The sequence below is a fragment of the Cucumis melo genome, chromosome 9, assembly GCF_025177605.1.
Source record: "Cucumis melo cultivar AY chromosome 9, USDA_Cmelo_AY_1.0, whole genome shotgun sequence".
NCBI classification, from domain to species: Eukaryota; Viridiplantae; Streptophyta; class Magnoliopsida; order Cucurbitales; family Cucurbitaceae; genus Cucumis; species Cucumis melo.
This window is the reverse complement of record NC_066865.1, coordinates 22,255,041-22,376,400: the sequence shown is the minus strand read 5'-3', so window position 1 is coordinate 22,376,400 and position 121,360 is coordinate 22,255,041. Positions and strand designations below refer to the sequence as shown.

The window sequence follows — 121,360 nt, the reverse complement described above, 5'->3', positions numbered from 1 at the left end:
TACATTTTTTTAGCTCAATACAACCTGAAAATTTAATATTTGAATATGTAACTTCTCAAAATGAATAATATATTAAACCATTTGTGGTATGAGAGAGTAAACACAAAAAATGGAAAATTAAGTATCATACTAAACTCTACATAAGTATATGATATTATGTTATTTTTCAAATTTTATATATATATATATATATATATATATATATATATATATATATATATATATATATATTTTAAAAGGAGTACAACGCAAAAACTTTTCAAGTAATCATTCCAACTTAGTACAAATCTCATTCAAAGCACGCTTGATTACACTGAGTTTCAACGAAATCAAATATATTAGTGCCGGTATCATTATATCCATTTTTCAAATTTCATATATAATCTCATAATTAATTGGGGAATCTCAAATTCAATTTCAAATCTAGGTGCCAAATATTAATTTATTTTTGTAGTTGTAAACTTACATGTTAGTGGGAGTGGTGTACATATAGATAGTATAATACAAAACATAACCAAAAGAGTAATCAAAATATTGCAATTACATAATCTGGAATCTTGAAATTCAATTTCAATGTTTAGTGGAAATTAATTAATTTATGATCTTTCTTATTGAAAAACTTACATGTTAGTGGGAATGGTGTAGTCTACCTATGGAATATTATATAAAATCATAAGAGTATAATAATGTTGCTATAGATTTTAATTAAAGACACTTATATATTCTTTAATATAAGATATGCGAAACATATCTCTTTTTTCTTTAAGGAATTTTTTATTAAATTTAATTTTATAGATTTAATTGAATTGTGCACATATTTAATTGGCCATTATTCATCCCACTACTTATTTTTTTACCTTGTCTATTTTCCAAAATTATTGAATAAACCATTTTCTTTTTATTCCATATCCCAAAAAATCTGGATTAAGTCAACATTTTGATTTCAAATTAATTATCTACCCTAAGATTGAGGGAAGAAAAATAGGAGATTATATTCCCAATCTCAGAAACGTCCAAAATTAAGTTGGCATAAATTTCTGAGTTTTTTTTAGAATGAAAATACTTCATCCAGCCAAATTCTTTTTGGTATAAAATACTTTATATGTTGGCATGAACTTCTGAGCTTTTTAAATATATGCCAGCTAGCTAAAACAATCACACATTGAGTAGATGATGGAATTATCACTATTTTTACAAACTATAATTTTAAGTTTTAAGATTTTTTTTTCTTGGAATATCTTGAGTTCGTTGTCTAGCACATCAAAAATGGGAGTCTTAGAACAATGTTCTTATGAAAATTAAGTTATTTAGGGCCCGTTTGGTAACGTTTCTATTCTCTGTTTCTTGTTTCTTGTTTCTTGTTCCCTGTTTCCTGTTTCTTCTTTTTTTAGAACAAGAAACAGTAATGCGTTTGATAACTGTTTCTATTTTTTGTTTCTTGAAAAACAAAAGAAACAGAAACAAAAAAAGTGTTCAATAACTGTTTCTTGTTTATTGATTTTCTTCTAGATTTATTTTTTATTTTTCACATATACTTCAATTAAACATTAAACAAAAATATAGGTTTATCCATCAAACATAACAACTAAAATTATCAAAAGTTTATTCATTTAATACGAAGAAGTATCAATGCACGAATAAAAATAATAACATAAACATAAAATTATATTTATCCTTCAAATGTTACCAAATTTGATTGGCAATATCATCTCTTACTCAGGCAATTTCTCTTTTTAATCCATCAATTTCTACAATCTCATTGTTATTTCGTGACATCTAGAATTTAATATTAATTTTAAAGTAAGTTATTATGTCTTCAATATTCAGAATTGAAAGAAACAAAACAAAATTTAAACTTTAACTCTTAACCTATGATGCTTTAGAGAAAAACTCACAACGAAAATCCAGATTTGCACAAAGAGAAAGATGAAAACTATGGATCCGACGAAGAGGAACAATCAGGCAAAAACTATGGATCCGACGAAGAGGAAGAGTTCGGGTTGTCGAGAAAGACGGTGAGAGGTGAAGAGGAAGACAGTGTGCAAAGAAAAACGATGAGTAAAAGAGGAAGAGGATGATTATTTGGAGAAGACGATGGAGATAAAAGGAAAAGGAAACCAATAAAAATAATTGAGAAAAAGGAAAATAAAAGAAATAAAAATAATTGAGAAAAATGAAAAGGAAACCAATAAAAATAATTGAGAAAAAGAAAAAAGCCAATAAAAATAATTGAGAAAAATGAAAGAAAAAAAAATAATTGAGAAAAAGGAAAAGGAAACAAATAGAAATAAATTGAGAAAAAGGAAACCAATAAAAGCAATTGAGAAACGGAACAGAAGAAACTACTTTTTTTTGTTCCCAATAATTCTTTATAAAATGAGAAACGTTTCTACTTTTTTTGAGAACAAGAAACAAGGAACATTATCAAACACTTTTGTTTCTTAAAAAATGGAAACAGAAACAGAAAACAGGAAACAAAAACGTTACCAAACGGGCCCTTACGTTCGTGATCCTAAGAATTTAGAAAAATGCTATTCTCAAAATCCTAGAGGTTGTCTCTCTCATTGTACAATTTTGTGTATTATATTCCTTCTACTAAATTTGTTTTTCCTTTGTCCTATTGAATATAGTTAATACACTATAACTTGGCCACGTAAACTAAACCCTACAAAACCATATATGGTGAAGCTTGAAAATAATGTAAATAATATAAATACGAACACAACTTACTTACTTTTCGAGTCGTCTGAAGCATTAGAGAACATATTCAAAGTATTCTAACCAGTTTCGAAAAGGTCAAACATGGCTTCCAAAACTACTTCTCTCGACCACTTCTTTTTTGCTTGGAAACTCCTTTTCTTCTCTCTCGACTTCATTGTCATTATAAGAGATCAAACAATAATGTCCATGTACGTCCTTTTTATCTTCCCCACATTTACACCTTCAAAACCAATTTACCAAAAATTGCCAACACATGACCAAACTGCCAGCACATTGCTCTTGGGGACTTACCATCACAACCAAACACAAAAACACGAAATCCGGATAATCAGCAACCATTTATTCTATTTGTGAAAACCAGCACATTGATATGAATATAATCTTGCCCAAAATTTACCATACTGATTAAATGCTGCTTGCCTTTCCTATCTCAATTACCATATATCAGTATGCTAGTTTGTACGGAAAAGTTCTTTTAGCTATATGACCGTTGCCTAATTTTCCTTTATGACTTCCATAAATTTGTATCTTTATTTATTTTTTCCATGTAGGTATAGTATAGCGCAACCTCATTCACTCTTGTGTATATATATTCATTATTCTTTTATCAAAAATATCATCGAGAATATTATTTTCATTTTTTACTGAGGTTTGGTTTATTTAGTCATGACGTTACTTTCTGTCAAACCCCCAACCCCACTAAACATGAGAATCCCGCTCTTGTGGCACTAACTACTTTAAAGTCACCCTAAATTTATATCATTCTTTTCACCTATTGTTTTTTCTTTAAAAAAAAAAAGATACGGTTTGTGTCAGTAAGTGCATTAGGATATCTTCATTAAATGGACACTTTCGTAGCACCGCAATATCACTTATCACTCTTTTCACCTATTGTTTGAAACACACTTTAGGAAAATTTGATAGATTCACCCTAAATATAAAACCCCATAACTATGCTTGAACTTATACTAATGTGTATGAATCAATAAAACAACTTCTTCACTTAAGAACAAGCTTAAAAGTCGTTACACATCAGCCATACATCAATAACATATGACCACAATCTCACAAAGAGGTTCCCACGCCCTTGGTATAACAAATAGCCCTTAGTATAACAAATATCATCTTTTTTTTTTAAGAAAAAGATACAATTGAGTCAGCAAGCGCGTCCGAACATCTCCACTAGATGGACATCCTACAGCATCTTGATCATTCCTGCCTCATTAAATATCAATCAAACAAATATTCTTCTTTGCTCATTCCAAAATAAAAATGTTAATCCTAAAAGACATCAATATAATATATATGAGAAACAAAAGGAAACAAGTCTAAGATAAAGAATCTTTATTAAGATCAAAATCGAAAGTTGAATAATGCTAAAGCGAACATAGTTTAACTAATATACAGACGTGTTAATGACTAAAAAGTTTGTGGTTTTAACTTAGTGGCAATCGAAAAAGACAAAATATATATATATATATATATATATATATATATATATATATATATATATATATAAAAACTTATGTAAACCTTCAAATATATCTAAATGGTTTTAGTTTTGTTCAAATTAAATTCTTGATGGGAGCAGGAACATTTGTCAAATTGGCCCGTTAAAGTACAGAATTTTAACCCTTAAACATTAACTTAGAAAAATAACCTTTTTCCACATAAATGAAGAAGATAATGCAACGTGGAAAATTTTTCTTAGAGAGATATCTGAAATTTCATATGAAAATAATTTTTTATGTATAAAATAAACCACGTTATTATGAAAATCTTTTTTTAAAAGGAAACAGCTAGATAGGACTTAGGAGTGAACCTAAGACCGCACTAGACACACAATTTTATTAATGAGGGGCTAGAGAAAAGCCCAATAGCTAATTACAGAAGTTGCTAAGGTTTAAAGCAATTGTAGCAGCCGAATAATTTTTAAAATAAGAGTCCCTACTGCACCAATTGCCTATCAGAATTTTACAATCCTCCCACATATTGGCAGTTGTTTTATGAGAGCTAGAGGTTCCAAAAATTCTGAGATTCCTTTCACACCAAATTTCCCAAAATAATACTATAATTCCACAAAAAACGACCTTATGTTTCGGGATGGAGCACTTTAGAGAACTGAAGAAGGAGAACACGTCCTCCAGTTCGTCGGTACTGAGAGCGAAATTGAGAGAATGCTGGAGAAAGGTCCATAAGGGTTTCACAGCTTCGCATCGAAGGAGAAGGTGGTTTCCTGATTCATTATCTTTCTTACAAAGCACGCACCAGTTGGGTTGAAGGGGAATGTTGGGCATTCTTTGCTGAATAACCTCCATCGTATTTATTCTTCTTTGTATCAGGCACCACATGAAGAATTTTATCTTCATTGGAATGGTGGACTTCCATATAATCTCAAGAAGCTTTGCTCGAGGGTCCCCTGGAGATTGATCCAGCTGCCGAGAGATCAAGACTTTTGCGGATGCAATGGAGAAAGAGTTATCGCTGTCAGGAATCCAGGTAGGCTTGCTTGATCCTCTATTAGACCTCGGAGAAGGGAGAATCTCTAAAATTTTTGCCCATTTGCTTCTTTCTCTATCGTTCAGCTCTCTTCTAAAAATTATGTTCCATTTATTATCGAATGTGTTCCACGCATCTTTAACTGAGATTTCTTTGTCAAGTGTAAGAGCAAAAAGTCTAGGATAGGCAGTTGAGAGACGTCCTTCTAGAGACCAATTAGAATACCAGAAGGAGATTTGATCTCCATTATTCAGTTCCCAACTTTGATTACTTTTGAACCAATCGATGTTGTCAATGATAGATCTCCACGGGGCTTTAGAAGTACTAGAGGAGATGTTTGATGGAATGTCTCCTGGATAGTTGCCTTTATATTTGCATTCAATCAGACTCCTCCAAAGGGCTTTAGGTTCCGAGAGATAACGCCAGAGCCACTTAGTTAAGAGGGCTTTATTTGTCACATGAAGCCTTAAGATACCCAGCCCACCTTCTTCTTTAGATTTAGAGACTTTAGTCCAGTTGATTAGGTGAGACCCTTCTGTTCCGTTATTACCTTTCCAAAGGAACTTTCTCCAGGATTTTTCAATGTTTTTGCACGTCAAGGAAGGAGCTTGGAAACAGATAGTTGATAAATAGGAAGACTGCTAAGGGTAGACTTGATTAAAGTGAGTCTTCCGCCTTTTGATATCTGAGCATATTTCCAATTATTGAGCTTTTTTTGGATCTTATCTTCAACGTTGCGCCAAAAAAGGTTGGATTTTGGATTGCCACCAAGAGGAACTCCCAAGTAGGAGAGGGGGAGAGAGTGGCAAGAAATACCCCAAAGCGAAGCACAATCTTTAGCTCTATTCACAGACACATTCACTGGCACCAGAGCTGATTCCAATAAGTTGATTTTGAGACCCGAAGCTCTTTCAAATAGAGATAAAGCCATTCTAAGGTTATTCAGGAAGTAATCATTATCTTCTATGAAAAGAAGAATATCATCAGTGAAGAGGATGTGGGAGATGTTGCAATTACTGTTGAGAGATACCCCTTTAATTGCACCAGAATTTTTCAGATGGGATAAAAGACGACTAAGGTAATCCATGGCAATAACAAACAGAAAAGGGGAAAGGGGATCACCTTGTCTAAGACCTCTGTTAGCTTTAATACGTCCTTGGGGTCTTCCGTTGACAATAACAGAGTAAGTGACATTGCTTATACATCCTCTTATCCACTTTCTCCAAAGGTTTGGAAAATTCTTTTTCTCGAGGACAAAATCGATGAAATCCCAATTTAAATTGTCAAAAGCCTTTTCAATGTCAAGCTTCAAAATAAAGCCCTTTATCTTCTTCACCTTCCAAAAATCCACAGCTTCATTTGCCATTAGGATAGCATCAGTAATTTGGCGATTCTTGACAAAAGCTAGCTGGTTTCCTGAGATGGTGTCAGGAAGGGCGGTTTTTAACCTGTTTGAAAGAGTTTTGGCAATGATCTTATAGATGGACGTTGTTAGGCTGATTGGTCTGAAGTCTTTAGGATGAGAATAGTCCTTCTTTTTTGGGATCAAAGCAATGTAGGTGTTATTCATATTCTTGTTGATAACACCTTTGTCATAAAAATCCTTGAATATGTCCATGATATCCTCTTTTAGAAGATACCAGTAAGATTTAAAGAAGGAGATAGGAAAGCCGTCTGGACCAGGAGTCTTTTTTCCATCTAAAGAGTTTATAACCCCTTTAATCTCACCTTCCAAAAAAGGGGCACAAAGGTGCGACCACTCAGAATGCTCAATCGGATTCCAATCTAGATTATCGATAAAAAGAGGATCACTTTTTGTAGAGCTTCTATAAATCCTTGAAAAGAATTTTATAAAAACAGTTGATATACCGTTGTTTGTATTCTGAATCAAACCTTCTTCATCCTGGATTTCATGAATGAAACTTCTCTTCTGTCTTGATGAGCAAATTCTATGAAAGAAGGAGGAGTTTTCATCTCCCTCCCTAAGCCAAAGCTTTTTAGCCCTTTGGTACCAGAATTGGGACTCCTTGAGAGATAACTCGCTGAGATCGGCTTTTAGAGCTAGTCGACGATTACTTTCCTCTTGAGTCAAAGGAGTATCCAATTCCTTTTTGTCAATAGAGTCCACTTCCCTTATAATGTTATCTTTAACATAGGTGAGGGACTGTAATTTCTCCTTTTGCCAAGGTTTGATAAAATTTGCTAAGGACTTTAGCCTTTGGATGAAGGAGAATCCTGGGTGACCATCTTGGATCGAGTTTTCCCACCATCTTCCCATATTTCTTTTGAATTCTGGGTCACTAAGTGCTATGGAGTTCAAACGGAATGGGACAGGACCCCAACTAAGCTTGGGGTTGGAATCTTCACAGACCAGAGGAAAGTGGTCTGAAGTAGATCTAGGAAGGGTCCTTGTTGTGTGGGTACTGAAGAGATTTTCCCAAGTTGAATTGTAAAGGAATCTATCAATTCGGGAAAAAGTAGGAGGATTCCTTAAGTTTGACCAAGTGAATCTATTGTTTATGAGAGGAGGATCTATCAGAAGATTGTTGGTGATGAAATTGTTCAACATTCTGGAGCTGTGAGAAGAGCTAGAAACTGACGTTGATTCCTCTCTCATTCTGATGACATTAAGATCACCTCCTAAGATCCAAGGGAGGGAATTAAGATGTTGAAGATTATGAAGCTCTGTCCAAAAATGGATTCTTTCCCTCCTTTTGACTGGACCATAAAGACCTGTTAGCCACCAAGACAAATTGTTGTTGAACAAAAAATTTGCTGAAAGGCTAAAAAGCCCTTCCTCATGACATAAAAGAGAATGATTCTGGGCATCCCAAAGAATTAAGATCCCTCCAGAACTACCCGAAGCATTTTTAGCAATCCAATTAATGCTATTAGAGGGCCAAAGGGACTTAATGATTCTCTTGTTTGTGATCTTAAGCCTAGTTTCAGTCAGAATCACAAAGTCAGGGGAGTATGAAATTATTGTATTTTTTATTAGGGCTCTTTTAGAAGGGGAGCCTAAACCTCTTGCATTCCAAGTAAGCAATTTCATTTTACAATAGATGTCCCCAAAGCCCCTATCCCCTTTGAAGCTAACCCAGAATTCAATTGATTTATCAAAACATTTGTTGAAGTAGTTTCCCCTGAAGAGTCAGTGACCGTAGAGAGTTTCAGACCATTTTCCTTCAACCAGGAAACAAGTTGTTTTTTGAAGGCCTCTGAGTCCGGATCCTTCTCCTTTTCTTCTTTTTTCCTGTAGTAGTATTTTCTTTTATGAACATGTTTTGGTTTCCTGTAGTTGGCTTCAGAAGAAGAATTTGAATTCTCATTAACTTGCATTTTCATTTCAGGTGTCTCAGGAACCACTTCAGTGTTTGTTATATCAATAACTTCTGCATTATCAGAACTGTGGTGGTCTTCAAATGATTTATTTGGATCCAAAACTGGCAGATCTCCCAGATCAACAGTGAGAGAGAGACCTTTTTTGGAAGCTTCCCGATCGTGTGCCACAATTTGAATTGGTTGAGTAATTAATACATCTTTCTTCTGATTGGCTTTGGAATCCGGCTGAGTGGAAGGCAATCTCTTCTTGATACTTCTCTCTCTACTTACTTTATGTTTTTTTTCAGGGGAGCTTAATGATGGAGAATGATTGGCTGGGGCAGAATCCAGGTTGAAGATGTTGGTTTTATTGCAGGGAGAGTTGAAGGAGACTTTCCTTTTATATTTATCCAAATTTAATGCTGAATTGGGTTGAAGCTGAATGTCAACCTTTTGTTTTCCTTTGTCCAACACGCCATCATTTGATATCCCAGGTAATATCTCTAATTTGGATTTGTTAGCCGTTGCATGCAAATTACTATCATTAACTACCTCTTCATTTAAGAAGCTTGGCAACGTGGCAGCTCTGTCAGGTTTAATGATAACAGATTTTAATGCAGATGGCTGATCCGGTGTGCTGCTTTTACGGCCATCGGAGCTGGTGGAAAGGAAGTCCGGCGATATGGCCTCCATTCCTTCGAAGAAGAACTGTTCTGATTCAGGATTGAAGTCATCAAAGGCGGCTGCAGCTTGTCTCTTGAAGGTGCCATGTAATCTGACATTCCTTTCTATTAACCATTTGCCTTCTGGGTGAGTAACTACTTGGACGGAAAATTTGTTTCCCTCATTATCAAAAATCCTTACATTTTCTGGTAAGAATCCTGAGTAATTGTATCTGACCTTTATCCTTGCTTCTATCAGGTTTTTTGCTGATCTTGTTTCCTCAGCCACTTTAATCAAACCTCCGCAGGCTTTTCCAATTTGTTGGAAAGTCGTCATATTCCACAAGTGTAGTGGAATTCCTCTGAAAGTTGTCCATCCTCCATAACTAGGAATGAGTTTTGGAGTGGCGTGGTACGCAGAGGACCATTTTTCAAATCTTACCGAGTACTTTCCTACCGTGGTCCATCCTTTTTTTTGGCAGAGAAGGTTTGCAGGTATGTTTGAACTAAAATGGACTAAAGCTTTTTCAGCATGGAAAGCATTATAAGTGAAAGATTCCTCTGTTTGTTTTCTCAGGTTTTGAAGGATTTTGTGCCAGTCATCATGAAAGAATCGTCTAACTATCACCACTGTATTTTCAAGAAGATCAGATGAGGGAGAGTCATAAAAACTATTACCTGATGAATGACTCGAATCGCTTGAATCATAAGAGTCGCTTGAGCCACTTGTAGCAGAAGGTCTTCCTTCAGTGACAGCTCTTGCGTATGATCGCTTGTGGTAGTCAATGGGAGGAGAAAGACGACCGTCAGGACTGGACCTTGGCAAAAAAGTTGGTCTTGTTTTTGCTTTCACTTCTACTTTTGGGGTAATCATGGACAGGAAGGAAACCCAGCCACTTTTCTCAGGTCCTTCCGAAACTAGGATACATGATTTTCTGTTTTTTTGATCAACTCTAAAAATTTCTGCGGTACATCCTTTACTATTTCTTGTTTTCTTGATCCAGATGCATTGCTCAGAGTCACGGGTCTCAAGGAAGAATCGGTTTGTATTTGGGGTTGCGATCAAGGATTTCAGAGTACATCTTATCCAGTCCAAGTCTTTTGGGGAAACTTCAATGGAGAAGGCCTTGTGAGCTCCAGTTTCTGTTAACCAATAATGAGTGTGCTTCGAATATTTGTCAAGGTGAAGGACAAATTCCTTTCTTTCAACCTTACATGATCTAGGAAGTGATTTGAAGTAGGCCATTGTTTGGGAGATTGTAGGAAAAAGCCAAGGAAGGAAGGTGAAAAGCAGTGAAAAGAACTGGAGATGAAAGTGACCTTTTAACAGCAAGTAAAAGGCTGCATTTGTAGTTAATACAGTGGGTGAATTCAGGTGAATTTAGTATAATGAGAGGAGCCGCCATTTTGTGTAGCTGTTGCAAGTGACTCTGTATCTTCCGGCAAGGAGAATAACTGCTTGGTGGGGATTTGGAGAGAGGAGAGAGGAGAGAGGACAGAGCATTTTGGAAATTTGAGTGAGAGTTCATTCTTCAAGTTTATTATGAAAATCATGTGACCAAAATAAGAATTTTCATTCCACTCTTTTACGAGGTATGTGTTTACTCTGTAGGAAAGGTCATCTTCCCCTATCCAACTTTAGAGTGAGGAATGTATATTTTCATTTTGAAAAATATTTAGATGAATCTTTAATTGCACAACTCATTTAATTGTTTAATTATAGATTGTTACCTGATGAACTTTCTTTTTCTTCTTCTTCTCTAAATATCTTTTACTTCTTTTTTAGCGTGGAGTTAGTGTGAAGAAAGTACCTTGAATAATAATGCATCAAAATACTGCTCTTTCATTGCATTCGAATGACCTTATTCAACTTTAATTAAACCAACCAGCTGCAAAACATCAAGAAGTCAGCACATATGAGAGTTGTTGCCTATCATATACAAATTTCTAGTGGTTAGTGGTATGATCAAATATTATATCTTTATTTTTCACAAATAATCTTTTTATTATTCCTCACCATTACTTTCCTAAACCCTATAAAACACCATCCAATCTCCACATATTCTCCCACCACCAATCCCTAAGCTTTTCAAGAAAAAAACACTTCTTGAAAAAAAAAAACGTAATGGCTTCCAAAGCTACGTCCTCTCTTGCCTTCCTCCTTTCTCTCAATCTCCTTTTTTTCACCCTTGTCTCATCATGTGACAATTGCTATGTCCCTATCCCACCAAAGCCCGAGCCATACCCTCCTACAAATCCAAACCCTCCATCTGACTATCGAAAGTGCCCTAAGGATGCCCTTAAGATCGGTGTTTGCGCCAAGCTTCTTGGCGGCCTCGTCGACCTTACCATCGGCAAGCCACCGGTGACCCCATGCTGCACCTTAGTTCAAGGGCTTGCTGATCTTGAAGCTGCTGTCTGTCTTTGCACTGCCATCAAGGCTAGCGTTTTGGGCAACAAGATTAAAATCCCACTCCACCTCAGCTTGCTCCTTAATGTTTGCAACAAGAATCTTCCCAATGGATTCCAATGCTGATTTTAGTCTCTCTTTTTTTTTTCATTATTGAATTCTTTGAGTGTGTTTTGATGTTTGTGGTTCTAATTAAAGTTGTCTAAGTTTTAGACTTTATTACAAATTGTTGTATGTTATGTTTAATTTGCTTCATTGGAGCTATTCCTTTTAGAGTTGAAAGGTTTCAATAAAAAATTTTGCAATATTTGTGAATTTATGATTTTTAGTTTTGCATATATATATTTGCTTTTTTATGAACATATTGAGAGAACTAGTGGAAGACAAAGGATGACAAATCTTGCTCATATCAATTAAAAAACTACTACATTCTACAACATTTTTTTTCTCTAGCTTTAGAACAAGTTTTGTTATTTAAAACTTTTTTTTTTAATAAATCATTTCAAAATAGTAGTTTAGAACTATATAAATGAACCATATTTAAAGGACATTTTTAATTAATCTTATTTTTTCAAATTTAAAAATTTTACAAAAGATTATACTTGCGATCGTGATTTTTAAAATGATTGGAATGTCCAAAAACGATAATTAAAAACGATAATCAAAGTTTGTCGTAAGTTTGATCTTATGAATTGTTAGTACTTAAATTGGAATATAGTTGTTCATTTTTTTATTTTATTTTTTTGAAAAAAGATACATTAGATCGGTAAGGGCACCTGGACATCTCCATTAAGTGATACCCCTTTAACATTCTCATCATCCCTACTTCATTAATCATAGGAAAAATTAGAACAAGAAGCAAAGATGAAAGGCCAACAAAAAACAAAGGGCTAGAGACAAACCTTAGCAAGGGTAAGAAACTAAAAAGCGTTTAGATTGATATCAATAAAACTAGCATAGTAACTTGAAAACAAAGGAGATCTAGAAACACAAAAACCAGTAAGAGCACAAAGTAACTTGAAAATAAAGGAGATCTAGAAACCCAAAAACCAGTAAGAATATAAATATTTTCTCAGATGTTGATGTTCGAATAGTGTTCATTTTCATTTTATGTAAAAATTATTTTTTCTACCATAAAGCAACAAAATATAACATGAAATTTAAACTATAAAAATTATAAGTAATTAAACTTTTAAAATTCAAATATTAAATATCAAACTATAAATAATTAAAACAATATGTCTAATTAAATTGGTCATCAAGCCATTACCATGTATGGCTTAAATTTAGCAAGTCTTTGTTACTAGCTGCACTTTTAGGACAAACTACAATAATCCAGCGTAACGACCTTTAATATTTTGAACTCTGAACCAAATTCAATCACATTTTTTTATTTTCAGATTATCTTAAATCGTATTTAATCGCATTATTAATTATTTTTTTAACAAATCATAAGTGGAAGATTGAAGTCAATAAGAGCACTACTTCGTCTCAACTAGGTTGATACAATTATCTTAACATTCTCGTCAACTTTTCATCTTTTGAAGCCCACACAAAAGAAAATTGTATTACCACAAATAGGAGATAAAAACAAATAATAGATAAAAGGAGACTAGAGCTCCATTAAGCAGTTGAACAAAAATATGTCCACACATTATTGATATATAAAAGGAGATTCTAATTTCGGTGGAAAAGAGATATGACTTAGGGTCAGTAAATGAATCCAAACATTTTCATTTAGGTGGAACATCCTGATAAAAGGAGATTATAATTAATCACATTATTAAATTAGAAAGAAAGAAAACTTTAATTTGGTTTGGTTCGATCGGAACTTTTTAATATAAATTGATCCTTTCTTTGTTTTTTTAACATTGAACTTTACGAAAGAAACAGTGTTAAAGGAATGTCTACCTAATAGAGATTTCTGGACACAATATGACCCGCTTGTTTCCTTCTCCAAAAAAAAATTTTACGAAAGAATTTTATTTTTTACTTTTGATCAACGATTGTTTAAAACTCAATTCAACATGGGAAATGGAAAGTTCCAAATCCTAAACTTCTAAAAGGAATGAACATCTTATGTTTTAGCAACTATTATTGTTGATGATAGATCAATTTTATGATGCTACATTACTTTTTTATTTTTTTAAAAAAATACATAATAGGTGCTTCATAATATTTCCATTTGATGAACACCCACGTAACTATCATCACAGCTTCGAAATATATTTAACAGAGGTCAATGAATTTCATGATTTTATATATATAAGCTCATAATTGAGAATCTTGGGCTCAATTTCAAAGCTAGGTGGCAAAATAATCTTAACACGTACATTATCTTAAATTTCAATTTCAATGCTAGCTAGGTGAACATTAATTAAGTATTAATAATAATGTTGTCTGTTGTTGAAAACTTACATGTCAGTGGGATTGGTGTAAATATGGAGTATTATACAAAACCGAAAGAGAGTATAATTAAAAATTTACACACACACACACACACACACATATATATATGTTTATAAATATAAGACATGTGAAACATCCTATCTCTCTTTTCTTTAATCAACTTAATTATCAAATTTATTTTAAGGACTTACACTATTTTACATCTATATCATTGTCCATTAATTCATACAACTCTTCCAAATCCAGCCAAATTATTGAATTACATTTAATTTGTCCCATAGAAATAACGAATATAGAGAAATTAAATTGCTATATTATTCCTGTCACAGATCATAATATATATTTCAATCTCCCCCACACGTTAGTTCTAATGTTACCATTTTTTTATTATTACTATTTTGGTACAATAATTTGCATCTTGAACTTCCCATCTCAAATGAGAAAAAAAGATATAGAAACTATATTACCACTTGAACTATTAAATACAATGGAGAAAAAGTAACTCAAATCATCTAATAATTTTTCAACAGTCGATGGCAACATATTTTTTAAAAAAATTTAAATATAACAAAGTCTATAAGTGATAAACTTCTATTGTTATAAACTCTTATAGTCTATTAAATATGGACCAATATTTACAACATGGTCTTTCATTGATAAATTTTGGTAGATGTTGTTATATTCACAATTTTTTTCTAAATATTACTATATATATATATATACTAACATTTTCAATCTAATTGTTATATTTGTGACTATCACAATTTTTAACGAGGTTTTAAAAGAGTGTAATTAGGAAATGGACCCGACTAGGTCTCAAATAGGTTAGACATACCTTACCATCCTCATAGAACCCTGGAAATTTTATTATATGTTAAATGATGGCATGGCCTACGAACCTAAAATCTAATAAAACAAGAACACACTTTCTTTTTATTCCAAATCCCAAAAAAATTGAATCAAGTCAACGTTTAATTTCAAAAATTTGTTACGTGCCCGAAGATTGAGGGAAGAAAAAATAGGAAACTCCCCATCCCAGAAATGTCCAAAATTAAGATAGCATAGACTTCAGAGCTTATTAAGAATATCTGCCAGCTAAAATCATCACACATGGATGATGAAGCTTAAATTATTAGAAAATTAATTAGAACATATCATTATTTTCATATTCTTCTTCAATATTTTCTGAAACTTCTTCCTAAAAAGCTTGACACAATTGATTTTTGATAAAGAATACAGTTAATTATGATGAAGCTATTTTTTTAGTATCCTTGAAGTTTCGGTTTTTGTTGCGTTGGTTCCAAATGATCCATAAGGTAGCAGCAACCACATTGAAGCGGATGATATCTTTGGTGTTTGGAAGAACGATTGTGACAAATATTGGAGCAAAGATCTCGAAATCATGCTATCATTTTCATTAAACCACCCAATCAAAGTTACGTTGAAACCTTCTCTCATATCATCTATGGCCTAATTAAGTGTCTACAATGCACCTTCCTAATGTTCAAAACTATCAATTAATTGCAGTACTCGTAAGTTTTAAGCTCTAAAGTCCTTTTTCCATTTTTGACAAAATGAGCGTTTAACTTAGTGACATTAGAGGTTGATTTGGTAACAGTGTAAAGCATATATACATTCTATAAGAGGGAGATAACAGTTGAATTTAAAATAATAAAGATACATAGACGCCAATAGAATTAGGGATCTCTAATCCTAAAATTGCGACGACTTTGTATTTTTTATCGGTTCAAAGTGTCAAATAACACATTCAAATCATAGTCTTACATGTAAAAAATTGTTGTTTTTTTCTCCTTCTATTTTCTTTATTTAAAAATTCAATTTTTATCTCTAAATTTTGAAATCCAAAAACTTAAACTGGAAAATGAAGATAAATTTAATTTTACATCATATCTAACACTAAATCCTAAACTTTCACATGTGAATTATTACAACATCATATAGACGAGTTCATCTAATTTACTCATATACAGCTCTTTCAATATCACATTAGAAATGTCTAAAACTTTGCATGATTGAACACAACTATACAACTGGCAGCTAAAGATATATATCAAGAGGTCAGCGCACACATGGGTTACCTATCACATACAAATATCTAATGGTTAGTGGCATCAAAAATATTTTATATTTTCACAAATCATCTTTTCTTATTCCTTCACCCTTCCCCTTCCCTAAACCCTATAAAACCCCACCCATTCTCCCATTTTCTTCCACCACCAATCCCTCAAAATTCTTTCAACTTTCAAGAGAGATCCATCTTGAAAAAAGAAAACAAAAAACAAAAACCCTAATGGCTTCCAAAGCTACAGCCTCACTTGCGTTCCTCCTCTGTCTCAATCTCCTGTTCTTCACCTTTGTCTCAGCATGTGACAATTGCTATGTCCCTGCCCCAACCAAGCCCAAGCCCAAGCCATGCCCTCCTACTAAACCAAACCATCCATCTAAGTACGGAAAGTGTCCTAAGGATGCCCTTAAAATCGGTGTCTGTGCCAAGCTTCTCGGTGGCCTCGTCGACATTACCATCGGCAAGCCCCCAGTGACCCCATGCTGCACCTTGGTTAAAGGTCTCGCCGATCTTGAAGCTGCCGCCTGCCTTTGCACTGCCATCAAAGCTAGTGTTTTGGGGAACAAGATTAAAATCCCAGTCCACCTCAGCTTGCTCCTTAACGTTTGCAACAAGAAACTTCCCAATGGATTCCAATGCTGATTTTAGAGTTTTTTCTGTTCTTGATAATTCTTTGAGTGTATTTTGATGTTTGTGGTTCTAGAGTTGTCTAAGTATTATAATTTATTGCAAAGGGTTCTAAGTTGTTTAATTTTCTTCATTGGAGCTATTTCCTTTTGGAGTTGAAATGTTTCAATAAAAGTCTGCCATATTGGTGAATTTATAATTTATAGTTTTTGAGTATATTTTAGCTTTTTTCAAAGTCACTTTTTTTTAACAAAAATATAGGGTCTAATAAATCTACTGCAAATCTGAAAAGTGCATTCGTCGAATCGTCGTGATAAAAAGTTCAATATGTACATCAGGAGCTGTAGAACAACTCACCCAAGTGATACAAGAAACTTAAAGAAAAATCATCCAGTTTAGGTCTGTAGTAACACCATCATAAGTACAACATAGATTAGATTTAGAACTCCATAATATCACCAAGGACACAATATCACTCCATTGTTTATTTTGGAGCTTTTCAATATCTTGAAGCGCACGTCATATATTTCTTTCGAGACAAATGCACCACAAAACTGTTGTGATTAAATCAGCTTTTGATATTATCAAAGCCAATTCAAAGTGAATGGTTTATTTTTAAAACTACTCACAAGATCGATAGTCGTTACACCGGAACATCTCAACTAAGTTGACATCCTTCAACAATTTTATGATCACATCCAAGACTAAACGTGAAATATTTTATTGGACCAATGTTATTCATATATCTACATATATGGGTAGGTTTTGGCAAAATATTTTAAGAGTAATCATACTTCCTCTGGTTGAAAAGGCCAAAAAAATGATACGTTCCATGGCACTATAAAAAAAGCCTTTGATTTCTAATCATCTGAGTCAAAAACACTTTACAAAAGCTCTGGTATAGCTCTCTAGTTAAATTATCTTTTCTAGCTTTCTTTTTATTTATATTTCATTTTCGTTCGTAAGTTCTAACTTTTCAAGATTTACCTTTTTAACTTCTCCTTTTTACCAAATTTTCACTTCACATCTTTTGTCGTAATTAATGTCTATTTTATTTTAAATTTACATTATTATCAAAATTGAAATTAAATTTCCATTTATAATTACTTTTAATTAATTAATAGCTATTAATGTTAAAGACTTAAACAGAGGAAGACAAAAAGATGAAACCATATTTATATTTAATTTAGGTTAATTCTTGTATTTATTTAAAATAAAATTGTAGTGAAGGATCTACATACAATTTTATTTATTTATTTAAACAAAGTATTAATTGAAACGATCAAGAGACACACACGAAAATTTCAACTAAATTGACATATTCTTAACATACACGTCACATCCGAAAGCCAAAAATGACTGTGTTAATGTAAAAAATATGTACAAGAAAGAAGAATCCCAAAGTAAAAAAGAAGAAGAGATTAAAGAAAAGCTTTCCAATGTATCCATATACAAGTCTGCATCATAATATCTACAAAGGTCAGATATAGTACTCAACAAATGACTACAGTAGGTTTGATTTCTCAATATCGCTTAGAATGTTTGATTGTTTCTTTCCAACCATAAGGATGAAATGCAGGCACCGATCAAATTACACCGTAGCATTTTGTTCGTAGAGCTCAGTCGGATGTGCGTGAGAACAGGAAGCACTATTTCAGCCAGAGTGTTCGGATTTTTTTTCCTCTTCTTCTTTCTTTTAGTTAAGTACTAATAAGTTTATCAATACATTATGTATGTAATTAAAATATTACGTACGTCCTGCTATTGGTTATATTTTAGATAAAATCTCTCATAATTAGGATTCTTGAGAGTTCAATCTCAAACCTATATCTGGCAAAGAAATATAAATATATATCATTTGTATATATATATATATATATATCATTTGTATGCTTCTCTCCACAATCATTACTCATTGGTTCACGGGTAGGCTTTCAATTTAATTTATTAATATGCACGTTGTGCTTCAAATGGTTGGTATAAAATTTGAAGTTATTGGGTTGTATTATGAATTTCAACCCCTCATGATTCATATATATCTATATATAGAACAAGATATACTAGAGAAGAAAAGGATAGAATGCACCGAAACATCTCAACTTAGGATCCGTTTGAATTGCCTGTGAAAAAAATGTTTTTTAAAAAAAATTGTAAAATGAATTTAAAATCTAAACACTTACATGTTTGGTTTGACTTCTTTATAAATGTTTATATGCAAAATTGCGTTTGATTTGTCTTATACTAACAATGTTTATACTTAGGTCAAATTATCACAAAATAAAACTATTAAACATTATGAACTAATTTCATATAGAAATGCACACATTTTAAATTTTTTAGAAATATATTTTATAAAATTAATCGTACGTTATTTTAAAATTATTAATTTTTAGTTACTTGAAATCAAAATATTAATTTTATTTTTTGTATTAACTTCTTTTGGACAAATCAAATTTAGAAGCACAAACATCTCGAAAGGTAAATACATAACCATAAAAAAAAAAAAAAAAAAAATGATTTCCGACACCAAAATATAAATAACATAAATAGTTTTTCCGAGACTATAATATCAACTAGACAAAAAGATATGCAATTCGATCACGTTCTTCATTCATTTTTATTTCACGAATCGAAAGATCATGTTCTTCATTGATGTCTTCATGATTTCTTTCACAGATGTTAAGACGAAGTAGATTTAGCTGAGAGAGAAACATTTACAAATCCCTATATTTAAATGTATATGAACACACATTGAAAACAATATTACCGGTATTTAAAAAATTTTAAAAAAAAAGAAAAAAAAGGAGTGAAAAATAGATAGTAAAAAAATAGATATTTGGAAGAGATTCCTTGTTAAACACTAAATAAACATTTATTTTAAAATTTGTTTGCATGTGCTTCTTCTAAAATGATTTATTTCGTAATCTGATCATTTTTGTAAAAGTTATTTCAAACCAATGTCAAACACCTCAATTTAATTTAAAATAAATTATTTTTAAAAAATTAAACACTTCAAAAATCAATCCAAACATATCTTTAGTTGTTGGCATCTTTCTAGCTCTAGCTCATCATACTCATATATATATATATATATATAAAATCGGTCAATAAAGATAAGTAAGAAAATATAAACATTAGAAAATCGATACATAAACTTAGTAACACGGTTCAAAAATGTGTTAGCTACATATACGATAGCATAGGAAATCGATGAGGTTGCTTAAATGTCTGCCAATCTATATCTACATAATTTGGTATCTTATGTACTTCAATAATGTCAAAGCTACCTGGCAAATTAGTATCGTCTTTTTTAATGTCTCCCCCTAAAATAAATATCATATCCGTTTCGAGAAGGGTTTTCCTTTTATTTAAGAATCCACATGTGAAGTGTGCATGAAAGGTTTTTTTCTTTAGGTTGTGTGTTGAATTATTTGTCTCCCAAAAATAAAGAAGACTAAATAAGAAGATAAATGGTATAAATTAACCGTTATAGAGTGTATAAATACTATAACATATAAACAATGAAAATATAAACACCAAGATAGATATTTAAATGAAAATACATTAAAAATAAAATAGACCAAATAAATGAAAGAAAAGCTAAAGTGAGTTTTAGCTCAATAAGGATTAAGGGTCGACATGGTTCTTCCTCGATAGAGGTTAAAGGTTTGATCCTCCAATCTCTTCGTTGTTGTACTAAAAAAACATGAAAATACTATATTAAAGATTCACTCCGAATAAAAAAAATTATACTCCATTCTAGTAATATTTCAAATTTCAATCTCATCAACTAAAAAAGTCCATAAAGGTTGTTTGCAAGGTTAGAAGTATAATCAAACTATATATATTGAAAATCTAAGGGTTATTGGAATGAGTGAGGAAACGAGGAAAAAATAAAAATTGAAATTATGAAGCATGCATGAAAACATTGGGAATGAAAGAGGGTTTAGTTTATAAACTACGGTAACAAAATGAGTTTGGTATTACAAATCGAGTCTAAAACGTTCAATCCATATATGAGTTTTGGATTACACATTATATTACAAGCTCCTTCCATTACATACCTTCAAACAGCCTCTTAGGGGCCTGTAGTTGATGGAGCCACTACTACTAATGTATCATCCTCGTGAAAATATTAAGTGTCTAATTAACTTTAGAAGACATTCCATCAAACCTAATGCCCTTTGGAGGAGGCTGATTCAATGCAAATATAAAGGCAACTATCCAGGAGACATTCCATCAAACATCTCCTCTAGTACTTCTAAAGCCCCGTGGAGATCTATCATCGACAACATCGATTGGTTCAAAAGTAATCAAAGTTGGGAATTGAATAATGGAGATCAAATCTCCTTCTGGTATTCTAATTGGTCTCAAGAAGGACGTCTCTCAACTGCCTATCCCAGACTTTTTGCTCTTACTCTTGACAAAGAAATCTCAGTTAAAGATGCGTGGAACACATTCGATAACCAATGGAACATAATTTTTAGAAGAGAGCTGAACGATAGTGAAAGAAGCAAATGGGCAAAAATTTTAGAGATTCTCCCTACTCCAAGGTCTAATAGAGGATCAAGCAAGCCTACCTGGACTCCTGACAGCAACAACTCTTTCTCCATTGCATCCGCAAAAGTCTTGATCTCTCGGCAGCTGGATCAATCTCCAGGGGACCCTCGAGCAAAGCTTCTTGAGATCATATGGAAGTCCACCATTCCAATGAAGATCAAATTCTTCATGTGGTGCCTGATACAAAGAAGAATAAATATGATGGAGGTTATTCAGCAAAGAATGCCCAACATTCCCCTTCAACCCAACTGGTGCGTGCTTTGTAAAAAAGATAGTGAATCAGGAATCCACCTTTTTCTTCGATGCGAAGCTGTGAAACCCTTATGGTCCTTTCTCCAGCACTCTCTCAATTTCGCACTCGGTACCGACGATCTGGAGGATTTGTTCTCCTTCTTCCGTTCTCTAAATTGCTCCATCCCGAAACACAAGGTTGTTTTTTGTGGAATTATAGCCTTATTTTGGGAAATTTGGTGTGAAAGGAATCTTAGAATTTTTGGAACCTCTAGCTCTCATAAAACAACTGCCAATATGTGGGAGGACTGTAAAATCCTTATAGGCAATTGGTGCAGTAGGGACTCTTATTTTAAAAATTATTCGGCTACTACAATTGCTTTAAACCTTAGCACCTTCTGTAATTAGCTCTTGGGGTTTTCTCTAGCCCCTCATTAATAAAATTGTGTGTCTAGTGCGGTCTTAGGTTCACTCCTAAGTCCTATCTAGCTGTTTCCTTTAAAAAAAATTAACTTTAGAAGAAATGGAGAGACCACACTATTGGAATGTCTTGAATTCGTTGTGTGACGCTATGACCTTAGGGTTTAAAGAAGTTTAATATATAAATTCTCTAACCAAGTGATGCAGTTTGTATTCAAAAAACAATATTATCTCTTTCTTTGTTCTGTGGATGTAGCTAATACATTATTAGTGAATCAAGTACACACATGCGTGTCAATCTTTATTTATGTTACTATGCATATTCCTTACTCGTTGATTTTGTAACCGTCATAATACTTATAAGATATATTTATTCGCTATAGATCTACTCAATGAAAGAGAAATTAATTGAAGATGATAAAAAGGGAAAAAGTTTGATATTATTCCGAATAATTCCCATCAAATTCATAAATGTCCAAATTTTTTGCTTAAAAACTTCAAAGCTTAATTAAGTTTCTCAAACCCTGCCAGCTAAAATTCCATGAGACCACACATGGGTTGGGCATCATATTATTCTTTCACAAATCATTTGTTCCTTATCCTAAACCCTTATAAAAACCCAACCTATTTTCTCCTTTCCCCCACCACAAATCCCTCAAAATCTTCAAGTGAGAACTTCTTGAAAGACAAAAACAAAAGGCCCAAATGGCTTCCAAAGCTACAGCCTCACTTGCTTTCCTCCTCTCTCTCAATCTCCTGTTCTTCACCTTTGTCTCAGCATGTGACAATTGCTATGTCCCTGCCCCACCCAAGCCCAAGCCATGCCCCCCTACTAAACCAAACCCTCCATCTAACTACGGAAAGTGTCCCAAGGATACCCTTAAAATCGGCGTCTGTGCCAAGCTTCTTGGTGGCCTCGTCGATCTTACCATCGGCAAGCCCCCAGTGACCCCATGCTGCACCTTGGTCGAAGGACTTGCTGACCTTGAAGCCGCAGTCTGCCTTTGCACTGCCATTAAGGCTAGCGTTTTGGGGAACAAGATTAAAATCCCACTCCACCTCAGCTTGCTCCTTAACGTTTGCAACAAGAACCTTCCCAATGGATTCCAATGCTAGTTTTGTATAATTAGCCTTTTCTTATTCTTGAATCTTTTAGTACTTTGAAGTCTTGTGGTTGAGGTCATCTCTTTTAGACTTCATTCCAAATTATTCTTGGTTGTTTGTTTATTTTCTTGATCAGATGTTTTTTCCTGTTGGGTAATTGAAATTGATTCAATAAAATTTTTCTATTGGTAAACTATGAGTACTGTGAATTCTAATTTGAATATTCTGTTTGTTTAAAAGTTTTCAACATAACTCACCTCTTTTAGATACACTAAGTCTAAGTTTGTAATTAAAACTTGCGTAACTTAACAACCAACATTATTCATAATCGTTTGGATAATGATTTGGAAGAAAAAATTTAAAAACAAACCACCGAGTGAGGATAAATTTTGTTGGAATGACTTTAATAACTTACCTTGCTCTAAACAACCAAGCACGGGTCTCATTATCACTATCATTTATTATATTTACGAATTTGGTCCGAAGATTTAAGCGTCCAATATATAAAACTCTTTAGCTCTAAGTTTTTTGATTCCTCTATCTGTTAACGTTACATGAGTGAATCACATTAATCTTTGCGTCGATTTTCTTGATTGTTTATATTTTCCGTTACCTTTGATTATTATTGATTATATTTCACAATAATTGTATTTTATATTTTTCTATTTTCAATGTTTTTTTTTAAGAGAATATTAGAAGATAGCTAGGAAAATAAGTAGGAACACTAAAGATATATCTCAACTAGGTTGACACAACTATAACACACACTTAAAAATACTAACACTAAATTTAAGAGTTAAAGTTTTTTTTTCTCCCTTTTTTAAGTACTTTTAAGAGTTGTATAATTACTAAGTTAAATTTAAATTGTTATTAATCATATTAGCATACTTTACATTATAAAACTTGAATAGTTATGGTTTTATGGTATCATATATTTTCAAATGATTTAATTTTAGAAAATACTTGTATAAATACGAAATTATTGTAAATAATAAAATTAAAAAATATTTACAAAATATAGTAAATTCTCATAGTCTATCAATAATAGACTTTAAAATAATTATATTCGTATCTAGTGATGATATTGATAGATATAGATAAATGTTTAACAATGTCTCCCATCGATAGATTCTAAAATTTTATTATATTTATAAATATTTTTATTTATTTTATTCTATTACATAATACACAATAGTATATTTATTAAAGTTTTTATTTTATAGTATAATTTTTCAATTTAAAATTTCAAACTTAAAATTCAAATAAACCGATTCATAATTACTTTTACCCACACCGGATCGTTTCTCATTTTGTTTTTTCTTTTTTTCTAAATTAATGTTTGTTTCTTCACAAATTTTCCATAAATATTCGAATTTTTAGCAAATAATTTTAAAAACAAAAGTAATTTCTTCAAAACTTACTTCATCCCTTTATAAGTTTTCAAAATTTAGCACAACCTATGAGTAAATATATATAGAGAGAGAGAGTAGATAACGAAATATAAAAGTTAATTGGGCAGACAGAGAAATCAAATCCATTTAGATTTTTAAAGTAGTGTTCGACATGTCGACACTCGACATTTGGCCAGACGACGTGCGCATGAAACAAATTATATACCATATATTATATTTCTTTTTATAATTAAGGTTAAGAAAACCTTACATTATCTCTTAACTAATTTTGATAAAAAGAAATTAATAATTTCAACAAACTAAATTTAAAATTTGTTAAAAATAAACTAATTAAAATATCAAAATAAAATTATTAAACCTGAATAAGAGTAAAATTAATCCGTTAATAAATAAGGACAACGCTTTTATCTTTTTTATTAGTGTTTAGTTCGAGAGATCTATCCGTTTTTCTTTCATTAGTTGATGAACAGTTTGACTTGTATAATGTCTTTTACTTGCCTTATTCTTCGTATTGTTTCACTTTAGAAGACTTTCCTCTAGTTTTTCCTTATTTATACGAACTTCTTTTTTTACTATGAACCTTCATTTGTATGAGTTTAGAGATCGATAGGTGTTCGATTGTATCAACCTATTGAATTGAAATGAAGTATGCATCTCTTAATTCACATCTACTTGATGATCGATTCTAGATGATAATTTAAACTAAAATTATTTGAGGTTGCGTGAAGAAAATAAAATGCAACTGGGTAACATTTTTTAACATTTAATAATACATTTGGTTGTCTTTATCTTTCATTTTTTCTTCTAATTTAATATAATGTGTCCAAGCTAGTATCATTTATATGCCTTTTTTTTCAAGATCAACCATTATTAACATTGGTTCACGGGAAGGGTTTCTCTCTTTTATTTAAAATATTTTTTAGTGTATGTCAAAGTTGTAATTAATATAAATTTAATTAAGTTTAAAAGCCTCCAAAATGTTTATACAAATTTCCATAAATTATATTTTAAAACTTCTTTATTAACGTATACAGACGACACATAGAAATGAAATTTAGGGTATGAAAGTTTAGAATTAAGGAAAATTTTTATCTTAATTATTAAGTAAAATTAAGTAAATTGGTTTAGAATTAAGTATGATATTATGCATTTAGTCTTTGAGTTTTTTTTTTTTTTTTTGGAGATGATTAACATACCAAAACAGAAAACAGGAAAAAGAAGTATTACTGCTTGAAATTAATTTCAAGAAGTGATTGTTAGTGATTAATTCTAAAGTTATTTTTAAAATTAATTTCAAAACGTTTTTTTTTTTTTTAGAAACGACCGATCTTATTTTTCCTTCAAGTGCTAGGAAGAAAATGGAGTACATTTGTTTTTCTTTCTTCTGTCTGTGTTTTTTATTGCTTTAGATATATTGTTTTCTAAGCATTTTCCGTTGATTTTAATTCGTTCTAGGATGAGTGCACATTAGAGATCGAGGTTGTGTTAACCTTCGAGAACAATTGACTTTTGTAGATTTAACATCAAAGTTTTAAGTCAATTTTGCTTTGAAGAGAGTAGATCATTCATAACACAACAACGAATAATATTTGAATTAAATCAATTTAATCTATGAATTATTTCAAAATGTTAAAAATTTATCCGTGATATTTTCGTTTTATTTCAATTTGATCGCTAGGTTTCAATACTTCAACTTTTTCAACCTCAATTTTTTATTAAATGTTCCTTTATGGTATTTGATTTTAAACGTTAATATATTTTAATTAATTTCAAATAATTGAAAGAATTATAGTTTATTAAGTTTCTATATTCAAATTAGATTTTAAATTTCACTTCATAATTGGAAAGGATTATCATTTCGTTTGTTATTGATCGTATCTTCTAAGCAACACTCTTCTCTTACTTTCCATCCGAATACTACATAGTCAACCTTGATATGTTCATGAATAATGATCCCTTAGATCTCTAATACCATTGAACAACTATTGAAATCCAAGAAAGAGAAGAAGGAAGAAGTTACAAATATTCTTCAAGTAATTTTCATTATGGTAAATACAAATTAATATAAAGGCTACAATGAGTACACTTGAAATACCCTTTGTTAGGGAAGAAACCATAGAAAATGAAAAGCTAAGGAAATAGAGAAATGATAAATGACATTCTTTTCAAAACACAATTTGATCGATACTTTACCATCTTGAGTTTGAGATATTATATGTGTGTTGTAAATTAGATAAACTAATTTAATTCTTTATGTATTTACTAATTATTTGTGTATTTTCGTTATAAATCATTGATATACACTTAAAGAAATTATACACATTTGTCAAAGCGAGTTTAGGTCAACAATAATTGGTAATGATCTTCCATTCTAAAAATGAGAGAAATTTGAATCTCCTACCATCTAACTCTTGTAATTCAAACAAACAAAAATTACACATTTATACTGGTATATAATTTGCACTATAATCTATCTAACAAATTGCAATTTTTCCCTTTTTCTTTCCCTCTTTTTGGAGCATTATAAGTTACAAGTTGAGGGTTGTTGTTTGTAGATAGATAAGGACCCATCTAGAAAGAACTATCCCTCCAAGTGATCGTCTTTTTATCTCCATGATTTCTCACTCCAATCAACGTTTAATTAAATGTGTTTGAAACCCTCTCAAATATTGATTAAATTAAACAAAAATTATTTTAAGAGAAACTATGTGTTTAACTACGGTCTAAAATGAGTATATAAAATAAGTTGGTTTAAGATAAACATTTCGACCTAATTTTTAGAAAAATGAATTTTGAGTGTTTAGTTGTTAATATTTCTCTATTTTATTTGAAAAACTTTCGTCATTGTCTTCGGCTATCTCTAAACCCACCACCTCTACCCACGGCCACAGACCACCTCTACCCACGGCCACCGACCACCTTCGGTCAGCATCCATCTGCCACAAGTGATCTCTATCAACCACCAATTTTACCGACAATCACAAACAAGTCGTTAACTATATATCATCTCGAACAATCACAACCAACAAACTTTTGGTCATTATCACTATTGATAAATTCTTTTACGATAATTTGAAATCAATAAAAATACTTTTAGTACATAATAAATCAAAAAAAAAATTACAAAGAAAAACTTTTACATAAAACATTTTTTACATATCTATTTCAAAAAAAGATACGTAAAAGAGAATATTTTTACATAAAACATTTTCTAAAAAGAGTTATCAAACAGTGCGTGTGTACTTTTATTTTTTTATAATAAAATTTTAAATGAAAATTAATTTTTGGAAAACATTTTTTTTTTCTAACGCATTTCAAACAAGTTCTTTATAAAATATTTAATAATTATTAAGGAGGTTGTTTTTAAATATAGGAAAAGTAACTAAAATATTTATAAATATAGTAAAATCACATTATCTATTAGTGATATATACAATAATGAACTACTATTAATGTCTATCACTATCTATACTATGAGTTGTATTAATCAACAAAAGCAATGTACAGAAAGGTTCTAGAAAAGGACACAGAACACAACAAGGAATAGGGTAGAGAAAAGTGTTCCCATTTAATGAGGTGGGAGATGCATCCTTATTCTTGAAGTTGAACCAAAACATAAATCACCATCAAATCGAAAAATCTGCCCTCAACCAACGACATCCTTAGTGGAGCCTCTTGTCATATACTCTAGAAAGCAAATTTGGATCATATCAACATTTGCAGCTTATGGATCTACACAAAGAAAAATGATACAAAAAGTATGAAAGAAAAAGGAAAATAATGGTGAACAGTGAGAGAATAATTTCCAAAATTTCATTCCACAAAATTCCAAAAATTTGCCTAAACTTCTGAGCTCTCCCTCTCTTCAAATTACCCCCTGCCAGCTAAAATCCCAAGAGGCCACACATGGCTTATTTTGTATCATATTATACAGCAACCTAGTGGCATCATATATTATTCTTTCACAAACAAAAAAAAAATCATTTCTTCTTTCCTCAAGAACCCTATAAAAACCCCTCCATTTCTCCTTTTTTTCCCACCACTAATCCCTCAAAATTCTTGTAAAGAAAAACGAAAAGCCAAAAGCAAGAAATTACCCTAATGGCTTCTAAAGCTACAACCTCTCTTGCTTTCCTTCTTTCTCTCAATCTCCTTTTCTTCACTCTTGTCTCAGCTTGTAACAATTGCTATGTCCCTGAGCCACCTAAGCCCAAGCCATGCCCTCCAACCAAGCCAACCCCAAAGCCAAGCCCTTCATCTGGCTATGGAAAATGCCCCAGGGACACCCTTAAACTCGGTGTCTGCGCCAAGCTGCTCGGTGGCCTTGTCGATGTTACGATCGGCAAGCCCCCAGTGACCCCTTGCTGTAGTTTGATCGAAGGTCTTGCTGATCTTGAAGCTGCTGTTTGCCTTTGCACTGCCATTAAGGCTAACCTTTTGGGTCTCAACCTTAATATTCCTGTCTCCCTTAGCTTGCTCCTTAATGTTTGCCAAAAGAATGTTCCTAAGGGATTCCAGTGTTGAGTTCTAATTTTTTCTTAAGAAAAAAAAAGGATACTAGAAGTGGAGGAATCAGTGGTGAGTCTAATTAATTAGTATCTTTTGTATTTTATGATATGTGTTGTCAAGTGTGTTTTGATGTGGGTTTGTTTTAGAATTTTTATTTGCAAATTCTTGGTTTGTTTTATTTGCTTCATATGGGTTATTTTTCTTTTTGAGTTGGAAAGTTTCAATAAGTTTACCTATTGGGTAAATTTATGATAATTGATTATTGTAATTTTGAATATTGGAAATGAAAAAATATATCATTTCCACCCCCTATATGTTTTTTTGTTCCATAGCTTTCCATAAAAATAATCTATATCACTCTCTTTTTACCATGCTTGAAATTCATCACTAAACTCTAAACATCTTTTTAACTAAGAAGTTCTTTTTTAAAATAAAAATATATATATAAAAAAAAAAGTTTCCATTTTTAATATCTCATATTCTCTTATCACCCTATTTTAAACAAAATTGAATGAAACTCTATATAATTGAGATAGATCCATGATATTATGTTCTGATCTCATCACCCTACTTTAAACATAATTGAATAAAACTTTATATACTCTATATCTATCTTGGGTAATTAGTATATCTATCTTGGGTAATTAGTGACACTCTTTTAACTTTTAACTAAAAAAAGAAAACAAAATGAAAATCTCCCATAATTTTCCCATCTCAATAAACGTATATTATTTTTAACGTGTGTGAGATTGGAGATCGAATTTTTAACTTTGAATTTGAGATTGATATTTACATATTTGATGTTATTTGAACTAGACTCATTTTGGCATCTTCATTGTATTATTTATTCTTTTTAATCTAAACTTATCTAATTTAAAAATTCTTTAAATTCTATGGTAAATACATATATGGTTTTATCTTAACAATGATTTCTTCCGTTGTAGAGTTACAACGATCTAATTTTGCAAGTAAGTTGTTCCCAAAATACTTGAAAACCTAAAAAGATTTAAAATAATCTTAAAATGTATATTCAATAATTCTAAAAAAAATGAGTTTCAATAAAAATGTCATTCTCTCGTCAACCAAAACAAAAAATATATGTATATTTCACTGTCTAGATCAAGAGGTAAATAATAAAAGATTAATATACTTCCACCTCAAATTTGAATAAATTAAAATTACTCCTTATGAGTATTTAAAATATAAAAACATAAATTTATTTATTTATTTCTCCTCTTTTACATAATTAAAAAAAAAAAAAAAAAAAAAAAAAAAAAAAAAAAGAGAGAGAGAGAGAGAGAGAGAGACTGCGACACTAAGTTATAATTTTCGAGGTTTTTGAAACCCCAAAAATTAAGGAATCAGAATATGTATGTATTTAACTATTACAGAGCCGATTATTATTATAATTATATCCCAATCCTCGACTGTTAATTATATAGCTGATTGGATAGTGGTTTGTCTCTTATGCTTTGTCTAAAAACGATCAATAATTATAAACTTTTTGACGAAATTTAATAAAAGACAAATGAAAAACCATTGGCTGAGAATTACATTTGAAATAATTAAAATCAATTCTATAAGATTAAATTAATTCATCATTTAATTTTGTACTTTTAAACACATTCATAGTGAATGGATACATATATATATATATATATATATTCTTTTTCACATAGAATGGAAAAATGGATCCATCTATTGTGAAATTTCTGTTACTTTACCATAATTACAATGATATTTATTATAGTCAACCCCTCAAAATTATCATTCAGTAACATAAAGAAATAGTTTCTTGTGGTGAGATGTGGACAAATGAGAGAAGGAGGTGTAGAGTAGTGATGGAGGGGGGGAGGAATGGGCAATGGCTTCCTCTGCATGCATGCATGTGTGTAATTTTGACGCTTACACTTAAAAACTTCAATCTGCACAGCCAAGTTTCATCATTTTGTCAGATTCATAACTCTTTTATTATTTTTTTTCCCTTTAAATTACAGGTTTAACCTTCTTGATTGGTTGAAATTTATTCAACTTTAATGATCAGTTAATGATCTAATCCTGTATAATTTTAGAAGTTTCAAACGTGAAGTCTCTCCCCCATCTAAAGATTTTGGTTGACAGAATTTTATAGATCAATCCAAATAATAGGAAAATTGCAAGGAGTATATGTTTATTTATACACACACATATGAAGAATATAAAATTAAGAGGTGCTCAAACTACATTAGATCTATATTAGATTTCAAAGTGTCCATGAAATTAGAATATATTTAGTTAAATTCAAACAATATCATTTTCATCTCGACAATTATCATTCATAGGATATTTTTGTTAAAAGGTTATGAAGAAAAATGAAAAAAAAATAGTTTTATTGTTGTAAAAGATGTTTGGTTTTAATGGTTCATACATATCGTATTAATTGTGAGTAGTTTAAGAATAACTTAAAAATAAGTGTTTTTTAAATTTGGTGTAATTGTAATAATTTTTACATGGTAAAGATTTTTTTTTTAAGTCATGGTTGTTTTTCTTCAAATTATTAATTATTTAATAAAGATTGCTATGTATCTCTAATTTTCGTTACATTTTAAAAACATGTATTTATTTGTCATATTATTATTTTTGCTTATTTTCAAGAAGATTCCTTTTTCAACATTATTTTATTTAGATCAATAATTCTTAGTTGAGATATTTTAGTGCATCTTTTGATCCTACCAATCACTACTTATACAAAAAAAAAAAAAAGTTTTGAAGTTCTTCCTCGATATTACTTGACATGGACAATGACAAGACGAGTGTTACGAATATGTTAATCTAGTTGAAATTTTATATACATATATTACTCTCGTGATCGCACCCCGAGTCTAGTTTTTTTGTTAAAAAAATCTTAGAAACCAAATTCGAAAAAAAAAATCTTTTTTAAAATTGATTTATTGTTATGATGTGATCCAAATTTAAAAATTAGATGAAGAAAATAGGATAATCATACTTATTTAATTTAAATTTTAGGGGTTGAAGATTATGCGAAAAGGATTTTCATGATGTGACATATATTATAATAACGTGTTAGAACAATTTTGGAAACAATTCAACCTTCTTTTTCCAACCCAAGACAAAAACCAATTAATAATCTTTTTTTTTCTTCTTTCTTTTTTTTCCCCCTCCCTCCCCCTCTAGGAATATAACATTAAAAAGTATAGCCTAAAAAACATGAACTAAAATTTTGAATGAGACTCTCCTTATTATTTTGTTAATCAAAAAATATTTTATCAGACGAATATAAAATTAACACAAATAACTAAAAATGAAGGTGAAGTAAGAATTTAAGAATAAATATATAATAAAAAAAACGAATTTCTTGACCGACTGATTTCTTACAAATTCTCTCTTTTTTTAGCCCATAAAATTATATTGAAAATTTTAAATTTACAAGTTGCTTGACTCTTAGCCCCATAATTTTTTGGCATTTTGCTTTAGTGTTGTTTTCGTTGAAGTTTTATTTATTTGAACATTGAAATAAAGAATTTAAATTATAATATAAGAGAATAAAATCCCAAAGAAATGGATCAAATTGACAGCTTTTATTTTAATTAGTAGCTAAATAATGAATCATATGGCCACACATGGGGTCCAAAATCCATATTGAATTACGATTTCCCGTGAACTTCTTTTGGCTTTTTCTTATTTTTGTTAGGGTTTCATGTCAAAGATAGTGTGTCTGTCTTTTTTTCATTTATTAAATTACGAGTTTGGCTTTCAACTAATTTCGTTCGTAAACTAATTTCTCTGTCAATCAGATACATATCCTTCCTTCCCAATCTTAATTTTAATATGAGTTCCTTAGTGTATGTGTTTTACAACCGAAGAATGGCTCGAAAACTATCATTATGTCACCTTCTTTCATAGATTCAACTGGAATTTAGGACAATTCAATAACCTTTGGGAATACTTGTTTGAGTTGTAAGTGGTTTGCAATGATTAAAGTTGATCGTTGACGTTTTTGAATGTCGCAATTAACCAACAATAAATCACCATATTTTCATCTTACTTTTTATGTTTGTCTTATCTTTCGAAAACATAGTTCTAAATTCTAAAACTAATAACCACGTTGATAACTAAATACACAATTGAAAGTTTAAGGTCGATCACGTAGGAAAAAAATGTTAAAGTTAAAGTCACGATTTTACGTTTTTTTTTTAACATTTAGAATATATCAAACATATATTAAACACACAAAAAAACATGGATTAAATATTTTTGAAAATGAGTTGTTTTTTTAGACCAATTTAAAAGTTGGGAAGTAACTTTGTAATTTAATGAATTCTTTTTTAATTATAATATTTTCCATCAATACAGCGCTTGAAAACGAGCGATCTCTCTTTGTTGGTATTTGACTTCTTGGATTCACACTTTACAATTGATTTGTTCAAAAAAAAAAAGAAATTTTGAGGTTAACATTTTTTCTAGACCTATGGTGATAATTTTCTTATTTTATAATAATGTTCGATGTATGAATTTTCAATATGAAATAAGATGATTTAAAATAAATATAGCAAAACTAACATGGAAATTTTTGGACTAGTTGTAAGATGGAAAAAATAAGTTTTTAATATTAGGTTTGTTGCTCGAACTTTTTTAAAAAAAAAGATACAATGATTAGTAGGTACATTGGGTATCTCAACTAGGTGGATACTCCTATAGCACTCTCGTAATTTCCGCTTCATTAATATACGAAAGAGATGAGAAACAAGGAAAGGTCCAACAAAAATACAGTCTATGGACTAGAGGCAAGCCCAAGATGCAAGAAAATTAAAAACCCCTAAGATTAAGAGCGATGGAACTAGCACTATAGTTAGAAAAAAAGCAACGATTTAATGGCCCAAAAATCCGAAAAAAGCGATGATCTAGTTGCTCAAACTTTTTAGTTTTACAAAAATAGTAAAAAGTACGTTAAAAAAATGTATGGATTTATCTGATACACTTTTTTTTTGTAATACACATTTGATATATTTGATATACCTAATGCATATATTAGTGATGTACAATCGATGAACTTGATATCTTCGATACACTTTAAATTAAAATAATAAACTTAGAATAAAAAGAGATAATAATAAAATGTAACCTTCAACTATTTCTTCTATTACAGTTAAAAAGCATCATAAATTTCCTTGCCTCGTCTCTCTTCAAACAATCAGTACTGCTGCACATCAATCTCTATCGTCGACTGGCGCTCCACCTCTTTGCTACTTACCTCTATCAACTCTTGCACATCCGGTCGTCGGTTACCGCTTTACTCTCTCTCTCTCTGTCTTTCTTTCTCTCTCGATATAATTGTTAGGCAAATATGTAATAAAAGTAATTACAATTTTGATCTAACTGTTTTGTCATATTTGCAAATATATGATCCACCAACAAAATAACATACTATTATTATTATAGATCGTTGATTTAAGATCAGATATTCGATTCATCAATAATAATAATTCAAAATTTAAAGTGGGAAGGTATGTTATATGGTAGAGAAAGTTAAAGGTTGTACGAAACCTTTTGATAAGTTTAAGAAATAAATAGTCTAATCAAATCAAAAACTACTGAGTTACCACCGACTTCTTATTGGGGACTTTGATATATATATATATATATATATATATATATATATATATTTATAGAAATTTTGTGAATGTGAAGATCAAGAAAAGAATCCAACGCTCTAATTTCGTAATATGATAAATTCATCCATATAAGACAAACCAAAAAATCGGAATTTTCTTTCAAGAAAAATACCTTCTCGAGCAAAATTATCTTCATATATATTTGTTTAAACTTTTGGATCAATTGATAATTTAAAAATATATCCAAATAAGTAGTTTAAAAGGTATATTTTATGTCGAATTCGAACATTGTTGTTTCTTCCCTAATTGATATATATTTTCGTTAGTTACACCTTTCATCCCTAAGATATATACTTTCTCAATTGTGTTTATATGACCATTTTGAAAGATCGTTGAATCAAAATCTTGCACGTAAAAAATTATCACATAATACTCATATAATTACGTCGATTAGAAGCTCTACATTTTAGAGCGAAAGATACATTATAAAGAAAAAATAAGATTAATTCATTCTTAAATTCAAAAAAAAGAAAAAAAGAAAACGTATCACTATTTTAATTGTTTTCTAAAAGAAAGGTTATTTGGAATCACATGTGGGAAGACAGTTCGTCCACACACATCCTTATGTAACATTGTTTTTCTTTTGTCCAGTTGATCAACAATAACAAATATAATTAATTATGATCATACTTCATATGCATTTGGATGTTTTCCTTTGTTTATTTATAAGACAATTATACGTACAACAATCCTCTACAAAATAATTGCAAACCTAGCATAATTTAAAAGTAATTTGTAAATATAATAGTATCGTTTTAACTTCTATTACTATCAACATCATAAATATTGATTATAGAAATCTATCGATGCCTAATATTAATAAAATATAAAATTTTACTATACTTTCTAAATATTTTGATTTATTTTGTTATATTTAAAATCTATCCCTAAAAATATGAATAAAAATCCGTATTTCAACCTATAACAAAAATAGGGGTTTTAATTGAAAAATTACGAGGGGTTTTGGGGAAAAAGCTAAGTAAAAGTGGTAAAAGGTTTTTTTTTTTTAATTATTATAGTTTTAAAAAAAAACTATTTACAAAATATAGTAAAAAAATAATCAATTTAAGAGAGTTGGATATATTTTTCTATGTATATATATCTTTCAATATTTTTATATTTTTGAAAAATTTCTCTATTTTTGTTATCTTTAATTAACCCAAAAATCAAAAATCCGACCCATTTTTTTAAATCGGTAAAAGGGATCTTTTTTATTTAAATTACCCTTTTATCAAATTTTCTTTTTTTTTTTTTCAAAACTCCCTAACTTTCCAATTAACCCCAAAAATAGGAACATTATTTCAATCTTTAACAGAAAAAAGTAGGCCAAAATTTTAATTTAGAAGCAAAAACGGCCCAATTAAAAAGTATAAACGAAGGAAATTAAAATTAAAATTAAAAAACAGACCCAACATAGCACTACACTGATCCAACCAAATAAAAACCAGTCTATCATTTTATTTTGTCTTCCTTTGTTAGACTTCGATTTGGCTCACTTCTTTATAAAACTAATTAAATTGGTTTGATTATTGCTTTTATCACGGACTTTCACTTATAATAAAAGAAAGAAAAATGGTCTAAGAAAACTCGCAGGAGGTAACCTATTAGTGTAACATATCTACGAATATGATGACAAATCATAGATAGAATATCCACAATGTGCAATTAACATATACTTAAAAGAATAATGTATGTAATTATGTAGGAGTTTAATTGGGGTTCACGAATAAAATAAAATACTTTTGTAGTATCACTCTTTGTGTTACTGTGCATCATCATTTGTTGATCACAATGTAATAGTAAATTAATAGAATAATATTCATACTTAAGGGATATATCAAACGTTAATTTGCTTCTGCAGCAGAAACGATGAAATCGGTTGATTTGATTTTTCATTAGGATATTTAAAATCATACAAAAAAGAAAACAGTAAATTTGTTGAGCATTATGAGAATGATACCTTTGTAGAAATGCAATTGTAACGAAACTCTTCTCTTCTTTATGTTTTCTTCTAAGAGTTTTTCTTGGTATGACCCTACCAAAGATTCAGTTTGTATAAGAGTCTTCTTAAAAGAATTGAAAGAGTTGGGAAGAAGGAAAAATCAGAGAACTTTTCTTCGAGAACCGAAGGGTTTAGAGAGAGTTTATATCGTTGGATTTTTTTTTTTTTTTTTTTTTAAGAACAAATGTCTTGTTTTTCTACCCTCTTAATTATAATTATTCACTTTTATCAAAATAATTTAGATAATTAGGATGATAATTAGGTTAATCCGTATCGTTTTTTTTAGATCATCCTAAAGTTAATTATTATTAAATCATTTTCCATATATATCTCATTTTAAAATGATATAGATAACTATTTAGTTAATCCTAAACCTTAATTATAATTATCTATTTTAATATCTCATATTAAAATGATTTAAGTTAAGAAATAAATTTTAATATTAAATCTCCTTCATTTTTAGCATATAAATTTAAACATTTCAAATTTTATTTCAAGAAATTTGAATCTACTATAATATAATAGAATCATTCATACATACCCAAGATGCTAGACAACAAAAAATGTACAAGTATACATGTATAATTACTTTGTATTTGATGCTTGGGAAAATAATTTATTTGAGCAGTGCATTTTCAAATGATGAGACTTCATAAAGAAAAGGACAGAGATTATATATTTTCATTAGAATTTGTGAGTTTAGGGAGATTTGTTCATCAATCTAGTGTCTTAATCCAGCGTCATAATATCATACATTGTATTATCATAGTTAATACATTTATAATACGTAAATTAAGTGTAACATCCTAAAGGGGTAATTAAAAAAAACATCATCAATACCACCCCATATTCATAGTTAGCTTTCCAATTCAACCAACCTCAAAACAAACACAAACATCACCACAACCACCCATCAAAACACCATCAAAAACATCCATAGGATAGTAAGTAGGTGTAGTAAAAATTTCAGATCCCTAACTCGGTTTGCACCTGCAAGATGGTGTTTGCCGAGTCCCTCAACCGTTTCGACTCCTCTGCCGTTAGATGCACATTGGTGATCCCCAATACTCCACCCCTCCCAAGCTGTGCAGGCAGGCTAAGGAACAAGTCGCCACCATCAATACCGTAAAACCCTTTTGCGAGAACAGAGACAGGATGAATCCTCCTTTGGTCCCGAAGGATGGAACGAGCTAAACTCGCAACGGAGTACCCGATCGCCCATGATGTGTAGCCCTTGAGGTTTATGACTTCATAAGCCCCACCTATGACCTCTTTGTGAATTTTCTCTAATGTTTCTTTCTCGTAGGCGATTTGTTGATTCTTTAGAAAGCTTAGTATTGGCACCCCGCCCACGCTTATGCTCGACCATAGCGCCACCGAGCTGTCGCCGTGCTCTCCAACTATGTATGCCTTCAAAAAACATATATATGTATAATCCTCTGTTGTTTTAGCTTCATGATCTAAATATCAATTCTAGTTTAATTTCTAGAAATTCATCCATGGTTTTATGCATATTTAAAGCACCTAAACGATGGTTGGGACTCTAATTGGGTGAACTTTGAATTTATTTTTTCACTTTGGTAACTAAATTTTCAAAATGGCTGTTTTGGTTTTTATTTTACTTTTTCTAATTTTACCTTACAAATAATAATTATGTTCCAATTTTTAATTTTAAAGTTAGAATTTAACCCAACTCTTTCTAAAAAGTTAAAAGATTATGTTTTTATAGTTTGATAGAACATCATAAATAGCCCATAAAATTCGATAAACCCCTTGTTAGGAATTTTTGTATGAATAACTCTTTCTCAAGCGTTTTTATATATTTTTTTACCCACACCCCACAACCACATGAAATTTGATCTTATGTTTACATCATAGTGTGTTTCTAGCCTTCTAAGTGACACTTGATAGGGATGAACTTTCCAGTCTAATAGTGGCTTATCCCTGATCCAATGTCATAACCCAATGTAATATCCTTTTTTCACATTTTTCCCATTCTAACATTGACTTGTGGTAGAAAAGTTCATTGCAGTCTAATACTTTTTCCAAATCCCTATCTCGATTTCACATGTTCATGCATACAGGCTAAACAACTGTAAATATAGTAAATAAATTTAAAGTATTAGCATATATAGTAATGTTTTTAAAAAATTGTAAATATAACAAAATCGGCGAGAGTTTATCGATAATAGATCATATTATAAGTATTAATCTATCATTAATAGACTAGAGACCAGAGACCAGAGGTGTATCAAACGACAAATTTGCTATATTTGTAATTTTTTAAAATATTACAAATAATAATCATAGCTAAGAAAGAAAAAAAAAGGTTCATTAGTACAAAAAGCTCTCGTAATTATTAGGGCTTTAATTATAAAGATGATAACTAACTTTCTATAGAGGTCCAAATTTATAAAGGAAAGTTAATTTTTTGAGTTCAATTATAAATAACTCTACATATATTTTGGTTTGTATGGATAAATCAACTTAAACTTGTAATTTGATTTATGAACTTTAGAAAGAGTCTAATTAAGTTCCTTGTGAGAAACGATTATAGATGTGAAATCAGTAGAAAATATTTAGAAATATAACAAAATTATTTAAACGAAAGGGAAATTTCTTCAGCAAAACAACGCCAAATTAACAAAAGAAAGAAGAAGAAAAAAGCAATGATCAATTGAAGAACACAGAAGAAATGACAATCGGAAAACTGACCTGAACATCCTGAGCATTAACGTCGAGATGATCCGCAATAAGAAACCGAAACCTAGATGAATCCAGATTCGTTCCCGATCCAATCACACGATTCGACGGAAAACCAGAGAGTTTCCAAGCAACATAAGTCAAAACATCCACCGGATTCGAAACAATCAAAAGAATCGTCTCAGGAGAGAACTGAACCAACGGCGGAACAATCTTCTGAAACAGAGCAACATTCCTCTGCAACAGATTCAACCTAGATTCACCTGCGATCTGTCGAGCACCAGCAGTAACAATACACAGATTAGATCCAGCAGTAGTGGAGTAATCAGTGGAGGCGCTGATTTTTGTACGAGGGAGAAAAGCAGCAGCGTGTTGGAGATCTAGCATTTCGCCACGGAGTTTGTCGGGCTTGGCGTCGACGAGGACGAGTTCGTCGACCAGATCTTGAGTGAGGATGGTTTGAGCAATGGCCATACCGACGTTTCCGGCGCCGATGACGGAGATTTTGGTGTTGCGATTTGAGGTGGATGGAGGAGAGGCGTCGCGGATTGGTTTGAAGAAGGCTTGAGAAAGGTCGAGGCCGCCGGGACCTAAGGAAGAGGTTGAGGGACTTTTCTGCATTGTGAAAATGGGTTTGGAGGATTGTGATTGGCGGTGAAGTCTTTTGTTGCAGAGAGGTTGGCGGATTCTAAATGGGGATTGCGTTAGAAAGGATGAAGAAGAAGAAGAAGAAGAAGAAGAAGAAGAAGAAAAGTTCTGAGAAAGATGGAGATGGAGAATGAGGAAAGTGCAAGAGAAGTAAGTCTTTCTCAGGGATTTTTCAACGGTCAATATTCTTTGGGGGTTGACAGTTTCTGTTTTATTCATTTCATTGGTGTGTGGTGGGTCCCACTTCCCTATTTTTGGCCCTTTTCATTTTCTTTTATTTTGGAAGTTTGGAGTTCTTTTAGCTCCGCATAGCCTTACCTTTTTAACTCGATTCAATCGTAAATCTTGTGAGTTAGGTTGAGTTGGTTTGAATAACCTCAATCATTTATTTTAAAAAAAATTCTATGGAGTCAGAATGTTAATATATGCAATTTGGATTTAATTACTTTTATATAATAAAATAAGATTAGGAAACTCTTTTTCAATTTATACAATGAAACTTTCCATTTCAATACTGTGTTTAGGAGTAGTTTGAGAATAAAGTATTCAAAAGGTTAGCAAAATTAAATAAAACTAAAATTAATATATATATATACACATGTATAGTTGTATCTCAAAACAAGTTGATAACTCAACCTAAACCATTAATTGAACAAGATTGATCGGTTTTTTTAGTACACCCTAAAGGTATGAACAAAATTTGATCTCGAGTTAGAGTTCGATTGTAGCTAAGTTAATTGAGAGAAATTTGAAAAACCTACAATTTGATGTGAATAACTAATAAGTCATATTCGAATTAGTAGAGAAATATTATTTGAGTTTCAACTCTTCCTATTTAAAAATTTTTAATTACATACGTTAATTAGAAAAATAAACTATTTTAGATCCTTTCTTAAGGTTTTTAAGATCGAGAACGTATATTTTAACGAGTTGATTTTATTTTAAATTGATTAGGAAAAAAACTAACTCTTAAAATATATACGAGAGAGTTTAAAAAATGATAGTTGAAATTTACTGACTCACAAGTTGAGTTAATTGTGAAAATTATTATTTATACAATATTAGGTATATAGAGTGGTTGATGTAAGCATAGATAAACTAATGTTATACCTACGTCCTTTAACGTCACACAAATGACAGTATTAGGTATATATATAGCGACTTACATGAGTAAATAGATAAACGTATAAGACATCCAGGGCATGTTTAGCTCAAGGAGCTAGCAAGAGTTGAGGAAGTGAACCTTCACTCCACGTTTGGACCAAGTTCTTTAAACCATATAAAGTGTCGCCATTAAGGATATTTAGTTCATGACTTGCTGACTTCTTACACTAAAGAGTACTCTACAACAAAACTTCATTCATTGACTCGAAACGCTCCTATCACTCTTGAGGTGAAAATATTTAAGTCTCATTTGTTCCCTAAAAGAATAAGATGTATGTAACATGGTGATAATAAAATAAATAGTTAACTAATTTTGTAAAGTAAAATTAGATCTCTCCTGATTACTTTAATAAATATAAAAATATGAGGATCGAATATAATCTTCTTAAATCATCAATTAATCCAAAAGTTTATCATCTATATTAAATGAAGAGAGAACACAGAAGATATATATTATCATCAATAGATCCAAAAACTTAAACGAGTATAGTATGAGTGAAGGCAAATTTAAGTATATATCATCGAACAAACCTCTAACTTCATGAGATGTATAATACATTATGCTTATATGTTCGATCATTCTCATAGTATCATACATTAACAAATAATTTTGAACATATTATTATGGAGATGGAGAGAGAAAGAGGGATTTCAGATCTGTGTCCCAATTTTAACAATCAAGTTTTTGTTTCTTTAATAATTCTTTTAAAATCCTATGCCTTGTAATTTAAACTTTAAACTTAAAAGTTTGTAAGTTTCAATAATATGGTGCTCGGTTAGTGTGTGTGTATATATTAACTTGAAGAACTTTTTATTTTTTAATAATAGTTTCTTTTAAAAATAATGTCAAAAATGATGTAGGTGAGAAAATATTGACAAAAATAGAGTTGAGTTAGTTCATATTGATAAAAATGTTCGATAGCTCAACCCTAATTTTGTCAATATTTTTCCTCCTACCCCATTTTTGACATTGTTTTTAGTCAACTAAAGGAAGTCATGGTCCCTGACTTCAGCTTACTGAAGTCTTGAACCTTAGAGAAGTCGCGGTCACCGTCTGACATTATTTTTTAAAACAACATTGTTAAAAAAAATTCTAACATAAACATATAGTAAAGAAAAATCTTAATCTACCCTCATCATGATTTTTTTAATGAAAATTAATTTAATTAACAAAACTAATAAAAGTTTGGGATGTAATTTAAGAAAACCGAATCCTTCGAGAATTATTTAATTATTTTCTATTTTTGGTTTTTGAAAATTAAGTCAATAGGACTGCTTCTCACTTCCAAAATTCTTTCTTTATTATTTATTTTCCACCAATAATTTAAAAAACCAAGCCAAATTTAGAAAACTAAAAAAAAAAGTAATTTTCAAAAATTAATTTTTGTTTTTAGAATTGAGCTAAAAATTGAAGATGCAAATGAGAAATGAAAAAAAAAAAAAGATTAGTTGATTTTCTAAAAAGATTACCAACAAAAACCTTAATCAATGGGAGAAGGTGCATGAAAAGGAGGGGCAGAGAAAAAAGAAAAACATGTGATGAGAGTGGGAAATCCCAAGCAAAGCATGAGGAAGTTTGAAAAAGTTAATTTGTGGAGAGATAAGGTTTTCCATTCAACCAAACCAAAGATGGAATACTAAGTTGAAGGTTTTGAGCTTTGAAACCATGGGCTGGGAAGTTCACTTCACAATGAATAATAAATAAATCGACAAAAAAATTAATTGATATGTTCACACATTTCTTTTCATTAATATCAAATCCAAATTAGTAATAGTTTAATGATATTTTAAGCATATTACATTATTTTTAGCATGACATCATTCCACATTTTTTTTACCAATTCACCTCTACGTGAATAAAGTCATAAACATAAACATAGAAGTGAATATAAGTTGAGGGAAATAGTTGAAGGTTAGAGAAAGATAAAGATGTTCAAAACAGACTAAAATTGTAAATAAAAGAAATAGTAATGAGAATTGTATTAGGGGGGTTATTATAAGAGTAGATGGAATATCTTTCTAATGAGAAGAAAAGGGTTTTCTGTACGAGATTTTATCTTTACAAGCATATAAACAGAAGAAAAACCCCCACAAAAAATTAGGGGCAAAAGGAATTATAAAGGCAATATTTGAAGCAAGAACTTTTTGGTGCGGAAATGTTTTTCACAATTTTTATTCATTATATAGAGCTGTACAGAATGCATCACTTGCCCAAATCCTTGAACTGGAAGAACAAGGAGCAGCAAAAGGATGAGGCAGAGAGGACAGTGGAACACGGTGACAACGATGCTGGCGACAATAGCAATGAAGCGAAAAACTAAGAACAATCAGGTCTATCACACAAGCCAGCTACCACCCGAATGTGTTCTCTCCACTGTAAGTAACATAGAGAAATCCATCTTCATCCTTCTTCTCTTCATATATTGCAGACATGATTGCTCCTTAAGAAGGAAAAAAATAAGTGGTTTGTTTAGGAAAGTTGGATACAACAAGTTATATAGGTCTTGATTCTTGGATATGAAATCGATATAGTTCTCTAAATTTTGAACATGACCTCTCATTATATTTTCTGTTATATTTGATATAATTGTTATTTGAGGGTGCTATGTGTACCCATTATGTCAAAACTGGCGGGAAAATGTAACTGTGTGGAGTTTATGATAGATCATAATCAACATTATTGATGTGTGGAGAACGTGGTACATCATAATCAACATTATTAAAGTGACCGTTATCGAAATCTGTTAAATGAACTTGTTTATGAGATGGCCTTTCATTTTCAAAAGTGGTCCTAGACATATCCTCCAATATGTTATAGAAGAAAAGGTTGTACCTGTAGGAGGGAGGACATTGTCCACAAAGATAAAGATCGCTTTCTCCGGGCTCAATTTAATCCTTTTACGGATGACATAAACAAACTGTCCCACGGTAAGGTCTGCAGGAACTAGGTATCTGCGGTCATTACATCAAAATCTTAGGTACAGAAAGAGAAAGAGGTGAAGGATTGTCAATTGGTCATTCTCCCCTTCGTGGTTTTGAAAGGAATTGTATGCATAAAGCAAATAGACAACAGAACTATGTGAAGAAAACAGGAAAATAATTTTAAAAGTTAAATAAAGGCCACTTTCAAAGAGATGAAAAAGAGCAGTCCAGTAAGGCTGCAGTGTATGCCTGTGGTCGCGTATTCAGCCCATCGAACATCAATCAAAAGACAAAAAGAAAAAAAACTAATAAAAAGCAGTCAGTCAATGAACATACATTCTAACATAGAAGCAAGAAAATTCGATTACCGGCTACCAGTAGCTATGTTTCCTTTGATGAAAACGAGTTGAACACAGAATACTTCCCCCAAAAGATATTTCTTCAAAGTTTACTCCAACTTGATATAACAAAAAAGAAAAGATAAATACAGCAGACAACTACAAAATGAATGTTGGTAATTCTTACTTCTTCTTATCAATGCTAGGGATGTCACTTCTCTCTGCCTTCTCCACAATAACCTTGAAACAATAAGAACATGATTATATAACCAAGCAGTAACTGATGAAATGCTGAAACACGTGCGCAAACAAAAATACAACAGATGAACAGCCTTCATTTTGAGACATTTTATTCTTAAAACACACTTCCTCGCTACTTCTTATAAACAACCCCCTGCTAAATCGAATCAGTAACAACATAATCATCACCCCTGTGTCCGGAAAGAAATCAAAGACAACATCATCAATAACTGATAGTTTCTTGTCAACCATTCCTTACCAAATGCATACGAAAGAAAAAGGATACTGACAATGGATGATAAGGAAATTCACAACAAATTCGACTCATTAATTAATCAGAGGAAGTTAAAAAGAACAATAACATCAACGCTTTGGCAAAACAAATTCTGAGATTCTGAATATCAAGTTGATAATAACCAATAGCAAATCAAATCACGGTAACAAAATAAATTCATTTCTTACAGGAATTCTATCGGGATATTTCTCCCTAATCCTTGCAGCCTCTGCTTTTCTTTTCTCTAGTAAAACAAACATGGAAAACTCATCAGTTCTTATCTTACAAAATGAATTTAATATAATACCAAAGGGAAAAAAGAAAAGCATTTTGGAAACATAGAGAAGAAGACTACCAAGATCATGCTCTTGCTTGAAGTAACTCTTAGCCATCAGTCTTGAAACTACAATCCACGAACGTCAAACTCCTCAAAATTTTAATTTAAAAATAAAAATAAAAAGCAACCCCAGAATTTTAGAAAGTTGGGGAAACTGGGAAAGCGGAAAATAAGAACAAAACAATCAAAACCCAACAGATAAAAATCTAAAAATCGCCATAATTAACGGTAAAAACATAATCGTGACCAACAGAATAGCACACTTATCAATTAAAACCACCTAGAATTCCACCAGTCCGGTAAACTCGACAGCCCCAACAAACTCTTACAACTTTCCCAATCAACGAACCACAAGAAAAAGAAATTAAACTCAGGGAATCAAATTCAAACATTAAATCATCAGACGACAAGAAACAACCGACCAAATAAGGAAAAAGAAATTCAGCAGACAGATTGAGAAGTAGATGATTGAATTGAGAGAAGAACTAACAAATATAATCAAGGATCGTGGAGAGAAAAAGAACAAACCTAAGAGAGAGTTGAGAGAAATCAATCGAGGTGGGAATCCAGCTGAGAGTAAAAGAAAAAAAAAAAACGGACCCAATTGTCCCAAAACAAAAAAGGAAATGGCTTTTGGGCGAGAAAATTTGCGAGAATCGAGCTTTGATTGAATTACAGATAAAAAGAGAGTGAAGCCTTCATGGTGGCGTTGGTTCGGTGTTCAATAATTTTTCTTATTTTTAAAACCATTTATCTGACTTTTATTATTATTATTATTATTAGATTGTCATTATTATTTAAAAGCTTAAATTTATGAGCAAATAAAAAAGGTACAAATATTATTAAACAACTTCTCCTACGTTGAGCTTTAATTATTATTATTATTACCTTCAAAGTAGTAAAAAATAGAATATTTTGATAAAATATTTTAAAATCGGGAGTACAAATTTTTCTTTTTAGAGTTTTGTTATATTGAACGTAAATAATTTGTCAATTTTTTGAAAACATCTCTTAAAATTTTCTATGTTTAATTTAAATGTATTTTAACAAGTCCAAAATTGAATAAATTACTCCTTCAATTTGTCTTGTTCTTACTCACGTGCTTTCTAGAAAATTCTTTTAGATGTAATAAACACGCTTAACTTTAAAGTTTTTTTATGATTGAGTTATTAAAAAGAATATAAATTTTATTATATTATTGATAGTAACTTTTAATTCTTTTATGCTTTTAAAATTGTTTATGTGTTAAAAGAAATCGACGGCAGGAATAATATTTAAATAAGCATAGTAATCAACTTTTGAAGATAGGTTGAATAAAAAAAACAATTAAAAGAAATAGTTGTTTAAACCCTTTTTTTAGATTTTAAAAGGGAAAGAAGTCAACATTAATAGGAATAATAAAAGGGTGGATAAATTTTATATTCTTCTTCAAAATTCATGTGTATATATGCATCATACATGACGCAAAAATGTAACAATTACTAAATCATTGACATCCTTAAAAAAAAAAAATAACAACATAAATATTTTAGATTATCTTTTGAGATAAAACAAAACTTATAGATTGATTGGAAAAAATTTACATGGAAAGATAACGTTAAATTTTTATTTCTTTGTCGTTTTCCTCTTTTCCAAAAATTAGATCTTAAGCATATAATCCAATATTTTTCCCCCAAAACACAACATAGAAATTAAATACATTTGTAATATTTTACATACGTGGGTTAGACTTTGATTTGTGTTAAATTAATCATATAGTAATGGTATCTAAAATGTGGAACATGTTAATTTCAAATAAATAAATACATATTCTAATGTTTAAAATAAGAATCAAAAAAAAAGTTAAAAAGTATTCCAATTAAATAAATTATAGCATTTGATGAAAACATCATTATAAAAGAACAATTAGGAAAGTGGAAAGCTCTCAATCTCCAGATGATATAACTCAACTTTAACCCATTCTTTAAATCACTGCAACTAATTAATTAAAGTTAGTATACCTTTTCTTAATTAATATAAAAGATTCTGACTTACAAATTTCGTAACTAATAACATTTTTGTGTGTTTGGTTGAGTTGTGTTTGTTTTGGTAAAATATTGGAAGAACCGGAAATGTACTATCTTATTTTGTTTAATTTGGTATTGTTGTATAGGTTTCAAGCATCTTAACGGTAGAATTGGACATTAGTGACGAAATAAAACTAAAACAGAGGTTAATTGCGACAATCGAGAAAGATGTTATCGAAAATTAGTTGAATAGTTAAGCACTTGAATTGATAAAACTAAATATAATTTTCAACTAAAATTAGGATTGGATATTAATCAATAATAATTAATAATTAAGGGTTAAATTATATCAAACCTTTCTTATGTTTGTTGGAATTAAATCCTGACTTTTAAGTTTGAAGAAAAATGAAGTAAACTATATGGTTATGTACGCACATCTTTATATTCATGGAGGTTTTTGTATCGATGATCTGATTTCCGTGATAGAAATATTGTTTGAGTTATATTTTGGAGAAAAAAATGAAGAATGACATTTGAAATAACACAAACCAATTGCACGCCAACACCTTTTTTAAGCTTGGTGAGTACAAGAAACAACGTATCATATTAGAGAATAACCTTCTGGACTTGAGCTCGAACACATTTATGGGAGGATGAACATGTGTGGGAGGGAGTGATATAAACAAAAGGTTAAACATCTCCATTTTCCAATTTTGGGTCAAACGACACAAAAAAAATCATAATTGATGAGATATAATTGTATGTTTGGCCTAAAATTTGATCCCAAAATGAAATTTGCCTCACTTTTTAAAACTTATTTATACCTTTTGCTCGCAACATTATCGGCAGGAATGACCTAAATAATCTTATTCAAGCATATGTACTAGGTGTCTTGATCATACTAAAATAGGAAAAGTTGACCCCACGAGTACAAGTAATGTAAAAATGGCAACAATAAAGTTTTGCCACATCACGCAAATACAGGGAAGTGTCATGATGTGATCAAGAAAGACGATGACAAACAAGTCAAATTGAGCAACAAATAAAAATAATAATAGATGTTATTAGTGGTGTTAATAACAACCTTAGTGCAGGGGAGGGACCTCGGGCCATGACATTGAAATTTGAGATTTATCAAAGAGTTTTAATAGGTGGCTCTAGAGTTAGATGCATAGTAATGAGATACACAAGTATATTAAATTTCATGTCAATTGGAGATGAAACATACACTCTTCCGTCGTGAGTAACACATTGCCAATTTCATAAGCAACAATAACATAAAAGAAATATCATAATCTACTATAAAGGAGTCATGGTATTAGCTCTCCACCACCCTTAGATCCCATAAATGTATCTAAGCAAGAGAGTGTAGACACGTGACATCTTGGCTATCAAAATGGCATGAGGAATCATTGATAGGGTTCACTAGTTTTCAATTGACACAATTTTTTTGTCCGAATTATCTCACTAAATACTTAAATAGTCCAATAAAATAAAGTAAAAAGATCTATTTTCCTTAATAGAAGTTACTAGGCACCAAAGTAGATTGGTAAAGCCTGGTAAGCAATATTATATCTCTCAATAGGTTCTAATAAGTGATTGGTCACACAATAACCCTTAATAGATTGTTATAAACATGTCTTTGTATTCATCTAAATGAAATTCCCGAAACAATATAGAAACATGGGAGCCCTATTATTGGGAACTAAAAAAGAGATTGAGATAGACATTCCATTATATTTACATTAAACTAGTATCACGGAAAAGTTGGTCTTAGAACATAGCCTAGAAGAGTGACAAATCGACTAAAGTTGTGCATGAGATAAAATACACGTATAGGTAGGGGTGAGCATCGACACCAAAAAACCGACTCGAATAACCGAATCGACATCCAATGGTCGGTTTTATTAAAAATACCGTAAGTGGTCAATTTAATTAAAAGGTTTTGAAAAACCGATCTAAATTGAAACATCATTATCGATTTACTTTAATATAAACCGACTAGATCGTTTTTCGACCTCAGTTTTTGTATAAAACCAACCAAAATGGACCGATGATCAGCTGTTTGGATAGGTGATGTGTAATGGAAGAGCTGGAGTGAAAATAAGAACATTAGAGAAGGAAAAACTAAAGGAAGAAAGTCGAGAGAGAGAGAGAACGTATAGAGAGCAGGGAGTACAAAAACCCATAATTTAAGTCCAACATAAAAAGGCGAAGTTCTATATTTTTGATTTAGCAGCGCGATCAAGGCAGGGGATGGATGGAGATATGTATATGAAACACCGGTTGATTCATTAGCAAGCATAACTGAAAAGGTTGAAATCCGAGCAGCTCGAAGAAGAAGAGAAAAGGAAAAATGGGGAGCAGAACAAATTTCTACAAGAATCCTTCCATCTCCTACAAGAAGGACCTGAATCTCTCCTCCGCTCTTCAAAATCTGAGAGGTAAACTAATCCTCGAATTTTTTCTTTATAATTCAGATTGCTGAAATTCGTTTTTGTTTTTCAAATTCTCTTTAGCGTATAACATTGCTACCGGCAATGCTCCTCCGACCGATGTTCAAGTTCAACCACCTCCCCTCCCTGTCGCCAAGAAGAATGAGTATCGGAAACGCCGACGGGAGCCAGAATTACCTGGTACTCAAAAGTATGATGTTGGAAATAGTGACGGCCCTATGTCTCATCAAGATTACATTGAAAGGAGAAGGTATACTCGAATGTAAAAAAATTTCAAGGCTTTGCGAGTTTTTCTTTTGGCGAATTGGCTATTGAAACGTGATTTTACAAATGCTTACAGAAAAGAAGCAAATAGCTCTCAACCTTATGAGACACTTACGGAAGATGTTTTGGTAACTGAATTTTCTGGATTTTTCAAGGCTTGGGGAATTTTCTTTGAATGTCATGTTAAGGCTTTTTTTTCTTTTCCTTCTTCTTCTTCTTCTTCTTCTTCTTCTTCTTCTTCTGTGGCAGGTAGCTTCCAGCTCGGGCTTGAACTTGGTCGACTATGAAAGTAAGCTTCTTTGACATTGTTTTGCTAGTTTAGTTTATTTACTTGATCCTACGTGTATATGATTACTGGGGTTTGTTAGTGGCACCAACGAACTTCAACTATGTGATGTTGTCTCCTAATTGTTCATGGAAGTTGTAGCTTTGATTTGAGCTACATGGCATTTAATTCATTCCTTTTATTGATGATTTTTTAGTGGTGCAACTTCTATCTCACGTCTAAAGTAATATCTATCATAGAGGCTGGATCCTTTTTATGTTTCGTAAAACTTTTGACTCATTGATCGGTACACATTCTCATGAAAGATTGTCCTTTACTATATCATATTCTTCAAAGGATTGGCGCTATGTGAATGTGAATCCTAAATTTGAGTATCCATAATTCTTTATTTTATTATTATGACCATACGGTAGCTAATACTTGTGACTTGTTAGATAGTGTTTTTTGTTCGCGCTCTTATACTTGTTATTTTCTGATATGATGGATCATTCTTATTTGAAAGAAAGAAAGACAAAGAACTAGGTCTGCTATTAAATATTGCTTTCCAATCTTTGCTCTGCGCTTGATGTAATATGTTTTTGTGGAAAAATATTTTGTTTCCAAATCCCTGTGGGTTGACTTTCTAACCTGTTTGGATGTAAAGTGTTCGATAACCAACTTACCTGACATTTATATTGATTTATTGTTCCGGGATTTGTTCTCATTTCATTTTACATGTTCATTAGGTGATGAGAGCATGTCTTCAGATGGTGCAGTAAAGCCAGATGATCAAAATTCCAGTTTGTTCTTGGACTCAACTATCACTTTTAAGTGATTTCTTTTGGGTTGCTGAGGTTATTGTTATCATGGTGACAAACTCAGTGGCTTAACTTGATTATTATTATATTATTATTATTTTGAGCTCAACGACATTTGGGAGTGGGAGATTCGAACCTCTAACCTCTTGGTCGAAAATATGTCTTAACCAATTGAATTATGCCTAGCCGTTAACATTATTAGATTCCTAATGTTTATTTTTAATTTATTAATTTTCCAAAGTTCTTCCTCAATACATCTAATTCTGCATGTCAGCACAACTAGTCAATCATTGCACATTTGAAATCTTATTTCATTCTTTCTTAGGTCTCTTGAATGATTACGAGGAAGTTAAAAGCAAAACTGAGCAACGTTTTGCTGTTGCGGGAGAACCTGTTTGTGTAGTATGTGGTAGATATGGAGAATACATATGTGATGAAGTGAGATATGAACGATTGATTCAATGCTTTCACTTGTGTTAAACTATTATATTTGGCCCATCCTAAGTTATTGTGCATGATTATTTTGATAGACCAATGATGACATCTGCAGCAAGGAGTGCAAATTCAAACTTTTGGAAATTCTTAAACGAGACGAGGTATTTGTTTCCCAACCTTATTTATGATGGTATATGATAACATTGTATATAATGATTCTGATGCTTCTTTCTCTTTGTTTTCAGGAGTTCTCAAACTGTGAAGTGAAAGATGTTGCATTACCAGAAAGTAAATATATCCTGCCTTCCCCAGAGTTAGGGGAGGACACCTGGGATTATAAGAACCATCGCTGGTCCAAAAAGAAATCCGATCTCTGTACTTATGAGTGGTATATCTCTGCCATAACTTTGTCTTTATGGTCATTATTTAGTACTAGCATTTTTTTAAGAAGCATAACTTTCACTATCAAAGGTGAAATGCAAAAGGATAGGGCAGATGAGATGAAATTGACATTCTGATTTTTTATATATTTTCCCCACTTAACTTTTGTAAATAGTGAGGAGCTTTATTGCTGATAAATGTAAGCAAAGATACATTGTTGGGGAAACTCGTGATACAGTTTTCTTGCTCACTTTGGATGGTCACTCTTAAACTCTTGTACTTCCAATCACAGCTGGAAATGTCAAAAGCCGGGACACCTTGCTGAAGATTGTTTGGTGAAAACCAGTAACCAGGTTCGGAAGTGTATTGCAATTCATCTAGCAAAATTGAGTGTCCAGAGATGGTTAGTAATCTTTGGCCAATGACTTATCCTTGTTTGTAAAATCTAGGTAATGCAACAAACGACTTCCAATCCTGTACCTGGTGATCTCCTTGGACTATACAAAAGGTCAGGAGATGCTAACCATCCTTGTTTTCTGTCTCTACTAGTTATCGTTGGAACTTGTCCCTTGGTGTTATCTGCTAGAAAATGTCAATAATTTGACAGTAAATGCGTTTATTTTATCATGCCATGAAAGATTACTAAACATTTATTGATGCTGAAATGTTATACTTTTCATTTGCTAGAATTACTTGTATTTACTGTTTTTTTAGTTCCATTTAATAAGAATTATTGAAAGTAAAGACGAAAAACAAACATAAGTTTACGTGGAAACCCTGGTTAAGGGAGAAAAACCATAGTGCAAATCTTTCTTATTATAAAACTAATGATACAGGGTAGCATTATTTTATAAGCAATAGAAGCCTAATTAAAATAAGAAAGATAATTAGGGCAACATAAAAGACTAAAATACCTTTGGGCTTTCAACGTACAACAAGCCCACTAATTCTAACAAAATTAATAATGAATGTGTCCTATTTTCCGCATGGAGTCAGAATTTATATTATAAATTTCACTTCCACTTTCTTGAACTTTTGATGGTTATTCAAGCAGTCAAAAGAAAAGGGTGAGGCAGGAAGGAGTCAGGGCTTGAGATGTGTAATATATAGTTATAAGCAGAATTTCGTTTAAAAGGGACTAATAGATATATTGGGTGGAGTTACGTTGTGTGTGCAAGTTGTTTGTTAAAGAATTCTGGCATTCAACAGTCCAGACGAAATTTTCCTGCTTGTTAATAACCAACTGTAATATGAATCAAGATTGCACGCCCATTGCATATTAATGTAAAAGAAAAGGTGGCACTAATACAAAATTGGTGTGCTTGAAATCCTTTGTCTGCAGATGTTACCAGATGGGAAAGAATTTGTCAAATGCACTATGCAATGAATGCAGCTGCTCATATAGTTTGGCGACATGTCTTGATTGTAGCACTGTTTACTGTGACAGGCAAGCATTTCCATCCATTTCTTTACTTTGTTTGTACGTTTAGAATGGATATTCGGTTGGATTATTTTTAGTCTCATTGACGTTTTGGACTTAATTTGGTTAAAGAATTCCCCTATATCAAATAATGAGTATCATAAAGTATTTAACTAGGAATCAAATGTCTTAAACGTTAGTATTATTATTTTCTTAATTTTCAGAAAGAAGCATACTCTAGCAGTTGAATTTATTTTCAGTAAAGAATTATGTTATTGCGAAATGTGTGTTATTGGTGAGTTCATTTTTCTTAATGACTACTCAACTTCTTTCTTCTGTTGTCTCTCACTAGTGTTTCTATGTTTACAGTGCAGGTCATTTAAATGATCATATCCACACACACCCAACTCATGGACTATATTACTCGCATAAACTCAAACGTCTTGTAAGTATACAAGGCCATAAGTATCTACCTTGTTTTCTCTGTATACTATTGTAATAGTTTTCCGTGGATAAATTCATCTTGATTCTTGACTACATAGAGTTAAATCTCTATTCAATGATAATGATTAGCTTTACACTTTTGAAGTAAATTTTTCTATATACATTCCTTTTATTAGATTTTTTTTCTGCATAAACTGAAATTTCGAGGAACTAAAGATTGCCTTTCTTTTTTATGAAGAAACACCAGATGTTATATGCTAATTCTTTATGTAAAGGGGGGATTGAGATAGATTCCTATCATACTTTGGGTGACCGTTCATCTTTTTTAAACGTAGCTACACCCGTGGGCTGCAATTGTGCATGCTATAAACATCATTGTACCTGTTATTGAATCGATGCATTAAATGATGCTAAATTGTACCTCTTATTAAATCGATACATTAAATGATCCTAAATCATTTTTTTCCTAGGTAAAATGCTGCAAATCAACATGCAGGGTGACTCAAATCAAGGATCTTCTAGTGTGTCATTACTGTTTCGATAAAGCTTTCGACAAGTTCTACGATATGTATACTGCATCATGGTAAGTATGACCCTTGGACAAATAGGGAGTTATGAGATTAAGTTCAGATCGATTCAAAAGATATATTATATCACGATTATTTATTTATGCTTGCTTGGTCATTTCTTAGCTCATAAAAACATAAATCAATGGTCCTACCAGAGTTTAGGACAATTGACAGACTCTATCGTCTAATTTTCAAATTGAAAGCTACAAAACTATCTCATTTGAAACTAACATTTAACCTATTATTCTTCTTTTTCGCTTCTGTTATCTTAGAGAACTATATCGTATTGGATTTGAACTTTGTATTTGCTAAATGCAGGAACAGAGCTGGGCTTTCAATCATATCAGGTTCCATTTGTTGCGAAGATCATTTTGCATGGTACATATTCATAAACTTTTCTTCATTGTTTTCAAACAAGATCAGAAGTCACTGAATTTAAGCATCAGATGAACTAATTTGGCGTGTATTGTTGTAATGTTAGGCATCGGATGAACTGTTTCAACGCAGATGTAGAGGACACTGCCTATATCATCAATAGGAAACCGAAAAAAGATAAGTCTGTTTCCATTAGTGACTTTATTTTTTGAATCTCAAGAGCTCAAGCAATTCTAACTTGTTCCTCCGTTTTACCTTTAGCTCCAGTAAAAGAAAATCATAATTTTGTTCTTTAAAGCTCATAGATCTTCAAACCCCACTTTTCTTGTGAATATTATGGAAAGAAATGTGTATTTATTTGATCCTATATTTTCCTTCCTTTATTTTTTAAGTTTTTTATTTGGTCTTGGAGGCTGTGGTTTTTATTTTTTTGGAAAAGAAAGAATATGGGATTGAGCCATCGACGCTGTGAGATGGATTATAGTTCAATTAGCGTTGAACTAGGCTCGTTTTGACTGATTTAGTTGTAGGTTATTTTAATTTTTTAATCTCACTCGTTGAAAATGCAATCATAGATTATTATTGTTTTAGTAAAAAAAAATATTTAAATCAATTTTGTGCCTATCATCGATAATTAATGGAATTTTGATATATTTTGAAATATAATTTTGTTATTTCTGAAAACACTCATGAAAAATAGGTGAAGAATAATGGAGGAAATTCACGTTCTTGAAAGGAAAAAGAAAATCATTGCATGTTTGTGTGAATCCTCAAGTAAAAAACACTCAAACCAAACCACATCTTAGGGTTCATCGACTAAGTAGACACAATAATGAAAGTTGAAAGGACTAAACTTGTAATAAATTAAAAAAAAACTTGGGATTTGTATCAAACCAACCAACAATCTTTAGTCCCTAATGTTTGAAATTTATGTCAAATTAGTTTCAAGTTTTGAATTTTGATAAATACAATATTCAGAAAAATAATCCATTTTAGTTTATTCAGCAAATACATGGTTAACCTTGGGAAGTTTCGAAGTTAAAAAAATTAGAAAATTATATTTTTGGTTTTTGAGGTTCGGTTTAGATTGCTATTATAAGTTTTCTAACTTAAAAAATTTATCCTAAGGTTTGTAATTGGTAGCGGTCGTGGTCTTTTTATCGGTTTACCCGTTAATTATTAACAAAAAGCTAACGTGACACATATTTGTATTTAATCTTTTTAGGTAAAATATCCTTTTAGTCTTTAAGATTTGTTCGTAAAGTTTCAAAGTAAGTATTTTAACCTCTCGAGTCTCGCACTTGCAAAACACTTCTAAAATTTCACAAACTTAACCTTAAGTTAATAAATGTTTATCGGACAAAAATAAAATTACAAATTAGCTTCTTTTTAAAAAAAAACATTAAAAATTTGGTAAAGATTAAAACAAATATGAGATTAAAAAAATACATAATTACAAAATACTTTTTCTTAATGAAAAACAGGTTAACCATGTGTTTAAAATGGTTGAGTTTTGAAAACAATCCAAACTAACCTAAACCAAATTTAAGAGATAAAAAGTATAATTTTTCATAGAATTAATTAAAACAATAATAAGGACAGATATCAAATTATACTTGAGGATTGTATTATCTAAAACCATTAACTAACCATTATATTAATTTAGATAACAAACTTTGTTAAGAGTGTCGAAGGTAACCTTCTAGACTTTGTTTAATGTCATGAGAAACTTCTAATTTGAATCCTTTAAATTCCTGAATTGTCAATCAATTTAAATAATTTATTATAATTACTTTTAAAATTTATTCTTATATTAATTAATTTTAAAACATGTAGTGGACAATTTAAAAGGAAATTCTTATTCAGATTTAAAACTTAAATGGATTCATTTAAAAAAGGAACTGTGAGTTTAATTAATATTTCATAGGAAATTTTCGAACAAAAAGTAATAGTAGATATAAATTAATACTTACAAGAATTTAAAAAGATTTAAATTAATACCATCATCGATCCTCATTTAAATGAATAGAATTCATAATTTATTTTTGTAAAAATCAATTTAAAGTACTCTATCAATTTAAACTGTTGTATTAATTAAAATTCTAAACTAATAATTAGATCAATTTAAAAGTGGAACTTTTGTAATTATTTTAATTAAACTCTAAATTTATATGGTATCAATTTAAATCTTAATTATATTTTATTTAGATATAGTTATGAGAATTAAATGTTTAAATTGATATAATTTTGACGTTTAATTTAGAACAATCATAAAAGTTCAATATTTAAATTGATACAATCGTATGTTTAGGATCTCAATCGATACAATGCTAAATTAATATATGTTTTCTTTTAAAATTAACAATTCATAAAATTTTGGGGGCATAAAATGATTTTTTTCTAATAATATAATAAATTAAACATAATTAAGAAGAATTTAACAAAAAGAACAAAACTATCTCTAGTCTTCCACACGCCACGGCGCGCCCTTTATCACCTTCTCCTCGCCCTTTCCCCTTACCCTGTCCGACAACCTGCAGGCCACCGCCGACGTCACCGCCGGTTAACGCTAGTATATGTTACAGCTTCAACACCAGAGCTCGAGCTTAGGTTTTGCTTCTCTTCTGTTTCGTTTTCTGATCTACATTTCTTTTGTTTTAATTTTTTCGGCGTTGAATCGTTTTTTTCCTTCCCCTTCTTTTGTTTTGTTTTGTTTTTTTTTTTTTTTTGTTGATTTGGTTTGGTTTAGATCTGTTTGGAATTTTATGACTTCGAGATGGATTATGACGCCCACCCCAATTTCCCTACCCTTTCTAATCTGTTGCGGATGAACAACTTCCTATTCTGATCTTGAAATTAAATTCAATTACGCGTTCCCTTGGAAACCCTAATTTTATCTCTCGCTCTCGTTCCCTCTCCCTCTTTTGCTTTCTGGTTATTTTTAGCGGAATATCTGGAAGTTTCTTGGCGAATTTATTTTTTCGTATGAAATTTTGTTAATTTTGTGAAGAATTTGCCTTGTGCATCTAACTATTGTTCCAGGCACTTATTTTTAAATTGTTAGCCTGCTGGTGAATTATAATCTTGGTTTCTTAGATTTTGGTGAATATGGGAGGTCATGGAGGTTTAAATATTCTTCCCCAAAAGCGTTGGAATGTTTACAACTACGAAAACAGAGAGAAAGTGAAGCGAGACGAAGAAGCTGCAGCTAAAGAAGAACAGCTTAAACGTGAGCAGGCTAGGAAACGAGATGCTGAGTTTCGTCTCGAGCAGCTTCGTACCGCACGGGGTTTAGCTCCAGTAATCGACACTTCAAAGCCAGTAGAAACAGACCTAAAACCTGGTCACATAAATCTATTTGAAGGCATCAAGATTTTTGACCCAATTAAGGGTTCAGACAATGGGGGAGTGGAAGATGGGTCTAAGAAGAAGAGGATGAAGAAGGAAGAAGTGGAAAAAAAGGTTATCACACCCGAAGATGAGAAGTATAAGTTAGGTTATGGTGTTGCTGGAAAAGGAGTCAAAATGCCATGGTACCTTGAGAGGCCCAGCAAGGATGACACGGAGACTGGCGAAAATGATGGATCGTCGAGAGTAGGGAATGGAAATGTAAAGAAGGGAGAAAAAAAGACATTGGAAGAATTGAGGGCTGAGCGTCTGAAACGAGAGCAGAAGGAGAAGGGAAGGGAGCGTGCTTTAATCGCAGAGAGAAGCCGGAAGAGTGGAATAGCTTCAAGGGAAGGAGATTCATCTTCCAGGAGGTAAGCATATACTAAGCTAACAACAATGTTCTTGTCATTGTTCTTTATTTCGGATATTCCATGGTACATTATTTCTCAACTCACATAAAAGTGTTTGAGGTGCCGAGTTGATTATCATAGTTGGTGGTTATTATTTTTTGGAATGAAGACTATTTTAGTACATATAGGTTATAGTAGGCTGTATTTTGTATGCAAACTATAATAGTTTGAGTAGGAAATAGTAAACAATTTAACAAGAAAGGATATAGCAAATGAGGTAGTAGAAAATAATAGATACTATAACAAAGAAGGATTTGAAACAGTGATACCTAGTTAACTCTGGGTTATAATTGTTGGAAACATCAACTATAATATTAGTTGATATTTAGACCTGAGTATTTAACTTCTAAATGGGATTCTAGAATCTAAATGATATCAGATGATAGGGACTTATAGAGCCCTATTCTTTTCAGCAAACTTCAATTCCACTGAGAACTAACCAGAAGTTCTGTTTTTTACATTCATCAAGAACAGATACGACAAAATAACATTCACTTTTCTGAAGTTAACAATTTTGTTGAATCATATTGTATCACTACATTTCATTCACCTAGCATTCTAGATTATTTAGACCCTTTTGATGGGTTCTGCGACATGTGATTAATCTCAACATATAAACATGCTAGAAGAAGAAGAGCATCTTTGAAATGATTAGAGAAAAAAAAACTTATTTTTATTTAAACTCCTATGCAGGTGGAAATCCAGAAGATAAAGACTCAGGTTTTCTGGATCATGAATGATATTATCATGGCTCTAGCCCACAGTTTTTGAAGGAAGCTGACTTTCGGTATATTGAGATGATCTCTTTAGGAGCAAATTCCATTTCCAAATCTCAATAGGTTTGTGTTATGAACAAAGGCCTCCTGAATCCTGAATAATTTGATGACAATGTGGCTGAAATTTATCTGGGCCTTGTGAAATTTGTAGTTTGGAATTCATGGGGACAAGATTTGTGTACAGATAAGGTAATGTTCATCATTGAGATACACCATATCAACTGTAATAGTGGTTGTAGAACTTGACGTGCAGCAAGAGGCGGTTGTTACTGGTGACGTTCTCAATGTTATTACAAGTCAATGTGATCAGTAGAACATGTGATGTGCCTTGTAAAAGAAGGCTATCAAATGTCCTACCTAAAATGCAATTTGTTCAAATGGCACAATTAAATGGTAAATTATCACTATCAATCATCTTTCGAGCTGTTGATCCATAATCCATGACAAAATGAAATTCTATTATAGCGGTGAAGTGGTTTATAGTGTAAAATACACACTTCAAAATTAGGTAAGGTAGGTTTGATTTCTTTTTGTAGTTGACAAGTTGGTCCACTGTTGACATCGATTAAATTTATAAGCATTGATGTTTCACTTCTTAAATTTTATGAACTCGTTCTACAAATCAAATCCAAGAAGAAAACACACCATGCACATTAGCATCTATGTTTTCTTAATTTATGATGACAATTCCAATCAAAAGGCAAACTGGAAGGGAAAACCAAAATAGCAAGTTGAAAATTTGGGTGAAAGAAATGCTGAACAATTGGAGATGTAAAATTATTAAATCAACAGTTTCACAAAATATAACAAGTTGGACGGCAACAGAGATTGAGGGAGAAAAAATAGAAAAAAAAAAAAGAAAAAAAAAAGGAAAGAAAAAAAAAAGGCAAGAAAAAAAAACTCTTTTTAAGTTACAGAAAGAGTGTGTGCTACCTTGCAAATTCAGCAACTACAAATTCTTGAACACCACCTAACAATTTGCTACTTCAACAAATTAAAACTTGCTACAGATCCACCCACTGAACATTAGTAGTTCCTTTTTCCTTTCATCATAGAAAATATAATGATATAAATTCCAGTTTGCTGCATAGAGATTCTCAAGTCTTCTTAATAATATAGCCCAAGATGACTCCGATCAATCCGACTAATATAACGTACACGAAGGAGACGCCGCTGGCATTTTTCCTGCTATCGTGCTTCAATAGTTCCTGCACAATGCAGACCTCAACCATAAGAAACTAGTAGCCCTGATATTCTAATAGTCCACAAAAAGGGGGAATCATAGTGGAGCATAATCTTATTTGCAACCGTACAAAGAAAGTTACATATTATAGTAAATATTTCATTTGCGGAATAGTCGAAAGGTATTTGCAAGTATATCTCAAAAGTAAAGTTAATGTTTCCCATGTATCATATGTGAAGCTTCTTGAGCAAAATTGCATCTAGTGAAGCTTCAAATCATTCCTCTTCTTACCAATTCCTGACGAAGTTTGTTGTACTGTTGCATGGCATTATTCTTTTCCTCTGTTAGTTTTGCTATGAGGGCTCTCGCCTGCACATATTAAGTAGCGGCATAAGCACCCTGCTAGAAGCAGAAAGTACAGCAAATCCATACACAAAAACGCACACACATGTATACAAATAGCTGCGGTGCCCGATTTAGCCAATTAAACCATCTACATAGTGCTGAATAATTTAATAACATCTGAGAACATTGGACAAACAAAAAAGGAAAACAACATTATTGTTTAAAGGAACAAGGAGAACGAGATCCAAAGATACTTGGACCTATGAATTATGGTACTCATGAAGTTTCAACAAAGAACTCTGAAGCAAAGGGATGGAGTTTCCCATACTCCATCCTAAGAGCTGAAAAGATATTAAATCTTGAAAGACTGAAGAAGTTTCTGCCAATTGTCAAAAGGGGGGCACAGACACCAAGTCCTGAGCTTAGCTTAGGCATCTTTGGGAACAGAGGCTAACAATTGATTAGACGTGCAAGAAAACTTAGTTGGATAGTGATGCTAAGGAATAGAGAATCTGTGGAATTTGACAATGTTCAACAAACAAGCAAACCGAACTGAATGCATAAAACATACTTTAGAGAATCAATTAGTTGCCAGGAAAGTTTGGAGACAGTTTTCATGCAGAGCAACAAGACAAGAATATAGCATCATTGTTTCCAAGATATAGAATCATTTAAGTCAACAGTTTAGGAAGGTTCTCTCCAAAGTGGATGTATCCTATCCCAACTCTTTAATTGGCACTGAAAAAAAGGTACAATATTTAAAGGTGACGGGCCTGGCTAGAGCTTATGGCCTAAAAGGAATCCACGTTTACCTCTTCCCTGCTAGGCAATTCATGGTAGTTCTATCCCAATATTGCAATACTTGGGGACGAGATTATGCCAACGGGATTCATAGATTAACAATAGCAGTACCATGTTAAACTTATTATTTTGTGATGAAAATACTTCTATTATGTAACACTGGTTCCTTTAAAGTTGGGAAATAATGTCAAAGATCATATACACGACCAAACCATCATAAGAAATCCATACAAAACAAGTACTCAGCATGTTTAAACAAAATCTCAAAAGCAAATGTTCAAGTATTACAAATATTATGCCAAGGAAGATGCATCCACCTGTATGTTAACATTAAGAACTTCCATAATGAAACATAATGCTTTCAGTTAAGATTAGAATGCAATAAATATGCTTAACGTCTAGCTAGCCAGTTTGAGTAATCCTTACAAAACAAATACTTCTATCATGTAACAAATCCGCCAAAAACTTCTCAAGTTAGTCCAACTAGTTCTAGCATAAAATTCTATCTAATAAAAAGGGGTTAAATAGAAATAGCAATTTGGGCGAGACAATTTTAAATACACCACAAGATATGCACATAAATCAGGCAGACGATTCACAGAAAAGAAAAGAGAGAATCATCTATATATTTGCAGACACGAAACTTAACACCTACAGTATAACAACAATCATCCAATTTTTTTACCTCTGCAGATTTATCCTGGGGCTCCGACCGTTCAACATATCCCCTTGTAGCCTACAAACAGGAGGTGAAGGTGTGTCAATCAACTGAGTAGAGGAATGAAAAGGGAAAAAGGAGTACCCAAACTACTCACAGTATTCAAGTCAGCATCATTGAAGTTTCCATTCTCCGATACAGAACCTCTTGGGGAGGACCCTTCTTCAGAACCTTCGGGTACTGGAGAAGGTGGTTGGGGTGGAGAAACATAAACGACTTTCAATTTGAATTCCTCAACCACATGCCCAGCCTCCTTATTGAACTGCAAACCCACGCCCATAATTATAAGTAGAATGCTAATGCTAACCACAAGCTTTAAACATTGACACTATACATACCATTTCTGCATTGATATCCTTTGCGGTAGCGCCATCAACTGTTTTAACACTCTGAAGGAGGAATTTGTCTTTGCATTGCATATCAGCAGGAGCCTCTTTCTGGGCTTGCATGGTGACTACAAAGCAAAGTATTTCCTTTATCAGCAACCAAAAAGACTTATTTCAAAATTTAAAACTACAAATTAGTTGATATTGGGATTTGGAACCTATAACGTCGCATGTTGACCGTGGCGAGACAATTCCAGTGTTTGGGCGAACACAGTACTTTTTAGGGTTCGTAGTTTTCACCTAGAAAATAATCAATTTCATATTAAGTCGAAAAAAAAACATAGTAGAACAAAGTAATCATTTACAAGCAAATACAAAATCGACGAAATTAACAAACTTCACAACGTGATCTGGCGCAAAAAAGATACATCAAGAGAGAAAAGGGAAAGAAATGAGAAAAGAAAGTTCAAGCGCCTACATTTCCAAATCGAAAACAGCTTAATACTACGAGTATCAAGGCATTTTCCACAGTAGGAAATATCAATTACACAAATCACATAAATTGAATCAAACCCAAAAGGATTCAAACAGAGAGAAACAAAACCCACACCTTAAAGGCAACGTAGCTATCGGTCTTGTTAGACAATTGAAGGGAACAAGAGATCTGCTTCTTCAATTCGACTAAGAGAAAGAAACAAAGAAAGGAGAAAAAAAAAAACAAATTAAGCAGAAATGAAATAAAATCCTGCAAGAGATTACAGATCCAGAAGAAGGAAATCTAGGAGAAAAGAGAGGGAAAAAAAAGAAGAAGAAGAAGAAGAAGAAGAAAAAGGATGAACTCACAGGGAAACTTGAGCTCGAGAGGTTCGATGCTGAGGAGTTCTCCCGTACTCATTGTTGAGAAGAGTGAAGCAGGATCAAAAAAAACAAGGAGGGGAAGAAGATGAAATTGAAGAGATAATAGAAGAAAAAGAATCTGGAAATGAGTTTGCTTGAGAGCAAGTTTCGGGAACAGATCGAGAAAAGAGAGGAGCAACAATGGCGAACGTGCTGCAGACAAGAGAAGGAAGAAGCAAAACACGTGCCGCACGAACCAAGTAATACAACTCTCTCCCTTTATTTAGCCGTTTCTTCATTTTGCATGGGCCTCCCTCTTCCGGCCCATTGGGCTCTTGTGCTTTTTAGTACAAATAGGTGTCCAATTATGTTTGTTTGGTCGTTTTTCATACACAAAATTGTTTTAGTTTGTTATTTATTCGGTGTTTATATCAATGTCAAGCTACTTTAAAATATGATTATTAAACAATATGATCCGAATTAAATTGGAATATTTGTAAATATAGCGATTAGATTCAAAATAATTAAAAATATAGCAACACTTTAAAAAATTTATAAATATAGTAAAATCTGTCAAATTCTAAAATTGTCACAATTATAATTATCTAATGGTTAGGTTTATTTTTAACAAGTGGTTTTTTTGCACCATATGATCCCCTGAATTGATCGTTAAAGTTGATTGGTAAAGTTTTCGTGTTGATTCAAATGTTTCTATTAACTTATTTCATAAACTCATTTTTTTTCAAGTCATTTTGGATTGTTGTCAAACACTTCAATTTTTTTTAATGTTATTTTTAAAATAAATACATATGAAAGATTAAAACAAACTCTATAAACTTCAAAAGTGTTGGTATTTGAACTCTAACGAGCCTTCAAATTTTAAATTTTGTGTTTAACAATTTCTTAAATTAAAATTAAGAATTTATTGATAATTTTTTAATTTTAGGATCTATTAAACATAAAATTGAAAATTACACCCTAATCTTGAACCAAATAGAGATAAACTTTTCAAAGACTACAAAAGATAACTTCCCACTTAATCTTACAAATTAAATTGTGGAATTGTAAGAAAAGAGATTAGCTGTAAATATGGTTAAAAAAAAAAAAAAAAGGTGAATTTGATGTGATTTTTTATGGAATTTTTTTTATTTAAATCATTGATTATTATTATGATTTCCATGATTTTTAACTCATTTCCCAATTATGTAAATTGCTTATTTTGCTAAGAAAAATCAAAACGAATGATAACAATTGGCAAGTTAATTAATGGTTCATGATTTTTATTGAAGAAATTACTATACAAGCAAAAATACAATTTCTTATGAAAAAAAAAGAGGTCAAAATCATTTAAATTTTTGGATTAGAACAATATTTTTAGTCAAAATTAAAAATTTATTTCTAAAGTTTAAGTTTATTTATAAAAATAAACTCAAAATATTAGTCATCTTTATCATAAACATCATAATCCACCTTTTGAATCAAGATGATGATAACTTTTTAACCTTTTCATAATAAGTGAGAGGGCTATCCACTAATTACAATCCTCTTACAAAATCTTAGTGCAAATATACATAAGATTCTATTTAAAAATGATTTTTAATTTAAACTACAAATCGCTTTTAAAAGAAGCATTTATTTTCCAAACTAATTCTGCAGAGTACTTCCCTTAATATATTATTATTCCCCAAAATTATACCAAACTCACACTTCCTGGAAACTAAATATTCTTCCAAGGGAGAAAATATGAGCAATTGTACATTGATTACTCATTTACACATTCATCTCTTACTTCTCATTCTACTACAAAATAAAAATGATAATAATAAAAAAGAATCTTGATAATTTAAGGCTAGCCATTGGTCCCTTTCCTGAATCAGAAGCAATAAAAACAAAGCCTTTCTTCCAGTGAATACTAAAAGAACAATTCCTGTAGAGATTGACACAAAACTTTGAATCTACGAAGAAATACACTCATAATAGATGCCTTAATTTTGGTCGGAGTTATCAAACTTTTCTGCTCTTTATAACAGTGAACAATCATAGAGAACGCATACTCACTACTGTTGAAGTGATCTGGTGTGTGAGTTAAGGCTTTATTTTCTCCAACAACTTCTCAGCTTCAATGAACCCGATCGATCCCAATGATAAATATTTTACAAACTTCCACCTGTTTGCGCGCAGTTTCGGTTCAGTATTTTGTTGAAAGAAACAGTATCAAATTTCACATCAACAAGACTGAGAAACTGATTACCGAGGTGCGTAGGGAAGAGCAAAACAATGGAGATGTAGGTGATTGACACTGTTCATTGGTGGCTGATGGAAGCCAAATCTTTCAGAGAAAGAGAAGAGAAGCATCAATTTTAGAATCATGCTGTTCTAAAGTAAAAGATAAGAACTAAAAGTAGAGTTGAAAGCAGAAGAACTGTGAAGCATTTAGTATTTCATGTCAGTAGTAAAAAGAAGGTTTAAATACTAATTTGGTTTATGGACTTTCAGCTTCGGTTGATTTTGGTCTTTGTATTTTCAACTTTTGTTGATTTTAGTCCAAGTTGAAACATCCGTTTGGTTTTTGTACTTTTAAATAGTGACTATTTTGATCCCTATGTCATTCCTATATCAATCCCTTTCAAAGAAATCCAAATCAGAACAATTCATGTATTCAACTCTGGAATTTCATTGGAGCCAAAGTTTGTAAGTGTCATCCACCCCCCTTCCCCTTGGAAAGAAACCTCTGGTTTTCAATACCTGTTATGCTGAATCAGATTCCAAGGAATGCCTGGAAACTATCTTTACATGTGATGTGAAATTTTTTTTATTCAAGTTTGTTAACGCACTTTCTACCTCCTGATCATTAACCGAACCAAGACTCCTTTTTCTTTGCCCAAAGTCCATTGACCAGAAGATAATCTTCTCTTCAGGTATCGATCCTATATCCGTTCTGCTGAACAGAAGGCGATCTATCTCTGATTCTCCATCATGCCATCTAGAAAATGAAGCTAAGATATCCTTTCGCACTAGACAAAGTTTGTAGTAGAACTTGAACAACAAAACTCGCAGGAATTCACAATTACAGTACATTATTCATCACTTGGTCCACCTTGGAAGAAAGAACTAAGATGCTACCAGGTACTATGTCCTTAAAATAGCTTTTTAGGAGATTGGTTTTCAAACACTAATAAAAGTGTTCACAACGAATTATCATAAAGTAATGCAAATATTAACAATTTTTATAAGTTTCCACAATAATATGTTGCAAGCACAACCAGCTCCACGTACAATATAATCAACCAAACATATGAAAGGATTGAGAGTGTGAGACATTGTTAATTCATTGAAATCCATGTTTTCTTTAGTTTTACCCTGTATCATTTGAATGAAGAGTACAATATAAACACCGTTTACTTGCTGAAGACTAGCAACATAATGGTTTTGAAGAGTGGTTATCATTCAGTGTACCTGTGCTTTAATTGAGGTGAATCTTGGGATAAAAGTGTCTGTCCCACCCCCAACATGTGACTTACTGCTAAAAATAATCAAGACAGAAATGAGCAAAGTCATTATCAGAATTAGCAAGCAAACCAAAGATTTAAAAATGCAATCTCTGTGGGAGGCAGTAGGAGGATCTAAGTCATTTACTGTGGAGTGTCATTTCACAAACTGCCTTTGGGATCGTTGTTGGAGTTCTTTTGGGGTTAGTGGGGATCGTATCAGGGATGGGTTCTTTGTTGGAGAAGATGGTTTTGCATTTGCTCCCCCAGGAAGAAGGGAAAAATGTTGTGACAAGAGAGTTTCTTCGCTATTTTGTGGGTACTTGGGTTGGAGCCTAATAGCGGAGTTTTTAGGGATATGGAGAAATTTAGAGAGGACGTCTATGAGTCAGCAAGTTTTAATGCTTCTGGTTGGAAGCTGGTCACTGGACCGTTTTGTAGTTATGATACCAGCCTTATTCCTTTGAATTTGAGTCTCTTTTCATAGTTAGTGTTGAACTCATGTTTTTCAAGCTTGTTTTTTGTAATCCATTGTATTCTCTCATTCTTTTTTAAAGAAAGTTCAGTTTCTTACCAAACAAAAGAAAACCCTTGTGTTTTAGAAGGTGGGACTCTAGTCTAGATCCACGACACATATATGACACCTGGGTTTTTTCCTTCAAAAAGAAAGGAAGAATTTTGTTTGCATATCTAATCTTTACTATTTTCTCAAAACGGGAGTGTCAAGACCACGTTGAGCATTATGGCCTACTCATTTTCCTGCAGTTTTTCCCACCCCAAGGCTAGCTTTGAGAATGAGAGGGTTCAAAAAGGGAGGTCGAAGGAAGGAGAGAATAAGGTAAGGTTTAATGCAGACAAAAAGGTACTAATAGGTTTTATCAAGTTATATCATGCAACTATATCTCTTGCGTTTTAAGGACTTGTTCCCCCACCCCATTGCCTCCCCCTGTCCGTTTCTTTAAACAAAAAACCATAAATGAATTGCATTTAACAACGGTTACATTACCGAGTGAGTAATCTTCAGCTCTTCTCTGGAGATTCCTAACTGTGGGAATATGCTCCTTGGGAATTACCAAGAAATGCCTACAAAATGGCAACCCAAAGTAAGAATGTTTTATAGATGCCTTTAATTACAGAAGATTAATTGCATCTAACATTTTTGTGGTGGAAATTGTTAGTGCATCCTAATACAAATTAAAGGATTGAAAATGAGTTGACCAATTAATCTAAATGACTTGAGCAGAAGAAACACGAACAATTGAAAAATGAGATTGACAATGAACCCGTCATTTCTTTGTTTCTTAGTATGTGAAGGATATATCTCTTTCTAGATTTTCCAGAATCCACAATGACAGTTAACACTCACCATGTAGTGGCCTTATAGAGGCCATCCTCAGCACCTTCGAGATGGCAACTCACGAAGGTCATAGATGGCCACTGAGAACCTACTACAAACAGGTCATAAATGTTAAAAACCAACAAATGGAAGAATCATAAAAAACTATGATTGAAATAAGCGACAAAAGCTCTTGAGCTTAGCAGATTATCAAGGACATCAATTGATAATGACATCCTAGAATGTACATAGTGAACCTTATATCTGGAAATATTTTGGGGCAGTTCAGAACTTAAAATGTAAAAGACCCTCAAAAATAAATCCGTTTAGCATTACTTTTGCCCAAAGATCCAAAACATTGCCTCTTTCTAAATTTTTCCTGCCGCCGTTGCTATTTGCTATCCAGGTCTAGATGTAGATTGTCCATTGAATATCAAGCAACTGACGAAATGGGTATACAAAAGTAGAAGAATTTCCCCTAAAGAAGCTAAATCAATGCAGAAATGAAGATTAAATTAACACAGAAGATATCTCAGAAGCCTCATATCGATAGCAAAACTAAATCAAACGCTAGAAAAAAGGGTTCATTCGATATTTTAAGAGGTTCAAAATACCTGACAGCAGAAGGGTTTATATCTTCAAAAGCAACGACTCTCTCATCCTGCAGAATCCGATATACTTAATCAGGGACGCTTCATTCAATCGCCGGTATAAGAGAAGAAGAAGAAGAAGCACAAGAAAAATGGTTTTAATCAGAGAAACGAAAGGAGCAGACAAAATGAAGAAGGTTATTGGCGGTAGAATTAGAAGCTTTCTGGCAGAAAATACAAGATGAAATTGTTGTTGCTGCCATTTTCGCTTTTCACAAATTTCTCCCACCAATTTCCCTATTTGCAGCGGAGCTTCTTGAGGCAGAATCGCTATTGATTCGAATTAATTAAGATGAAAAATGAAGGATTGATATAAAAGGGATAATTTCCTTAAACAAATAAATCAGTAAACGGATAATTGGAGGAATGACTCAAAATATTGGGGCTGAAATGAGTTCTTACTCATCCATTTTCTTTATTCAAATTTTAATATATGTATCATTTTTTTATATATTATGTTCGAGTGATAGTATCGAAACCAAACACAGTGTATAAAGATTGGGGTTTTGCTCCCGCTCTTGGTTTCCTCTTCTGGTTTCCGTTTCCTCTAAATCTTGACAATGATATAACCGATATTCGTTCATCTTCATTTCCTCTCGTTGTATCATTTTTACAATATTCACTCATCTCGAAACAATGAAAATTAATTCAAAAGTAAATAAAGACTAACCATTACAATCAATAAACCAAACCAAACTAAAGATAACTCATATAATAATTTTTAATTACACTTTGTTAACTCACTTATGTTCATCCATTTGTCGTTTTCTTTGTTTACTTGATTTGATTTGTTTGGTTTTCAAATGAGATCACACCTCCTATTTATATACATGAATTTCTTGAAGTCGACAAAAGATTCTCTAGAATTCTACCTATTCTAGGTATTTGTTTACTATATTTCTCTTATTTTTATCTAAATTAATTTAATATAATTTTTTATCCTAAATTTTTTTTTAATCTACATAATTCTAAAAAGTTAATCTACTCATTTAATTATCTCAAGAAAGTTTTGGTTAATATTACTATATACTTAACACTCATTTGACGTCTTGATCTCACCTCACGACATCAATCAATTTCATCTTTAATGCAACACCACTAGAAAAAAAATGGCAAAAGAAAATTTTGGAAAGAGGAAGAGAGCACAAAGAAAATTAAAGATAATGTAATAATTTTAATTGAGGAGGGAAAAATTAATGTTGGACAATTTTTGGGGCCTTCTATACAAGTATATAATATATATAGCAAAATGGGAACTTTTTTTTCCTTGAAGTGCAAAATGTGAACTTTATGCACTCAAAAGAAAAGGAGAAACGTGAACTTTATTTCTTGATTAATTTTATTTAATTCCCATTTGGGCGCCGCTTCCGCAACCCAAATTCTCCTAATGACCATGAGCTCTATTTTCCTCAGTCTCTCATGGCTACTTCTCTAGTGCCCAGATCCTTGTTTCGCATTCTTCATCTTGTTACCACATCCCCTTTTACTTTGGCCCCTCAGTCATTCAATCCCTTCAATTTTTCTGCAGCTCGAACCATGAGTTCTGAGTCAACTCAGCGCCTTTTCCAGCTACGGTTTGATCCACTTACCGGTAACTCGGAGTGGGTAGTCATCGAAGAAGAGGTTGAAGGAGTTCTAGAGAATTCCCAGAAACCCCTTTTGGCGACAACTTCATATTTGGATATGCTCAATGATTCCACTAGAAACAGAGCGTTTCGTGAAGCCATTGATAAGACTCTATCAAAGCCTTGCCATGTTCTTGATATTGGGTATTTTTTTTTAGTTCTGTTTTGAGCCTTCTTGCTTTGAAATTGATGAAGAGAAGAGTTTGATCTTATTGAAGTTACTGTTTTGCTCTCGTGTGCTTGTGGGTTTTTTTTTCTGTTGATCAAATTTTGTTTTATCTTTTATGAAATTTAATTTTGAAAATGTCAATGTAAACTTTGAGTTCATTTATCTGGTGAAATCAGTGCAAGTAATTTCTCCGGCTGCAAATGGTTTTTATGGGTTTTGCTGACTTTTTTATTAATTTACTATTTCCAGTGCTGGAACTGGTTTGCTATCAATGATGGCTGCACGAGCAATGGACTCTGTAATGGGTGATTGCAAGGGAATGGTTACGGCTTGTGAATCTTATCTTCCAATGGTGAAGTTGATGAGGAAAGTCTTGCGTCTTAATGGAATGGAAAGGAAAGTAAAAGTTATTAACAAACGCTCTGATGAATTTCAGTTTGGTGCTGATTTAACTTCTCGAGCTGATGCCCTTGTGAGTATCATTTACATTCAAATTGTCTTCCACTTTCTTTTGTGAACCCTGTAAACTACAAGATATTCAAAACCATACATTTAGAAGGCGAAAAAACAAAGAAATTTTGAGCTGTTAAGACTCAAGAGGAAGAAAAATAAAGAAAATTTGAATTGTTTCTCACTATCTTTGGACCGTTTCATCTCCTTTTGTTTGTTTACTCAATCTTTTTGTCGATTTTCTTGTCCACTAAAATGTCATTGATATATAGGATATCTTTCAAGGCAGCTTATGGGAATTAATAGTTTCTTCGATTTTCCTTTGTGAATTCTGAATATTTCAGTTACTTTTTGCCCTTTCAATGATTGAATCTGCCAATTAATTGAAGGTTAGTGAGATTTTGGACTCGGAACTGTTAGGTGAGGGGCTTATACCGACCTTACAGCATGCACATGACAAACTTTTAGTGGAAAATCCCCTGACTGTGCCATACAGAGCAACCGTCTATGGTCAGGTATTTAAAAAGCCCTTCCTTGCTTCAAAAGCTTTAATATTTTTTGTACGGAAGTTTCATTTTCTTCTTGACTTCATATTATTATGTGTCAAACTATGCAGTATGGGACCTTTTGTGTTTATTTCAGCATATCAATGAAATGGTTATTGTTTCCTATAATAAAAATAAAAATTATGCAGTATGGGACTCGTACTCTTCCACATTGACAGTTTCCTTAAACAGCGATGATAACTGTTTCTCTCTGTTTCAGCTGGTTGAGAGCACATACCTGTGGAAGCTTCATGATTTATATAACAACGAAGCAAAGGCATGCGACGGAATCCATCTTGTTCCAGTAGGGGATCCTATCATATGTGTCAAGCCACAGCAATATGCAATGCATTGTGATGCGATTGCCAATGAAGTAAAGCTGGTAACGACCTAAAATTTGACCTGACTCTCATAATCTTCAAGTGGTTTTATTACTATTTTTTTCAGGGTTCATCCAGCTCTCAGAACCCTTCAGAGTTTTTGAATTTGATTTTTGGAAACGTCCAGAGAGTCATGCTGAAAATGAGCTGCATGTCAAGGCAACTGACAGTGGTAGAATTCATGCTGTAGTTTCATGGTAACTACTTTGTTGTTATTTTGTGATAGTTATTTTCTGCCAAACTTCTTTCACCGAACCACTGTGATTGATTTCTAATATATGTCTGTAGGTGGACGCTGCAGCTTGATCGTGAAGGAACAATCTTTTATTCTACTGCCCCGAAGTGGATAAGTCCACCTTACAATGTAGGTGAGTCGTAGACAATGAATTGAATGATTATGCTAGACCTACAATTTTATTCACCTATAACCGAAGAAAGAAGGACAAGGGGACACGTGGAAACAGTGAGGAAAGCAAGGAGCAGGGGACCAGCCAAAGGGGGGACCACAAGTTAGTTAGTAGTGGAATTAAAAAAGGGAGCAGGCAGTACAGAGGTGGTACAATCCATGTCGGGTAATAGGTGGGCTGCTCCCTCTTGAGGAAGGAAGGAAGGCAGGCTGAAGGAATAGCAGAAGACCGTTGCTGCGCAGGGGTCTGGGCTTATAAATAAGCTGTTTCTTTGTTTTGTGAGGGTATGATGTTTTTGTGATTGAGTAGTGAGGGTAAGAGTTATTTGTTGAGTGTTATTTCGTTCTCTTTTTGTGAATCATCCTGTGAGGATTCGTGGTTTGCTAGTGCTCGTGCTGTGTTTGTTCTATATTTTGGCAAACGAAATCAAAGATTACCAAATAGAATATTGGGTGTCTTAACATTTGGTATCAGAGCATACATTACCTGGGGGACCGATGACGATGACGAAAAGCGCCGAAGAGAGACTCGACATGGTGGAACAAGGGATTTTGAAGCTACCTTTAATGGAGGAAAACATCTCCCTCCTGTCAAAAACCGTTACGGAGATGAACGCTCAGATTGACAAGCAATATCAACAGCAGCAAGTGATACTGAAATACTTGGAAGGCATCCTATGGGACGACTCACCCGGTAAGCAGGTGGTTGAAGGCTCGTCGAGCAAAACTCAGAATGAAGAAACGACCATCACAACCATCTTTACTGACCCGAAGGGCGAAGGAAAGACCGAGGAAGGACCGGCGATGGATCGGAGCAAGTTTAAAAAAGTGGAAATGTCGGTTTTCACTGGGATCGACCCGGACTCGTGGCTATTCAGAGCCGACAGGTACTTCAAAATACATAACTTATCTGATTCAGAAAAACTAACCGTCGCTGTCATCAGCTTCGATGGGCCAGCGTTGGACTGGTATAGGTCTCAAGAAGAGAGGGAAGCATTCAAGGGATGGCAAGACTTGAAACAAAAGATGTTGGTGAGATTTCGATTTATCCGCGACGGCACATTGGTGGGGCGTTTCCTTACCATTAAGCAAGAGACGACTGTGGAAGAGTATAGGAATCGATTTGATAAGTATTTGGCACCAGTAGCATTTCTACAACCGGTGGTGTTGGAAGAGACATTCATGAACGGCTTGAGCCCGTGGTTGAAATCAGAAGTGGAAACGTGGGAGCCCGTTGGACTGGCCCAAATGATGAAGATGGCCCTAAAAATAGAAAACAGAGAGCTGGTCCGGAAGGAATGAGGGCTGAGCAGCGCGTATGACAGCAAAGCGGCCCAGCGGACAGTCAATGCGCGCAACGTTAACGCCCCCACGGCGAATGAGAACTCGACAGCAAGCGGCTGGCCAATGAGGACCATTACGTTGAGAGAAGTAGCGACGGGGGAAAATCGATGGGAAGGACCCACTAAGAGGCTGTCGGACGCCGAATTTCAAGCCCGAAGGGAAAAGGGGTTGTGCTTTCGATGTGGGGAGAAATACCATGCGGGGCATCGCTGTAAGACTAAAGACAGCAAAGAATTGCGTATGTTGCTAGTTAAGGAGAGCGGGGAAGAGTTGGAAATCATAGAGGAGGAATATTTCGACGCCGAGACAGAGATGAAGCCACCGGAACTACAGGGCGTAGAAAACTTGAACATAGAATTATCTATCAACTCGGTGGTGAGCCTGACAAATCCGGGAACCATGAAGGTGAAGGGGAAGTTGGGGGAAGAAGAGGTAGTCGTCCTGATAGATTGTGGGGCTACCCACAACTTCATTGCTGAGAAGTTAGTGGAGAAGTTACAGTTGCTAATGAAAGAAACACCCAATTATGGAGTGATACTGGGATCGGGGGCAGCGATAAAAGGGAAGGGCGTGTGCAGAGAGGTGGAGCTGTGGCTAGGGGACTGTAAGGTCACAGATAGTTTCTTGCCCCTGGAGCTGGGAGGAGTCGATGCCATCCTGGGAATGCAATGGTTACACTCATTAGGGACCACCGAAGTTGATTGGAAAAACCTGATATTGACTTTCTATGAGCAGGGCAGCAAGGTAGTCATCAAAGGGGACCCGAGCCTCACAAAAACTCAAGTCAGCCTCAAAGGGATGATGAAGAACTGGGATACGGAAGATCAGGGGTACTTGGTGGAGTGTCGGGCTCTGGAAAAAAGGGACATTGAAGATCAGGAGGCAGGCGTCCAAATCACTGAAACAGAGAAAGACAGAATGGCAACGATCATTAGTAAGTACAGTGATGTGTTTGAACAGCCGAGCAGATTGCCACCCCTACGGGGAATAGAGCATCATATCTACCTAAAGCAGGGAACCGACTCGGTCAACGTTAGACCGTATAGATATGCACACCACCAAAAGGAAGAGATGGAGAGATTGGTGGACGAGATGCTCACTTCGGGGATTATCCGGCCAAGCACGAGCCCCTACTCCGGCCCAGTACTGTTAGTAAAAAAGAAGGATGGGAGTTGGAGATTCTGTGTGGATTACAGGGCACTGAACAATGTGACGATTCCGGACAAATTCCCAATTCCAGTAGTTGAGGAACTCTTTGATGAATTGAATGGGGCAGACATCTTTTCAAAGATTGACCTTAAGGCTGGATATCACCAAATCCGGATGTGCCCTGAAGATATCGAAAAGACAGCTTTCCGAACTCACGAGGGGCATTATGAGTTCATGGTGATGCCGTTCGGACTGACCAACGCCCCTTCAACTTTCCAAGCTTTGATGAACCAGGTATTTAAGCCTTTCTTGAGAAGATTTGTACTTGTGTTCTTTGACGATATCCTGGTTTATAGTAAGGGAATGGAGGAGCACGCGCAACACCTTGAAGTGGTGTTGGGAATTTTGAGAGAAAGCGAGTTATATGCTAACTTCGATAAGTGCCATTTTGCGCAACCAAGGATCAGCTATCTGGGGCACTATATTTCTGTGAAAGGCATCGAGGTGGATTCCGAAAAGATTCGAGCAGTGAGAGAATGGCCAGCACCTTCGAATGTGAGGGAAATGAGAGGATTTTTGGGGCTTACCGGCTATTACCGACGCTTTGTGCAAAACTATGGAAGTATAGCGGCACCTCTCACACAGCTATTGAAAGCAGGGGCGTATAAATGGACAGAGGAAACCGAGGCAGCCTTTGAGAAACTCAAGAAGGCTATGATGACCCTCCCCGTACTAGCAATGCCCGACTTTAACTTGCCATTTGAGGTCGAATCCGATGCATCAGGCTTTGGAGTAGGAGCAGTGCTGGTTCAGGCCAAAAGACCGATTGCATACTTCAGCAAGATCTTAAGTATGCGGGACCGGGCAAGACCAGTGTATGAGCGCAAATTGATAGCAGTTGTGTGGGCTGTTCAACGATGGCGACCATACTTGTTGGGGAGAAAATTTACAGTAAAGACGGACCAGAGATTGCTTAAGTTTCTATTAGAACAAAGAGTAATCCAGCCGCAATACCAACAATGGATAGCTAAATTACTCGGCTATTCGTTTGAAGTAATATACAAGCCGGGCTTGGAGAATAAAGCCGCCGATGCACTGTCCAGAATGGGACCAACGGCACACTTGAATCAGTTGACAGCCCCAGCGTTATTGGATGTGGAAGTAATTCGGGAAGAAGTCAGAAAAGATCCGGCCCTACATGAGATCTTCCTGTTAATTGAAGAACAGGGCGTGGAAATCCCACACTACACTTGCCATCAAGGGATACTGAAGTTCAAGGGAAGATTGGTTCTATCCAAAACTTCTACATTAATTCCTACCATTATGCACACCTATCATGACTCGGTGTTTGGAGGACATTCAGGGTTCCTTAGAACATATAAAAGAATGGCTGGTGAATTGTACTGGAAGGGAATGAAGAAAGACATTCAGAAGTACTGCAAAGAATGTATGATATGCCAAAAAAATAAATCTTCTACCCTTTCCCCAGCAGGGTTGCTGCTGCCTCTAGAAATTCCAGACGCCATCTGGAATGATATCTCCATGGACTTCATCGAGGGGTTGCCCAAATCACACGGGTGGGAAGTGATTCTGGTAGTTGTAGACCGGCTGAGCAAATATGCGCATTTCCTCACCCTGAAACATCCATATACCGCCAAGACAGTGGCCGAAGTGTTTGTCAAGGAGATTGTAAGACTACACGGATTCCCAAAGTCCATAGTTTCAGACCGGGATAAAATCTTTCTCAGCCACTTTTGGTCCGAAATGTTTAGGTTGGCTGGCACAAAATTGAATCAGAGCTCCTCCTATCATCCTCAAACGGACGGACAGACCGAAGTGGTTAACAAAAATGTAGAAGCCTACCTAAGGTGTTTTTGCGGAGAGAAGCCAAGGGAATGGAGCCAATGGTTGCACTGGGCCGAATACTGGTATAACACGACATACCATGGGTCAATTGGTATCAACCCATTTCAAGCGGTCTACGGAAGACTCCCACCACCTTTGATCCAATACGGAGATATGGAAACACCCAACTCCACGCTTGATCAGCAACTAAGGGACAGAGATATCATATTGGGAGCATTGAAGGAACACTTGCGGGTGGCCTAGGAAAGGATGAAGAAATTTGCAGACATGAAAAGAAGAGAGGTAGAGTTTCAAACCGGGGATTATGTGTTCCTCAAACTGAGACCATACAAACAAACATCCCTTTGGAAGAAGCGCAATGAAAAACTATCACCTAAATACTTCGGGCCCTACAGAATTTTAGAAAGAATCGGGACAGTGGCATACAAGCTGGAATTACCTAGCACTGCAGCCACTCATCCGGTATTCCATGTCTCTCAGCTTAAAAAGGCAAGAGGGGACATCAAAGAAACCCAACCCCTTGACCCTTATGTCAACGAATGTCATGAGTGGATCACCCAACCGGAGGAAATCTATGCTTATCGAAAGAATCAGGCCACAAAGGAATGAGAGGTGCTGGTAAGCTGGAAGGGACTGCCCCCGCATGAAGCCACTTGGGAAAACTGTGCAGATTTGAAAGTACAATTCCCCGAGTTATACCTTGAGGACAAGGTGGATTTAGAGGAGGAAAGTGATGCTAGACCTCCAATTTTATTCACCTATAACCGAAGAAAGAAGGACAAGGGGACACGTGGAAACAATGAGGAAAGCAAGGAGCAGGGGACCAGCCAAGGGGGGGGGACCACAAGTTAGTTAGTAGTGGAATTAAAAAAGGGAGCAGGCAGTACAGAGGTGGTACAATCCATGTCGGGTAATAGGTGGGCTGCTCCCTCTTGAGGAAGGAAGGAAGGCAGGCTGAAGGAATAGCAGAAGACCGTTGCTGCGCAGGGGTCTGGGCTTAAAAATAAGCTGTTTCTTTGTTTTGTGAGGGTATGATGTTTTTGTGATTGAGTAGTGAGGGTAAGAGTTATTTGTTGAGTGTTATTTCGTTCTCTTTTTGTGAATCATCCTGTGAGGATTCGTGGTTTGCTAGTGCTCGTGCTGTGTTTGTTCTATATTTGGGCAAACGAAATCAAAGATTACCAAATAGAATATTAGGTGTCTTAACAGATTAACAGCAAGACCTTTCTTTTTTGAACCAGCAGGACATTTTGCTGCTTTGTGCTTTTCGTACCATTTCAAATCTCACACGTCAATTTAACTGTATATACTAGACACTCAGACTAAAAACATAGTTTATTGCTCGAAGATTGACAGAGTGATTAAGCTTGTTCCATACTTCAACAGGAGCTGGTGGCTGGTGTGACCATTGGAAACAGTGTGTTTGGTTTATCCCAGGCAATGGTGTGTCAATATCCAAGGAAGAAAAAGTTCATTTATGTGCTTCTCGTAATGATACTACCTTCTCATATCATCTGAAGTCTCAAATTCCAGGAGGTGAGATTTTGCAGCATGGTGTCAATGCTGAGAATTTTAAACTCATACTGCCACCAGAAAGAATTGCAGTTTATGGAGATAGAGAATGGAGGCTTGCAATGTTAACGGCAATAAAAACTGAGGTATGATAACTTTCTCACCACCACTCCCATTTTTCCCCATTTCTTTGCACATAGCATATCAATTTGAGCACCATGCTCACATACATACCTCCTTATACTTGAACTCTGCTATCTTCTGAACCTCATTGTTATCGTCATCTTTGATACCTTTGCAGTTGCAGGGAAGAGCTCCCTCCGTATGCGTGATTGCAGATGATAGTGTTTTCTTGACGCTTATGGTTGCTTGCCTTTCGAAAACAACGCTTGTTTTGTCATTGTTTCCTGGGATTCGGGAAAAGGGTACCAAGTATTTGCAGGCTGTTTCTCATGTAAATGGTATCTGTATGGATAGTATAAAAGTTATTGAAAAGAGGAAATCATGCTTGACCATCCAAGATACGTTTGAGAAAAAGGTGATAGATTTACTGGCCTACTTTGCATCCCTTTCCCCCCTTTCATACAATGATGCATGCTTTATTGGAAAGTGTAATTATATATATTTTAGTGTTCGATTTTGAATCTTTCAATCCACATAAGTTTCTCTTTATCGATTTTTGTTCAATCTTTAGGTCGACTTGCTTATCAGTGAACCATTCTACTACGGAAATGACAATGCACTCCCATGGCACAACCTGCGGTTTTGGTAAGAAATTTGCTCAGAAATGCTATCTCATCTTTTAGATGTTAGAGATCACAAAGACATGTTATCTAGATGCTTATTGGCAATATTGAGCGGGTGGTTTCTTTATGATAGTGATAATTCTTACTCTACTCAACGTATTTAGGATCCAAATTTCATGTTTGAATGCATGTTTTATATAAATCAAGTTCTTACTGCAGCGTTCGACCATCTTTGCATTAAACTGCCATGTGCCATAGTTCCAGCAAAAGAATGTTGTCTCCTGAAAATATCTAGGCATGTCCTAAATGAGATGCATGGCTTTCTAATCCATTAACACAGAATAATTCACTTCAACTCAAAAGCACAACTTGCTGTTGGTGGATTCCCTGTAGACTCCACCCTCGTTACCAAACCTAAGCTTTTGTCAGTGTTGGCTGGCTCCATCAATCATCATAACTTCATTCCAATAAGTTTAACTTCTTTAAGTTGTTTTTCCAGGAAGGAAAGAACGATGCTCGACCAGGTCCTATCTGATGATGTGCTAATAATGCCTAGTAAAGGCATATTGAGAGCTTGTTTCATGTCATTGCCCGTAAGATTTCTCTTTACCTTAAAATGCAGGATCCTGACTGAAGTTGTCTTTGTTATTCAATGGAAGTTCTTAGCATACTTGTTCAATGTTGTTTCAAGGATCTATGGAGCAGCCGTCGTCGATTGGGAACAATCGAAGGTTTTGATCATTCTGTTACAAATGACACGTTGGGAGCTTGTGGCAAGTTACCTGAAGGACAAGAAGGCCCATTTCTGGCTTTCTACATCTGGCAATGTGGAGAATATGAGGTTAACTTGTTTAAAACATAAACAATAGGGCTTTTTTGGAGAAAATAAGAATGTCAATGACACTGATATTGGTGCAACTGTCTTGAAAACTCAGGAACTCAGTGAGATATTTACATTGATGGAATTCGATTTCTCAAAACCAATAAGTCCTTGTAGTGGGAAAAGCCAGGTATTGATACTTTTCATCCCCATTTTGTCTGATTTTTGGCATTTGAGTATATTTATTAATTTAATTTCTATGTTTGAGACTCCGGGTTCTAAATCTAAGTGATTCTTCAAGTAGATCAGTAAACTCACATTCTTCAATAAATAAAACTGTCTGAGAGAAGCGACAATTTCTTTCTTGGTATGTCTCTGAATCCAAGTATTCATAAAGAAAGAGGACAAGAAGAAAACAAAGTTCCTTTTTTGTTTTTGAACTTGAAAAAGTGGATCGAGTTGCCCTTGTGAAAAGTGCTTTTGGCTATCTGAGGAGTAGGAAAGTAGATATAATTTCCTCTTTTAGAAAACAAGGGACAGAAGACCTATAATAATGTAAGACCTTCCAAACAAACTTGTTCAAGCTCGCAAGCAGATAACTCAGGCCTATTTGATAACAATTTCCTCCAAACCCTTTCAGGTTTTCTATTTTCGACTCGGTTTATGAATAAGTTTGAGAAATCAATTTTTTTAAACCTATGGTTCTGTTTGGAAACAATTCGTTTCTTTTATATAATTAAGCATATTCTCTCTCCATCTTTTATAATGTTCTACACATTTCATAAGTAGAGTTGAATTTTTAGCTAAATTTCAAAAACAAAAGCTAGTTTTTAAAAGTAACTTTTAAATTTTCAAGACTTTTCTTGTTTTTGAAAACATTGGTAAAAATAGATAACAAATCAAGAAATTTGGAGGTGAAAAATGTGTTTATAAGGTTAATTTCAAAAACTAAAAACAAAAAAACTAAACAATTATCGATACAATTTAAGTCATCAAATTTTTCCATCACGTATGAAAATGTCTCTAAGTAGGCAATAAAGCAAGAAAGTGATAGTAAAATGATCAAAGTAGTATTTGGTCTTGTTATCATAAGAGTTCCCAAAAAGAGAGAGTAATGTCACGCCCCAAAAATAGACCCCCAAAATTTTTCGAAATTAAGGCTCCTTAGCATTGCCCAAGAGGAGCCAACCAAGTCCCACACAGTCCAAAGGCCCTAAGAAAATAAGCAAAGGCACGCAAGGGTCATGACACAACCATCGGAGCCCACGGACGCATGAGCGACAGGCAAGGGCGTGCGACGCAGCGCGCGCACGATGGGCAGGCGCCCGCGCGTGCCCGACGGCACGTGCGCCTAGGAGACCCGAGCGGCTCTAGAAATTTCTGGAACTTTCGATGACAGACGTTAAGCACCGTAACGAGCGAAACGCGCGCGCGCGTTCCAGGCCCCTCCAGACACGCCCAGACGCATCTGGAAGCTTCTATGTCGGTTGTGAACAGTGTCATGTCGGTGGCTGATTGTCATGAAAACCCCAGAATTCTCTAGAATGACTTTGCCGACCTTTTAAGTCGGTTTTAAGGGCCAAAGTCGGTCATGTACTACTATAAATACCCCTAAGGGGTCCCATTTGTAAAGCATCCAAGAAATCCTCAAGCATCCTTAAGTAATACACTTGCATTCTCAATTTTTCTCTACTCTTTGCCTACTTTTCCCTTCTCTAAAGCCCCTTTTCCCTTCTAGCAAGTCTTCCAACAAATTCTAAGGCTTACATTGGTGTTTCTATCACCATTGTGCCGCACGTTGGTTAAGTGTTAAAAATAACCACGTGATAGTTGGTATCAGAGCCAAGGTTTAAACGGAAGTACCTTTGTGTTCTTGCTTACATAATGTCGGCTGAAGAAGGACATACTTCACCCGTTGAGCAGGTCATTGAAGGGCCTGTTACTTGGGGAAGAAAAGAGCAACATTCTCCTACTCGACGCTCGAAATCAAAAGGTCCTGCGGTAAGCGACACTCGCCTTACCAACCTTGAGCAAGGTATGGAGGATGTTCAGCTCGCGGTTGGTAGGTTGAGTGATAATTTTGAGGAATTAGTGCAAGAAAATGCCGAAATTACCTCGGTTGCCAAGGAGATGATTGAGGACATGGGACGGACATTCCAGAAGGAGTTGAAGAGCTTGCATCCACGGTGACAACCTTAAAGGCATTCGTGGAAGGTGAGTTACACGATCTCCACACTAAATCTATCTCTTTAGAAACGAGATTAGATGCCCTTTGTGTAGAATATCGTTCCAACATGCTACTAGCTATGCTCCCACAACGAGCACACACCCCACTACGTCAGGCACTTCTAACATCAAAGTACCCAAACCCGACGTTTATAACGGCGTAAGAAATGCCACTGTCGTGGATAACTTCTTATTCGGCCTCGAAAGATACTTCGTCGCGTTAGGGGTGCGCGATGACGAGGCAAGGATAAACCATGCCCCAACCTTCCTAAGGGATGCTGCACAACTGTGGTGGCGTTGTAAGTACGCCGACCAAGGTGAGAATGCCCTCCACTCATGGGAGCAGTTCAAGACTGAATTGCGAAAACACTGTCCCTCATAATGCCGAGACGGAATCTCGAGGTAAACTCCGTCGCCTCCGACACACCGGTAGTATTCTTGACTATGTAAAAGAATTCACTACCTTAATGCTCGAGATGGGCAATCTACCTGAAAAGGAAGCCTTATTTCAGTTCAAAGATGGCTTGAAAGATTGGGCAAAGATTGAGCTGGACCGTCGTAATGTCCAGACCCTTGACGACGCTATTGCTGCGGCAGAGACGCTTGTCGATTATTTTGCCCAATCAAAGGGGAAAAAGCCTGGTCCAGAGAAATACGGAGGTAAACCGGATAAGACCAAGAACTTTGGTCGCAAGGACGGGGGAAAGGTGAAGACTTTCCAGTGGAGAAATGGCAAGAATGATGGTGCACATCGAGGTGAGTCCTCTAACCCTCCTAAACCCTGCTTTATCTGTAAGGGACCGCATTGGACTAGAGATTGTCCAAATTGGAAGGCATTAAATGCCCTCGTTGCAAAATTCCAAGAGGTAAAGCAAGTAGAAGATGCACTAGGACCCCAAATCGGGTCAATGTAGCAAATTGGGGTGATGAAGAAGGAGACTACTGCAGAACATAAGGGTCTCCTATACGGCAGTGTTCGAATAGAAGGAAAAGAGGCTACAGCCATGTTCGATACAGGAGCATCCCATAATTTTATGGATGTTCAAGAGGCTAAGAGGTTAGGCCTCAAGTTCAGGGAAGAGACCGGGACCGTCAAAGTGGTAAATGCCAAAGAACAGGTCATTCATGGTATAGCCAAGGGAGTACTAGTGAAGATTGGTGATTGGCAGAAGAGGTTAGACTTCTCCATCCTGCCCATGGACGATTTTCATATTGTACTTGGCTTGGGTTTCTTCGACAAGGTCGTAACCCTTCTCGACTCCAACCGAGGCACACTATCCATTATAGATGGATTAATGACAACAATTCCCGTAAGGAGAGGGAAGCCAGTGAAGATGTTGTCAGCGTTACAATTCAAAAGAGGAGTCTCGAAGAACGAATGATATGTAGCAACCATGAAGGCCGTAGAAACCGAGGAAGCAAAATCTGAGGGACCCCCGGTACCAGACAACATTCAGAAGGTCCTTGATGAATACAAGGACATAATGCCCGAAGCGCTACCCAAGAAACTTCCCCCGAGAAGGGAAGTAGACCACGAGCTAGAATATAAACCTGGGAGGGCAAATGTTGTCGCCGATGCCCTCAGCCGCAAAGCCGAATTAAGCACAATCACGACAAGCATGCCCACAAGCGACTTCCTTGAACGAATCAAGGAAGGTATGCAACATGACGAGCTGGCCAAGAACATGTTGAAATTGGCCAAGGAGGGAAAAACCAGGAGGTTTTGGGAGAACAACGGTACCCTCCTTACAATCGGTAACCGCCTGTTCGTGCCGAAATGGAGATCATTGCGGAAGGACATCTTAAAAGAATGCCATGATTCCTTATGGGCCGGGCATCCAGGTATGAACCGAACTCTTGCCTTAGTGTACGATAAATATTACTGGCCAAGAATGCAAGATGACATTGAGAGTTATGTCAAGACTTGCCTAGTTTGTCAACAAGATAAAGGGGAACGACAACTTCCCGCGGGATTGCTTGAACCCTTGTCGATCGCCGAGAAACCATGGGATAGTGTCACCATGGACTTTATCGTAGCATTACCTAAATCCCATGGCTTTGGAACCATTATGGTGGTCGTGGACAGATTTAGCAAATATGCAACTTTTATACCATGCCCACCAGACGTGAAGGTAGACGAAGCGGCAAGACTGTTCTTTAAGAATATAGTAAAACTGTGGGGAATACCAAAAAGCATTATCAGCGACCGAGACCCACGTTTTACTGGAAAATTCTGGCGGGAGCTGTTCAAATTAATGGGGACAAACTTAAACTTCTCCACTAGCTTTCATCCCTAGAGTGACGGCTAGACAGAGAGAATAAACGCTTTATTGGAGCAATATCTAAGGCACTATGTTAGTGCACATCAAAAGGATTGGGCAACCTTCTTAGATATTGCCCAGTTCTCCTATAATCTCCAACGAAGCGAATCAACGGGCAAGAGTCCATTCGAGATAATCATGAATCAACAGCCCAACACACCCGGTGCCTTGATTACCCCATATAAAGGACCTAACCCTTCTGCGTTTTGTTTCGCGAAGCAATGGCACGAGGAGCAGGATATATCAAGGGCATGCCTCGAAAAAGCGGCCCGAAGAATGAAAAAATGGGCCGATAAAAGGAGAAGACCAAAAGAATACGAAATCGACGAGAAGGTTTTGGTAAAACTATTACCAAACCAGTTCAAGTCCCTTCGAAAAGTCAACAAGGGACTAGTCAGGCGATATGAAGGCCCATTCCCAATTACCGAGAGAGTGGGCAAAGCAGCGTATAAATTGGAACTACCTCAGAGGTTGAAGATCCATAACGTCTTCCACGTAAGTATGTTAAAACTCTTTCACGAAGACCAGGAGGATCCGAACAAAAGCGAAACCTCTCGAGCGCCAACCGGAGTAGTAACCGAGTTTGACAGGAAGATTAAGGAGATCCTAGCCGAGAGGAAAATAAGAAGAAGAGGAGTTCCAAGCCACTCAGAATATCTGATTCTGTGGGAAGGATTGCCAGAGTCCAAAGCCAACTGGGAACGTGAAGATGTACTTTGGTAATTCCAAACAGAAATAGAGAAGTTCAAAGAGAACGCAACGGGGACGTTGCGAAATCGAGTGGGGGAGGGTGTCACGCCCCAAAAATAGACCCCCAAAATTTTTCGAAATTAAGGCTCCTTAGCATTGTCCAAAAGGAGCCAACCAAGTCCCACACAGTCCAAAGACCCTAAGAAAATAAGCAAAGGCACGCAAGGGTCATGACACAGCCATGAGCCCACGGACGCATGAGCGACAGGCAAGGGCGCGCGGCCCATAAGGAATCATGGCATTCTTTTAAGATGTCCTTCCGCAATGATCTCCATTTCGGCACGAACAGGCGGTTACTGATTGTAAGGAGGGTACCGTTGTTCTCCCAAAACCTCCTGGTTTTTCCCTCCTTGGCCAATTTCAACAGGTTCTTGGCCAGCTCGTCATGTTGCATACCTTCCTTGATTCGTTCAAGGAAGTCGCTTGTGGGCATGCTTGTCGTGATTGTGCTTAATTCGGCTTTGCGGCTGAGGGCATCGGCGACAACATTTGCCCTCCCAGGTTTATATTCTAGCTCGTGGTCTACTTTCCTTCTAGTTTCTTGGGCAGCGCTTCGGGCATTATGTCCTTGTATTCATCAAGGACCTTCTGAATGTTGTCTGGTACCGGGGGTCCCTCAGATTTTGCTTCCTCGGTTTCTACGGCCTTCATGGTTGCTACATAGCATTCGTTCTTCGAGACTCCTCTTTTGAATTGTAACGCTGACAACATCTTCACTGGCTTCCCTCTCCTTACGGGAATTGTTGTCATTAATCCATCTATAATGGATAGTGTGCCTCGGTTGGAGTCGAGAAGGGTTACGACCTTGTCGAAGAAACCCAAGCCAAGTACAATATGAAAATCGTCCATGGGCAGGATGGAGAAGTCTAACCTCTTCTGCCAATCACCAATCTTCACTAGTACTCCCTTGGCTATACCATGAATGACCTGTTCTTTGGCATTTACCACTTTGACGGTCCCGGTCTCTTCCCTGAACTTGAGGCCTAACCTCTTAGCCTCTTGAACATCCATAAAATTATGGGATGCTCCTGTATCGAACATGGCTGTGGCCTCTTTTCCTTCTATTCGAACGCTGCCGTATAGGAGACCCTTATGTTCTGCAGTAGTCTCCTTCTTCATCACCCCAATTTGCTGCATTGACCGGATTTGGGGTCCTGGTGCATCTTGTACTTGCTTTACCTCTTGGAATTTTGCAACGAGGGCATTTAATGCCTTCCAATTTGGACAATCTCTAGTCCAATGCGGTCCCTTACAGATAAAGCAGGGTTTAGGAGGGTTAGAGGACTCACCTCGATGTGCACCATCATTCTTGCCATTCCTCCATTGGAAAGTCTTCACCTGTCCCCCGTCCTTGCGACCAAAGTTCTTGGTCTTATCCGGTTTACCTCCGTATTTCTCTGGACCAGGCTTCTTCCCCTTTGATTGGGCAAAATAATCGACAAGCGTCTCTGCCGCAGCAATAGCGTCGTCAAGGGTCTGGACATTACGACGGTCCAGCTCAATCTTTTCCCTTCTCTAAAGCCCCTTTTCCCTTCTAGCAAGTCTTCCAACAAATTCGAAGGCTTACATTGGTGTTTCTATCACCATTGTGCCGCACGTTGGTTAGGTGTTAAAAATAACCACGTGACAGTTGGTATTTTTCTAAATTAAGGCTCCTTAGCATTGCCCAAGAGGAGCCAACCAAGTCCCACACAGTCCAAAGGCCCTAAGAAAATAAGCAAAGGCACGCAAGGGTCATGACACAGCCATCGGAGCCCACGGTCGCATGAGCGATAGGCAAGGGCGTCGGCCCGGCATGACACAGGCGCGCGCGCAGCACAAGCAGGCGTGCGCGGTGTCACAATCGTAACTTCTCAACACGATTGTGCGGCACTTGCTTAGCTCAATCAGCAAGTCAGCCGTTCGATAATCGGAATCCGCGGACAAACTCGCGGTATGACGTAGCCTCCCTCCCCGTTCTTGGGAAAATGTTTTTATAAAACGGGAGAGAGAAAGTAAATAGTTGAAAACGTCATAAAGAAAGCATTGAAGACTGTCAATTGCAAGGAAAATAACTCAGCATGCAAAGAGTGCGACAAGGCTTGGGCGGGGGTCGGACTGTTCATGTACCCCCTATAGTACATATTGAGAATTTTGGCCTTGGCAGGCTTGCATATGAAAAAGCCGAAATGTCACACTATGACTCGGCGACACCTAAACGAAAGAATTAACCTAAACTACTTTCAAGACATAAAGATAAAGTGATTTGGGGGTATTCGGGCATATGACCAACGGTAAATAATACGTTGGACAATTATGCCCCTGACACGCGGCGCAGCGCGCACGCACGATGGGCAGGCGGGCGCGCCTAGGAGACCTGAGCGGCTCTGGAAATTTCTGGAACTTTCGATGACGGACGTTAAGCACTGTAACGAGCAGAACGCATGCGCGCCTGACAGACGTGACGGAGACCCGCACGTGCGTTCTAAGCCCCTCCAGACACGCCCAGACGCATCTGGAAGCTTCTATGTCGGTTGTGAACAGTGTCATGTCGGTGGCTGACTGTCATGAAAACCCCAGAATTCTCTAGAATGATTTTGCCGACCTTTTAAGTTGGTTTTAAGGGCTAAAGTCAGTCATGTACTACTATAAATACCCCTAAGGGGTCCCATTTGTAAAGCATCCAAGAAATCCTCAAGCATCCTTAAGTAATACACTTGCATTCTCAATTTTTCTCTACTCTTTGCCTACTTTTCCCTTCTCTAAAGTCCCTTTTCCCTTCTAGCAAGTCTTCCAACAAACTCTAAGGCTTACATTGGTGTTTCTATCACCATTGTGCCGCACGTTGGTTAAGTGTTAAAAATAACCACGTGACAGCAAGCTAGGTAACTCGTCTTCCTTTTTATGAGATCTTTCGGATGACACTCATAGGGTATTCTTTACCTTAGTATGATAAGATCAACTCTTGGATGGGACTGCTTGTATCTGAACAGGATGAGCTGGGAAACAGGGCTGAGTTTTCAAAATTAGAAGGAAAAAGGTTATCAAATGGGATTTAATAATTTAAAATTCTTACTGTCTTTTAAAGTTAGTCTCGAGTAAGCAAAAGTGTAATCATGCAAATAGACCCCAAGACAACCTAGTTAAATATAGACTCCAAGCAAAAGTGACAATTCTCTTAGAGTGTAAATTTAAAAGCTTGCTCGAGACTTAGTAGGATAGACCACAAGTGTAATCATGCAAAGAAATATAGCCTCAAGATGCCATAGTTATCAAATAGACCCCAATTTTCTTACCACTATCTTGACGTATAATTATAGGTAGCAATCTCAACTACGAGCATACAAACCCAGAGGAATTTGGAGAATACTTCATTTATATATAATCAGCACTGATGTTTTTCTTTCAGGTTAAGGTAACCAAGGCTGGAATATGTCATGGAATTGTACTGTGGATTGATTGGGTAATAGATTCAAAGAACTCCATTGTCATATCCACAGGTCCAGGTACCAACCTTCAATGTCTAAAGAAATTTCTAATACTGACATTGTTTTGCTTGTGATTTAACTGCTTCTCATTTCATGTTGTAAACTGATTCAGATAAAAGATACTGGAAGCAAGGAGTTAAGCTTCTTGCTGACCCCGTGGCAGTTGAACCTCGAGATTCTGGTGAGGGCATCGAATGCTGCTCTGCTGCCATTGAAGCATCTTTTGATCCATCAACTGGTGAACTTGACTTACGACATTCTTTTCTGTAATACAATAAAGCTTTTCGCTATCGATCTGATATGGATGACAGAATAGCGACGATCACTGCCCTGAGTCAGCTCAAAAAGAAAAATCTTTGGAATGGATCACAATGGTAATATCTTCAAAAGGCACAAATCAGGTCTGACTCTTATGTGATTTTATTCTGTATTTAGATAAAAGGGTCATTTAGAGCTCCTTGCAGTTGAATATTTGGCATTTATGGTGATTTAAGATCGCTTTGTAACTTCTTATTTATTTTTATAAGCTGATGATGAATAGGTTGTCATGGTAAGTCTTTTTTGTTTTAGTTCTCATACTTTTATTGTAAGATACAAAGTTGTACCTCCCTTTTCTACAATGCAATCCTAGTATAGTTTTGGCAATACCAAGCAAATATGTATACATGTAGATAGATAGATTAAAAGTGTTAGATATTTAGTTGTGATCATAACCTGTTATATATACATTTGTGTCACTGTGTACTAAGCAAAATGCTATATCTTCGACTAAAAGGTTTTTAAGAAATAAAGTACACAATTATCTCTACATTGTGATGGTAAAACAATCATCTTTAGATGGTTTAATAAATCAAAATTCCAATGGTTCTTTTAGGACTTTATTATTTGTGGATGGTATAATCATGACCGATTGAATTAAATATGATAGTTGGTCTAGGAAAGATCCCAATCATAATTTTTTTTTTAAAATCATAGGCATAGTGATATTTACAGGCAAGCATGGTAGATCAAAAGTCTGAGTTGATCGACCAAATTGAAAACGAAATGAAGAAGAGGGGTTAGGGAAAAAATCTAAATTAAAATTAAAAAATATACTTTTAAAAGAATAAAATTAATCGATCGATTTTTCTTTTTGATGATTGAGGTTGGTTTGAGTATTTACTAAACTCACAGTTAGTTTAGTGACAATTTTACTAGAAACTGACTTAAACCGAATGATTTTCATTGACCTAACTTTTTTTTTTTCTCTATTTTCTTCCAACTCTTTTAACTTCCCTTCCTCATTTCCTTTGTCCCTTGATTCACTTCTTGTTACATATTTTATTGTTTTACATTAATTGTTCAACTTTTGTTTATCTAACAAAAAAAGCTCCTTTCAATTAAGATATATAGACTATATCAAGATAAAAGACAACAATAAAACTATCAATGATCCTTAGAACTTGAATGTGTTAACCAGGCTGTAAATATTAGTATTTGAGTGTTAGCACTTTGTTTGAGTTTAACACATAAAAAAGACGTGTTGTGATTTAGATCATATTACAAAAAAAAAACTTATAAGAGAGAAAAAGAAAGTAAATCTCAAAATAAAGAGATCAAATTAAAACAAAACTTAAACCTATGAAATATACAAACTAAATTAAACCCAAATTCAAAATTTAAAGAATAGAAGTACAAAATTTTAAAATCTAAAAAAACAAATAAAAATTAAACCTAAATTCTTGACATTGAAAAGTTACTTTTTTTTCCTTCTTCATTTCCTTTACGGTGTTTAAATTTAGTACCACTTTTTATCTCATACGAGATCCTCATGTTTGGCTCAACATTTCAAAATTTCCCAAATTATTAACAATGTTAAATCACATTCATTTTCTAAATTATTTGTAATCTTTTCCTTTTTCAAAAAGTAAATCCAAATTATTTCCTATTCATTTGTCTTTCTTTCAATACCTTCACGCCATCTTCTATGTATAATTTAAAACAAAACGTATACATATGTGTGTATATATAATATATTATAATCACCTCGTTGCATTTCTTATTGAATACGTGGTTGTTTGGCAATTAATTCAAATCGAGTAAAAATTAGTGTGTTAATCAATTATCAAAATTGCAATTGTTGAAGGAAATTAGAATTAGAAACTAAAAAAAAAAAAAAAGAATCTAACAACTTTGAATTACATTATCAAAGACGACAAATATTTAATAATTATGTTGTTGTGTTTGTGTATTTGTGTTTTTGATGAGGTATTATATGTGTCGTAAAGTTAATTAAGAAATAAAATGATAATAATATTATAAACGAATAAAGTGGGCTCTATGATTGTATGACCATTGCTCCCAACATCATTCGACAACATCATCATCGTCATATTCATAATGATATATAGAACATATGACCGTTTAAGGTTCATGTTTTCCTAATTTTGTAAAAGCTTAATTAAAGCTTAATTTATAATTATTTACCCCCAACCTACTCTACTTACGATCTATTCGATAACGTTTCTAATTTGTATTTCTTGTTTATATTTTGTATTTCATTTTTTAAGAAATAGATGTGTTTAATAATCGTTTCTGTTTGTCGTTCTTAAATTTTAAGGAAGTTTCTACTAGTTCTATTTCGATTTTATTCAATTCCATTACTTTTTCAAATTGCTAGTTGGCTCATTGATGGAAGGTATATTTTGCAAACTTTTTCTATCCTCCGAATCGTGGGTTCAACTTTCAACGTTGATGATTTTGTTTTTTTTTTTTTTACCTTCTTTTTATTAATTTTTCATATTTATATGTTTCGTATTTCTTAGTTAATTTAATTTCAAATTGTAAGCTGTTTAATATTTAAATTTATATATTATTTTGATCCTCTAAATTTAAATATTTAATAAGTTTATTTAAATATTTTCTAAATTTTGTAATAGGCAATGTCTATTTATTATTTTGAATTTAAATTTATTATTTTTAGTTCCTTCTAAATTAGTTCGAATTTTACATTATATTATTTTTTACTAAAATATTTATTTTGGTTATCTTTAATATTTCACAACCACGATGTTATGTAATTGAGTTGAATTTGAATCGATACTATTTAAGACAAATAAATTGAATGGGAAATAATATCTCTCAAATCAAATTTTAACGACATATAATTTAATAAAATCTATTGTATTATAATTATTAATTTTGCAATGGAATTTGTTTGTTAAATGATAATTTTAATGTTTTATAATTATATTTTTATATTTTAATTAATTAATTAATTAATTAATTAATTATATATATATATATATATATCATTTTTTACGTAATTAAATTATGTTTAAACTAAAAAAATAAGCGAAAATGTTATGAAAAATAACACAAGACGAGAAACAAGAAATGATTATCAAACAGGATCGTTATCAAACGAAATATTCGATATTTTTAATATTCTATGGACGAACTAAACACAAATTCGAAAGTTTTGTCCTTAATACGGTGACTAATCGTTTTGCTATCTTCATGAAATCTTGTAGTTGTTTTTGGTCTCTAATAATTAGTTGTGTCTTTTAATTGACGATTCCGAATTCGATGGTTCTAGGGAGATTATGGTGTGAAACTACACACTATAAGGATCATTGTTAAGTTTTATGGATCCCATGAGGAATCTATTATATATATATATATATATATATATATATATATATATATATATATATATATATATGTGGAGACTATATGTGTGTATATATATATATATATATATATATATATGTGGGTAGTTATTTTATTATATCTGACATTCCATTGTGTATTCCGTATGGGCAGTTTTCAATTGAATACATTTGTACTTTTTACACACCCTCCCACCACTAACTATTAAACAAATCATTACATAAAATTTAAGGTTCTAAACTCCTACATGGAAGATTCAAATACAAACTTTAATTTTCATATCAATTTAAATTTTAAATTGTAATGAATATATCAATTTACATTGGACTTTTAGAAGATTTTATTTTTGTTGCAAATCGTCCATACACGCATACTCTAATAACCCATTTGGTTAAATTGACACTCGGATAAATCTATACACACGTGGAGACTTAATATACACAAATCATTTTCAAAGGTAATAATCATGATGAATTGATCTAAATTATTTGACTTAGTGAAGTTTTATGATGTCAATTATACAATATTGGTTAAACAAAACTCAGAGAACGGTGTAAATTGATATAATTTAAACAATTATTAATCCACATTTTAATTATTTGTTGAGTTTGCATAAAGTAGGAGGACAGATTAAGGTGAGTTAAAAGAGAGGAAGTTGTAACTTGTACCTTTTTCTTAACAATAATTTTGATAGATAATCATGTTATTAAATTTATTCTATTATTTCACTCAACAAATTGTTGTATTACTTTATGGCCACACCCACTCATTATTAGCACAATTTATTGGTAGATATTAATTAAATTAGCAAAATGGAATCCTAAATCAAAAGAGGTAAATTTGTTAAAAATAAATTAATATATTGTAGAGTAAAAAAAAGTAATTTAATTTAATAAACATTATCCTATGTATTAAAATTTTATGGTTTATTTTAAATTTAATTCAATAAACTTTAGAACTCTCTCTCACACTCACACACAAAATCTGAACTATCACATTTTGTTTTTATTTAATTTCTTTGTTATCATGCGATGATAATCAATTGACATTATTATAACGATTTTGCATTTAATTTGAAGAATTTTTTTTGAATACAATATAATAATTTTTTCATATATACTTTCAATAAATCTTAGTAATAAACAAGGAACTACTGAAACTAGTTTTAAATTTTGTTAAAAGCATATTGAAAAACATGAATTAAAATGGTATTTCAAAAAACATTTCCAACCAACATAATTGGGATAATCTTTTGGCAGAGAGAGACATATGATATTTAATTATATAATATAGAATGAGGGTTTCAGAAGTCAAAAGTTTGCCTACAGATATTATTTTATTTTCCTGTCCTTTCCAAAAATTCACAATTTTATTCAACAAAAGTTAGTCCACTTTTAAGAAACCACTTGTTGGTAAAATAACGTATTATTTTCTTGCGTTGTGTATTCGAGACTACTCAACTAAGACATTCTTCGAAAAGAATTTAAATAACTTATTTAATGTCTTACGTGTTATTCAAGTGATTAAAAATCTAACGGTTGATAGTATAAATACTATATATCAACTAAACTATGTTTATGTTGATTAATATCAAAGAATATAGTGTTTATGCCATTCGAACTAAGAATGAATAGATCATACCTTAATGAAGTGACTTTGAATGCAGCTTGGTAAGGAACATCGTGTCATCATCTTCCATCCTACGACGTGAAGATTTCAATGATACTCTCAAAGATCGATGGTTTACAACTAGCTAGTAGTACAACTATATGCAATATTGAAGAATTAAACAATAGTTGCAATAGACTGCTTAGGCAATCTGGAATGACAGGAATAACGTTGGACTAATGAAGCCAATTTCAGATCAGATCATAATTGAGAGGCAAATGGGTCATCAAATTAAAATAATGTTAGGAAGCCAATTTCTTTGGTTAATTATTTTCCCTTAGGAAGCTTTTTTATATTTTTGCCGTTATTTTTGTTTTTGCATGCACTCCCCTCTTTCTCATCAATCTTCTATTCATTTACTCTTTTTAACTTTTTCACAAAACAAAGAAGAAAATGTCTTTCTTATCTTTTTTTTTTCACAAAACCCCTCTCTCTTTGCATCTCTTTTCACACACTTTACTCAATTACTTTCTTATAAAACCAATCCATTTCATTTTTTTAAAAAAAAAACCGTTCATGTTCCATAAAAAATCTACTAAAGGATAAAGTTCATTTCACTTATTTTTCTATTTTTTAAAAAATAATATTATTGTTTTTAATCTATAAGAAATATAAAAAAAAAAATTCAAACATAAAACAACATGTAGGTTATAAGCTAGAATATAGATCGACACTTTTAGTTCAACTCACGCACCCACTCCAAATTTTTATCTTCATTTAAAATGTTAATGAATTTCTACTTCAAAATTAATTACAAACCGTGTAAACAAAATTAAGTTTAATATCTAAATCTTTGGAAATTTATATAAAAACATTTTTAAATACATCAAAATAAACCAAAATATTTACAAAATATAACAAAATTTTATATTAAAACATTTCTAATAATTTCGCTGAGTGTATATATAAAAAGAAAAAAAAAAAAAAGGGATATTTGTAAAAGGGAGTAATTGAGTGAGTTTCGGCGGGAAAAAACGTCTTTTGCAAGTCTTATCTTAAACAAAATCCCGAAAACAACCTCAACAGAAATCAAATACTACGAAATTGGGACTGCCGTATTTTTTTCCCAAATCAATCCCCAACACCCTTCCCCTTCCGCAACACCCCAAAAAATGACCGTTATATAAACACCAAAACAAATAATAAATAACCATTTCCTTTCTTACAAAAATAATAATAATAATAATAATAATCATTCCCTTCCATCTCTCCCTTTATTTAAATATCCACAAAACATTCCCAAATTCCCCAAACGAAAGAAAAAAGCCCTCCTCTCTCTCTCTCTCTAAATGGCATTCTTATTCGTCCACTCATTTTTCTTCTTCACTTTCTTCCTCCTCTGCTTTTTTTCCGCCGCAACCAATCACCTCCACCACTGGGTCGGACCCACCGGCCACCGCCTCATAAAAGTTAACGTTAACGGTGGCTCCGACGTGTTTCTGTCCGTGCAAGCCGCCGTGGATTCAATTCCCGATTATAATACCGTTAACACCATCATCCGAATCAGCCCTGGATATTATGTGTAATGCCCCTCTTCTTCTTCTTAATTATACACATTCATCATTTTAATAATTAATTCCCACAATAATGACAACAATAATAATTCACGTTGTTATCTTCTTCTTCTTCTTCTTCTTCTTCTTTTTTGTTAACTTTCGCTTTACGTATAAAACTTTCCCTCTTTTTTTAGTAACTTTCCCCAAACGCATTGTTCGAATTTAGTGTTTTTTTCTTTTAAAAAAGGAAGAATTATGGAGAAAACATAAATATTATTCGTCCATTTTATATTATATTCTTCTTCTTCTTCTTCTTCTTCTTCACTTGTAAGCTTCCAAATTAGCTCGTGGGTCTTAAATTAATTCTTTAATATTATTAACTCAGTGTCACCATTAAGATTTTGACACTTCTTTTTCCTAATTAAAAATCCCAACCTTTACTCAATGAAACTTGCCTTGTGTCGTCGAATTCTTTCTATAAAACTAAACTATATTGTTATTATTATTTTTCCATGTTATAGAAATTGCACTTAGTTTTGGTTTGACTTAATCAATGTCTTCTAGATTACATTAATTAATTACTACTATTATTATTATTCTTATTATAATATAGTAATTAAAATGAATGTATTATTATTGTTGTTATATTAATAATGAATCAGGGAGAAAGTTGTGGTGCCGGCGACGAAGCCATACATAACATTTGAAGGAGGGGGAAAGGAGACGACGGTGATTGAGTGGCACGACAGGGCAGGTGACCGTGGTCCGAGTGGGCAGCAGCTTCGTACTTATAGAACTGCTTCCGTTACCGTTTTTGCTAATTACTTCTCTGCCCGAAACATCAGCTTCAAGGTATATCATTTTGCCCCCACCATACTTACTTACATACTCACTTTCCTCCACGTGAACTTCCCTGATAATTATAAGTTTCAAATTTTTAAAATACTATTTTTGTCTCTTTTTCTTTATTTTTGTCTTTGTTTGATCAAATATAACATTGTTGATTTTTTAATAAAATTAAATTTTTATTATCTGTGTTATAAACTTAGAAAATATATTCACGTCTTGATCAACAAAATTATTATTATTATTATTATTATTATTATTATTATTATTATTATTATTATTATTATTATTATTATTATTATTATTATTATTATTATTATTATTATTATATAACAATAAAGTTAAACATTTATTATTAGAAGTATTGAGATTAAAATGGTATATAATTTTATAATATAGACACAAAAGCTATACATGGTTTCACAATTTTGAAAAATAAAATCTGCCATAAAGTAACTTTGGGGAGCACATGCAGAACCAATAAAAGAATTTATGTCTTGATGATTTTTATTTTGAGACAATGATTGTTAAAAAAAAATATATAGTTTAATGTATTTTTATATGAGCAGAGAGAGATTAAAATAATTTAAAAATTTAGGGATTAAATTAAAGTTCTAAAAAATAATGGGAAAACAATAAAATATTATATTGGGGTCAAAGGTATATTATTGATATGATAATAAAATGCATTTTAGGAATTAAGAGGTCGGAATCTTAGTCATAGATAAGACAACAACCAACAAAGCTTCTTAGAGCAAAGTGCTTTTACTTAATTGATATCCATACTGTATTTTAATAATTAGGTGACTATTTTGAAATTTATTTAATTTTAAATGACCTCTCGCATGTTAAATTTTAATTTATATACTTTTAGTAAAGCTAGATATATTCTGCTTAAAAGTAATTTTTTATATAAGAAAAAATAACATATGGATATGTTTTCAAAATTTACCTAACTTAAACATGATATTAATTTAAATTTTAAATTAAAAATTGTATCCATTTAAATCTCAAATTAATAATCGGCTCAAATAACTTTAAATTTAAACTTTCAAATAACAACAATTAAATCCTTAAACTTCTTAAAATTAGACCTCAAAACTTACCATAATGGTCAATATTAAATCTACAAAAGATAAAAGTTGGGTCTCTAAACTTATATAATCAAAATACAATTTTGTACAACTATGTAAGTTTGAAGATCACGTTTAAAATTTTGAATAAGTTTAAAAATTCAATTTTTTATTTTTGAAAGCTTAAGGGTATAACCATAACTATTATCGTACTTGATTTTTGCAATTTATTCAAACTTACATATAATTACAAAAATAAACCAACAAATGATAAAAATTGAGTGTCAAACTTAATTTAGATAATCAATACAATTTTATACAATTAATTTTATACAATTACTTATGTTTGAAGATCTAATCTTAAGAATCGAGTAAATTTGAGTGCCTAATTTTAAATTTTGAGGGTTTAAGAATATAACCGTAATTATTACTATCATTTTATATGCAATTTGTGGATTTTCCTTTTTTTTTTTTTTGTTGATATTTTGCAACTGATAAACGGTTGACGTTGACGGCAGAATACGGCACCGGCGCCATTGCCCGGAATGCAAGGGTGGCAGGCGGCGGCTTTCCGAATCTCCGGCGACAAAGCGTACTTTTCGGGTTGCGGATTCTACGGGGCACAAGATACCCTTTGCGACGATGCCGGCCGCCATTACTTCAAAGAATGTTACATTGAAGGCTCCATAGACTTCATCTTTGGAAATGGCCGTTCCATGTATAAGGTATCCCTATTTTTCTTTTTTCTTTTTTTTTTACTTTTAATAACATAAAACATATATATATATATATTCCTTTTAATTAGCCTTAATTTCTATTTTAATTAGAACAAATAAAATAGAAATTAAGTTAAAGAAACAAAATTTAACTTTTCTACCTTTTTCTACCTCACAAGTTGTTGAAGAAACAAAATTTAATTTTTAAAAAGAAAAACAAAGTTGTGGTGTCTTTTTTTTAAGTATTAGGAAAAAAAGTTAAATTATGAATTTAGTCTGAAAATTTAGTTCTTATATATATTTTAAAAGTTAGAATTGATGCATTTTTACAGTCGTAGAAGCAGTTTTATCCAACTAAATGAAATTTTTATTAAAACTAATTCTAATTATAAAAAGAAAAACTATAGAGACTAATTTGTAATTTTGTTTTTCAAATATAGGGATTGTATTTATAATATGAATAAAGGGGAGAAATTAGGAAACACTAACCATAGAAAGAAAAAAAAATGGTACATATATTAACTTTTGACCCCACATATATTATATTGTCTCAATCAAATTGGAAACAATATAGGGGTTAACTTTTTGAAAGTATCTTCAAGAAAAAGAATTGTTTAATTTTTTATTAAAAAAAAAAAAGTAAATTACAAAAACGATTGGTTGCAATTGTATCCTTAAATATTCGATTTTAAAAATTGAACCCTAAAAGATATATAAATGTAAAATCGGAATCAAATTAATAGGTTTAAGTAATTGTATAAATTGATATATTTGTATAAGTTAAAACTTTCATTTTTATTGTTTGCGTGGTCTAATTTCTAAGATTCCATCGTAAGGGTTTAATATTAGTAATTAAAAATTTGAGAGTTTAATTGCAACTAACATCTTAGTTTTGGAGTGAATTTTACAATTTACTCGAATAAAAAAGTTCATGAAGAAATTTGGAGCTTTTACAAAAATAGTAAAAAAGTTTATGAAATAGAGCTCATGTCACTCAATTTTCTAAATTGCAAAAACAGTAAATTTAAAAATGGATAATCCCCTCGATAATTTTCTCATAACCATCTAATAGTCATCATATTTATCATATTTACAATATGAAAAAAAAAAGGTGTTATGAGCCGTTTTTTCTCTTAAAAAGTTCTTTTTTTTTTTTTTTTTTTTGTCTATATTATACAATTTTCCAAAAAATTTTGACCATGGATAGTTGTTTTTCAAAGTAATGTTAAAATGGGTAATTTATTTAATTAACATAATTTTGTGGTGGAAGTCATGGGACCTATAGTTAAAATAGGTCACACTTTACCATAATGACCTTATTTAGCCATCAAGCAAAAGATAACTCTATTTTAAAATTTGTTTTTTTATTATTCCTAATCGTGGCATTAATAATTAGCTTTTCCAAATGCATCTGAAATTGTTATAATAAATATTTTCTAATTAACAACAAAAAATGTTTCCCATCTCTTTCTTTGTGTCTCTTTCCTTTATGTTTGTGGTGCAGGACTGCGAATTGCACTCCATAGCCACCCGGTTCGGTTCCATAGCAGCTCAAGATAGAAACTCTCCACACGAAAAGACCGGGTTTGCTTTCCTTCGATGTAAGGTAACAGGTTCGGGACCCATCTACGTGGGCCGTGCCATGGGGCAGTACTCGAGAATCGTCTACGCGTATACTTACTTTGATGATGTGGTAGCACACGGTGGATGGGATGATTGGGACCATGTCAGCAACAAAAACAAGTAAGAAGAATTTATCCTTATTCTCTCTCTTTCTCTTTTCTGTGTCACATAACAAATAATGGAATGATTCTGCACAATTGGCTCTGATCTTGAGCAAGAGCCGCCAATTTAATCGTCACCTCAAATATCTTTCTAACCTCTAAATTGTGAAGGACTATGTGCGTTTAGTTTCTAAGATTTCTGAATTAGCCAATTTAGACGCTAAGTTTATAAGATCCTTCCATTAAAAAAATCATTTAAGTTTGAATAAAAATGTGACCAATATAAGCTCAGCTCGACTAGCATTTCTATATTCTCAAGGACAAGAGCTCCCAATAATTAAGACCTTTTCAACCAAAAAAAAAAATTAATTAGATGCTGAAGTGGCAAAGATGAGTTGAAGAAAAACTAATATCTCCCTCCTCCCTCATCGCTTGTTTTGAGCTGCGAGAGCAGTATGAGTGTACACTGATATCAGTTGAACACGACCTTTTGATAATTGTTTACTACTCTTCTCTCATATATATACTGCACTCTCGATTAATTCTTTTTGTGTGGCGAGTGGTGCAGGACTGTATTTTTTGGAGTATACAAGTGCTGGGGGCCAGGGGCGAGCAAAGTAAAAGGAGTATCATGGGCCAAGGAGTTGGAGTATAAAGAGGCACATCCATTTCTAGCCAAGAGCTTCGTCAATGGCAGACACTGGATTGCTCCCTCTGATGCTTAGTTCTTCTACCTCTCCAACATTGCAATACAATACTTTTTAGTATATATGCGTTTTTTACTCATTTCCAAATATTTATATTAATTATATTCATTCAATTTGTACTCCACAAATAATACTCTTCTAATACACACTATTTAATATTTTAATATTTGTTATTATCTATTTTTTATTGTCACTCAATTCCAAAGTTCTAACAATAAAAGCAACGATTGAATGATCATCAATTCGGCTGTTTTTTCCTACAGAATTGATGCAGTTAATGAAAAATATTAAGAGAAACATAGTATTTTTAAATTTATTGCTAAGCATATCCCTTGAAATGTAAGAGATTAAGATAAGTCATCTAATTTTAAAAGCAATGGTTTCATTTATTCATTTTCCTTAATTAGATTGAGGGAAATTTTCCAAGCAATTAGCAGAAGGAACCAGAAAATTGAGAAATTTGTTTTGGGAACCAACCATCTTCATCACTTCATTCAAAAACTCCATTTCATTTCAGCTTCATTTTCTTTTTGCTAAATTTAATCTGACAAAACAATTAAGCTGCCTGTTCAAAATACAACTAGTACACTTCGGCATAATGAGACACAGTACAGATCAAAGCAGATGTTCTCCTGATATGAAAACTCCATTGCCAAATAGTTGAGAGCATCATCATAATACATAGAGCATCAAAGCACCTAACCTTGGCAACCCTGTTCCTATAGTAAAAACTGTATTATTAAATCAAACACATTATACCGTACATGGCAACGGTATTGTGTCAATATCATCGACTATGAGTATGGTCAAGCATATAAAGCACATAGTGTAGTTTTTCTCCAGTTGCCTTCACGCACTGCCAACATATTTTGACGAACAACCACTCATGTTTGCCTAACCAGTGATGAAGTAGTCAACCATAACGGCCAGCCTAAAATAGCGCTTTCATGTTTTGAGAGGTATGCATCATTTAAACTGCCAAAATTAAAAACTTGATGTCAATGCAAGTTCAAATAAAAATAGAAACTTGTACATTCCTGATCTTGTATTGTAGCTAATTAGGGACAAAAGAGAGAGCCTTACTAATCAACATCCGGTGTATCCAGCGTATCATTCCATTCCTCTCCTTGTTCTACAGAAGGGACTGCACCAGCTACCGTGGCCAAATCTTGTACGCCGTCAACCTAAAAGAAAAGAGTTAAAATGAATAGTTCCAAGATCAAAAAGGCAAATACATTTTCTGGATGGATGAACCTTTTTCTACAAATATATTGCTCTTGATTCCCACTCATTTTATTCTGATTCTAAGCCTTAGCATCTTGAAAGGGCAATTAGAATTCACCCAATAGACTCCAATTGAAAAATGGCTGCAAACAAATAGATTATAACAATCACTTTGCCCACTATCTACCATAGAAGAGTATGGAGCTCTTGCCTTCTAAAGAAAATGAAACTTACCTGTTGAGGATATGAGGCATAACCCGAATATGCACCATAAGCATATAAAGATGGATCTTGTACAACTCCATATCCATATGCATCATAAGTCCCTCCATACCCATAGTAAGCGCTCCACTGGTTCGGATCAACTTGCTGACCCCAAGTAGCCAAGTCCTGAAATTCATCACCATTTCATCAGTCTACCCAATAGAGTGAGCTCTAGTTCACTATGAGCATTAAACAGGCTGTTGTGACTTGCGAGAGCTTGCTAACAGAAAGATAACATGCATAATCAATTTTACCAAGGAGTCGATTTCCTGTACCAAAAAATACCCATTTAGCTAAGCAAATATTTAAAAACAATATATTATAGTATAAGTAAATGATTCTGTCGGATAAAGGTTTGTAGATGATTGTCTTTATACTTCTCTGAGGTATACCTCATCTCCACTTTCCAGGCCTTTCCTTTACATCCTATTTTCGTACTAGGGTGATTTAACGTTCACAAAAGAAAGGTATTTTAGCAATTTTAGTCCTTATACTTTCAAAATAACTACAGTCCCTGTACTTTGAGTCCTTATACTTTTGAGGTTTGTTCAAAATAACCATAGTCCTTGTACTTTGAGTCCTTAGAATTTAAGATTTCTTGAAACTACATTAACTAAAATTGGACATTTGAAAATACAAAGACTACAATTGAAAAATCTCAAAGTACACGGACCAAAAATGGTATTTTAGCAAAAATTATTCACTATGATGAATGCGAGCCATTTTTCCATAGATATGAAATATCAAATTCACAGGCTAAATAAAAGACAACACGCCTAATGTTTTATGCACAAACTCATTAAGCAATCAGGGTTTTGTAATTTAAACCCAAAAGCATGAATTAGAAAACCACATAAATACATATCACATCCACAGTGGAAAAGTATGCTGGTATATCTAGGAAAATATTTGTTCTGGACTTCAGTAGGAAGGTCACAGTTACCTGCTTGGCAGCTGGATTTCTACCCCAAGAAGTACGAACCACTTGTTGACCAATTATCTTTCCTTGCATCTTTTGGATGGCTTCTTCAGCTGAAGCCCTGCATGGACATGATATGGAGAACATATTAAATCCAAAGTCCAAATGTTCATGTGAAGTAAGAAGTCAATAACATATCTTTGAGAAGCGTACATACACAAGAACTTTCCATCTATTCCATAAGATGTTTTTCCCCCCACTCCCTGAACCTTATTATTGTTCACAAGCTTCTTTCAAGGCATAGAAACAGGAGCAAGGAGAGATGCGATTTACTCAACTTACATCAATAAAATTAATCATGCAAACACACCTTGTCCCAAACTGTACAAAACCACAGCCTTTCCCGGCAGGAATTTTCACATAAGCAATCTCACCAAACTGCAAAAAAGTTTGCTTCAACTCCTCCTCTGTAATATTAGGATCCAAGTTGCCAACAAATATCTGCACAAAGCACAATGTAGTAAGAGATGAGCATAGAAACCAGACGAAGTAAAACTATCACTTGTCCTTGACTTACTGTTGTGTTATTTGCATCATAATCTGCTGGAAGCACAGGCACGGATGTAGTGTAGGCTGGAACTGGGTACATTGCTAAGACAAGAGACACATTGGTAAGTACAAGTTTTAAAATAGGAAATTACCATCCCATCTTAAGATTTTTCAAGGGAAAAGGAAAAAAACACCAATACATTAACAATGAATTCTTTTTTACTTGAAATTTGCAGATATCCTCTCCCCTCAAGGCATTTAGAAAATATTTTTGACATTGACTAAACATATTTATCCAAAATATTCAATAAGAGAGAAATTCTATTTTGACATATACAATAAATAATAATTAATTTAACACATTTTCATCATAGACCCAAGAACACTAATTTAGCTAATATCAACTAAAATTTCAGAATGATCAAACCTATTAACTACTAGCTATAGGTTTGATCATGCAAAAAGAAAAAAAAAATGATCTTAGCACTATCCAACAAAGAACTCCCATAGACAAAGGTGAAATTCAAATTTTAAGGCCAAAAGTTTCATATCTACGACTATGACTACTAGCAAAGATATGAAACATAACATGCAGTTATGCAAATAGAAAAGCTAGAAGCACTGGAAACTTGGATGGAAAATTAATTGATTGATTGATTGATTTGGATAAAAGCGTTGGAAACATGGATGAATAGTAAAAATGATTGTACTCACTCCAAGAAAATGTGAGACAACAAAATGAAGAAGAGTAAAGGCAATACTGAACATTCATTATTCATTACCTTTACCTAGACTATATTGCTGCTGAACACCGATGGTTTTTTTAGGTGTTGCTGCACTAATACGCATAGGCCTAGTTGAGCAGTAAACACCATTCATTTCTGACATAGCTCGATTCCTTTCATTTTCATCAGCAAATTTAACAAACCCATATCCCTTTGAACGACCAGTGTTTGGATCAGTCACAACTTTAGCACCCCTAACAGATGGGTATTGCGCTCTAAAGGTCTCTTGCAACAGATAGTCTGTAACATCAGGAGCCAAATCCCCCACAAAAATAGAGTGCTCTGGGCCAGCATCAGGGCGCCTTTCTCCAATTCCAAAGGAGGCCCAATTCAATCTGAAAGTTTGCTCTGTTCCGGGCATCTGAGTTCCATTGTATGTCTGCAAAATTCTTTCTGCTGCAGCATGAGATACAAATTCCACAAACCCGTAACCTTCAGGCTGGCCAGTGATCTTGTTGCGAATAATTTTAATTGATATTACCTGCACTAGAAAATATAGCATAGTCAACAAACTACAGAATGTTCTTGTCCGAATGCAGCTGAGTTACAAGCTCTTACTCAAATTCTAGAACACAAACAACAAATAGACATCAGACATTTGTAATTCGCATAGGGTATTGGAATATAACAGCAAAACAACTATAAAAAACTATAGCTTTATACATTGGTGTTTCTACTACCACGGCTCTCGTGCATCAAACTCATCCCCATTCAGTGGCATGAAAGTTCATAAGAGAGGCTCTCCCTCAGCCCATATTTCAGATCTCGGCACCAATAGGGCAAGATACAAATACGTTCTAATTTTACGCACCCAAATGTACTTCCAAACACCAGACAATTTCAGGAGAAATTATTTGGAAAGACCTAACTGAAAGAAGAAAACCTCAAGAATCCACTTACCCACATCTAAATTTCATACCAACAACGTCATCAGCTAGAGAAACTGGTGAAATCCTAACGAGTTTATGATTACAAACATCACCATTCAACACCAAAGTTACAAAAATAATAATAAAGAAAGAAAGAAAGAAAAGAAACTAACAAACGAACCTCCCCAGTATGAGCAAAGCAAGAATTAAGGTAAGACTCATCGACCCAGTACTGCAAATCCCCTATCCAAAGCGTTCTAACTTCCTCCACCGTAGTTGGTTGATGGTGAGTTGGTTGACCTGCCAGTGTCGCCATCGTATCTATTGACGCATTATCTTATTGCTTCGGGTAATTGACTTTGCTGATGTTCTTGTAAAGTTTGAGAGATTGTTTCTACACTCTCCCACTTCGCTGTCTCTGTAAATTGATCCGTGACTCCAAAGATTTTGGGGGCAAAAGCTTGGTAATCGCTAAAGATTTTATAAATTAGGAGAGAAACATAAACAAGTGGAGAGATTTGAAGAAAACCTGCGGATTCTTGGCTCTTGCCACTGCTAGGGTTTTTGTTTTCGCGCTGGGGACGACGGTGACTTTTGAAAAAAGAAAAAATATCTCACTTTTTTATTATATGTAAACTTAGGTTGGGTAGATGAATGACTCATGAATCTTGCCCTACCCTTTCAATTAAGGTTTTCGAGCTTTTGTTTACATCATGATCGAGTGAAATTATTAAAACAAAGTTTTGTACTTATACATTAGTCTTTTCTTCTATCATTTTTTTCTTTATTGTCTCAATGTCTTGTTTTCTCAATTTTCTCCCACTTTCGTTTATCTCTCACTCTCACTCGTCGTTTTTTTGCTCTTTGATATCTTGCTCCATTGCATTTTATGTTTTAAGCAAAGTTTCGATTGCCAACAACGACACCTTTCACAACACATTTGATGACTAATGCAAAATGAGGAAGGAAATTTGAGGATAAGACAAAGGAGAAGAAAAAGTTTTACAACTTTGACTCTAGATGACGACAACAAGTTAACAACATTGTAAGATTGAAAAAATTGGACAAAAACCATTTTGAGTTTAAGATAGGGTTTTTTAGTCCATTTATACCAAACAGAAGCTTCACATATTTTTCAGTCCATATGCATTTTTATTTTAGTTTTAAAAAATAGTTTACTTTAATTATAATTTAGTTATTTATTGTGATACATTTCAATTATTTACTTCGATCAAATTATCACTCATATGTTCAACTTTGATGTTTCTTTATGGATCATCTATTAATTATGAGCTCGAAAGTCTAACAACATGAGCTCGACTACTTATTTTAAATAACAAAACTTTTGAAAATATTTACAAATAAAATAGAATACTACAACCTATGTATGATAAACCATGATCGTGATTGATATATTTTAGCTTATTTAACTATATTTGAAAATAGTCGTAAAAAGCTCTCAGGTTTCATATAGTGTTTCTAAGTGTATTTCAATGCAATTGTAATTAAACAACTATTCTTGATTTGATTTAAAGGAGTTTGGACAAATGGGTGTTTTCTATTAGATGTAATTTTAATTCTAATTTTATCCTAAAAACTAAGTCACAAATATTTTAAATCCCATGTTGAGATATATTAGTAGTAAGAATGTTTTAGATGAAGGTCGACTTGCCTAATTTTTATTTCTTTTATATCCAACATTTCAATACATTTTTTACATGAAAGATAAATAACAAAGTTGAACAAAGTAATTTTGTAATTTAGCCTAAAACTAATGGTTTAGGCTACAATTTCTTGTTCTTATTATTTTTGGTCCACAATTGTTCAAAAGCAGCACTAATCTTTCCTTTCACAATACTTTTTCCTAATCATCTTCTTTCTGTCTTCTCTAAGTAAACACATTTCTATGGTCAAACCCAAACAAAAAAGAACACACTCATAATTGAAAATGTCTGTTTCAATTCAAACCATACCCATTAGACCAAGTCTTTCACTTAGCTTCTTCTTCTTCTTCTTCTTCTTCTTCTTCTTCTTCTTCTTACCATTCAAAATTCCAAGATTCCAATTTTCAGTTCCTTCTCTCTTTTTTTTCTCTTTTCACCTTTACCAAAAAAGAAACTAAACCCAAAAAGAAATTGAAAATGAGGCCATTGAACTAATTAACAAAATAAGAAAATTTAAGCATCAGAAACTACACTGTAATCATCTTCTTCGAGAGGAGCTGGTAGGTTGAGATCTATGAGACTAATTTGAAGTTTCAAAGAAACAGAGGAATTATTTGTAGTGCTCACAAGATGAGATCTCTTATGGCCACCAAGTGCTTGACCTGATCCAAAAAGCTTATAACAAAACGGGCATTTGAAGATTCTTCTTCTGTTTCCCTCTTCTTCTTCTTCTTCTTCTTCTTCTTCTTGTTCTGATTGACAGATTTTTTCATGGCTAAACAGAGCTCTATAAGATCGGAACTGTTTCTTACATTTCTCACACTTTTTCTTCCTTCTAATTCCTTTCTTCACTTTAATCTTCGACCCCAATTCCTCAAACCATGATCTCCCCTCATTCTGATTTTGACTCTCGACCCATCGATCACGTGACAGCATCATCAAGCAAATGGCTAAGTCTTCCTCCGGCGAGGCATCGGAAACAGAGCTAGCGGGTTCCACTTCCAGTTCCACCTCCGGTTTTCGCCACCGTTTGGATCGTTTTCGAGTTGGGTTTTTGGATTCGGTCTCGCTCTCTCTATCTTGAAGAACAATGTTGAAAACAGGATCTGAGAATCTGAAATCCCCCCTCTTCGGGTTTTCTTCTCTAAGCTCGTAAAGCGTTGATTCGTCGTGGTCGGAAAAAGAGGATGAGGGGGACGGAGGAGGCTTGGGCGGTGCAGTGAGATGAGCCTTCATATGGCCTCCTAAGGCTCTGCCATTGGTGAAAGCTCTAGAACAGAGCTTGCATTTGTGGGATACCATTGAAAAAGCAAATCAAAGCTCTCTCTCTCTCTCTCTCTCTACAGAGTTTCATATACAAAAGAGGAGAGAGATAGAGATGATTCCTTTGTAATTTATGTGTAGAAATTGTTGGTGGTGTGTTGCGTTTTGATTTGAGAAGGGGAAGTAGAGAAGGGAAGTTAAAAGGAGTAGGTGACAAGCATTCCTCCACCAAAAGTTGCAACACAACACCACATCCCAATAAATATTTTCTTCTTTTCTTTTTCTCTAAATATTCTCCTCCCCTTACAATAAGGAAAAATATTAATATTATCAATATTAAAAAAAGAAATAATTTTAAGATTTGGAGAAAAAGAAAAATTCCAAACTGGGCTTTCTATTTTCTTCTCCCTTATTATTACTATTACATTGGTGTAATTTTTAGTGGATAAACCTTCAAAAAATGTTCCCCAAAACTTCAATCATATAGGGAAAAAATCGATTATTATAGTCCTAATTTGTTATAGTTGAATTATATATAATTAAAAAGAAAATAAAATAAATGAATAGAAAGTTTTGAAATAATATTAAAAAGTAAGTAATTAAGAAGCACGAAATAGTATTTATTGTAGAGATGATTACTGTAATATTGGATATTAATTATCATAAGTAGTTGAATTGAAAATTGAATTTTGTATGCACTAAGAAGTAAGGAATCTAAACTTTTTATGTTAGTATTTAGTCTTTTTAGGATCTGTTTAAATGTTAAATGGTTTACTAAACTATTTGCTATGAAATACAAATTTAGAGACTTATTAGGTATAAAAATGAAAATTTAAGCACTTAATAGACGTTTTTATGGTTAAGGGAACTATTGAATATACGATTGAAAACTTTAGAACTTACTTAACATTAAATAGAAGTATGAGTGCTAAACTTTTTTTTAGTTCAACAATATGTTGATTTGTAGATTCGACCTTTTTTTTTCTGAAAAAATTAAGTTTTAAACTTCTAGACATTCATGACTGAGATTGTATACTTTAATAGTATGTGGTCTAAGATTATATTTGCTTTGAAAATTTTGTGAAAGTTGTACATAGTGTAAATGTAATATAATTTATAACAATTTGCTTCTTAAACTTGTCATTTAAAATCATAAGATTTTACATTCTCAAAATGCCAAACACACAAACACATTTCAAGCAAATTCAAGCACGATTCAATAGATGGAGATTTAACCAACAAAGTTGTGGTCAAATCACTTACTATACAATTGTTGAACCAAAAAGAAAAACAAATACTCGATATTCTAACCATCCTTCCGAATAAATTAAATGTATAATTTCCATTAGATTTAGCTAGGTAACAATCAAATCGAATGCAATTCTACACAATTCTTAAGCATTCCTTTGAAAAGAAAAACAAGATGAAAATTGACTAAGTTTATCTAAAATCAAATAGGATCAAAAACTAGAATATTTAAAAAAAAAAAAAAAAATTAAAGCAATTGCATTCATCCATTTCACCCGCAAACTATATCATATATATTTACTACATCTAAATCATGACATCTATTTCATTCATACACTCAAATCACCCATAGAATAGTTTCATAGTTCAACCATAACTCATAGGGAAGGAAATTCTCATACCCAAATATTTCGTAATAAAAAGAAACAAAAAAATAGGAAAAATATATTAACAAGAAAGAAAGAATGAATATAAATTGTTTAAACATATCTTAACCAACAATTAATTGGATAAAATTTGTAATTAAGAAGACAAAAAAAAAAAAGAAAAAAGGAGTGTTGAATCGATTTGATTAATCAGAAAAAGGCAAAAATTGGTTTAAAAACGACAAGAAATTTAACAAAGTTAGAGGGAGGAAGGGGAAAAAAGTAGGGACAAGTAACACGCAATCCTCGCCGTCCACACCTTTAATTATTTCTTTTACTAACCCTCTCTTTTTTCACAATTTTCACAATTTCCCCCAATTCCATTGCCATTATTGCAAATACTCTACTTTTGAAGGACTCATAATTAATTTAATTTTCACATGAAGATTAGAATATAAATCGGCGTTACACCCTATCATGGGTAGCACAATGATGTTCCCTACACAATAATGTTGATTGTGTAACATGTTTATTTTATTGATTAATTTTTTAGTACTTATATTTAATTTTCTTAATTAAATCTATGGTTTATTTTTTAAAACTTTTTTTTTATCAACAGTCCATATGCAACTTTCTTCGTTTTGATGCCTTAGCTCGTGACTTGATTTCATCATATTTATTCCTTTTTCTTCGTTGATTCACAAGTTTGAATTTCAAAAATTAGGAACAAAAGAAATCAAAACTTACAGTATTATTGTTGATGGATGAAATGAATACATAATATCCATCGTTTCTTAAATCTTTTGTCATAATATAAGTTAATAAAATTAATATATAGACCTATATCTAAATGTTTACCATTTGAATTGAAGGATCTAAAAGTTCTAGAATAAAATAAATAAGAATCAAGATTTTATAATTTTTCTTATAAAATATAAAATCTCATATGATTTTTTATTTTTATATTTTACATACATTCCATAGTCTTTCGTTCTCAAATTCATAATTGTAAATTTGACTATTAAAAGTGAGAAACGGTGCCGTATAGAACAATTTGAATTATTTTTATATTTTTGATGTGAGATACTTGTCAATAAATATTGCTAATTAATTGGAAATTAAATTAAAATTCATAACTTTGTCTTTTATTTATTTTATTTCACTATGTATCGTCCTATTATAATTCTTGGTCTAAGTCAAATATGAGAATTATGGGTTTGCCTATTTGATAACTATAACAAAACAATATGAAATTTTCAAAGTGAGACATAATTACTTGTCAACAAATATTGAAAAATTATCAACAATAATTCAATTCAAATATATACACTAAAATTATATATCTTTCCTTTTCAATTTTGTCTACGTACATATCTTCCTAGTATATATATACATAACAACTATATATATGTATATATGTTGTCTCCATCAAAATGAAAAGCAAATAAAAATAAAAAAAAAAAGAATACACGAATGGACTTATAATGTAGAATGGTAATGAAAATGAGTAGAAAATTATTTGATTTATAGATTTTTTTATTTTTGGTTCTATATATTTTATAAAACTTGTTAATTCGATTCTAAAAAAACCAATTCATGTGTAGAAAATACGATTTTTATATGTATATTTTTGTTTCAATTTTCATTTTTAAATGACAAATAAGTCCGATGTACTTTCAAATAAATGTTAAATGTTGATTTTTTTTAAAGAAAATATTATTATTTTTTATATAAAATTTGAAAATATATTAATTAACATGATGTTTTTCTTGTAAGAAAATGCACATACAATTTAATTAATTTTGAGGAAAAAAAATCAACAACCAAGAAATAAATTTAAGATTTAATTTTAAATTAAAATAAGGTAATTTTATTTGGATTGAAATGTTGGAAAAAAAAGAAAAATGAAAAATAATAATGTGTTGAAGGCAATTGATAGGGAAGATGGAAGAAAAGGACATGAGTGGATTTAAGATTATGGATGGGATGTTAACCCATACAGTTAATATATATCACATGGATTGTCCAATTTAATTCAATGGTGCAAACATTATTCTTTACTTAGCTCAATTAACACATTTCTTTCTTTAATTCTTGTTAGTGATAGATCAACTGACAAAACAAAAACAAAAAAATTATGCTCTTAATTATAAAGTAACCGTGAATATTATATCCTAATCATTTGTTTTTTTTTTTTTTTATTTATTTCAAATTAAACTTATAAATTTATCGATAACTTTGGTTTGTTATCTACTTTCTACGTGTAATATATTTTATTTCTTTAAAATTTCACTAGAATTTAGAGATATTTAAAAATATAGCAAAACAAATAATCAAAATATTTATAAAATGTAACAAAGATTCACATTTTATCAATGATAAACACGATAAACAACGACTGACTTCTTTTATCAATGTTATAAGTGTCACTGGTATCAATGCCTATTATTAGTAAAATTTGAAATTTTACTATATTTTGTAATTGTGTAAAATTTAAAGTAGGAGAAATCATCAGTCAGTCGGAGTCGATTGGTTTTTTTTTGACAAAATCGACCTGGTCGATTTAGTAAAGTGTCAAACCGACATCGACATCAATGAGTAGGAGGAGGTCGGTCAGTTTTTATCGAGTCGGTTTAACCCTTCTTGAATTAAAATTATCAATTTGAAACTCTCCAAAACTGCCCTCTCGCTTTTCCATTGATCGACTTCAATAATTTTGATTGGTCGGCTTGATTTTTTTGATCATTATGTTCACCTTGATTTAAAGAAGGTTGAGTACCACCGCATCTATCTTATTATTGAAATTTGTGTTTGTAGTGACTTTTTTCCCCACCTTTTCAAACATAGTGTCCTTATAATCTTTAAGAAGAGGTGTATGGGTCCAAATGTTGAATAAATGGTCTAAAACTTCATTCTATAATATATAAAAAAAAATTGAATAAAATTCTACAACATTTTTGCAAGTGAATTCAACCCAATTTACAAAATTCTATTATTGTCTACTCCTTTCCAAGAGGTGGCTAGAAATATATAATTTAAATTCAAAGGAAAAATATATTATATGTATATATATATATTAAATTATAGGGAGCCATTTAATGTGTCACAAGATATGATCAACATGGTTGAATAACCTTCTAATAACAATAATAAATAAATAAAAATCAAGTTACAAAAATATAAGAGAACTACATCTATTCCATAATTTAGATTTTGAATCTTATTTTGAAACATTGCACACATATTCCAAAATTTATAGGAGCTAACTATAAACATTAAGTAGTAATCGTCTCGTACATGTTATATGGAATGAAATCAAAGACTTGACCAACACGATAAATTTAATTTTTAATTCATTAATTTACTAATGACTGAGTTTAAGAGAATAACATGTGAATGAACTGAGATCAAACTTGAATGGGAGATCAAATTCTGATGATAGAAAAATATGGTTAAAGATAAGACTTAAAAGAATTGAAAGTGTTAGATTGTATGGAATATCAGTATTTCATTGATGATTCATTGATAATAATGACAGATTACAGCCCTATATATAACCATATTAAAACACACTAAAGGAAAGAATATACAAGAATAATATAATATTTCATAAGAATAATATTTCCTAAAAATACTCTAATTATGTCAATATCCTCCCTCAAACTCAAGGTTATCACAAACTTGAGTTTGTTAGAAAAACTTACTAAACAAATCAGTAAATCTAGGATATCAAGAACCCACGAAGAAGAAAAACACAAGGAACTTCTAGGTTGGAGACAGATCCCACAAAGAACAAAACGAAGAACTTCTGGGATGGAGATAGATCCCACGAAGAACAAAAGGAAGAACTTATGGGATGGAGACATAGATCCTCGATCTATAACAGAACCTACGAAGAACATACCGAACTTCTGGGTCGGAGAAATAATTACTGATTTGAAAACAGAATAAATAAATAAATATATATATATATATATATATATATAGATCGAGATAGCGAAGAAAACGATCGAGATAGAGACGGAGTGTTATAATGTTGAGGAGGGAACGTCAGTGGAGAGTAGCCAAACCCTAAATGCAAACATGAAGCATAAACAAGTAATGGGATTTGATCCTGAAGAGGAAAGAGGGTGGTGAGGATATTCCGGCTGTTCCACGACGACTTGGAGTTGACGGCTTGGATCGGAGATCTGAACGGAGGTGGGGCGGAGCGGATTTGAAGGGCGGCGACGGCGGCTGATGCGAGAAGCTTCGTGCAGCTGACGTGGGTTGCAAAGGAACGGGCGAGGAATGGCAGATCTGAAGGCAGCGGCAGCGGCGTCTGAAGTTGGGGGCGGCAACGGACGTGGGTCGCAAGCGACTAGCGGCAAATGGATTTTTAGGGAATTGTGGGGGCAGATTTTTTTTTTTTTTTTTTTAAAGTAAAAACAAAGAGTGAAAGTGGGAGATTTACATTTGGGGCTGCTGGGTCTACCTCCGTCTATGGCTAGTCATTGACGATAGACGGAGGTAGAGATCGAACACGAAAATAGAGATCGACTAAAACCTAAAGCTCTGATACCATGTTAGATTGTATGGAATATCAGTATTTCATTGATGATTCATTGATAATAATGACAGATTACAGCCCTATATATAACCATATTAAAACACACTAAAGGAAAGAATATACAAGAATAATATAATATTTCATAAGAATAATATTTCCTAAAAATACTCTAATTATGTCAATAGAAAGTTTACTATTCATGTTGGTATAATGTAATTTCTTTCTATTGGCTTTTACATACAAGATTTAAAATATCGATGTCGTAATTTTAAGAAAAATTTGATGAAAATATCGATAAAATGTCCATTTTGATGGATATTTATGAAAAAAATTACAAAAAATAAAGGGAATTAAAAATAAAATAAAATTAGTAAATAAATATTTTATTGTTTTCCAATAAGCAAACATGTCTATATTATTTATATTGTATTTGTATTAATCAGTAATATTTTGATATCTATCTTTTGTGTTAGGTGAATTTTTTACAATATTATCCAAATATCAATTTACTTCTCATATCGAATCGAACTCATGTAATCATGTAAAATATATCATCAAATCAACGACAAATCAACCTATCTGCCCATATACAATAATCTCTTTAATACCCACTAATTACCCCTTTCATCACACTTGTGTGTGTTCGCACCAAACCATCACCATTTTACAACTAAACTATATATATCTACGATCACCCAAAATTTATATGCATCAAAAGCAGGTTAATTATCCATATATTGTCCTTATCGTACTAACGAACGAGTACGAGCAAGAATAATTTGATTGATAAATGATTAAGAGAACATGTTGGTGAGAAGTGTAGAATAACATGTTAAACTTTAAAAGAAATGGTTTTTTTGATCTTAAACAAAATAAAATGCACAAAATATAAAATCTATGTATCTTCAACAAAAAATTCTTTTTTTAAAAAAAAAGTAATTAAAAAAATACCTGACCGAATGAGACGTTAGACTTAGAATTTACAAAACTAAAAACATACGAGTTTAGTGAGGCTTTAGCTCAAATAATATAGGAAGAACAAGTACCAAGAAGAGTAAGAAAATTAAACATAAAGCATTTGCGAAAGAATATTATAGATAGTTTTCAAAAGGTAACAAAAAGAATCTCTTGTTCAAAAGATTCACAAAAATAATGGAAAAGATTATTTGTTTTTAAGAAGAAATAAAGTGTGTTATAGTATATATACACATACATTCACATAATTTACGAATCTAAAATACTCTCAAACTTTCTCTTTTTACCGATGAAGTATATAATTATTATTTTTAAATTACCTTTGATGAAATATTTTCGTTTTAGGTTACAATCATACAATTGCACGTCCTAATTTTTTACGTATAAAAAATCTAAAGAATTTCTACTACAACATAATGGTATTTTTTGTTGGTTTAGAAACTAAGAACCAAACCAAACCGATACTTTTATTTAAAAAAGAAAAAGAAAAGAAAAGATACAAATTAGATATCCAATAAAAGAACAAAACTAATCTAGATTAGTTTTTATTGGTTTAGTTTATTATCAGTTTTTGACTCTTTTTTTTTTTTTTTTTTTTTTTTAATTTCTTGTGGTGGTTTGAATTAGTCATTTTTTTGTTATTTTCAATTTAAAATTGAGCCATTTTTATATATTTTGAAATCATACATTTTTATTTTTTCTTGACATTTTCCTAATTAATAATTAAAATACCAAAAGTACTTAAGATTAGAGTTTATTTTTTAACATATATATTCCCAATCTGATTTTTTCAATAATTTTTTGTTTTCTCCAAATATCAATCAAAATTTCCAATTTTATACTAAAAAATCAAAAAAATAAAAAATAAAATAAAATAAATTGATGCTAGAATATATATAAGCCAAAAAAGTTATTAAAACTAAAGAAAAAGGGAGAAAGATCAAAGTTAAATATTCTTCTTTCTTTTTTTCTCCCTCTAAATCTAAATTTCAAGTCCAATTTTCCATTAGATTTCCCAAGATAGGGAAAAAAAAAAAGTGAGAATAATAAATAGTTTGAAAGAAGTATCTAAGAGAGCAAAGGTTTTTGAAGATCAAAGTCGTCATGAGTTTCATAGCCACTTTCATCACAATAACCTTCATTTCTTATTGCCCATAGCACAAAGTAGAGACCACAAAACATCACCAACATACCACCCAAGCTGCACTCCACAATTACAAATATAACAATTAGATTCAAAGTCTTAACATAATTAAAAATAACTTTTAAAAATTACTAACTAATATAATAAAATCTACCAAAATCTTTTGCTATATCTATAATTTTTTAAAATGAGACATTGTACATTTCATTATTTTATCTATAAAATTTTTACTTATTATAATTATCATAAAATCAAAATCATCTCTTTTACCAACCTTGTCATACAATTTGATTAAATCGTTTAATTTCATCAAATTAGACATGAATCTATTGTTTGGATTATATTCTCAAGTATTTAATTTTAAAATTAAGTTATTTTGGGAAAAAAAATTAGAATGTTTGAAAACTACTCTAAATAGATTTTGAAGTAAAGTAAAGATATGTCATTGAGCTTACTCGTTTTAATAATATCGTATTTTTCATAAGTTTAAGTTTTGACTATTGAAAATTTAACCAAAGAATAACTTTGCCATAAAACTATTTAGTTCGTTTAATTTTCTTTCGAACTCTTATTAGGTTTTTTAGATAGAAATCTTACTAGTTTTTGAAGCATATAGTTATGTCATATAATTCACTTCTAACATATAAAAGATGATATTCTTTTCGTTAATAAAATTCACTAAATACGTAAGAGAAAGAACATGGCTTCTAATCACATTAAAGATTAAGATTGTAACTAAGCGTGTAAATTAGATGAAAATGAAAGTTTAGAGTTAAAATTGACGAAGCTAGACAAGGTTACGGTTAGAAATTGATGAGTTAGAGAAAGAGTTTGGTTTGGAATAACAATAATGTAAAAGTAATGGTACCTTTCAACAGAAATAGTGTCTCCTAAGGTGAAGAGCGAGAGAATGACAGAGAAAACAGTTCCAATTGGACTGAAAATTGATACCAAAACTGGTCCTCTCTTCTTCATTGCCCATCCATTGAAGCTCAAGCTTATCCCACTCATTATTCCTCCCTAATACATACATATATATACATATATATACATATATATATATATAATTATCGATTCATTATTGTATTCCCATAATAACAACAACAACAATAAATTAAAGTTTTCTATTTTTACCAAAAGAGAATAGGAGAATAAATCCTTAATGTTGAGAACGGACCAATCTTTTAGTAAGTTGTGATTTTGAAGTAGCATTATAGATGCAGTGGTGAACACTCCAATAAAGGATGTTATTGCACTCAATGACATTGGTGCTGGTAATTCACCTAGTGCCGTTGCCTATAATACATACAAACATTATACATATATACAAATATAATCATCGATCGATCGGTCGATCACCGACTAAATTTACCTGCAAGACAACGTTGCTTGATAATATGAAGACAGCCAGCATTAAGTAGAAACAACCAACAATTTTTTCCTTATTGAAGAGTACAATGGTGGTAAGTAGTGGTGGTGGAGACGAAGTAGTTGTCGTTAGTTGTTGGTGTTTTGATGGTATTATAATGCTGCTTTGTATTATGCTCATTGTGATTGCACCTACTACACATAGCAATGTCCCTAATATCTTTACTTTGCTGTATACACAACTAACTTCCACTCTCTCTAATCTGCATACATAATACACACACCATATTACATTTCAAGTAATTCTCAAATATGATCTTTATATGACTGATATGAACTATATAATATATGATCTTTGTATATATATATATATATACCTAAAACACCAGGCAATGATAAAGATGAGGCCAGGGGCAAGGTTGGGCATGGCAGTAGCCATGGCCGGAGAAGTCAGCTTTATACCTTCTAATAGCAAACTTTGGAACAAAGTTACTCTGCACAAAATTAATTAAATAAAAATATATATTAAAGTTAATTAAACAAATAATTAAATAAATAAATAAAAACTCAATTAATTAATTAGAGTATAATTATAATTTATATGGGAATATACAATTAATTTATAATTGAATATTAATTACCCTCCAAAGGAGATGAGAACAAGTTGAAGCATCAACTTAAAACTCAATTTCTTTGGCCATTTCCTCCTGCATATGCATTTCCACATCATCATTCTTCAATCTCATCACTTTGTATCAATATCACTTCTTAAAATTGATCATTATTTAAATTCATAACTTTAACAAATACATCTGTTTTTTTCTTTAATACCATCTAATTAATCTTTTCTATAAGGATGAATAATATTGTGCAGACTTATAATTATGTTGATTAATTCTACATTATTACACATAGACAAAAATTTATAAATATTCTTAAACTTAAAATAAATTAAAAAATAAGTTTATTAATTTGAGGTTAAAACATAAAATTTCACAAATCCCACAAAAATTTTATGATAAAACTTCTCTTCAAACAATAACTAATCAAATAAAAAATATATATTTAACTATAAATATACACTAAACTTTCAAAAATACTTTTAAACTTATAATTTTAAAAAATAAAAAAATTCATAAAAACTAAGGTTTAACGTTTTTAAAATAAACTACGGATAAATTTTAAATAAAATAAATATAAATCTTATATAAATAAATATTAAGTTTATCACTTTTAGTTTTGAATTTTATCAATGACTTTTATTAATTAATGTCTATCCATGTGGCTAATAGAAATAATGTAACGCTATATTTTATAAATATTTAATTAAATTTATCATTTTTAACTATTTTCCAATAAATATTGTATCTTTAAATTTCTTAATTTTTGTTTCGTATAATAAAATAATATAATTGATAGCAAGAGAATTACAAAATTTGTGTATGTAAAGAAGCAAATAAAGAGAGAGAAAGACCTTTCAAAATAAAAGGCGAGAGGAGAGAGAAAGAGAGAAGTAGCAGCCGCGAAACAAACAACGACGGTGAGCGGATTTAGCCCTAACGACATCAAATAACTCAACAATACCGAATTTCCGGCGTATATCAACTGCACCACCATCAATCCTCCGATCACTGCCGCATCTTCCATTCCTCCTCTCATCATCATCACTATTCCCCTTCCAATTTCCCTCTCACAATTTCCTAGTTACTTTCCTTCTCTCTTTTCCCACCACATTTCTTCTAACTCAACCTGCATTCTCTTCTTACCCTACAATTTCCCGCCTCAGCCGCCCTTAAACGGACTCCGATTCCCGTCGTCCGTCGTCCTCCGGAAGAATAAAACAAAAGGTAAAATGGAATATTCTAGATCTAGCCTCTGTTCTTGATTCTCTGTCTATTTATATATATATAAATATATCCATATCTGAGTGCTTCATACCTAAATTAATCCCTAAATTCTTTCTCCATCTCTAATTAACTTGGATTTTTTTATGCTATATTTTCTCTCTAATCCCCCCCTTTTTTTTGTTGATTAATTAATTTAGTAAACTCTTCTTTTTTCTCATAATTATTATATCTTCTGTCTTTACTAAGTTTATTGTTGTTTTGTTCAAACTCTTTTGATTATCTGTTGGCACATTTACTTTACAAATTTTGAAAACATATTCCCTGTACGAAATAACGATAATTTTATTTAATCGATTTTAATAAAAGATTAAATTTTAAAAATTAAAATTAAGATTTATTGAAACTACAATAATTAAAATTTGAACAAATACTAAAATATAAGAGCAAAATTTTATTTAATCCTAAAAACAATTGGCATTTTAACCCATTTTAATATAATGTAAATTGGTCATGTGTTAACGGTAAAAAAAAAACGTTTATATATTTAGTTCAAATATTTTTTTGTTCTTATTATTTTTTTCCTTTTTTTTTTTTTTTGAAAGTCCATAGACATAAATATTTTATAAATATTTTTATTTAATTATCCTTATAGTCAAAATTGACATTTCATACCTTTATATTATGCTATTTATAAATGGTTTAAATTGTTTGTGTTGATTGAATGACAAAATCTCAATTTAGAAATAGTGGAAATGTCAACTAAATATTATTAAAGGAATGTTTTCAAATAGTGAAACCTATCCAATTTTCCATAACACATTTTAAGGGTATTCATAAAAAATTTTCGTAACAATATCTTTATTACTAATATATAAAGAATCATAAAAGAAATTAAATTAATAGACAAACATTATGGAACTAAAATATGATCCGAGTTTTGGAAGATTCGTTCAGGATATGAGACTTTTATCAAAGTAGAAATTGGGCCGGCCCAATTTGGGTTTTAGTGGGCTCCTTTTAACTTACGATTGATTAGACTAACGCATCATCTTATCACATCCACAAAAAAATAAATAAAAAAATAAAAAAAATAACAATCTATTGTTACATAATATCTTCTTTTGTGGATACTAAAAGATATCATTTTTTAACTTTCTTATATATATATATTATAAGATGGATAGAAAATTGTTTCCGAAAGTTTATAACTAAAAATGTCTCCCCGACACGACACCTGTACATGAAACTATGGCTCTTTTTAGGACAAACAATTATAGAGACAGAGAATCATACATCTAGTTCATTTTAGTAACATGAGTTCGTTTAATTTCACGTAAACCTTTGGATGAAATTTTGTTGACTAATATATATACTTGATGGGTAAAGGTTTAAATAGATTTTGACCAATTACTTAGATTTAAAACATGCTTTTTTTTGTTTTTCAATTATACGTGGAAAGCATTTAAATGTGAAATGAAATTTTGGGTAATTAAAAAAAGTTGATATTAATGTCTTTGATCTTAATAGTCAAATTCATAGCTTTAATGAATGTATTGAGAAAGCCTTTCAACCCATAATATGGTTCAACTTTACAAAGTAATTACATTAATGATAATTATTTAATAAAAAAAACACACAAAAGTAAAAATATTTTTATACTTTTTCTTAAAGGATCTCTTTTTAATATTTTTACATAATTAGACTTA

General features: G+C 32.8%; 15 protein-coding genes across 35 annotated transcripts; 8 read left to right on the top strand and 7 right to left on the bottom strand.

Annotated features, from left to right (window-relative positions):
• The first annotated feature begins 11,289 nt into the window (after window positions 1-11,289).
• LOC103482623 (14 kDa proline-rich protein DC2.15-like) lies at window positions 11,290-11,880 on the top strand. Its single transcript, XM_008438883.3, has one exon. The coding sequence runs from the start codon at window positions 11,329-11,331 to the stop codon at window positions 11,737-11,739; it is 411 nt and encodes a 136-aa protein (XP_008437105.1). The 5' UTR covers window positions 11,290-11,328; the 3' UTR covers window positions 11,740-11,880.
• Window positions 11,881-16,261: 4,381 nt separating this feature from the next.
• On the top strand, window positions 16,262-16,939 carry LOC103482622 (14 kDa proline-rich protein DC2.15-like). Its single transcript, XM_008438881.3, has one exon. The coding sequence runs from the start codon at window positions 16,334-16,336 to the stop codon at window positions 16,748-16,750; it is 417 nt and encodes a 138-aa protein (XP_008437103.1). The 5' UTR covers window positions 16,262-16,333; the 3' UTR covers window positions 16,751-16,939.
• Window positions 16,940-22,595: 5,656 nt separating this feature from the next.
• On the top strand, window positions 22,596-23,243 carry LOC103482621 (14 kDa proline-rich protein DC2.15-like). The gene has a single exon (XM_008438880.3). It carries the CDS (start codon window positions 22,652-22,654, stop codon window positions 23,060-23,062), a length of 411 nt encoding a protein of 136 aa, XP_008437102.1. The 5' UTR covers window positions 22,596-22,651; the 3' UTR covers window positions 23,063-23,243.
• A 5,076-nt stretch (window positions 23,244-28,319) lies between these two features.
• LOC103482620 (14 kDa proline-rich protein DC2.15-like) lies at window positions 28,320-29,283 on the top strand. The gene has a single exon (XM_008438879.3). The coding sequence runs from the start codon at window positions 28,564-28,566 to the stop codon at window positions 28,984-28,986; it is 423 nt and encodes a 140-aa protein (XP_008437101.1). The 5' UTR covers window positions 28,320-28,563; the 3' UTR covers window positions 28,987-29,283.
• An 8,020-nt stretch (window positions 29,284-37,303) lies between these two features.
• On the bottom strand, window positions 37,304-40,171 carry LOC103482619 (L-lactate dehydrogenase A). Its single transcript, XM_008438878.3, has 2 exons — window positions 39,361-40,171; window positions 37,304-38,055 (listed from the first exon to the last, which is right to left on the bottom strand). The coding sequence occupies exons 1-2, from the start codon at window positions 39,967-39,969 to the stop codon at window positions 37,612-37,614; spliced, it is 1,053 nt and encodes a 350-aa protein (XP_008437100.2). The 5' UTR covers window positions 39,970-40,171; the 3' UTR covers window positions 37,304-37,611.
• A 2,938-nt stretch (window positions 40,172-43,109) lies between these two features.
• On the bottom strand, window positions 43,110-46,040 carry LOC103482618 (autophagy-related protein 8f). The gene is made up of 6 exons (XM_008438876.3): window positions 45,800-46,040; window positions 45,290-45,337; window positions 45,123-45,178; window positions 44,608-44,660; window positions 43,994-44,112; window positions 43,110-43,601 (listed from the first exon to the last, which is right to left on the bottom strand). The coding sequence occupies exons 2-6, from the start codon at window positions 45,324-45,326 to the stop codon at window positions 43,510-43,512; spliced, it is 357 nt and encodes a 118-aa protein (XP_008437098.1). The 5' UTR covers window positions 45,327-45,337; window positions 45,800-46,040; the 3' UTR covers window positions 43,110-43,509.
• Window positions 46,041-49,336: 3,296 nt separating this feature from the next.
• LOC103482617 (uncharacterized) lies at window positions 49,337-55,071 on the top strand. The gene is made up of 15 exons (XM_008438875.3): window positions 49,337-49,721; window positions 49,797-49,983; window positions 50,074-50,125; window positions 50,247-50,286; window positions 51,009-51,062; window positions 51,406-51,518; window positions 51,611-51,676; window positions 51,761-51,903; window positions 52,189-52,249; window positions 52,346-52,404; window positions 53,239-53,343; window positions 53,686-53,761; window positions 54,231-54,343; window positions 54,648-54,707; window positions 54,811-55,071. Exons 1-15 carry the CDS (start codon window positions 49,634-49,636, stop codon window positions 54,914-54,916), a joined length of 1,323 nt encoding a protein of 440 aa, XP_008437097.1. The 5' UTR covers window positions 49,337-49,633; the 3' UTR covers window positions 54,917-55,071.
• A 2,074-nt stretch (window positions 55,072-57,145) lies between these two features.
• On the top strand, window positions 57,146-59,694 carry LOC103482616 (uncharacterized). 2 transcript variants are annotated; one of them, XM_051089832.1, is made up of 3 exons: window positions 57,146-57,314; window positions 57,747-58,465; window positions 59,198-59,694. In XM_051089832.1, the coding sequence occupies exons 2-3, from the start codon at window positions 57,813-57,815 to the stop codon at window positions 59,214-59,216; spliced, it is 672 nt and encodes a 223-aa protein (XP_050945789.1). In that variant the 5' UTR covers window positions 57,146-57,314; window positions 57,747-57,812; the 3' UTR covers window positions 59,217-59,694. The 2 variants fall into 2 exon arrangements, with proteins under 2 accessions (XP_050945789.1, XP_008437093.1); XM_008438871.3 differs by having other exon boundaries at window positions 57,147-57,314; window positions 57,801-58,465.
• A 339-nt stretch (window positions 59,695-60,033) lies between these two features.
• Window positions 60,034-63,756, bottom strand: LOC103482614 (vesicle-associated protein 1-2). The gene is made up of 8 exons (XM_008438870.3): window positions 63,497-63,756; window positions 63,264-63,334; window positions 62,872-62,953; window positions 62,666-62,781; window positions 62,425-62,589; window positions 62,295-62,345; window positions 60,755-60,832; window positions 60,034-60,488 (listed from the first exon to the last, which is right to left on the bottom strand). Exons 1-8 carry the CDS (start codon window positions 63,546-63,548, stop codon window positions 60,378-60,380), a joined length of 726 nt encoding a protein of 241 aa, XP_008437092.1. The 5' UTR covers window positions 63,549-63,756; the 3' UTR covers window positions 60,034-60,377.
• A 1,395-nt stretch (window positions 63,757-65,151) lies between these two features.
• LOC103482613 (bifunctional adenosine 5'-phosphosulfate phosphorylase/adenylylsulfatase HINT4) lies at window positions 65,152-69,497 on the bottom strand. Of its 11 annotated transcripts, none has more exons than XM_051089831.1 (7): window positions 69,367-69,497; window positions 68,929-68,975; window positions 68,345-68,426; window positions 67,985-68,061; window positions 66,947-67,013; window positions 65,742-65,819; window positions 65,152-65,657 (listed from the first exon to the last, which is right to left on the bottom strand). In XM_051089831.1, the coding sequence occupies exons 3-7, from the start codon at window positions 68,404-68,406 to the stop codon at window positions 65,576-65,578; spliced, it is 366 nt and encodes a 121-aa protein (XP_050945788.1). In that variant the 5' UTR covers window positions 68,407-68,426; window positions 68,929-68,975; window positions 69,367-69,497; the 3' UTR covers window positions 65,152-65,575. The 11 variants fall into 11 exon arrangements, with proteins under 11 accessions (XP_050945788.1, XP_050945786.1, XP_050945785.1 ...); XM_051089829.1 differs by having other exon boundaries at window positions 68,345-68,423; window positions 69,367-69,495; XM_051089828.1 differs by lacking the exon at window positions 69,367-69,497 and adding an exon at window positions 69,090-69,360 and having other exon boundaries at window positions 68,345-68,423.
• A 749-nt stretch (window positions 69,498-70,246) lies between these two features.
• Window positions 70,247-89,385, top strand: LOC103482612 (protein arginine N-methyltransferase 1.6). 5 transcript variants are annotated; one of them, XM_017043351.2, is made up of 14 exons: window positions 70,247-70,733; window positions 71,008-71,230; window positions 71,598-71,723; window positions 71,974-72,135; window positions 72,212-72,330; window positions 72,422-72,501; window positions 78,285-78,556; window positions 78,712-78,948; window positions 79,105-79,178; window positions 79,656-79,749; window positions 79,848-79,997; window positions 80,092-80,166; window positions 88,662-88,752; window positions 88,853-89,385. In XM_017043351.2, exons 1-14 carry the CDS (start codon window positions 70,384-70,386, stop codon window positions 89,008-89,010), a joined length of 2,211 nt encoding a protein of 736 aa, XP_016898840.1. In that variant the 5' UTR covers window positions 70,247-70,383; the 3' UTR covers window positions 89,011-89,385. The 5 variants fall into 5 exon arrangements, 2 of the variants coding, with proteins under 2 accessions (XP_016898840.1, XP_008437081.1); XM_008438859.3 differs by having other exon boundaries at window positions 88,662-88,758; XR_007823548.1 differs by lacking the exons at window positions 70,247-70,733; window positions 71,008-71,230; window positions 71,598-71,723; ... (8 more) ...; window positions 88,662-88,752; window positions 88,853-89,385 and adding exons at window positions 73,433-77,957; window positions 78,143-78,200 and having other exon boundaries at window positions 78,285-78,433.
• Window positions 89,386-95,243: 5,858 nt separating this feature from the next.
• Window positions 95,244-100,785, top strand: LOC103483059 (probable pectinesterase 68). Its single transcript, XM_008439492.3, has 5 exons — window positions 95,244-95,581; window positions 96,218-96,407; window positions 97,993-98,199; window positions 99,695-99,933; window positions 100,483-100,785. The coding sequence occupies exons 1-5, from the start codon at window positions 95,349-95,351 to the stop codon at window positions 100,637-100,639; spliced, it is 1,026 nt and encodes a 341-aa protein (XP_008437714.3). The 5' UTR covers window positions 95,244-95,348; the 3' UTR covers window positions 100,640-100,785.
• Window positions 100,786-101,110: 325 nt separating this feature from the next.
• On the bottom strand, window positions 101,111-106,297 carry LOC103482609 (polyadenylate-binding protein RBP47B'). Of its 5 annotated transcripts, XM_008438855.3 has the most exons (10): window positions 105,761-105,934; window positions 105,413-105,649; window positions 104,360-104,843; window positions 103,606-103,679; window positions 103,399-103,529; window positions 103,053-103,149; window positions 102,364-102,378; window positions 102,080-102,235; window positions 101,705-101,805; window positions 101,111-101,596 (listed from the first exon to the last, which is right to left on the bottom strand). In XM_008438855.3, the coding sequence occupies exons 2-10, from the start codon at window positions 105,545-105,547 to the stop codon at window positions 101,506-101,508; spliced, it is 1,284 nt and encodes a 427-aa protein (XP_008437077.1). In that variant the 5' UTR covers window positions 105,548-105,649; window positions 105,761-105,934; the 3' UTR covers window positions 101,111-101,505. The 5 variants fall into 5 exon arrangements, 4 of the variants coding, with proteins under 4 accessions (XP_008437077.1, XP_050945781.1, XP_008437078.1 ...); XM_051089824.1 differs by lacking the exon at window positions 102,364-102,378 and having other exon boundaries at window positions 105,761-106,297; XM_008438856.3 differs by having other exon boundaries at window positions 104,366-104,843; window positions 105,413-105,937.
• Window positions 106,298-106,982: 685 nt separating this feature from the next.
• Window positions 106,983-108,378, bottom strand: LOC103482608 (zinc finger protein ZAT9). Its single transcript, XM_008438852.3, has one exon. It carries the CDS (start codon window positions 108,195-108,197, stop codon window positions 107,409-107,411), a length of 789 nt encoding a protein of 262 aa, XP_008437074.1. The 5' UTR covers window positions 108,198-108,378; the 3' UTR covers window positions 106,983-107,408.
• A 7,812-nt stretch (window positions 108,379-116,190) lies between these two features.
• LOC103483058 (WAT1-related protein At5g47470) lies at window positions 116,191-119,833 on the bottom strand. Of its 2 annotated transcripts, XM_008439491.2 has the most exons (7): window positions 119,282-119,833; window positions 118,449-118,514; window positions 118,185-118,301; window positions 117,812-118,070; window positions 117,574-117,735; window positions 117,308-117,459; window positions 116,191-116,496 (listed from the first exon to the last, which is right to left on the bottom strand). In XM_008439491.2, the coding sequence occupies exons 1-7, from the start codon at window positions 119,470-119,472 to the stop codon at window positions 116,364-116,366; spliced, it is 1,080 nt and encodes a 359-aa protein (XP_008437713.1). In that variant the 5' UTR covers window positions 119,473-119,833; the 3' UTR covers window positions 116,191-116,363. The 2 variants fall into 2 exon arrangements, with proteins under 2 accessions (XP_008437713.1, XP_050945780.1); XM_051089823.1 differs by lacking the exon at window positions 118,449-118,514 and having other exon boundaries at window positions 119,282-119,832.
• Between the last annotated feature and the right edge of the window lie 1,527 nt (window positions 119,834-121,360).

Coding starts and splice junctions, on each gene's coding strand:
- LOC103482623 (XM_008438883.3), top strand. CDS start 11,329: ATGGCTTCCAAAGCTACGTCCTCTCTTGCCTTCCTCCTTTCTCTCAAT.
- LOC103482622 (XM_008438881.3), top strand. CDS start 16,334: ATGGCTTCCAAAGCTACAGCCTCACTTGCGTTCCTCCTCTGTCTCAAT.
- LOC103482621 (XM_008438880.3), top strand. CDS start 22,652: ATGGCTTCCAAAGCTACAGCCTCACTTGCTTTCCTCCTCTCTCTCAAT.
- LOC103482620 (XM_008438879.3), top strand. CDS start 28,564: ATGGCTTCTAAAGCTACAACCTCTCTTGCTTTCCTTCTTTCTCTCAAT.
- LOC103482619 (XM_008438878.3), bottom strand. CDS start 39,969: ATGCAGAAAAGTCCCTCAACCTCTTCCTTAGGTCCCGGCGGCCTCGAC. Junction 38,056..39,360: donor TTAATGCTCAGGATGTTCAG/GTCAGTTTTCCG, acceptor TGTTTTTTGAAG/GCATACATAGTTGGAGAGCA.
- LOC103482618 (XM_008438876.3), bottom strand. CDS start 45,326: ATGGCTAAGAGTTACTTCAAGCAAGAGCATGATCTTG. Junction 45,179..45,289: donor CAAGCAAGAGCATGATCTTG/GTAGTCTTCTTC, acceptor TTGTTTTACTAG/AGAAAAGAAAAGCAGAGGCT. Junction 43,602..43,993: donor CAATGTCCTCCCTCCTACAG/GTACAACCTTTT, acceptor TTCCTTCTTAAG/GAGCAATCATGTCTGCAATA.
- LOC103482617 (XM_008438875.3), top strand. CDS start 49,634: ATGGGGAGCAGAACAAATTTCTACAAGAATCCTTCCATCTCCTACAAG. Junction 51,677..51,760: donor AAATTCTTAAACGAGACGAG/GTATTTGTTTCC, acceptor CTTTGTTTTCAG/GAGTTCTCAAACTGTGAAGT. Junction 54,344..54,647: donor GATATGTATACTGCATCATG/GTAAGTATGACC, acceptor TGCTAAATGCAG/GAACAGAGCTGGGCTTTCAA.
- LOC103482616 (XM_051089832.1), top strand. CDS start 57,813: ATGGGAGGTCATGGAGGTTTAAATATTCTTCCCCAAAAGCGTTGGAAT.
- LOC103482614 (XM_008438870.3), bottom strand. CDS start 63,548: ATGAGTACGGGAGAACTCCTCAGCATCGAACCTCTCGAGCTCAAGTTT. Junction 60,833..62,294: donor CCCAGGATAAATCTGCAGAG/GTAAAAAAATTG, acceptor TAATATGTGCAG/GCGAGAGCCCTCATAGCAAA. Junction 60,489..60,754: donor ACAAACTTCGTCAGGAATTG/GTAAGAAGAGGA, acceptor TGCATTGTGCAG/GAACTATTGAAGCACGATAG.
- LOC103482613 (XM_008438861.3), bottom strand. CDS start 69,167: ATGGCAGCAACAACAATTTCATCTTGTATTTTCTGCCAGAAAGCTTCT. Junction 68,976..69,089: donor CCAATAACCTTCTTCATTTT/GTCTGCTCCTTT, acceptor CGGATTCTGCAG/GATGAGAGAGTCGTTGCTTT. Junction 67,014..67,984: donor AGCTGAAGATTACTCACTCG/GTAATGTAACCG, acceptor GATTATTTTTAG/CAGTAAGTCACATGTTGGGG.
- LOC103482612 (XM_008438859.3), top strand. CDS start 70,384: ATGGCTACTTCTCTAGTGCCCAGATCCTTGTTTCGCATTCTTCATCTT. Junction 79,998..80,091: donor GGCAATGTGGAGAATATGAG/GTTAACTTGTTT, acceptor TTGAAAACTCAG/GAACTCAGTGAGATATTTAC. Junction 88,759..88,852: donor TGTCATATCCACAGGTCCAG/GTACCAACCTTC, acceptor AAACTGATTCAG/ATAAAAGATACTGGAAGCAA.
- LOC103483059 (XM_008439492.3), top strand. CDS start 95,349: ATGGCATTCTTATTCGTCCACTCATTTTTCTTCTTCACTTTCTTCCTC. Junction 95,582..96,217: donor ATCAGCCCTGGATATTATGT/GTAATGCCCCTC, acceptor ATAATGAATCAG/GGAGAAAGTTGTGGTGCCGG. Junction 98,200..99,694: donor ATGGCCGTTCCATGTATAAG/GTATCCCTATTT, acceptor TTTGTGGTGCAG/GACTGCGAATTGCACTCCAT.
- LOC103482609 (XM_008438855.3), bottom strand. CDS start 105,547: ATGGCGACACTGGCAGGTCAACCAACTCACCATCAACCAACTACGGTG. Junction 104,844..105,412: donor GCTTTGCTCATACTGGGGAG/GTTCGTTTGTTA, acceptor TTTCTAGTGCAG/GTAATATCAATTAAAATTAT. Junction 103,680..104,359: donor GCAATATAGTCTAGGTAAAG/GTAATGAATAAT, acceptor CTCTTGTCTTAG/CAATGTACCCAGTTCCAGCC.
- LOC103482608 (XM_008438852.3), bottom strand. CDS start 108,197: ATGGTATCCCACAAATGCAAGCTCTGTTCTAGAGCTTTCACCAATGGC.
- LOC103483058 (XM_008439491.2), bottom strand. CDS start 119,472: ATGATGATGAGAGGAGGAATGGAAGATGCGGCAGTGATCGGAGGATTG. Junction 118,515..119,281: donor CTCGCCTTTTATTTTGAAAG/GTCTTTCTCTCT, acceptor ATGCATATGCAG/GAGGAAATGGCCAAAGAAAT. Junction 117,460..117,573: donor TATTCTCCTATTCTCTTTTG/GTAAAAATAGAA, acceptor TGTATGTATTAG/GGAGGAATAATGAGTGGGAT.